The 140,600-nt window shown below is 42.0% G+C and overlaps 2 protein-coding genes across 2 annotated transcripts; one reads left to right on the top strand and one right to left on the bottom strand.

Annotated features, from left to right (window-relative positions):
• Positions 1–1,919: 1,919 nt before the first annotated feature.
• On the top strand, positions 1,920–21,499 carry GPR26 (G protein-coupled receptor 26). The gene is made up of 3 exons (XM_058028879.1): positions 1,920–3,060; positions 8,200–8,313; positions 14,303–21,499. The coding sequence occupies exons 1-3, from the start codon at positions 2,393–2,395 to the stop codon at positions 14,532–14,534; spliced, it is 1,014 nt and encodes a 337-aa protein (XP_057884862.1). The 5' UTR covers positions 1,920–2,392; the 3' UTR covers positions 14,535–21,499.
• A 13,506-nt stretch (positions 21,500–35,005) lies between these two features.
• Positions 35,006–101,131, bottom strand: CPXM2 (carboxypeptidase X, M14 family member 2). The gene is made up of 13 exons (XM_058028871.1): positions 100,804–101,131; positions 80,782–80,891; positions 73,799–73,938; positions 59,262–59,346; positions 58,819–58,969; positions 52,443–52,531; positions 49,676–49,799; positions 48,570–48,766; positions 47,576–47,755; positions 46,135–46,432; positions 41,931–42,070; positions 40,563–40,662; positions 35,006–35,373 (listed from the first exon to the last, which is right to left on the bottom strand). The coding sequence occupies exons 1-13, from the start codon at positions 101,114–101,116 to the stop codon at positions 35,123–35,125; spliced, it is 2,178 nt and encodes a 725-aa protein (XP_057884854.1). The 5' UTR covers positions 101,117–101,131; the 3' UTR covers positions 35,006–35,122.
• Positions 101,132–140,600: the final 39,469 nt, after the last annotated feature.

The following is a 140,600-nucleotide window of genomic DNA, read 5'->3' on the forward strand; positions in this document are numbered from 1 at the left end:
TTAAACCCAGGGCCTCGTGCATCGGAGGCAGGGGAAAATCTGAATTTCCCAGTCCTTGTGCAGCTGGGGGCTCTTGCAGGGTTCATCTGAGCCCAGGAGGAGGCTGAGTGAGGAAAGAAGGGCCAGGAATTCCCTTGATGCCTACTGGGTGAGTTTCCCCTTTACCCTGTCACAGAGTTCCTGCCTCTCATAAATGTATCACCAGAATTTCCCATTTTTTTTTCTTTCCCCAGTTCTTCCCAGCAAGTTTTCCCACATTCTTCTTCACAGTGGCTCCCAGCTCACACAGCACCTTCCTGTGGTCCTGCAGCTGCCTCTGCCTGCTGAGCTTGAAGGCTTTAAGCTGTCCTGAGTGTCCCTTGGTCAGGCTGTGGATGCCAGGGGACCCCTCTCAGCAGGGCTGCTGCTTCCTACCCAAGGAGGAAACTTGCTGAGGTTCTGGTGCTGTGAAGCAACAGCAAAACCTTCATCTTTTCCCTCATTTCCTCAATCCACCTCTTCTAAGAGGGTAACAACCCCTCGTTTTTAAAGAAGGGGTCAGCTTTAGGCTTTTCTCACAGGATCACTAAGGTTGGAAAATCCCTCCTAGATCGTGAAGCCCAGCCATCAACCCAGCACCTCCAGAACATTCACCACTAAGCCACGTCCTCAAATGCCACATCCACAGGTGTTTTGAGCACTCCCAGGGATGGTCACTCCACCACTTCACTGATGTGGAAAGGAGACAGACACTGCAGGTGTCTCCTCATCCCCTCAGCATCAGGGTCGTGTTCTGGACACAGGGAGCTCTCAGGGCTGAGGGACTGACCCCGAGCTGCTCCTTTCAAAGCCTGGCTTTTGGAAACAAAACAAACCCAAACTGCAGTGAAAGAGGCTTTTCCTCCCCCATGCCAAGCTCTGGCAGCGAGCAGGCTGCCAGCTCTGCCCCTGAGCTGCAGTGAGCAGCTGCTGCTCGTGGAGATGCTCAGCTGTGGAGGGAAAACTGCCCGAGCACCGAGCACCGAGCTCTCCCACACGTGCAGAGGCACTTGCTAAGCCCCAATAACTCTGCTGCAGGGTATCTTTTGCCTTCTTATTGTGCAGGGATTAAGGCCTGGCTGCCTCGATCAGAAAGCTGTCCTGATTGCTCACAAACTCTCAGCCTCCCCGGTTAAAACTGATTTAAAGAGACAGGAAAAGCAATGAGAAATCAGCTCCCACTCCATCCTTTGAAACAAACTTAATTTTGACACCTAATTATGTGCAAGTCAGACTCATTCCTATTTCCTTTGCCAAGCTGCTTTTTAGTTTGGATCTCACAGGGTGCTCAGGCTTTGATTAGGAGGAAAGAGAAACTCCTGGAGAGGAGAAAGGAATAAAGGTACCTGCAGCACGATGCTGCCTCTGCCCCTCACCTGCTCTGTGACCTTGGCCATGTGGCTCTGGCATCTGGGCTTTGATTTCCCTGCTTTCAAAGGAAGGGAAGCATCAGTTTCCTCCTCCACATGGTATTTGGAGACAACAAACTGCAAAGTGCTGAACTCGAGCAGTAAAACCATTCCTGTAGCCTAATGACAGCTCCAGAGAAGTAGCAGGATATATCCATTTCCCCCCCATCTCTTTAAGCAGAGCTAAGGAAGAGAAAAGAAAGCCCCTGCCCTGGCTGAGAGCAAGCAGCAGCACCGCAAGTGATGCACAGAAATGTGGGGAACACGCCGGAGTGCAGGAATTCGGTTACAAGGCTCGTTGGCAAATTAATGGCTAAATCAATTAAATGAGAGCATGGGATTTCTCTTGAGGAAAGTCTAGTCACGGTGGCAGGGAGAAGGGGAGGGGTTGTGGAGCAGGGATGACATAACCACGTTTGCGAATCACCAGCACCGTGCACGCTTTAATCCATTAATGGGGTTTTTATCTGTGATCATAAAAAGCAGGTTGCATTCAGCCTGGAAGGGAGCGAGGCTTGGAGGAGAGGGGAGGGGAGAGAAAGACACAGAGAGAGAGGCAGAAAGCAAGGCAGAAAGAGAGCACAATCCACTCGGTGCGTTGCTCGCAAGCTTGGGGCTGACAATGAGGGATCTCAGGAGAGCAGCTTCTCAGAATAACACGCTCTCCTCCGCATGGACCGACGGCAGGCAGTGGTTCAGCCCTGCTGATATTTTTTAAGCCCTCCTCGCGGTTTGATGGGCATTCCCAGTGCCTTTGTGCACGTCTCGGGAAGCGTTGACGTGGAAAGGAGCAGCGAGGAGGGGGAGGCTGGAGGAGAAAGCTGCAGCTCCTCCAAAACCAGGGAGGGCATGCACGGGAGGGAGCAGGCTGGCGAGGAGGGCGAGGCGGGGGCACCTCGCACCATGGTACCCCCGTGCCGGCGCGGCGCAGTTCCGGAGATGCCCCTGCTGTGACTGGACGCACCATGAGCATCTGGGAGCTGCTCCTGGCTTTCCTGGTGGTGCTGCTGATGCTCGTGGCCCTGCTGGCCAACGTGCTGGTGCTGATGTGCTTCCTGTACAGCGCCGACATCCGCAAGCAGGTGCCGGGATTGTTCATCCTCAACCTCACCTTCTGCAACCTGTTGATGGCCGTCTCCAGCATGCCCCTGACCCTGGCTGGGATCATTTACAAAAGTCAGCCGGCGGGAGATCAGGTCTGCCACGCTGTGGGCTTCCTGGAGACTTTCCTCACCACCAACTCCATGCTGAGCATGGCAGCTTTGAGCATTGACAGGTGGATTGCCGTGGTCTTCCCTCTAAGCTACCACTCCAAGATGAGGTACCGGGACGCCGCTCTCATTCTCAGCTACACGTGGTTGCACTCGGCGTCCTTCCCCATAGTGGCAGCTTCTCTCTCCTGGCTGGGGTTCCATCACCTCTACGCCTCCTGCACGCTCTGCAACAAGAGACCGGAGGATAGGACACAGTTTGTGATTTTCACTGGGGTCTTTCACGCCCTCAGCTTCCTCCTCTCCCTGGTAGTGCTGTGTTTCACCTATCTCAAAGTGCTGAAGGTGGCACGGTTCCACTGCAAGCGCATCGACGTGATCACGATGCAGACCCTGGTGCTGCTCGTGGACATCCATCCCAGGTAAGTTTCCCCTGAGGTCAGCAGCTGCTCCTGGCAGGAGAAGTAGGGAGGGGGCTCAGTGTTGTGGTAGATAGAGATTAACCTGTCTCACAGCAGGGGATGGGGAGGGGGAGGAAACAAACATCCTCTCAGCCCATTGCTGTTCTGCACGGTTCTCTTCACTTGTGTTGTTTAATTCTCTCATTGCTGAACTCATTTTTTGTTAGGCTTAAGGATTTGTTTTGGGAGGGAGAGCAAATGCACACGCAGCTTTGGCCAAGCATGCACTTCCCTTTGAGACAGTGATCAGATCACTGCCCTTTGTGTCTGAAGGTGGATTTAGTGGTCGATAGCTTTGCATATTTTGGGCACTGTCAGCCCCAGAAGCGTTGCTGGATCCCTGAGAGGGAGGAGGTTGCACATGTGCCTTGGAGTTTGGAAGGGAAGCTGAGCGCTGCCTGCTGCTCCTTTTCCCAGCAGTTTCCCCGTTGCTGTGCTCTCTGTAACTTTATCATTCCTGAAGGCAGAATCCTTAAGGGAATTACATCTGCAAAATACATGTGCTCGAATGCCTGTACTTAAACCTAAAGTGAGAGAGATTTCAGTGGGAGCGTTAATGTGACAAACAAGGGGTGTATAAAGCTTGTTTCAAATGGGAGATTTTAGGCAAGTCCCTTGTGCCTCGAGACAGGAGGAGAAAAGTCCCCAGGGACAGGCAGGATCGTGGGCTGGAAGGCAAGAACCAAACAGGGAGAGGAGTGTGTGCAGAAATCATACCAGGGATTATGCACAAGCCATAAATCTTGCATGAATAATCAATGTATGGGTCTGGAAGGGATGCAGGATTGGTGTGTGATACAGGGAGGAAATGTGCCTGGAAGAGAGGAGAGCAGAGAGGGCAGTCCCACGCCACACATCCCATCTGAGCATCCCTGCTCCCCTTTGCTCCACCAGCCTCTCCATCCGAGCAGCCAGAGCAGAGCTGCAGGGCTCAGAGCACATGTGGCTGTCCTCAAACACGGGTCATGCTTTGGGGATGCCTGAGGCTGAGACAAATAGGTCTGGAAGGATCAGGGCAGGGCAGCACATTTTAGAGGAACAGAAACATTTGCTCAGAATCCTCCTGTCAAGCTGTTTGAGCTGTCTCTTGACCAAGAATGCAGAGCAGAACTTTGGGCAAGTCTTGCTGCCGTTCTTGAGAAATACAGGGATAAATCTTCCCTTATTCACCGATCACACTGAGGAAATAAAACACCCTCCTGCCCTTCGTGCTGTCTGCTTGATGAGCTGTGCCTCGACTGCCTCAGCTCCTGCAGCATGAGGAGATGTGGTGCTTACTGCCAGCAGAGTGCCACAAACCCACCAGGGCTGTTCGAAACCCCACTCGTTTTGCCTCATGCTAAAAGTATGCCTGGACTGCACAGCAAAGTTTAGTAAAAGGGCAAAAACCTCCGTGTTGCTTCTCCTCCCCTGTGTTTTTTCCCGGTTGAGGTTGATTTGAGGGTGTTTGTGCATTTTGTGATCCTCTCACTGCGGGATGGGTTCAGTGGGGCTGTGGTGATGGTGCTTCCTCTCTTCAGGGCAGCCAGAGCTGTGCAGGCACTTTGCTGTGGGTAACCTGCACCACTGCCTGCATCTCTGGCACCAGATTATTCTGGCGTCTCTCTCTAAGAAAGGAGCTTTAGTTTATTTTCTGCCCTGCAGAAAATAGTGGGTGATTTGGCCCCTGGAGGGCTGCTCTAACCAGTGACAGCTCCTGTGCTGAAAGGGGCAGATCTGAGGTCACCAACCCTCCTGTGAGAGCTGCACAGGGGCTGCAGCTCTGCTGGCAGAGTCAGGGATGCTCAGAAACCTCTGATAACTAAAGGCATCCTTTGCATTGTGTAACAGGCAATTTTCAGGGTACCCCTAGTACCTGGCAGCACAGCTGTGGATGCTGGGAGAGCCCAAACGAGAAAATAAAGTTTGCAATCCCACTTTAGGCTACTCTGACTCCTCTGGTCCAGTTTCAGTGCTGGGAAATGTGTGCAGACAATTTTCTGCTTCCCATGACTCAGAATCCAGCCGCAGGGCGGTCTGGTGACAGGATTGTGACAGATGGCTTTATTACCTGTGACTTAGAAAGACACCCGTGATCTCCTGAAGATCATTCAGGACGAGCACAAAGGAAACCTCCGAATACCCTGCAAATACGTGTGAATGTTTAGGGCATGTGGCATTTCAAGTTAGCTGATTTTTTTAGTGGATCCTGCTTTTTCTTTGTTGTTAAGACAAAAATATCTTGGGTATTGTGGGAGATTTGGGCAAAACTTCACTTAAGTGCTTAACCCATGTATTTGTTAATTAAAATTATCTATACTATCTTTTTGGTGTATCCAGCTCTACACATCTTAAGGTCCAATATCCCATAAACTTTGTTTAAAATACCAAACCTTCAAAGGGATATAGCTCAGATTTCCCAGGATATTAAAATCTTTAAATGAAAGCTTAGCCAATAATCCTGTTCTATTACTGATGTCGCTGCTAGAACTCACACATGCCTTATCTTAGTGCATGAGAGTGTGTGCAAAACCAAAATATTCATCTGTGTGCATGGTCTACATGAAGGAGTGAGATAAAATACCTTCCTCTGTGATGTGGTATTTATTGGATACATCTGGAAGGGCTGAACAAAAGAAAAGGGTTCAAGTCTACCAGGACAGTCATGGGTGAGCTCCAGGAGTGAGAGACAGCTTTGCATGTGCCAGAAAGGAAAAGATGTGACTGGGGAAACAGAGACAACATTTACACCACCCTCTCCTCCCTAACAATACCTCAATTGAACCTGTCCTGGAGAGCCACTTTCCTGTATTGCCATGGGCTTGGGATATTCTGAATTTAAGAACATAGGTCTTAAACGAAGCTCATGAAACTCTGAGATAATTTTTCTGCACATAAAATATTCCAAGTTCCCCAGCTCTTGCAGAATTGAAAACACACAGGTTCCCTTGAAAAGGTGGATTTTTTTTTCCCTTCTCAGTTGTCATTGCTAGCTGCAAGTAATTCACATATAGAACATGTAACACCTTTAAATGTGTCATTTTCTTTAAGAGAAAGACAATTTGTTAGAAGAACAAACTTTTCCTCCAGTATTTATTTCATCACATCATGATAGCTGCTCTGGGCCTGACAATGCAAGACCAAATTCAGAATGGAACAAAATAAACACTTTTTCTTCAACAGAACCAAAGGAGCTCATTGCCACAGACATCACTGAAACACACTGAGATCCTCAGGACACAGCATGTGTTTGGGTGTTGATAAAACATTTACAGATGAAGTAAATAATGTAAGGGTATGGCCATGAGCCTCAGAGAGCATGGAGCCTGAGAGTGAGTCATCAATTAAAAATTTACAACAAAAAATGGAAAGACTAATGCCAAACAGTTGGGTTTAAAAAAAATTATATATATATATAAGTGCAGGACATGGGGCAGCCCATTCAGCTTGCCTGAGAAGCGACTGTGTCACTGTGAGATCCGTGCAAGGAGTCAGCAACTCTGCCACGGGCACAGAGAGGGGCTCAGGATGCCAGCCTGGCTTTGCTGTGCCCTTCCCAAAGGGATTTATTGAGGTACAGGCAGTCCTGGCACTGTGGGAGATGCCAGTGCTGCCCAATCCACCTGCCTGGAGCAGACAGGGGTTCATCCACTTCCCCCAGAAACCATGGGGAGCACAGGAGTCCCTCAGACAGAGAGAGGAGGAGGATCAGCTTTCACATTGATCGGTGTTTTCACAAGCCAGTGTGCTGATTTCAGGGTCTCAGCCCTGCTGGCATCCTTAGAGGATTCAGAGGATTCATTTAGGAGGCATCCCACTCTGGATATATGGGGATTTTTGAAGGAATTTTGAATGAGTTAGAGACAGGACCTCTGAATTACTTCTGGATTTTTCTTATCTTCTGCATAGGAAGGGTGAGTTTGGCTCACATTGTTACTGCATGGTTCAGAATGTCCCAAGACCCCTAAGTTGCAAGACCTGTAAAGGAGTTATTGACCAATTGACTGTTACCAAGGTTATTTATGTTTTTGACCCAATCCTTAAATATTTTGTCTTATGGACTCATGCTGCAGTGTAAGTTTTCTTAGCCAATCCTGTTATGACACACAAACCTAAAATACTGCATTCTAAACTCCTTGTTCACCTCTGTAACTACTTTTATTTTTATATCTTAAACTCTAAAACTCTAAACTTCCCTTTACTTAGCTTAACGTGTCTCTGCTTTAAACTACAAATCCACATTCACACTTCCAGCACCTCAGTTTGGAAGTCTTTTCCAAGGTCTCAGATCAAATCCTGAGTTTAATTCTAACTTTGGCTTACAGGCCCAAAGTTCTCAGAGTTCCCTGCATTTCAGATTCCAACAGGATATTTTCCAAGTCTCTGAGTATCACCTTGCCTGCAAATACAGCTCACAGTAGTTCAAGAAGGAGCTGCAAACTGAATTCAAGGATGAAATCCACCAATTTTTCTATAGATCAGTTGATATAATGGGGCTGTGTGCACTCAAACATATAACCATGTATTTGTCAGTGACTTTGTGGAGGGTAAGATGAACAGACGATGCATTGATAATTGGTTTTGTCCCATGTAAACACAGTGTTTTCCTTTGTAACTACTTTTATTTTTTATATATCTTAAACTCTAAAACTCCAAACCTTTCTCTTCTTAACTTAACATGCCTCTGCTTTAAACTATAAATCACATTCTCACTTCTAGCACCTAAGTCTGGAAGCCTTTTCCAAGGATTCAGATCAAATCCTGAGTTTAATTCGTATTCCAACAGGACATTTTCAAAGTCTCTGAGTATCCCCTTGCCTGCAAATACAGCTTGAAGTGGTTCATAATCTGAATTAAAGGATGAAGTCCACCAATTTTTCTGTAGATCAGTTGCTATGATGTGGCTGTGTGCACACAAATATACACCCATGTATTTGTCAGGAACTTTGTGCAGGGTAAGATGAACAGACAATGCATTAACATTTGGGTTTGTCCCATTTAAATGCAGTGAACAACTAAACCAGATTGTTGTCCATCATTCCATGGTGAAGCGGAATTGGGAATTGTCACCTGGTGCTATTTGTGGCTGATTTGGTTGTGTTTGTGTTGGGTGTCCCGCAGCGTGCGCGAGCGCTGTCTCGAGGAGCAGAGGAGGCGGCGGCAGCGGGCGACCAAGAAAATCAGTACCTTCATTGGTACCTTCATCCTGTGCTTTGCACCTTATGTGATCACAAGGTAAGTGTGGACTGCATCCTGGAAAAGGCTGCTGAGAGGCACTCCTGGCTCGGGGAAGCAGGGCACGCTGAGCCAGAGCAGGGCTCCAGTCTCCTGGGGAAATCTGATGCGCCGCTTCCACTCCTGTAGCGGAGGTTGCATTTACTGAGCTGCCAAATGATGGAAAATGTCCCAGTGCTTCTCCTCTCCGTCCTGATGCACTCTGAGGGTCAGACTCTGCTCACTCAGCCCACTCAATGTGCTGCTTGCATGGGAGGGATTTAGGAAATCAGTCCATAAGGTTTTTCAGATGATGCCTCAGGTTTGGCTTTTCTATGTTTCACATTCTGTGCTGCTTTAGTGTGTGGGTCTGGGTTCACATCAGGGCATGGTGAGCTCTGTGCACAGAGCAGGGACACAAAACAATTCCTGCTCCAGCTGGGCACCAAGGACAAATGATCCAAATCTCAGGCTGGGAAGACTGAGAAGAAGGATGAGACTGCATGGGCTAAAGCTGGAACTGAACAATTAGCTCCAATGTGCAAGTAGACCAGAACTTATAAAAGTGACAGACCCCGTGACCTGCTGTCCATTTTTTGTGACCATTTTGGTTCATGTTGAGTATGGCCCTGGCTGGGCTCTGGTGCTGCCCAAGGTGGCTTCATTGAGGAGATCCTTTTAATAAATCCCTACTTTATTAAGCTCTGTCCAGCCTCTGCTCTAGGTCAGCCTTCCCCAGGCATCACAGACATTTTTATGTTGTCACCTACTGCTCTGACTGACTTCCCAGTGCAGGGGTTGATCTCCTGGGAAAATCTCGCCTGAATACCTCAGACTGTAAAAATTTGGTCAACAAGATTCAGTTGAGGTGAAAAGGTCCACAAACTCAAACAACAGTTTTGTCTGATTGGGTAGGGTTTATTAGTCATAAATATCAAATATCAAAGCTGTGCTAGCTCATAACTGAAAAATCTTCTTGTGATTTATGGTAGATATCTATCCACCAGCTTATCTTTGGAAATGGCTCCTGTGGGAAACACTAAATTACTCCTGTGAAATAAAAAGTGTTAGAAAGTGAGTGCATCCAGAAAAAAAAAATGTTATCTAGCTGTTAAAGGAAATTTACAGCTTGCATTGCTTATTATAAGATTTTGGAAAAACTGAGATGCTGCTATGCACAACAGAGAAAGAAAAAAAATTAAGGTATCTCCTATTCCAATACTATTAAGCAGAAATTAGTGAAGCTGATCTCATTCAAATCGGATCCACCTTGAAAAAAATCGTTTAAAAATCTGGATTAAGAATCAGTATAATTGAACTTTTGGCCAACTTTGAGTTTTTCCAATTCAGTGTAATGCCCTGAATTACCAGAATTAGAAAATTTAAGTAATTTACTAGAATTACCTTCATTTTCCCTTCATGGCCACAAGACACCACTGCAAGCCATGCACTTAAATGGTATGAAAGGACTTGTAATTAAGGACATTTAGCCTTAATTCTCAAGCTGCAAGATATTAAAGTGTTTGTCTTTTTGCAAACGGCTAATTTTAATTTCATGTTACGTCTCTGAACTTCCTGAAAATCCTCCCAGTCACACAATAGCTGGCAGCTCATCCTGAGTGACACCAAGTGCTCTAACCAGAGCTGTCACGAGTATTTTTGTGCTCCTCCAAAGGCATCTCAGCACTCAGGCACCACCTCCCCACCTCCTCTTCACTCCGTGGCATCCCAATTTGTGTCCCAGTAGCCTCAAAATACAGAAGAGGGGGTAGAAAAATCCTGAGCCTGCTCCCTTTAGTCTGTGCAAGGATCACTGCAATGTTCTCCTGCTGAGGAGCAGCTTCTCCACAGAGGGAGATGGTGAGGAGAGGGAAAATGCAGCTCCTGGGTGCATGAGGATGTTTTGGGGTGGGGTGGGAGCTGGTCAGACATGTCAGGAGGGGTGAAGCCTCCCACATTCCTGTCCCTTTCAATTCTGACATGTGTAAAAGGATCCCTGCATATCATTATCACCACTAATAATGAAGTTTGGGGACTTTTTTCAGGCTAAGAATGATTTGTTGCTCAGGCAAACATCAGTCTCAGAGGCCCTGAGATTTCAGAGGAGCAAGCATTCTGCCATAGCTCAGAGCAGTCACAAGTTCTTTGTTGCAAGGCAATCTAGAACTTTCTAACCCCATGGACAGCTGCCACAGGGTTTATTTTGCTTTTCTGACCCATCACCTTTACTCACTTCTGCTGCACTGAGGATGCTTTTGTCCAATGGGCTTCTGTCTCACAGGCACACATCTGCTTCTGTTCTAACTTCTGAACTTTCAGATTATTCCATACAACCCCACCCCTGCATTATAAACCCTTCACCATCTCATCAGTGCAGTTTCTCACTCGCTTCAGGCTTATTCTCACTTACAACTATAGAAATAAGAGTTTATTAATTTTCTGCCTAATTCTGTGTATTGTATTTTAGCATCAATCCAAGGCTGCAGATCAAACCCTTCAGTGTCTGTGGGAGTTTCTGTTTTTCCATTCCCACAGCTGCACAGCAGGCTAAGGGAATTCCCTGTTGAGCTCCCTGAGAGCCCTTGCTGGACACCTGCAGGGCTGGATGTTCAGAACACTCATCCCTGCCTTCCACGGGCTGAGCACCCTGACACCAAGGGGATTGGCAGAACTGGAGTTTAATGTGTGAGCAAGTGTGTAATTGTGTGTAATTTCCGGACCACGTCCAGTGCTTTGCATTCTCAGGAGGGACATGATCAATCACAGTTCAATCCACGGACAGAAGTCAGGACAGGGAGTGCCTTGCTCAGCCTCTCCTAACCAGCAATATATTTCAATTAAACATGCTTTTAAGTACTCCCTGAAGTGGGGGCTGACAGCAGCAAATCACAAGGTTTCACTACAACATCTTCCTGTTTCCACACTGAAAATATTCCATGAACAAGTGAAGGAGTTGTGCTCATGACCCAGACAGAGAAATGCTTCAGTGGGCAAACCTGAGATTTTCAGATCACACTGAGGCAAAAATCAGATCAGACACTTCATTTATCAACCAAACACCCTTCTAATTAGTTCAGTGGATGATCTTAAGTGGTATATCAGGATCTGATTGCCTTTGACCCAGGGTTTCCACTTCACCAGCATCACAGGTGTAACCCCCCCATTATATATTTCCAAGCACAGATTGTTTCTTGTTTTGTAAAATAACTTGCTGGTACACATTTCTTCCTCTGCTGTATTTATCATTAGGCAATTAAAGATACTTGTTCCAAACCTCTTTTCTCCAAGGAACTTTTTCATAAGAAAAATGAAGATAAGTCATACAAGTTTCTAAAATTCATTTCCAACTCCAGGCATTTCATACTGAAATACAGAACTTTGCTCATGTAAGTTAATAAATGCTGTCAATGTGTGAGGAAATTGGCCTTAAATTAAAAATCCTGAAGTAATAGCAGGCAGAAGTTCATAATCCCACACCCTCAGGTTAGAGAGGAGGATGGTGGAACAGGCAGAAGTTGATTAAAATTCTGTTGTATCATCTCTGGGGGATAGGGGGTAAGCAAACCCCAGTTTTAAACTGTTGTTTGCCCGCTGCATATGCAGATCCTGCTTGGGCACACAAAAAGCTCAGAATTCTTCTGCAATTTGTGTTCTTCAGCATCCCAGCTGGGTGGGCACACGTTCAGTAAAATATTTTAGTGTTAGTGGTGAACTGCACATGTAAATAAAGGATTTCCAGTGTGCATTATGTGTGTAGAGATCAAGGTCACACTCTTCCACATGGCATTCTTGTTTGTTTACTGAAGGGGAAATAAAATAATTGGATAGCCGTGTGAAAGGACACACTCTACAGAGTTGTAAGTTTCTAAAATATCAACAAAATATCACAGGAGCTTACAGCTTTGAAATAAAAAGGGTTTGAAGACCAGACAGTGGAAGAGAGGCTTATGAAAGCAAGCCAGGGAATTATATAGTTGATACTGTAAAATTTAATTTACAGGTAACACTGAAATATTAATGTACCTTCACTGAAAATGTCTTCTTTTAGGTTGAAATGTTTCGTGAAAATGGAAGCTGTGCATATCATTTCCCTCACAAATGAGAACCAAAACCTTTCAAAGGCAATAAATTCTGTGATGTGCCTTGAAAGGCTGACATTTAATTGTTTGTACATGAAATGGAAATGCATAGCTCAGGGTTTGGCTACATTTCTATGTTTGCTGCTTGATAACAGCAAATGTAATTTACTATAAAAAATAATACATGAGAATTGAAAAATGTGTAAATGTCAAGGAAGCTTACAGAATGCAAGGAAAATATTTAAGATCTTGTTAATAAAAGTGTAGGCTTTTCATTTGATCAGTCAATGAAGGTAAAATTAGCAAGTCTAGGCTTGCAACCCTGAAGCGTCTGCTTGATGTGCTTTAAATGGAGATGGTTAATGTCTCATAGAACTGACTGACAAAGCCTCAGACATAAATTTGTCATATTTTGGTTATTCAAGGCATCCGCTGAATTTAATTAAACGTAATCAAATTCACATCTGTAAAGCACTCAGTAAAAATAAATCATCCAAATGAGATTCAACGTGGTGAAATTCAAAATGTGAAGTAGGCATTGAGTAAATGAAGTGGAGAACAACAAGGATGGCTCATGGTAGATTACAAAGCAAATATGACTCAATAGATGATTAATTTCAAAATTGTCAATTCTCATTTTAGAACATGTTAACGTGGATGCCATAAGTTGCATTTTATTAAAGAAGAGAGAATACACCAGATGAGACCACCTGGAAACTCGAGCAGACGAAATTATGTCTCAGTTCTGATCTTTGAGGGAAAGATAATGATCATGAATTACAGGGAGAGGTTGAAAGAACTTTGGTTTATTTGAGATGAGAGAGAAATGGGAGAGATGAGGGTTCTTTGGGACCTCAGAGCTGCTGAGCCAAGCAGCACCAGTGGAGTGGCACCAACAATTCCCAAGTATTTTCATTCCCTGGTCACCTGAAATGTCCCTCACATTGACTGGACTGTGACATCTGCCAGCATTATTTTACATAATACACTGTAGTGAAAGGTTATGGAATGGAAATGACTGAGGAAAATAAATCCTCATCTCTAAACTGCCTGAAGTACCAACAATATTGTCATTGCTGCTGCAGGAACCACCCTCCAGAATGCTGCTTGGAGGTGGTGCTTTGTCAGGAGAAAGCATTTCCCAGGCAGATTTAAGAGCACCTGCTGCTGCAGACAGGTCCAGCAAAGCCCTGCCCTGCCATGTGGGCTCTGTAGCAGCACACGTGGCTGTTTGACCTCTATGAAAATCAATAGTTTCTAACAGCTATAGAGGCTTATTGAACAGAGCTGCCCTTTGATGCTGCTCAAAGGCGTGGGGAGTTATCAATATTTCCCTGTCAAAAATGCTCTCAGTACACAGTGAGCTATCTGGGCTAGTGTAGATATGAGGAGTATATTAAGTTTTTCTGCCTCTCCTAACAATTTTAAATTTTGAAGTTTTTGTCTTGCTCTATTTGTTGCCAATGTGAATCCTTGCCCTTTGAACTGCACAGTTTTTTAATTCAAGGTATGACACGCCATCTCTCAGCAATGAATTTTCCATTTGTGCTTCTACAACTCAAACTGCTCAAAGGCATTGAACTCTCTCTAGGAGCTGGACTGGCCAAAAGAGCTGGGTAGCCCTGGTGAGGTGACTCAGGTGCTCTAGAGGGGATCTAGAACCACAAGTTCTGAGTGATGCTGGGTTTTTAGGTCGCTCCTAGTAGAGGAATTTGACTCCCTTGAGACCAAGCAATGGCACTTTGGCAAACAGGCCTCAAGTTTACATTTGCAGCCTTTAAAATTTATAAGAGGAGGACAACATACACATTTTCACTAGTAGGGCTTTTTTTTCTTTAGTTTTGTTGCAACTGCCCAGCAGTAATTTGTGGGTTTGGGGTGGGTTAATGCAATTTTTAACACTCACCCTTTCCCCCTCCCTCTTTCCCCAGACTCGTTGAATTATCCTCCGTGGTCCACATCAACTCCCACTGGGGGATCATCTCCAAGTGCTTGGCTTACAGCAAAGCTGTTTCAGACCCTTTTGTGTACTCTTTGCTGCGGCACCAGTACAAGAAGACGTGGAAGGACATGCTAAACAAGATCCTCAAGAGGAGCTCCATCAACTCCTCAGCGCTGGCGGGCGAGCCGCACGGCCGGAACCTCCCGCAGCTCAACGAGTGAGGAGCCCGGCACGGCCCCTGCCAAGGGATATTTGGGAAACCACAGCAACTGGCCCGCCCCTAGCAGCTCCCCTCAGCTGCCCAGGTTTTGGGAGGCAGCTGTGGGCAGGGTGAAGGCCAGAGCGTGTCCCTCCAGCGGCCCGTGGCTGCTCTGGGCCTCCTCCCCGCGACTGGAAGAGCGCTATTGATCCGTGGTCCTGCCGGCTCCACAAATACAAATCTCCCATTGATTTCCATCAGCGGCTGCATTTATAGATAAAAAAAAAAAAAAATCCAGTCCTCAGCAGAGGGATTCATGAAGGTAATGGGAGCAAAGTGCTGCTGGTGTAAGGTTGTTCTGAAAAGCTGCACAGGGGTGTTTGTGCTGTGTTTGTTGTTGGCTGCAGGTGAAGCTCATTCTGATGTAGCTGCCAAGGTGGCTTTACCAAAACCACCCCACTCTAGTGGCTTGTTTGTAGAAACAAAGGTTGTTTGAAGAAAATAGAGAAGATTGTTTGTAAAAAATATCTTAATGGGAATAGCTTTAAAAAAAATCTAAATATTCATCCCACGTTCAATGCAGTTCAGCCTTTTCTGACATATAATTTAGGAAGAATCCCATAGAATTGAAGGAAGAGAAAAACCACTTTTGGAATGTGCTGGATTCAGCCATGTCTTCTCTAAATTTTAAAAATTTATTTTACATAGAATCTCAGTAATATTCTCCCCATTAAATTTCAGGAGAATACAAATGGTAGACAGGGTGGAAAGGTCAGGATGCCTCCTGCCTCCCTTCCATATATCTGAGCTCTGAGTAGCTGGATTCTGCCCAAAGCTGCAGATCTGGGCCCTGTGCCCAGGAGGAAAATAACAAATCTCTTTTTCTGAGGAGTTATTAATCATGGGGCTTTTTCCTACTTAAAGGAAAGATGAGCCTAAGTCTGAGTTTCAAGTATAATTTCCAAAGCAAGTGGAGCACAAATAATAAGCCCCCCTCTCCACCATGAAAGTGGAGCCAATAATCTGAATCCACCCCTGAATGTGCAAATCTCTGGAGGTGTCAGTACAAATCTTTGTAGCTCTGGATTGCAGTTCTGCATAGGAACATTATTAACATTTACCATGCACTCAGATGCCTGCCCAGATTTTAAAATAGGCTTGGTTAATTAGGCTTCATGGATGCAATGGCAGCTTCAATAACAGCTGGCACAACTGGCTGTTCTGCCATCCATCCCTGCTCATATCCCAACTGTCAATGCCATTCTGAGGAAATAAGGCCTCAAGTTGTAAAAAATGTGGGATTACTTTTTAGTTGCCACCTTCTCTCATGCAAGAGAAGAGCTTGGTGTGTTGCAAAAAATGTCCCCTCTTGAGTTTTCTGGCCTCTGATTCAAAGCCCAGACAGGGGACTCAGTGAGAGCTTCACCCCAGAGTCAGTGAATGTCATACCTCAGTTATTACCTGAAGATTATCAGCTACCATGTAAATAAAAAAAAAAATCAGCTTAATCCTTAATTTCAGTTATAAAAATACCATAATTACAATAAAATCCACGCATAATTATAGCCACAGAATTTAGGAAGCTTTTAAAACACTGCATTCAAATGAGCCCTTAGCCAGATTAAATAGTCTACCTCATCTTAATCATTTTGCTTCTTAGGCTTAACATAATTTTCTCAGGTGCAATAGATAAAAACACCCAGTTCAATACTTATTTCTTAAGAAATTCAAGACATATTGATGATTAGATTGTATTGGAATACAGGATGTTAGCAAGTTGAATAGTATTGAGTTTAAAAAGATAAAAAAGCTCTATATTGAGCATGTTTGACTTAAATTGCACCAGGAAAGGCCACAGCTGCTGTAAACTTACACATGGAGCTGATGCCAAAGCCAATGGGAGATTTGTAGGTCAATAAGGGCAGCTCCAGAAACATTTAAACCTTCAAATTCAAAGAAAGTAAGCTAATTTCCCCGGAGGAAAAAAAAAAAGCATAATCCATTTAGGACGTCTAGTAAAAGATGGAGAATACAGCACTGGACTTGTCTCATTATGCTTGTGTATCACAGTCAGTCGCTGGCTGATTTATATCCCACCATGAGCAATAAATCTCTCCCCTTGTATGTGTTTAAAAATTTGTCTCTCTTTCCTGGTGCCTTTCTCCCCTAATTAATCTTATAACAGAGAATAGATATGATTTCCCCTTCCTTGCATCATCTCTCTGTCATGTTTTGACCATCTGAAGCAAGCAGGAGTTGTAAATGCTGGTGCTTGACAAACTGCCTCAGTACACGAAATAAAAACACCACCCCAGCATTTCCTGATGACATTTTATAGGATACTCAAAATATGATGCTGTGGCTTGTTCAGTGCTAGATTTTCAGCTGAATTCTCATAGGCAACTGGCAAAATTTGTCTAAAATGTGTGTCTCAGTGGTGAATGTAGATATGAGTAACTATCTGTCTGCTGAGTATTATATGTACTGCACAACACTCTGGCTGGAGTGGGTTAAAATCCCGCTGGTAAATGTAATAATGCACAGCATTTATTATCTCTGCTCACCAAGCAGAGCTGTTCTCTTGTCTAACACACGTGTGTGCAAGGAGAGGGAGGGGGGTGGGGGGAATTTCCATTCGTTACTTCAATATTTTTGAAAAAGTTTTGTCAAGTTTGGCTGCAGCCTGCGCCCAAAATCTGGAGCTGCATGTGCAAAATCTGGGCAGCTGCTTAGGCAATGTGCAGATTTCTGTTTGTTGTATCTGTGACCCATCTGCAATATCTACTGCTCACACGCATGTTCAATTAGCATTTCCTTCAGAGCTTGTGAATTTGGCAGGCAGCAGAGCACTGGCAGATGATTAAGAGGATGTAGTCCACCACCACCACGTTGTTTTGTGGATTCTGAGCTTTTCCCTTTGTTCATTTGAACGGTTTTTACACCATTTCAGGGCCCTCACCGTGAGCTGTCATCCCGGTTTCTGTTGTGTTCGTGAGCCAGTTTGAATGAGAAGATTAATTGCAATTGGCAAAAATTATGAGAGACTGATGAGGATTGTTGAGCAATTATTAAGTACCAGGCCCTCTCTTGACATAAATCAAAATAATGGTGGTTTCACCTGAGGATGGGGTCTATTAGGTGACTTTATCCAGGGTTTATAGATTTATTCTCTATGTTTAGAGCCCTTTTTAAATTGTATTTACAAGTGGAAGGGTGTGAGCAGGATTTAGGGAGTTCCTCTGATGTGCAAGTGCTCACTTCCAAAGTCAGGTAGCCACATAACCAATTAATTCCTACCCCTGTTCTTACACTTTGAGTGGATGACCCTAAAAACCTCTTTTCAGTAGCCCCAAATCAGACTTTTTAGAACTTTCCTTATTTCTGAAAAAAACCAGACCTACAAACCTAGAGATTAAAAATGCTTCAGACAAATCCTTGTGGAGCCTGATGGCTGCTGCAGCTGTAGCCACACAAATCACAGCAGCCCAGACCAGCTGAGGTCGGAAGGAACCTCAAAAAGCCCCCAAAAGCCTCCAGAATCCACATACCTGCCTCTGGCAGTGATTTACCCTCTCAGTTTTGCCAAAGCACCTAGAAAATTATCTTGGTCTGCTTCAGGTCAACAGTAAAATCTTCTGGCTAGGATATTTTTTTTTAAAAAATAGCTTTGAGAAGACATTTTAGACTAAACTTCAAAACTCAGAACATATTTAGGAGGCTCCAAAAGTGAAGTAGGAATGGATGTGAGTGGGAGGCTGGGAAGTACAAACTGGCTTTGCTGCAGTGGTTTGGGATTACTTGGCTGCACTGAGCTTTTCCCAGTGCCCTGTTTCCACCCTGAGAGCTCTCCAAGCCTCTCAGACATTCACTCATCCCAAAGAAAAAGGTGAAATCCTGTCAAAGGAGTATCCTTTTGGGTTTGGGAGGACTCTCATGGTATTCAGATGGTTATTATGGAAACTACTCACATAATTTGAACAACCAGAGAATATAATTCATAGAGTCTAGGAGGTTTAGGTCACTAAAATGTGAATTTTTCTGGATCTACATGCCCAAGGTTTCATAGCTCCCTCACCTCTCTTAATCCTAAATGAAGAAGGCTCTGAATATCTTGCCCTGTACGTTTTTATGTGCACAGTGAATATCTCTGGAATAACCCTTTGGAAATTGCTTTTCTCTGCTGTTAGATCTGTCTTCTACCCACACAGTGTTCTCCTGATTAAACAAAGCTTAAAAGCAAAGACAGGGAGTTCACACCTCTGTCAGCTCATTGTTACTGGACTCTAAAAGTCACTGAGCAGCACGGAAAGCTCAGCTGGATCCTGACCCCAGAGCCGCTGGGTGTTTGCTTTGCTGGATTGTGAGGGCTGAGCTTGTGTGTCTGCAGAATCAGGGATTATGTCTTTGTAACCTGCCCAGACCTGAATAAGTGAGAACAATGTCATTGTAGCCTTAAATCTATTTATTTTTAATTTGCTTCTTATGCTTTCAGCATTCAATATAGTGAAAATGTTCGATGGGTGAAGGTTTTCTTTTAGGAAAACCATCCTGCTCCAAAAGGCAGCTGTCCCTGTGGGGAGGGTATAAAAGTTTACACAGAGAAAAGAGCTGCTGCAGTCTTTGTAAAATGTCAGCTTCTTACCTGTACTCCTGGTGTGTTTGGTGTAAATATGTATTTAGGATTGTGGGTTTTAAAGAAAATACTGCTGGTTTATGAGCTGAAGAAGTTGCTGTAGTTTACCCTATATGTCTATATTTCTAAGGAGGAGGATTAGCCCCACAGGCTGTAAGTGCCCTTCAGAAATGTGTGTGCCAAGAAGCAGAAGCATCAGGGGTGTGACAGCAGGGGTGGCAATTGAGGAGTAAAATAACTTTTTTGTTGTTGTTGTTGAAGAAATGCTATTTCACATGGTTTCAATATACCCAAGGGCACAAGTCCATATGGCTGATTATTTACACACAAAGTCATGTCAGGGAAAGGGTTTCCATCTGGAATTATTACTGAGTCAGAGAAGGGTTTGGGGTTGGAAGGGAGCTTAAATCCCATCCATTCCAACCCTACCATGGCAGGGACACCTCCCACTGTCCCAGGGTGCTCCCAGCCCCAGTGTCCAGCCTGGCCTTGGGCACTGCCAGGGATCCAGGGGCAGCCACAGTTGGAAATCCATTCCAGTCCTCCCCACCTTCACAGGGAACAATTCCTGATTCCCAAAATCCCATCTAAATCTCTGGCAGTTTGAATCCGTTTCCCTTTGTCCTGTCACCCCCTGCTCTGGTCCAAAGTTCCTCTCCATCTTTCTCTTTTCTAGTCACTGTAGGTCTACAATCAGAGCTTTAAAACAAATGTTTTTTTTAAAGGTCATGCAAAGCAAAAAAAAAATCAAAAGTCCCCATTCCCTTGGGATTTGGATCCAATGCCAGAGCATCCCAGTGAGATTTCAGTGGGAGTGCAGCAGGTCCATGGTGCAGAATTGGCTGCAGCCTTCCTGCCCATCCCACTGTCCTGCTCCTTATTGCACTCTGAGCTCTTGAACAACAACTTCAAAAAGCCCTGTCAGATACCAAAGTGTTTTAATTTACCTCCTGACCACCAAACCCTTGTGCACAGACAGGTAAATTCTCCTCCTGTTTTGCTAATGGGATCAACGACCAACAGAGGGGGGAAAAATACAAAGGAAGGAATCTCATTAACTGAGTGACTTTTGTGAGGAAAATGTCAGTGAAATGCTCGGTGCCCTCAGGGTCACACAGCAAACATGTGATAAGGCTGGGGACAAGTTCTCTGTACTTTGTGCCCAGGCTCATTTAAAAAATAGTAAAATAAAGCTACCTGCATCGGCCAGACTAAAGAATGGGTCTTTTTATAGCAGAAACCATAGGGCTTCCCAGACAAGACATTTGAAAACTATTATCACATATTGCCTTGGAAAATAGAAATAGGTAACTAAGAGGTGCCTTGATTAACTTTATTTACACACAGGGCATTTTTCTAATCCTTAGAAGTTTTTTTCACAGCGTTTTTGATTTTGAAGATTATTTTAGGATTAAAATTTCCATGTATTTGGCAGTCACTAATCGTTCCCTTCTGAATTCTTGCAGGAATGTAACTTATTACCAGTCCTTCCAGATACAGTTGGATATAAACTTTAGTCCCTAGATTAGACTATTAGAAGATTATTTGGTTTTTTAAAAAGTTTTTAGGAGCTGGTTTTACAACTCCTTGCTGCAAGGACAGTAGGGCTGCTTGGGTGAGAAAGGACCATTCATATCATGAGAGGTATAAAAATTCAGTCTGTGTATTTAAAGTATTTATTTTGTTTTGCAAATATTGAAAATAGATGGTTTCCTATTTCTAAAAGCACCTAGAGCCAGTCTGAAGGAAGATAGTTATGAAATAACATTAATAGCTGCTGTAGATAGGGCATGTTTGATTATATTATTATAAATAAACCACTATAACTTATTGCATTTAACTCTTTTTTTGTATAACAATGGGGTGTAATTCAGGGGCTATTTATTTAGGGAGAAAACGGGAATATAAATGAAATCTTTCTAAGTTGCATGGATAAAGGGATGCACAGACCTTTTTGTAATGACAACACACTTAAGAGTGCCATGAGTTAACATGGATTTTAGGGTCCCAGGTAAGCTAAACTCTGAGAGTCTCCTAAGAGATATTCCAGAGAAACAAATCCATTAATGAAAAAGGCAAACACATAAAATCCTCTGTGTCTACAGTTTAAAGGAATACAACAAAATAATTATCATTCCTGAGTTCAGATTTTGAGTAATGGGGCCTGTGCTGTCTGTTCTGTTTACAATGGCTTGTGCTTTGTGGGTACATATCAAATGTTGTAATATATTTTTATTACATAGAGTTAATGGTTAATACAAAGTGACATATATACATAAATACATACTAAATCTGTATATTGTGATTTTGTTAACTTTACTGTTAATGAAATGTGATTATGACAAATGACTTGGCATGAGCTATTTTTTAATATAAAATTAATGTTTTAAAAAGCCTGTTTCACTTCATTGTTGCAAAAGTCAAGCCTGTGGTGTCATTGCAATGCTGGGACAGGTCAGTCCTGGTCAGTCTCTCCCATTTTTTTGGAAAACAGCTACAAAGTCCATTGCAATTGAATATTACTTCATTCCAATATGATCAACACTAGGTATAATTAGAGAATAATGTTTATATCTAATCTTGGATATATGTTTAGCCTTGGTAGACGTGATTCTGCTGAAGTTGAGTTCTTCCATGACATCTTGGGCAGGTTTCAGGGTTGGTGTGAATTCAAGGTTGAGTGGCTTCCTTCTCCTGCTCCCTGAACATCCTTCCTCATTCAGAATTCCCACAGAAAGGCCTGAAGACTTCCTCAGCACCACCTCAGTGGTTTGCACTCTGCACAGGGCAAAATTCTGGTCCTCAGAGAGCAATCTTTCATTTTCCATTTAAAGTCCAAATTCTTGGTCCCCAAATGTTTTTTTTCTGATTTACAGGGATTCATCATTAATACTTTAATAATTAATAATGAATTTTATTAACATAGAATCACAGAATGGTTTGGATTGGGGTGTACCTTAAAGGTTATCTCATTCCACACCACCTTCCACTCCCTGGAATCAGCAACATTTCCAGGCTTCTCCCTGTGATCTCCAGACAGAGATTTGAGTTGAAGATTAAATTCCACTCCAGTGCACAGATTCAGCCTCTTAAGGGCTCCTTTGCTTCCCACCCAGGTGTTAAATCTCCACTGTAGAAAAGCAGAAGAGATCCCAGAAGAGCTGAAAATTCACAGACATCAAATAATTTCTGATTTAACCAACACGATTACTTTGTGCTGCGTCTTTTATTGCCACTTCCCCCCATTATTTTAAATCACTATTTTCCCCACCTTTCCCTGTGCATGCCCCACCTCCCTGCCAGGCACAAATTAACAGGAATCTCCAGATTAACACCCTGGTCCCACAAAGGCTGGCAGGGCTGGGTGAGGTAAATCATTTATTCACATCCAGCCTGCAGCCACTTTTAATTTGTACTGAGAGCAAGGCACAAATCAGGCTCCAAATGCAAAGATTTCACTTCTCTGGAAGGAGAAGCTGGCTCTGCAAACCTCAGCACAACAATGGTGTTCTCACACAGGGAAAAGGCATTTCCCAGGATCACAGCTCCATCCTGGGCTTCAGGCTCCAGCAAACAGGCAGAGGAAAGCTGCTGACACCATGGGAGAGACTCTGGGATGCTGTTCCTTCTCTGAATCTGTGGGAGGTTTTATTTTGCTCTGGTCTCCATTACAACCTTTTTTTTCCCATCCCTTAGGAAGGACCTAAATATTGTCTTTCACAGCACAAAGGAATATTAATTCCTGGAAAGTTTCGCCTGGAGATGTAGCAGAGACAGAATAATTACCCTGGAAAATGCAAGGAAGTGCAGTTTCAAAGGACTTACCATCCACATCATTATATAACTTTTTTTTTTTCCTTTACCAGCATCGTGCTAGAAACAGGTTAAAAGCCTCATGGCAACTTCTGCTGGCTTGGCTCTGGGAGGAGAGCGGCTGCAATGCCAGCAAGACAGTGGGCACATTCCAGCACCTCCAACAATGCCAATATTTATTTGAATCTTTTGTACTTAATAGCACGTGCAGTGTGTAGAAGAGGAGCCCAGCCAGAGCTGCAGGAGTCCCAACACAAAATAAAGAGCTCAGGTGTGTCCCTGAGCCATTCTGGTCCCTGACACTGGAGCAAATCTCAGCACAGCACCAGGGACACAAGAGGCCTCTGAAGGGAAAATGTTGGGAGCCATTCAGTGGCCTCTGGGACATCTGGTGACAAGCAGCTGACCTAAACTGGTATTACATCTCTTTGTGGGGCTGCACAGACTGTTTTCCTGTGTTCAGCTGGAATATGCAGTGCAAACTTCACAGAAATATCAATTTTGAGCAGAGGGATGGAGCACCCTTGATATGGGAGAGCTGGGGGTGCTCACCTGGAGAGGAGAAGGCTCCCGGGAGAGCTCAGAGCCCTTCCAGGGCCTGAAGGGACTCCAGGAGAGCAGGAGAGGGACTGGGGACAAGGATGGAGGGACAAGACACAGGGAATGGCTCCCAGTGCCAGAGGGCAGGGATGGATGGGATATTGGATGGGAGATTGGATGGGAATTGTTCCCTGGGAAGGTGACACTGTCCTTGTCCTGTCACCAGCTGCCTGCAATGTCCCCCTGTATGCAATGTCCCCCTCCCTCCCTTTATAACCCTCTTTAAGATACAGAATGACCCAGAGACAAACAGCAAAGCTGGCAGGACTCTGAGGGTCAGAACTGATCCATGCTGAGCTTTTTTTCTGAACTTGGGCAGGGTTGCACTTTCCTCCATTAATATCTACACAGACCTACACTTTCTCAGGGTTGTGAATTCTTGTTTTATCACTACGAGAAAAACCCCTGAGGTTTAGAGTTTTTAAAAAAATCATCATTTGTTAGTTTGTACAAGGCTGCTTTTTCCTTCCGTTTTTTCTGATCCAAAGATTGCTTTCAGTGCTTTGTCATCTGTCCTCATTTAATCCATTTCAAAATTTATCCTTGCAGCATGAAACGTTGCTGTTGATCCCATTAAATGTCTTCTAATAATTGCAGGGTTTAAGAAAGCTAAGGACAAAAACTGACTGAAATTAAGCTTGAAATGAATAAGAACATGAAAAAAAATTGAGTAGGAGTATGGTAATTACATGCTTATGACTCTGACATTAGGCAAAAGAAAACAGAGCAGCAGATGGTATCTGAATCTAAAGAAAAATGTAAATGATGATGAACTCACACCATTCCCTAAATAATGGTGTGTTTAGCAGCAGGTAGATGTTCCATGTAAAGAAGTGCTGCCTGATAATTCAAGGACATAGATCCAACCCAGGAGGGACATACCAGCATCCTTTATTAGATGAGAAATCACTTTCTCAGTTTCTGTGCACTGCAGGGCCTGTACCTTGCTGTCCTGGCCATTGTGCTTGTCAATACACTCACATTAGTGCTGATATTTGTCACTGGTAATCACATAAAACATCATCTTCTCCTGGGTAGCTTTAACACAGAAATTGCAGCCTGGGTGGGTTTGTTATAGATATTTTTTCTCATAACTTGTCCCTTCTTTTCAATGCAAAAGAAAGAAGAGGAAAGGAATAGATATATCTATGCATTTTTTCATATTTATATACTTCTATATTTGTAGCACCTATAAATATGTATGGCCTTTACATACATATTCCTCCAAAGGAATACTACAAAGGCAATAAAATCTATTATCTGTTAAAAATTGATCAATTATTTTTATGGACGATATTAGTATTTTGTAATTATAATCTCCACTTCTTCCACATGAAGAGGACTGAAAGGATGTTTCTGCCTAGCAGCAAACAATGAATATACATGGGCAGTGAGATCATCTCAGAAGAACTTGGAGTTACTTTGGATTGTTTTCTCCTCTATTTTTTGGCCAGTGTTCACAGACTCCTTCCAGGGACTGAGGCATGTTCTTGTTATGGTGAAAATGGGCAGAGTAGATGGACTTGATTAGGTCACATAGATATTAGTGATGCCTCAGGTTTAGCTTTACTATGTTTCACATTCTGTGCTGCTTTAGTGTGTGGGTCTGGGCTCACATCAGGGATGCTGAGCTCTGTGCACAGAGCAGGGACACAAAACAATTCCTGCTCCAGCTGGGCACCAAGGACAAATGATCCAAATCTCAGCCCAGGAGCACAAACCCCGTGGGCTGGAGAGAGAAAAACAAGCAGGGTGGGACTGCCTGGGCTAAAGCTGGAATGGGACAATGAACTGCAAGGTGCAAATGGAGCAGAACTGATCCCAGGGACAGAGCCCGTGCCCGGCCGTGCATTTTGGGGCCATTTTGGTTCATCTTGGGTGCAGCCCTGGCTGGGCTCTGGTGCTGCCCAAGGTGGATCCATGGAGGAGATCCTTTTAATAAATCCCTGCTTTATTCTTTAGCTCTGTCCAGCCTCTCTTCTAGGGCAGCCTTCACAAGGCATCACTACCTGTGCCTTTCTAATTTTACTTTTTCTTCCTCCATAACCCAAATTCCATGAGTGCTACAAAACCTCCATCAGTTTTAGGAGGGAGGCAAATATCCAGTGTGGCCCCATGTAAGCTCCATTGCACCATCCCAGCCTGTTTTACAGTGTATTTCCTCTTTTCCCTGTCCACCCCAGTTCCCACCAGCTCTTCAGTCAGATGGGCTGGCAAGTTACAGCTCGTTATTCCCTATATTTTGCTCCTTTTAATGGATGCAGGTGCACACACTGCTACACTGCTTTCCCCAGGAGCCCAGAGCTCTTCATCATCCTATTAAAGTGATTCCATACTTGCCATCATTTTCACATTAAGATGATCAGCTTTGACTGCACACACAGAGATGTTAAAATTATTTGTCGTGAACAGCTGATCAGATTTAGGTCTGTTTGCTCACAAATTACCCCCTGCCTGTATGAAGGGTTAGAGAGCTGCTGAGTCACTGAAGCTATCCAAGATGTTTCAGGTGTTTTGGGCTAGAGGGGCACCACTGTTGCTTACAGAGAGCTGACGTGACAAATGGTGGCTGAAGCATTGTGGGGAGCACTTTGGCTGTGCCTGATCTTCAGGAGGTTATCAGAGCTCTAATCATCATCTATTCAGGTGTGCACAGAGCAGCAGTGCAACACAAACAGCCTCAGTGCTAACCAGGGGCTCTGTCAACAGAGCACTGAGGTATTAAGCAATTAAAAAATATATTATTGTCACTTCTGTGGCCTCAGGATCAGTGCGGGGCCTGTCCCCTGTGCTGGGGTTGCTGAGGGACCTCAAATCCTTTTCCAGTTCTGGGTCCTTCACTGCAAGGATGACATGGAGGGGCCGGAGGGTGTCCAGGGCAGGGAATGGAGCTGGGGAAGGGTCTGGAGGCTCTGAGGGAGCTGGGAAGGGGCTGGAGAATCCCTGAGGGAGCCGGGAAGGAGCTGGAGAATCCCTGAGGAGCTGGGAAGGGCCTGGAGAATCCCCGAGGGAGCTGGGAAGGGCCTGGAGAATCCCTGAGGAGCTGGGAAGGGCCTGGAGAATCCCTGAGGAGCTGGGAAGGAGCTGGAGAATCCCTGAGGAGCTGGGCAGGGCTCACTTGGAGCAAAGGAGGCTCAGGGGGCCCTTGTGGCTCTGCACAGCTCCTGCCAGGAGGGCACAGCTGGGGGGAACAGGGACAGGAGCAGAGGGAACGGCCTCAGGCTGGGCCAGGGCAGGCCCAGGGTCGATTTTGGACAAATTTCTTCATGGAAATGTTTGTCCAGCCCTGGCACAGCTGCCCAGGGTAGTGGTGGAGCCCCCATCCCTGGAGGGATTTAAAGCTCTGTAGATGTGGAGGACACAGCCTTGGCATGGTTGGACTCAGAGACCTCAGAGGGATTTTCCAGCCTGAACAATTCTATTACATGAAAGGCTCTATAAATTTAAGAATACGCCCCAAATTACATTTGTATTAGTGGTTTTTGTTTCCAGCAGCACCCACAATGTGCTGGGCCTTTTATGAACATCCAGGAGAGGATGGGTCATGAACTTTGATGTAGAAATTCCCCTACTTTCCCAGTGGGAATTAGATAAAGAGAGATTCTTGGCAAGCTCTGGGATGCTGATAAGGAAGTCTATCAAATGCAGTGCCAAAGGGGCTGGGCAGTTTTATCTTGATATTAGCAGCCTTTGTATGGTTTCAGCAGAAGAGAATCTGTTGTTTCCTCTCTAAAGTCTCTTTACAACCTGGCACAAACTGTGGCCAAATTATCAAATATTTCCAAGGAAACATTTTCAGATACACAAGTCACAGGAGATTCTGGGGTTTCATCAGCAGGGTGGGGCTTTTGTTTTGTTTGTTTTCTTTTCCCCTCTTTTCTTTTTTTGCATGGTGGGAGGGATGCTATAACCACTATTTTACATCCTGAGCTCTCAGGCTCGCTGAAATTGGAGGAGATGCAATCAGGGAAGCAGATAAACACCGGGGACTCCTACACCTTGCTCTGGCTGTTGCTATATTTAGGCTGCACTTGCACAATTTGGGGTTTCTAATGTGGAACAATTGGAGCTCTGCAGTGCTGATGCCCCCTGAGGGCTGCCTGCCCTCCCGTTTCTTGTGTGCCCACACAAACATACACCCCACTGCTGCTGGGGGTCACAGACATTCATTTCTACTTCATTTTTACCACCCTGATTTGCTCCTTCCTCCCCCTCCAGAGTTTATATTTTTCTTTCTAGTAACAGGCATTTATGTTGTTTAAAATTGGAAATGGATGATTTCAACATCTTCAACATTTCAATCAACAGCTGATTGTCAAATCACAAACTCATTGAAGGAATGCTGCTCTGACCATCCCATTTCCTACCCTGGGCTTTTATCAGCTTTGGTGTGAAAAAAAAAGCCTCAGCTTTCTGATTTCAGAGTAATTTTCTGATTGATGATAAACTCGTTATCAGCATTTGCTGAAATATAATTTGCCACCATCTGCTTCTGAACTCTCTGGCTTGGGCTGGCAATCTTGAAATGCCACCACTTATCCTTTGTTGTTCACCTCAGTGGCTGCTCAAGGAACACGGACTATTTGAAAATTCAGGAAAAATAAAATTAATTCAGGAAAAATATGGGACTAGAATATTTCAACTGGAATCTTCTTTTCCACCTTTCAGTTTTCTCTCTGTAATAGCAGTTCTGTTTCTCCCACCCCACTCTCACACTTTTTCTGGTCTCATTTCCCAAAAATCTACCAAGCTTCCTGCAGAAGACAGGGAAGAGTTCTAGGGAAGCTCTATTGATTTATATTTATATTAAATCAATCATGCAGCAGTCAAAGTCTTAATAATACATCTGAAGACTGTGATAATCTGAAAAGTACCCTCTGGAGACTCTTTCTGCTTTAAGAATGATACATTATTCCTGAAGCTGAGATGGAAATCAGCAATTAATTCCTATGGACATTTTCATTAGTGAGAAACAGATTTTAAAATGCTGGCTTTTCTCCAAACCAGGTATGTTCTGCACACAGTGCTGAGGGTGCATTGACTGAGGGTGGACAGGACCTTCAGTACCCAAATTTAGAGTCATCAAACTGGTCCTTGATGACCATTTTAGGGCAAAAGTCACACAAAATGTGCAAATAAAAGCAGATAAATACCTCTGAGGAACGACTCTCAAACTTCTAACACTCAAGGAATTTGTTTTAGTATTTTTAAAGGGCCATACAGCAGCCACCAGGAGCGAAGCCCTTTAGAATGAAACTGAATAAGGAGATTTAACAGCTTATGTCCCTCTGGTGGAGCTGTTGATTGATTGCCTTGGTCCTTCAGTGCAATCATTGGGGTTGGATGTTCCCAGAAATCATTATGTTCATCACAGTGGCTCCAGCTGCCCTTCATCAGCCAAATACAGAAAAATAAGGCAGATACAGGGTGGATCATAGAAACAGAATCAGTTTTTTCCTCCAGTTCCCATTCCTCTCCCAAGTATTCTGTAAATTCACCTGTTCTGCTTGTGAGGACAGCCCTGGAGCCAGGAGATGATCCCTGAGCTGAGCCAAACCCAAATTAATGATTCTGTTCACCTGAGAGTTCCAGGGCTCACAAAACTGTAATAAATAGCAATGTGATTTTACCACTTTATACACTGGAAAACCTGGAACCAGATCCAGACCTCTGTGGTAAGAAGCAGATCTCAGATTTAAACCCTCCCTGGTCTGGTTAAGTGAGATTATGCTGCCATTGCTCCTTATTAACCCAGATATTGAATTTCTGTCACATCTAAACCACAAAAAGTAATTCCATTTCTCATCTTTTTACTTGCTGACAGTAAGGCTGGATGAATATTTAATCTATAAATGACAGTTTACTCTGAATGCTCTTTTTTTGTTGTTTTTGGGACAGCAGAGTTAATAAGAATGACTGGGCTGCTGACATAAGTGATGTATTGAATTTTATAAAGCAGCTGCTGCAAATTAGGACAGAAAGTTAATGACTAGAATAATTAAAATATCAGGTGGTTGAGATTACTCAGTGTAATAATAGGTGAGAATTGTTACTGTTTTCTCTAAACACCAGCAGTATTTCAGAATACACAGTGCAATGTTCTTTTGCGGTGTTTTGGTGGAAAAAATCACTTTCAAAAGTGCTGCTGTGATGTGAAAATCCAAACGTTATTTGCTGACACTCCAATCATGCTCCAGGGACCTTCCCTGGGAGAGGAAAGTGCTTGAAAGGGGTCTGGTCTGAAGCTCAATTTAGTAAAGAGCACAAAACTGTGGGATATTGGTTAATCCAGCCTGTGGAAATCACCAAACACCAGCGAGGGGAAGGTGGATTTAACACCCCTGAGAGTGACACCCAGCAGGTGAACAGAGGCACTCAAACTCCTGAAAAGGCAGATAAAGTATTAAAAAACATGCACATGTAAAGCACCTTTGTGTTCACTGCCTGGAGTTTTTTTACAAGCTGTCAAAAATCCAATTATTGTCATTTTTTACTGATGAAAGCACTCATTTACCTATTAAGTTGAAAGGTTCCACCAAAAATTGTTGAGTCTGGAATTTGTGAAATGTATGATAGTATCCTTTATGTGCCTAATGAGAAAAACTCATTATGAGTTTTTCTCATCAAACTCATGAGATGATAATTAAACTCAAGCATGAGAGCAATGTTTAAAATTTTAATGGAAGCTGTAATCTCCATCAAAATCAAATTGAGTCTCTTGTCAAGAGGACAGAGAAGCCACAAAAGTGATCAACAAATTGTTCTGCAAATCTCAGTGTGGCCTTGGTGGATTTGTAAACCTCACCTAGCTATAAAGTGACCATGGATGCTGCAAAATGTTGATTTTACCAATGGAAGATGGCAGAGAATTGTTATTTACTGACAAGATTGCATTCACTGTTATGGCTTCACTGAATGCAAATTTTTCTGCTAAAAAATCTTACAACCTTACAGTGAAATACAAAAATGTCACCTGAAGTTTAATGACCTTCAAAAAGCAATTAAAGACAGTAAACACTTCAGATTAAGTGTATAGATGTGATTTAAACTTGGAATATTAAGGAGATATCAGAAGAAAACACTAAAACTTCTAGAAGTTAATCACCTGAAGCCAAGAGGATTCAAAACTGTTTATTAAGGACTGGAAAGAGCCAAAAAATCCTGTTTCTATGACAAAAGTACCCATGAAATCAAAGGTAAAAATCACTGATTCTTTCTCCAGATGTGCAGCTGCTGCAGTAGGAGAGGAAAAGGGCTTTGAAAAGTTGTGTCCTTGGGGAGGGTGAAGCAGCAGAATTTCCCTGGGCTCTGGCTGGAGGGCTGGAAGCTGTGTACAGAGCTGGCTGTCCTGCAGAAGGAGGTGATGCCATCACAATCCATACAAATTATGTCTGCTTTTACACTTCCCCTCAGGCTTAGGGCTGCTGCCCAAATTCACCCAGAGCCTGGTGACAAAATAAAAGGTAAAAAAAACCTCCAAACTTGGGCTTTTTCAGACCCACAGCAAAGGTGTGTCATGGCAGTTTTTAAAGGTTAATTAGTGGAAGGCATTGGTGTGGATCCACTTGTGTTCTGTTTCAAGTTTGTCTCTGTTTTGGTGTTTCTCAGAAAGGTCAAGCACCTGCCACAGTGTGACAAAAGAGACAAGGAAATCTGGCTGGGTCTCTGTCAGTCACTGCTGAAATCTACACTTTGGGGACATGTCCCAAATTCAGTGAAAATAATGAGCTGAAGTTAGAGGAAAAAACCCACAATGATACATGGATAAGAGAAGGGAAAGTGGATGGTGACAGAAGCTGAAAATATGTGACAGCTTAAAATATCCAATGAAAAAACGTATTTCCTAACTAGCACAGACAATGATTTCATTCATTTTCATTTTCATCAGTGTTTTACCCACACAAAGCTCAACCTCCTGGTAAAAGCCATACTCAGATATTCCTAAAACTCTTCTGCTGCCAGTAAATTAAATTTGGATCAGAGATTACCAAATGGCACCATGTTTATACCAACATGTGTAAGCAGATATTGTTTCTGTAGATTCCCAACCTGACTCACCCATCCCTGGAAGTGTCCAAGGCCAGGTTGGACAGGACTTGGAGCAACTGGGATTGTGGAAGGTGTCCCTGCCATGGCAGGGGTGGAATGAGATGGATTCTGAGATCCTCCCAACCCAACCAATCTGGGATTTGCAGAGAGACTGCAAATGAGACCTTCTGAGAGCTTCTTTGAGAGGTTACTGCACTTGTGGTTATCAGGCTGGATGAGAAAAACCCAGATGATAATGAAACCAATAAAAATGAGCAGCTGGATAACCTGACAGGGATAGTTAAGGAGAAGCCAGGCAGCTCCCACTGTGTTTTATGATTGTCAGGCTCTGCATGGGAGCAGATGAATGATGGTTGGCATTATCAAGCAGAATGGAGCATCTCCTGTTTTAACCTTTCATTTGTTTAACCTTTACTGTGTGGGTGAGGTTGTGCAGCTGAATTTCTTACTACTTGGAAAGGATTGTATTTTTCTCTTTTATATCAGGGATGATCAAGATTTAGCAAAGTTCTCACACAAGAGAACTGCTATAAGCTGTTCAAATGGATCTGTAATTACAATAGGGCTGAATCCACCCTCCAGTTTTATTTCTTGGCATCTCTGCAGGGCTGTCTGTTTTCCTCTAAGACTAAAAGGAAAAGAGATTTAAAGCACAGACTCTAGAAAAAAATTACCTGTTCTAAAGAGGTAGAAAAGGAGGCTAAATAGAAAACATTGGTATCCAGATTTACTGGCTTGTGGTTTGGATGTGTCTGAAGGTAAAATAATGGTGCTGTGTATTTCAAAGGAAAGGAACATTTTAACTCCCAAGTGCATAACTACAGCAGTAAATAGGGCACACATCAGTTTGCCATCATTATATCCAGGGCAGGTATAAACAGCATGAGACATTCACACATCTGATATTCCTGGTAAAACTCCTTGGAGCCTGAGTGTTTTCCAGTGCTGGACAATCAGAAAATAATTGCACAGACAAGTCCACTTGACAGCTATTAGGCCATTTATTTAGGAATGCCTGGACTAAAATGGAGTAAGGTCACCTGCATTAGTCCCAGTTCTGCTGTGCCCAAACTCGTGTAAGCACTAGTGACAGCCAGGAAAGAGCACCAAAGCCACTGTCCCCAGCACCTGAGGCCTTCAGCAATCAGAGTCCATCCAGTCTCAGCCAACAGATGTCCAAGGATTCCCCATCAAATCCATTTCTTGTTGTCAAATGAAAAATAATTTCTCACAGGAAGAACCTCAGTTCTGAGAACAAAGCACAGGAACCTCAAGGTTTGTAAAGTTAAACTCTCACACCATTATCTCAAGGTAGAAAGACCTCGCCAGGACTAAAGCAGTGGTTTCCACCTTCAATCCCATTTAAATTTGGCTATTTTGTTCCACTTCTGCCAGTGCATTCCAACCACCCACAAAGTTGCCTTTGGGGACTCCAGAGAGAATCCACCCAAAAAACTCAGTTCATAACCCAAAAAAACTTGTGTGCTCTTAATCTATTGTGATGGTCATAAAATCTACATATGCCAGTGAACACAACAAATTTAGCCGCAAACAAATTGTCTGCTGTCATTACTCCTTATTCCAAAATTATTTCACTTTGTTACCTGCACAAAGACATCATTAATCCCTTCCCACCTCTCAAGAAAAAAATATCCCTTCTTGACAAACTGCAATTATATTTGCTATGCAGAAATACATGGATGCTGTAAGGGTGCAAAGAGGGTGAAATTAGTAAAATATAATTCCACAGGATGGAATGATTGGATGAGTTGTTTACTTCTGTTACTTAATTGAATGATACTGACTTGGAGGCGTTCCATAATATCAGTCACAGGGAATTAAAAGTGCACTCTTCTGTTTCATTGGAGCCTTTGCTGTTAGTTAATGGTATCTGCAGAACCAGGAAGGGCTGAAATTGCCTAAGAAATTTAGGAATATGATTATTTACTACGCAAGGGCTCTAGATTATGTTTTTCATTCTGCAGTCTTTTGCCTTTTATGTGTTTCCTTCATTCCTTGACAATAAAAAAAATAATTAATGCAGATGGCACATGGCATTTTTACAGTAACTTTTCTGCTCTGCTTTATTTTTTCCTCAGTTTCAATGATATTTTGCTGAACGTCTTTTCCAAGAATCCTATCAAACTGGCAAAAACTGTAAATAGCAATCAAAATGTTTAAACCAGAATTGTATTTGGAAGAGTATGCTGCAGTCTGCTACCAAGCATGTTCAGAGATGTTTATTTAGCCACAGACTGGCTAAAATCATGCAGCTGACTCTGGTTCTTTAGGTATAATTTAGGTCATAACATTGAAGCTAATGGAGCAAAGTCGTATTTTCATCAGCTGGTACCTTCCTTCACAGGGAAAGTGTCAGAATCAACATCAGTTGATTCTTTCCTAGATGTGCTCTGCATCTTTCCTGAACCTCAGTCCTGTCCTGCTGTACAATTTTACTACTCAAAAGCCAACACTAAAGCACAACTCTTGCTCCCAAAGAGGCACGAGGCCAGAAAAGCAGCAGCAAGAGGAGCAGGCCTGCAGAGGAGCCCAGAACCCCTTGTATGTCACAGAAGGCAGTGGCAGGAGATGTGCAGGAGCACAAAAGGCACCTCAAGTCAGGCCAAAAATCAAGAAAAAAGATGGTAGAGAGGATGCACCCCTCAGTGACTAAGCCTCTCCTCTCATACATGACATAAGTGGCTGTATCCTCAGGAAAAGCTTTGTTCAGGTCCTTCTCCCACAACAGGGAAGAACTGCCACACCACAGTTGTCCTGATCCCAAAACCTTTTTGACAGGTTTAGTTCATGGAGTAAAATTGCAGCCTTGAAAAGCCAGAGGAGAAAACATCTGGAATTTAACTCTGGCAGCACAAAGCATCCTTAAATCTAAACAACCCAAGCAGGAAAGCAAAGGTGGGTTACTCGCTGCAGGCTTTTTTCCTGAAATGTAGCGCTTATCAAAGGGGGAACTTTCAGAGAAAGAGAGAAATTCTGACACAAGTTTCAATCACATTAAACAGAAGTTGTCGCCTCTCAGCTTTTCCTCCCATATGAGAATAAAACATAAAGAGTGTCAAAACTTTTTTGAGTTGCAAAAATATATCAATTTCATACTTTACATACTTTTTTCATTTTTTTCATTCAGAACACTTCTCGTTTGTAAGTATCTCTTTTTCGCTGTTGTTTCTATCCTTTCTCTTCAATTTTTACAGAAAACAGATTGACAAAGGATTAAACAACCCAACAAGCAAAACATTTCATTCCAGCTCAACTCAAATCACCTTCCTCCATTCTCCCTGTCCCTCCCCTCAACCGGGGGCTCCTTTTGGTTCGACTTCATTCTGATTTTTTTTTTCCCACCAAAAAATGAGAACCCCCCCCACCCCGAGCATCCATCCAGCTCCACAAACAGCAAGGCCTCACGGTGCAGAGAAAAAGGCATGAAGAGATGGGCTACGTAACTCTCACTACGACTACAGCCAGGCTGGGAGAAGCAGAGCTGGCGCCGCGCTCTACCGCCGCTGCCACCGCCGCGCCCGCTGCCGCAGCCGGCGCGCCGCCAGGCTCAGGGGCTGCTTCCCAAACTTCCTCATGATCTCCTTGATCCTCGCCAGGTTGGTCTTGGAGATGGTGAAGTCGCACTGGGTGGCGCCCATGTCGTAGCCCACCTCGCAGGTCTTGGTGGCGGCGGTGTAGCCCTCGGCCTTGACGCCCACCACGTACTCGCCCGGGTTGAGGAGACGCCAGTAATCCCCGTCAGCTCCTGGTGGGGGCAAAAAATGATGGTTTTCAGGGTTTTGATCCTTTCTCCTTGAGGATAGGGGTGTTTATAAAGTCACAGAATTGCTGAGGTTGGGAAACATGTCTAAGACCCTCAAGTCCAACCATCAACCATCACCATCATGTTGACCACTCAACCATGCCCTCACGTGCCATGACCACAGATTTTTTGAATGCTTCCAAAGATGGGGATTCCACCACATCCCTGGGTAGCCTGCTCCAGTTCTTTAAAACCCTTCCCATGAAGAAATTTATCCTAATATCACATCTAAACCTTTCCTGGAGCAACCCGATTCCATTAGATGAGGATCACAGCTGATTTGGAAGGGACCCACAAGGACCATCGGGTCCTTTCCCCTTTCTCCTTGAGGAGAGTGGTGTTTATAAAGTCACAGAATTGCTGAGGTTGGGAAATATCTCTAAGACCATCAAGTATAGCCATCAACCATCACCATCATGTTGACCACTCAACCATGTCCTCATGTGCCATGACCACAGAATTTTAGAACACTTGCAAAGATGGAGGCTCCACCACATCCCTAGGCAGCCTGCTCCAGTTCTTTAAAACCCTTCCCATGAAGAAATTTGCATCCAAACCTTTCCTGGAGTGTCACAGACATATTTTCTGAAAAATCCCTTTGCCAGGACTTTTCTCCTGAGAAGCTGAGAAGCCTCAGAGGAAGAGAAAAACAATAATTATCTGGTACTGTGGAACGCAACAGTTGCATCTTTGATTGGTCATATGTAGTTGTTTTTAATTAATGGCCAATCACAGTCCAGTTGTCTTGGACTCTCTGGTCAGTCACAAGATTTTGTTATCATTCCTTTCTATTCCTTGCCAGCCTTCTGATGAAATCCTTTCTTCTATTCTTTTAGTACAGTTTTAATATATGATTTTCTTTTAATATAATATATATCATAAAATAATAAATCAGCCTTCTGAAACATGGAGTCAAGATTCTCATCTCTTCTCTCGTCCTGGGACCCCTGTGAAGACCACCACACTGGGGCAACCTCAGTCCATTAAATGAGGACACAGAACATGAAGTCCAACTCCCAGCCCTCACCATCCCCAGGAGAAGTCCTTGGCCATGGGTAAGATGACACCACAGGTAGAGAACCCTCCATCCTCACACCAGGAGGGTGTCCAAGGGGCTGCTCCTGCTACAAATATCCCTCCTCATCCTGCCAACCCTAGAGAAAAACACATGTCAATCATATTTTCCAAATGGTGCAAAAAGGCTCCAAATCAGCTGTAGGTTTTTGGCAGTTGGAAAGGCCTGAGGCAAAATCTGGTGATTCCCAAGGGGTAGGAAAGACCTTTCCCAAACCAATCCTAACTGAGGGATCCAGAGGAGCCCCAGTGAAATATCCACATCACACATCCCTGATCAGACTGCCAGGACACTGATTTTGGTGCTGATTTGTTAGGAAGAATGTGTGAATACATAATATCAACTCACTTGGAGGAGTAAGGAAATATTCCCTTCTATTAAGCCATACATTGGGGTTTATTACACTAATTTTCCTACAAAGTAAATTCACCAGGACGTTTAACTACCTGGTTAAATGCACAAACCAAGCTCCTGCAATCAACTAACCTACTCAGAAAAATGTATTTAGCACCTCATTGAATCAGGAGATTTTGGTTTCTTCTTTTTCCCCACGAATGATCTCAGATATATCCATTTCATGTACCCATATGTGCATCAGGATTGTTTTAGGCTTCTTTTAAATATGATTTTAACCATCGAATATTCTTAGCTGTGAACTGAAAAAGGGGAAAAACTATTACCTAAAATTAGTTTTTCACTCTGTCCTGGAGGAACTCCCTGTGAAGGAAAGTACATATTCAAATATGCAATTCCATGTAAAAATAGAAATGGAACATCTCTGCATGAGGAGGGGTTGGGGTTTTTTAGCACTGATGAGACCTGACAGCCTTACTAACACCAGCCTGGGCTCACTGGCAGTGCAGAGCGCAGCAAAAACTGAAGATGATTTGAATAAAAATATTTTATTTTGGGGAAGGATCAGGCTGGTCAGCCTCTATTTAAAGAAACAGTGATTTAATTTAGGATTATATAAAATAAAAAAATGTGTTTTCAAACAGCAAGTGTTAACAAATGGCAATATTGACTATACCCTGATAGTGCAGCCTCTGGGTGTGCCAGAATTGTCTCTGATCAGGTCCATTCTTACATCCCATTATGATCAGGGGGGTTTTAAGTCAATATGACCACATTTAGGGTGATAATAAGGCCCACATTTTCTGTTCCTCATGACTCAGGGATTTTTAGGAAAGGCTCTAAGAGAGGCTCTTTATTCAGCTCTCCCTCACCACTGGGACTGTTGGAAGCTGAACAAAAGGCCAAACCACAAATCTGCCCAAATTCCTCCTATTTATCCCCAAGGGCTCATTTTCAGCAGTACCACGGGGCAGGCAGAGGGCTCTGCATCCCCTGTGGGATGTCACATCCCTGCTCCCAGCCTGGCTTTAGCCCCAGGACTGCAAAGCTGACCCACATTTTCCTGACACATTTAACAGTCAGTTCATCACAACCCCACACAGGGCCAGGAATAAACCTACACATTCACACCCCACTGGGAATTCACTGCAAAGCTGGGTATTAAACCTGCAGCAGGATGCACATTCCCTGTTTCCACTTAGACAGGAGTATTTCTGTCAGCTGTCAGTGCCCAGAATTTAATACCAGGCTAAAAGGTTGGGGTTTTCTGAAAATCAGATTAAAACCAGTAAAAAAAAAAATCAGAACAGATGGCAAAAAGAAACACAATTAAAAACACAGATAAATTTAGTAAATAATAGGTTTGCTGAAATAATAGGTTCCAGTGGGAGCAGGCTGGAGGCAGACTGCATCCATACCCACCTACTGGGGCTGGAAAGGGATTGCCATGTCTGCTTTGATAAAATAACAATGCATTACAGAACAAAGATAGCATTGCTATGAATTCAATATGCCAGACTACTCCATAAATTCCACAATTAAGAGAAATGTCCTTTGAGCCTGATAGGACAGACCTTAGTTACAATTAAGCAATTGTGAAAGTGAAAAAGCAGTTTTTACATTTAAATGTGCCAAATTGCACAGATTTAAATATATTATAAAAATCTTTCTAATGATTTTTTTACCAACAAAAGACTCTCCAGGAAACCTGGCCATAGTGCTGCATATTCAAAGCACTATACACAACTTAAACTCAACTTTTCTGTATGGACCAGGCATCCAGGTCCATGGATGCTGGATGAGGCTGGAGAATGGTAATACCAGAATTATGCTTAGCTTGGATCAATTAAATAAATATTTAATAGGTAAATATATTTAATATATTAAACATTACTAGATTCTACTTCAAAATCCTTGGGTTTTGGTACATAAAATGAAAATACGTATATGAAACCACTGCAAACTTACCAAAATATTCATAAAAATTTCTCTGGACACTGTGTGAAATTAAATTAATTACAACTTAGTTCAGAAACCACACAGAAGCATCTGTCTTTGAACTCTGGCTGTGACGAGTGTTTCACCAGGAAGAAACTGCACATTTCTCCATTAATATTTAATTTGTCATTTCCCAAATTACAGGAGGCAACCCCCAAAACTGTCTTGACACCATGGAGGGGGAAAAGGTGCATTTGTCCACCCAACTGAACTCTTTCTGCAGAGGTTTTCTCACAGAATCCAGCCCAAATCTGACTGTAACAATGTGGAATCACTCAGACTTAATCAATAGTTACATCTGCATTTAGGGAAAATGGAATAATTCCCCACAAAGCTCTTGCTCCTGGAATCAATGCCTTCAATTAGCCCATTAATGGTGTTAGCTGAATGTCAGCATCCCTCTCCTTCCATCAGGGATATTGTATCCAGGAGAAAGCCAAACCAATCTGCTTTTATTTCAGTCCACAGGAAGAAGCAAAGGAACTTTCTCAAACCTTTAAATGTTATTACAAGGCTTTTACAGGCAACTTCTGTCTGGCTCCACGGGGCAGCTGACCACGGTAATGCAGCAGTGAAACAGCAGAGCTCTGCTCACTTGAAACAAAACTTTTGTGAATAGAGATCCTGGCCATAATTCTTCCCCTGCTTGGCCTATTTTTACATCAAGGCAACTCAGAGGTTTAAATGGGCACATTTTTCATTTTAAAAGGTATAAATGAAGGGAGACTGCTGACAATTTGCCTTCTTTCTCTGGAGTTATACATGTCATTTTAGCTTCTTGGCTCCAGCACAAATCCTCTGGTTTCAGGGACTAATGAGACATGTATTGTTATCTGGATAATATGAAACAAGATAGAACTTTTATGTTCCCAATTCCACAGTGACTCCAGAGTGTGAGCTTAAATGTCTCATTAAAAAGAAAAATTAAAGGGACTGAAATAAGTATTTTTATTTTTACTAACAATTGCAGATGGCCTTGAGCCATAGAGGCTCAGCAATAAGTCAAGATGTAAATAGCTGCAAGATTCCCTGAGTGTTACAAGGTGGATTTTGAGATCTTGCACATTTATTGCACTTTATTTTTATTTTTTTTCATGACAATCCAGAGTATAGGGAGCTGGAGATTAATCACATATTGCATTAACTCAGAGCAGTACATTAATTTTGTTAACAGAGTAACACAACCCACACTTTATGGCAGACTTTCAGCACTGCCAAGGCTTCCAAGACAGGAAAAACCAGCTGATTACTTTAATTCCCACTGTCATTTCCCAGTGGTCCCATTTTGAAATATTTAAGGTAGAATCATTATTGCCTAATTAAGTATCTGTCATTCAATGCTTTCTTTCCCAATGCAGACACAGTAGCACTGAAATTAATCATAAACTAAGTTAGATATTCCAAGATTCATTATTGGCTCAGATCACCTCTTGTGGCAAACATGAAAGATTTGGAAGTCACAAAGCTCTGTGATATTCCAAGGCCTGAAATCAGTTTATCTGCCTCACTCTGTGCTTCAGTGGCAAAGCACATGGAAGTGGTAGCAAATGAAGAGCACAGAACCCCAGTAAAGAGATAAAAACCCATAAAATTAGCATTCAAAAACGTGTGGATATGGAACTTAGGAACATGGTTCGGTGGGTTTGTTTTTAACTATAAATCTGTTCTTTTGCACTGATATTTTGTATTTTGGGGTTTTTTTTACCTGTGCGAATGTCATGGTTAACACCTTCCACTGAAATAACAGCATTTGGGATTCCCTTCCCATGCACATCTTTCACAATGCCTTTGATGCCACGATGGACCTGGGAAGAGAATAAAAAAAACAAGTAAATATTGCACAGCAAAGAACAGTAGTATTCCTAGGAACTTACAATGAATCTTTAATTCCACAAGTGAATTACATTTCTTTATTCCTACTTTATGGCTCACAACTTCGTGGAACATCATTATTAACCCTGTAGCAGCCCTTCAGGCATTAACTTGAGAATCAGTTTGTGAATTTTGTTGGGATACCTGAGGCACCAAATTCAAGATAAAAAGAACAGATGAAGCAGCGGACACAATATTGGGGTCTTTTTCCAGCTGCCCTTTCTAGCAAGCTCAGCACCCACATCACATTTTCAGAAGCTTCATTACTTTATTCCCTGAAGTCAAACCAGCCTGGCTGAAGTTCTATGTCTATAAAAATACCAATTACCACATAATTAGTCATGCAAGAAAAATAGTAGGTGTTGGAACCCTAGTTGCTCAGAATTTTAGACATTCAGTACTATCAGGCACTGACCCCCCAAAAACCACTACACTTATCCTAAAACCATAAAAAAACTTCCAAATTGAAATAATAAAACTAAAATTATAAGTGTGTAGTTTAAATAAAAGTGTATAATATCACATAATAGAAAACTTAAAGTTTAAAAATATAATAATATATTAGTTTTAAAACAGAAAATAATCTTTCTTCTTTACCTTCTTATTCGCCTTCTTCTTCATAAATTTAAGTAGTATTATATAATCAAATAAAAAAGTCCACATTACAAAACACAAGGAATTAATTAAGTTAAAAATCAAAATAATTTAAGTACAATTTCTTAATTAGACCATTTATCCTTAAAAAACCTTGTAAAAACACAAGTCCATTTTTTAGTTGATTAATAAAGTACTGTAAAACTCACAACTTATAAAACTAATGTAAATAAGTATAAAAATATATAAACATCATAATATATAATATAATAAATATATAATATATAATATATAATATATAATATATAATATATAATATATAATATATAATATATAATATATTATATATTATATATTATATATTATATATTATATATCATATATCATATATTATATATTATATTATATATTATATATTATATTATATATAATATATTATATATTATAAATATAACATAGTATAAAGAATATAACATAATATAACATACCATATAATTATAATAATATATATTATTAATGTATTATTGATAAATATAGAAATAGAAAAACTAATACAAATAAAAACTAATAAACATCTAAATTCAAACCAAAAATTACAAGTGAATACCTGTTCCATAAAAACAATCAGGGACTCGCGGTTGTTTTCCCACTCCTCTGGCAGCTCGCTCTCGTGGGGATATTTGTCACAGCCAACATAGATGGAGAGCTCAAAGCAGTTTGTGTGCAGGTAGCTGAAGTCATTGATGCCTGCCAATATTGGGGAAAAAGGGAACAACTTCATGGCCTTTTTAATCTATTGATCAGATTGTTTTTACGCAAATTAATGTAACTTCTGTAAACGCAAGTTGGGCATTCATCTAGACGGCTTACCCTGCAGATTTGGAAGGGAAAAAAGATTTTAGAAATGCCAAATGTTCTGTAACAAAGTACCAGAGTGCTCGAGGCCAGGTTGGACAGGTGGCCTGGGTCGCAAGATGTGGCTGGGGGGTGTGTATTCCATTGCAACCTGTCAGAGGTGGGGCAGTTATCTCTGTTCATGGGGCAGTTTTCTTTATCTCTCCCACAGCCAATCCTCCTCCAGGAGATCTCTGCTGTTAATGGGCCATTGATTATTAATTACCTTCTGTCCATGGCCAGTGAGTGTCCCTGCATGGCTGATCCAATCCCAGCATCCCATGGGGAGATGCTCCGCCCAGGGGAGGAGCCAAGCATTCCTGCCTGGATCCAATCTGAGCTTTGGGACACCCCAGCAGCCTCTGCCCCCTGCATTCCCAGAGGAGCAGCTTTGTGCTGCCCTGCATGGCCAGAGGGAGCCCAGGCCCATCTGCAGCAGCCCTGGAGCTGCAGAGGAAAACTCCCCCCTTGTGCAGGATCCCTGCTGCAGCAGAGCCACAGCTGGCACTGCAGGAGGGCTGAGCCCCCCTGGGATGGGGCTGGGACACCACCCTGACACACACGGGGTCAGGGCATGTTCTGATTCTGTCAATGGTTTTTTGTATTAGTGCATTTTTTATTCTATTTTTATTTTATTCCTTAATAAAGTACTCTTTATTAAGGAAGAGTTAAGCGAGGGGGTTTGCATTTTCCGTTTCAGGGGAGGCTTCTTTAGAAGACACCTGTCTTTTCAAAGCAAGACAACAGGCCTTGGAGCAATCTGGGATAGTGAAATTTGCTCCAAGCAAGGGTGAAACTCGATGGGCTTTAAGGTCCCTTCCAACCCAAACCCTTCTGGGATTCTATTGATGGGGAAGATGGGAGCACAACCAGGAGAAAGGTCTCTATAAGAAAAAATTGTTCTTTTTGAAGAAAGCCCTAAGCATTCCTAATCCTGGACATTACCCACAAAGCAGCTCTCCCTTATGAGTGCCCTGGGTGGAAATGGAATCTGTCTGTGTTGGGTGGCAGGAAGGTGCAGCTGTTCACCCAATTCACAGAATTCCCATTTGATAGAACCCTGAATGCCAGGACACAGAGCTATGTGCTCACAGGGGCTGTTATGTAAAAGTGATTTATCAGAGCAGTTGGTGAAAGAGTTGCTCAGTCTGTTTTCCTCCCTGAGTAATCCAACAGATAGAAAAGCCAGAAAAATCAAGGCAGTAATAATTATTGTATGTTACATATGGTGTCTGTAGTTTGTAAGAAGTGAAAGGGTCTCTTTTCTCCCTATCATGGTGCTGCAGAAAACTGGGATTGCACTTTTGCTCTGCAATAGGGATTCCCATCAGAAATATCTCCTAATCAAGCCCCAGGAACCCCAGTGCCTCCAGTCTCTGAGGAGCTGCAGTTTAATTCTGCATTACAGAGCCCACTGTCACCTTTGCAAAGGGCTGGAGCACTAAGGAGAGCTGTCTTTACATACACAGCTCAAATATTTCCATTCTCCAGGTTTCTCTCCTCTTTCTCACCATTATTTTCCCTCCTTATTAGTTCTCCACTCTCACACAGATAACGAGATACAGAACATGAAATTTCTTGTTCCATCTGCACTTCTAATAAGAAAATATTTTAAAATATGTTTTTTAATGATCATTAATTGTTGTGTTTTAAATACAAAGATTAGCAGGAGTTGCATTCACCGAGTGCTTCTGAGCAAGAAGAGTTAAACCAAAATCCCTGTTCCTGTCCAATTAGCAGTAGTCAAGTATTTAATGAGCCCTCAGTGCCTTCTGGAAGCAGAGCAGGAGGATTATATAATACAGATGTTAAACTTTTCACTTTTGTTGATGGGGAAAACCTAAACATCAGCCAGTGGCATATGCTACTCTACATAAATGTGCTTCCCCTCCACTTGAGAAACAGCCACAATTATTTTCCCCTCACATACTGTATAACATTCTGATTAATCTGCTGTGAAATGTTTTGCCATACACACTAATTGCTCAGTTTTAATACGTGTATTTAAGAAAATGGCTTTGTGTTGCCAAGAGCAACTCTTTCCTAGTGCCTGAACATGCAAATTCAGCCTCAAAAACACAGGAAATAAAATTAAATCAACCCCTTTTTTGCCTTTGTGCAGTTTATCCAGTGCAGAAAGCTTATATGTAAAATTGCTGGAGAACTTGCATTCACTACAGTCAAAATAATGTGCAGGAAAAATCATGGCTGGGTTTTAAAGGCATGAGGAGGTGCTGGGTATCTGTGGTGCACATGCTTCTCTAGGGACTGAAATGAAATCTAATATTTCTAAATGAAATAAATATTTAAAAAATTATTTAATATTTATATAAATATTAGATATTTTCTAAATGAAATTTATCTAATGCCATCTAAATTTTCCCATGGCATGAGCAGTGAGAAGTTTCTGTGCAGGACCACTGCAAGGAAGCAGATGGAAGAGGAGAGAGGCAGTTTCAAGGTGTGGTACAGTGAGGAGATGTCACTCCCACAAAAGGATGGGTGGGAGAGCTTCTGCAAGCACTTTTTTAGAGGTCTTACCATAATGTAACAGAGAAGGACATAAATCATAATTAAAATATCATCAAGAAATAAAGCAAATCAGATGAAACAAATCCAAAATATAATTGGTCCTAAAAAATCAGGGTAATATTCAGCATCTATATTGTCCATCTTTACTTAATGGAACTCAGTGTGACAGCTGTTAGTGACAAGGCCAATGCCATCTTTTCTGGATTGATTCATAATGATGTTTCTTATTGCACTTAGGAAAATTAAATTCATAAATTGGATAATTAAGTGGTCAAGTTAGTTCTCAGAGAATGCTTTAGAATCTGTAGAAATGTATGGGATTGTACTTTCAGACCTAAGAGTTCAAGGTTTTCCCCAAACTCACCCAACAGTTTTTAACCTCCTGAAAAAATATTTGAAAAGGTAATTCTCAACTCTAGCCTTTAAAGGCTGGCCAACACTAACTATACATGGGCCAACATAAAAGCCATAAAAGCCACGTCCAAAATCCCAAAAATGTTCATGCAGTGGACCTGCAAGTTCCAAACATGAGCCAGGTTCAGCTAAACCTGGGTTTCAGAGACACTGGCCTGCATCTGTTTGCCATTAGTGCTGCTCCTGTTGTCAGCCCACTGGTGGCAGATGCCTGTGTCATTTCCTAATTTCAGGGAATATGCTGCTTGACTGATGCACTTAGAAAAACATGAGGATTTTGAGCAAAGGCAAATGTGCATAATGCTGTTAAAAATGGGTTTCTAATGGGCTTTCCTGGAAATCAAGGTTTTGGCCACACCACAGGCCATGGCTTCCCCTGTGTGCTCCTTAACAGGGTGACAGGCTTGGGTGTGTGGAGATTGATCCAGGCTATGATTTATCCTGGCAGCAGGAATGCCTGTGCAGCCCATGCAAAATTTAAGTGCAAGGACCTCCAGGTGTTTTAGAAATAGGAGAGTAGCAGGCAAACAGTAGCTTTTTATGGCATTTCATTGCAACTGCCAGTGCATGTGAGTGAGGGCTGATCTGAGGCTGAGTTCAGTCAGCAGGAGGCTGTAAATCAGGACTTCCTTATCTGGAATCTCTCCCTGAAGCCCCTGCTTCAGCTCTGACACTGGCTGTAGTGCTTTGCAGCAGTTTTCCTCTTGTCACCTTGTGTGGGGGTTTGGACTGGGTTGGTTTCTTCCTTACAAACAGTCCTGAGTGCACAGAGTTCTTAAAGCTAATGCTTTGAATGTGCATTTGTGGAAAACTTGGCTGCAAAAGTAGCAGTCACCAGGTATTAACGACAGCAATGACATCTGGAAATATTCCTCCTAGAACACACATTTTTGTGCGCTGCAACCCACACCAGGCAGCGCAGGCTTTACCCTAATTAGCAAGGGAACACTAATTGGAGCCTTGCCACTCACTTCCAGCCACGGTGTGCCACGAGGCTCCGTTGACAGTGCCATCCTCCTTCTGGAAGTCCTCGGTGTGGCAGGCCCTCCTCCTGGCGTCCGTCATCAGGCGGTGTGTGGAGGCGTAGGAGTAGGCCAGCCAGCGGAACACGTGGTCGTCAGGGGTGGGTGTGTAGTCCTGGGTTTTCCACATGGACCTCACCATGTCGTAGGGATAGGCCACCACCAGCTCTCCCCCCTGCAGGTTGCCCCCCAGCACAAAAGGGATTTTTTCCATCCAGGCGATGATCGCCCGCGTCTCCACCGCCACCTGGGAGAAAAAGCGACAGCAGATCTGGTTCAGCGTGGAAATCTGATTGTGCTGCTTCAAAGGAGAGCAGGATCAGGAGTTGCTGAGAGTGAGAGGCCAGCAGAAGGGATGTGGGCAAGGAGAAGGCCTTCTTTAAATTATGGTACTTGTCAGCCATTTTGGGAGGTCACAGATATCCCTTAAGAGCTAACAGAACCTTCACATCAGTAATTTATGGAACAGGAACATCTAGGCAGAGTGAGGCCCAGAGCAGGAACTGACAGAGGTGTCAGATGGTGACATTGGTCCCCCTCTTTGTTTACAAAAGAAAGGATTTTAAACATTGAAATAATGGCCATAAATTAAAACACAGGAAGTTTCAACTCAAACTTTTCCATGAGGGTGGCAGAGCACCCCAGCAGGTGCACAGGGAGGTCATGGAGTCTCCCTCTCTGGACACATCCCAAACCCACCTGGATGTGTTCCTGTGTCACCCACTCCAGGTGACCCTGCCTTGGATTGATCTACAGAGGCCCCTTTAAACTGTTACTATTTCATGATTGTGTGATTATAAAGTACTAAAAACTGCCACAGTGAAGCTGCTATTAATAGCTGACATTATAATTCAAAGGTCAGGCCAAAATAAATTAAATTTCTGGCACTACAATCCAATAAATGACGTTAACATAAGCCCACAGCAAGGTTTTGCATGTATCTGATCTGTTGCTGTGTTTTTCAAGATAAGAACATATTTCAAGTAAGAGCAAGTAAGAAAATCCCAGGACAAATCTGTGAGTGAGTTTTCAAAGAGCTCATCTATGCCACAAAACCTGGGAGAAGCCTGATCCACATGGCTGAGCTCATGCTGTGCTTCTCCTTGTCTACCTTGCTGCCTAAAAGTTGGGTTTGGAGTCCTCCAGGCTCTTGCAATAGCTGATGGAAAAGAAAATCCTCTAGGAAACAGTTTCTTCCTTGAGATCTCTCTCTAAATCCTGGGGGAAATGGTGCTTTTGTGGTGCATTTTTATTTCCACTGACATAAAGGGAATCATTGACTTAGATCAGGTGTGGAACTTCACTCCCAGGTTATTCATCTCTTGAGAATGTAAATCTCACTCTCTCAGGACGTCCCAGCTTTTGTGTCCCCTCTCCTGGCCTTACTCACAGTGGCATTTTCGGACAGGTACCAGTCAGGGATCGGGATGTGATGGTTTGGAACTTTTCTTTTACTTTTCTTCTGATCTTCTGACTCCCAGAGCAGAGAGTTTAGGTCAGGGAAGTTATTGTTGATGTCAATGCCGTCCTGAGTCCATCGTCCTAGAGACCAGCCCCCCAATTCTGAACCCTTGGATTTAAAAAAAAATAAAAATAAAGAAAAAATAATTAATGTTCATTCAGATTAAAGACACCTATGAGCCCCTGCAGAATGTTTGGAAATGTCCCAGAGATAATTCTATATAGAGAAATGGAAGATTAATTATTTAATTAACTGAATTAACTCATTGGCACTTTAAAAAAGTTTTTGTATGAAATCTTGAATGAGGTGAAGGAAAACCCATGAAAATTTACTTGAGGTTAGCCAAAATATATCTCTCAATGGAGACAGCAGACATTCCCTCCCATGACCATGATTTTGACTTTCCTATTCCAGTCTTCTGCAGACTGCTCTGGAAGATTTTCCAACGCATTTGACCAGCCCCTACAATTTTTCCTGGTGTCTGTCTTCATCCAGACTGAATTATTATGATGCCCAACACATCATGCTCTCCTTAAAGGCACACTATAAAATTTCAGCTGGAGAGGAATGCAAATTTTCACATGCTGAGCTTGGTTTCTAGTGAGAAACAGATTGCACAAATTTTCCATTTTCCATAATGGAGTTCCCATGGCTCTGTACATCTCAGGATGGTTTCCCCTGGCAGTGTTTGTGATCCTTCTTTCATGTACATTTTCCTGTTAGCCAACATCACATCAAACACTGTTTCTTTCAGCTTTTCCTCAAGATGGTTTGTGTTTACTTTGATGTGCCCATCTTTTCATTTTTAAATTTCGATCGCTCGCAAAACGTGATCTTTGAAGAAAATAAAGACAGGAGGAGCATTTTTGATCCATCTACTGGAAAGAAAAGAATTCCTTGATGTGCTCATCATCCCCATTACCGCTTTATAGGCCTTGTCATATCCATCAGGGTTCACTGAGGGCAGCAGGTGGATCCTGGTGTCCTGGATGAGGTGCACAATGCGTGGGTTCCCAGCCAGGTATTCCTGGCACATGAACTGCATGAGCAGAAGGATCAGCTCTCGGCCAAGCACTTCATTCCCATGAGCTCCTGCAATGTAGTGGAATTCTGGCTCTCCTGTGGAAAAAAAAAAATCCCACGGAGCAGAGTTGTAGTCGGAGCAGCAAATCAAATCTCTATCAAACAGCTTCAATGTCAATCAGCAACATTTCACTTAAGGGGTGTGGAGAAATGTCTCAGCTGCACAGATGAGAGGTGAAAATGTCAGTTTGGAGAAATAAATTGCTTTCTGTTGCTATTTTAGAACTGGCTTGTGTATTAGTGATATCTAAAGCCACTGAGTAAAAGCTCTAAAAACCCATATTTGATTAAACATATCTTTAATTATACTCACAACTTCAGCATGTTAGAGGTGGATTTTAACAGTGTTAAAGGTCTAAAAGTCACATGAAAAATACTGAAAAATAGTTTGCTAGAAGAGAATTTTCCTAATAACCAATCTAAGGATATTATTCATGGATACAGCAAAGCACAAAATTATTTTATTCCAACAGCTCTCCCAGGCACTGGCACAGTGAGAACAACCAAAGATCGAATGAGTTTCTTCTATGCTGAAGAATTATATCATGGTAGGAAACTGAACCCCAAACCTCATGAGTGAAAAATTATTTGGAGATTTGACCTGTCCCTGCAATGCATTAAGGTAAATTTCTATCCAAAGCTACATCAATGCCATAACTAAAATCCATCCTCCAGTATTAAAGTTCACTTTTATTTTACTACTGTAAAGAACGATCATTAAAGAATTTGATCCCACGTTCAAAATGTCCTCTATTTGTGCTCACCCTCCTCTTCCCAATTTAGAAATACAGCACTGAGGTTCAACCCACATACATTTGAAATCTTTGCTGCCATGAATATAATTCCATCAGTGATAATTAGTGCAGATATGGAGGAAGAGGAGGGGGAAAAAAGGCCAAATTCCAACACCCCTTCAACAGATTTAGTGAAGATTAAAATCCTAACCAACTTCGTGTTCTCCTGGGTTGTCAGAAATCTCCACTGCATACAGCTTCAGTCCTTGGTGGCTTTTTCCAATATTGTAAATTCTTGTGATATTTGGGCACATTTTATTCACAGTTTTCATCAGCTGCCAACAAAAAAAAAGAGGAAAAAAAGAACATATTAAGGCAATGCAGCATCACAACAGATCCACGATGAATTGGTTCATTCTAAATTGAATGTGGCACAAACTCTTAATTTGCTTCTCTGATTACTTCTTAGTTGTAAAAACTTTATGCTTAGTTCATGAATTTATAGCTATGCTATCTCATTTTTAAAACATTATGCCACAGAGAGTAATTAAAATAATGGAGAGTGTATAAAATAACCACACCCTGTGAGGTACTCTAGATAAAGGACTTGAGGTGACCCAGGGTGTCAGTGCACAGAAATGCATTTATTTTGCAGTTGCCACATTTCAACAGAAATATGAATTTTTCCACTCTGCCAGCAAGCAGAGATACTGCATTAAAAGCAGTTCTATTTTAGCTAAAGGCTAAAACCCTGCTGTATAAACAATGTTACTGACTCAGACCTGTGTTTACTAATTTCTCTCCTCACACCTTCTTCAAACTGAAGCAAACTGAGCTGGCTGATGGTTCCCTGCATCCGTGCAGCTCCATCCATGAGAAATGGGGAATGTGTGCCTGCTGTCTCAGAGCTCCTCTGAAACCCCTGACTCTGAAACTCCCACGTGCAGGAGCTTTCCTGACGTGCCTGGCACTCCAGTGCTCACAGGATACCAGGAACATCAATTTAGAGAAGTGGTTGAAAGTATGGAAATGCTCATTAATAGTGAGAAAAATGCCCAGAACCAAGTTCAAAGTCTGTTACATTCAGTGGAAATATTTGTGTTGGCCTCAGCAAACTCCCCATCATGTCTTTAATTGCAAACATGTGATTATTTTCTGAGTCAAAGAACTTTTCCTGCATTAGACCTTTGTAGAGACATTTGCTGTGACTCTTTTGGTAATGTAATGAAGTGGAGTTAATGGAAATACAACGCTGAAAATCAACATATTTCATATTTGATCTTCTCATTCTTATTTCCTACAAATGGCAAAATATTTCAACTATGATCTGGGTTTGTTGTCTCAAAGATAAGGTTGTACTCAAATACCCACATCAAACATGTAACAGCTTCCTGTACCACATGAATAAATACAAATACATATATAGAAATTAAAAAATAAGAAATATTTTGGGCTGTGAAACAATCCTGCACACAAAACACCGTGAGGGTTCCCATTGACTGGAAGAAGAACACTGAATGCTCTTTTACAAGGAGAAAACTGGAGCTCCAAATTTCATCTTCCTAAGCAGAGAGTTCTACTAAAATCACCTGACACTGAGAAAATCCCTCCCTCTCACAAATACTTGACTTATTGCAATGTAATGTGATGCTTCCAGAACATGGCCCAGGGAACAGCATCTCCTCCTCCCTCAGTGTTGATAATAAATCAAAAACCAGCATTTTTCTAGGATGCTTTGTGGTGAAGTAGCCATGAAAACTGACAATAATGCATTTTTTGGGGGTTGGGCATGTTTTTGATTGCCGTTGTTTGTTTGTTTGTTTTTAATAATAAGTTGATTCTGGCAGTTATTATTCCATTTTGCACTGAGGTTTTGAGAATAGTTTTGGGTATATAAGACTTGCTGCAATGCAACTCATAACATTCTGCCCATCAGCAATTAAAATCCAATGAGCTCTAAAAAAATTAACTATTTTGACACAGAAATTGGGAGAGCACACAGTTCACAATTCTCAACCACAGTCACAGATTTTCCATTTGTAAGAAGAGTGCAAAAACATTCTGGTTTAAAGCTGTGTTTTTTTTCCCCCAAGATATTTCTAACCTGACCAACCTGTCTTTCTGCAATGACAACATAAATGCATTTTATTTTATTGTTCTTGACAGTAATTATACCAATTGAGTTCCTACTCGTCTAATCTTTGTGCTAAGAAATATAGGCCATGAAATCTCTACCAAAATAAACGTGTGACTCAGTACACAATTGCTCAATAAAACCCAGTGGTGATTCATGCAGTATAAATACACTGAAAACCCAGCACACAGCAAGTGATTCACACACATCAAGTCCAAACATATTATCTTTATATTTGAAGGGAAAGTGGGCAGAAATATTTCTTCAGGACAGCCCACACTTGTGTCTGTGGTGATATGAAGCAAGATTAAAAACAATAACAAAGCCAAGAACTTGTTTGAAGTTAAAGGAACAAGATTAACAACGCTGGTAAGTTTAAAATTATACTAGCAGAGGTTTTTTTTCTGGTGTTTCTGGTGAATTTTTGCTGATTTTTACAACTGTGAATATGGAATGGGACTCTAGAGTTTATTCTGATTATTCAAACCCACAGAAATAGACGAGAAAACTGATGGCTAAATCAGTCAAATCTAGAAGGAGGAACCACTGTGTCATTCACCACTCAAATACATATGGAAGAAAAAGAGGGGCATATTATATGAAAATACTTCCTCTGTCACATAGTGTCACCTCTTTCAGGTTCATTTATGTGCAAATTAAGACTTTGGGACTTTATTGGACTGCTTCTTTTAATAGATTTAAGCAGAGAAAATATTTTAAAACCATATTGCAGACAGAGTTTAAAATGAAAATAATAGTTTAATTTTTGTGGAATTCAGATTCCACATGGCTGAAAAGCCTGCACCCATCCACCCTCCATCACACACCATCCTTCTTTGCCTACCTGCCTCATCTCCTTGTAGTTGTGATGCTTAAAGTCCAGATTATCAGTGGTTGTCATTTCATTTCTTCTGTGGTAATAATTGTTTGGGTCTGAGAAAGAAAAAAAGGAGTTTTCTCATGCTTAGGAATTTCAAATATAGAGATGCTTTGTCACAATGCATGTAAGAAACATAGAAATCTGAATTCCATTGTCCTGTGTGTATCTAAAACAGGTTTTCAAAAGCAAAACTCAGAGAAACAACTAATCTGAAATATTTCTAATCACTGCACAAATCAATTCATAGAGATCCAAACAAAAGCAAGGAGGCACCAGCTTTCCAGACAGCTCCTCTGCACAAAAATCTGAATTTCAACAGAAAAGCAGAAGGGCAGCCTTAGGCTGCAGAGGGGGGAAAAAGTCATTGGGAAATGATGAGTCAGATGCAAGATAAAAGAGTGGAAGAAAAATCAAATTAGAGGAAAAAGCCACAGTAAATGCTTTGTGTCCACTTGATTAATTTACTATTGCGAGGAATTTTTGTTTTCCTGATGAGTATTTTCCAAGTTCATGCACTGACTGCAAAACATGGAAAGGAATAATTTGGCACATTAAGCATTCCTAATTATCTTCCAAAGGAGTTCCTGTGGAAGTCAGAGGTGTTTGTTACTAAAAATTTACATATTCACTTGTTTATGGATATTTTTTATAGTTTGTTCATTTTGAAGTATCAAAGGAGGATGTGTGGTTAGAAAAGAATCTTCTGTTTCCTTGACATTCCAGGCCCTTCACCTGGGAAAAAAAAACCAAAAAGAAACAGGACAAGACTGTTATGGCTGAGCTTTGAAGTTCCTGATAAATGTGCTCCTAGCCTAATCTATTATGATTTATTTTCAGAGACAAACAAGTCTATTTGGAAAACATCAGACACATTCCTTAACTTGCCACATCTGGGATGTCTGGAATTCTGAGTAATCATTTGTCAAGCCAGTGGCTGTCAGGCTTCTATGAAAAATTGTTTCCCTTCACACAAAATCATCTTCATTGGTTTAAAATTATTGAGGGAGAAGAAAAATATGAAAAAGTTTAAATGTCATCCTTATTGCAACACAAAAAGACATTGTCTCTAGAGAAAAAAATGGTTTAAAACCATTATATTCCCATAATATCACCTGTCAGCTGTGACTTTTTTTGTGGGGGGAAAAAAAAAGAACAATTCTGAGAAGGAAAAATGTGTAGTTACCATCCCACAGCAACAAATCCTTACTGAAATTATGGAAAACTCACAACAGTGTGAAATACTTTATAACATTTTTAAGTTTCATATTTCCTGCATCAAAACCACTAAATATTCTCATAAAATTCTAAAGTTTTGGGGCTTTTTTGCTCCATTTAAGTTATTTATGAACTGAAACATGCAAGTCCCATGAAGCTTCACAGTAACATGACCCATCCTTGTCTCCACTTCCATTTCCTAATCTACAGCAGAGATGCTGAAAGGTCAGTTGAAGGCTGCTTTACAAATATGACAGAAAAATGTCCCCAAAAAAATCTTGTCTCATCAAAACCCATGTTAATTTGTAGAAATCACTCATTGATATACTGATGAAAAATGGAAATCATAAAGAAAACCACCACTTCTTCTAAAAGGAGACAATGTGTTCAATGCCCCACAGAATGTCTTCATCATTGAAAAAATACCTCCACGTTGTAAAAATATAAAAATAAATGTCATAAAACTGCCAGGATGTTGAAAGTTTTCTGTATCCCCATGAGCCAAAATATACAGCAACTGATTTTTTTCCCTGATACTTTAATCCCATGCCTTTCAAAGCCTGGCTCTTTTTCCATACATCAAACACTAATATCATGGGAATGACTCTGAATGCTGTAGAGTTGGTGGAAACTTAAAAAAACTGCAGTGAAAATGATGGTATCTCTGGCCCTTCCTCAACAACAGAGCTCAATTTGACAGTTCCCTGGGGAATTAGCACTCATACTTTGCCAGGCTCTGCTGCAGCCTGCTTGGATAGCTGGAGTTCTGCTGCAGCAGGAATACAGATTAGAACATTAAAAGCTAAAAGGTAGAAAGACAAACAAGGCTTGCACACAGCTGGATGGGTCCACTTTGGTAAAAATTGTTTTTTGAATAAAACTGAGAATAAAAGACTGAAAAACTCAAACCACAGAAGATTTATAAGAGAAATATACTGATTTATTCACAGAAATTCTGCAGAAAGTCTCTCTTTCTTCCATGGAGAAAAGATCCTGCAAAAATGTGGCACTCATGTTTATACAGAGGGATATATTAGCTTTTTTCTACCACTAATCTGTCTATGCATCAAAAGTAGAGGTAATGAAGTTTGCTGGGAGAGGCACCTTGTGCTCTTCATCTTTCTACTCTTGTAAAGATGGACGAGTGACTAAAGCTGTTAAATCACAGATTCACAGGAGCACAGATCGGTATGGGTTGGAAGGAACCTTAAATCCCATCCAGTGCCACCCCAGCCATGGGCAGGGACACCTCCCACTGTCCCAGGGTGCTCCAAGGCCAATGTCCAACCTGGCCTTGGGCACTGCCAGGGATCCAGGGGCAGCCACAGCTGCTCTGGGCACCTGTGCCAGGGCCTGCCTACCCTCACAGGGAACAATTCCTTCCCAAAATCCAACCTAACCCAGCCCTCTGGCTGTGGGAAGCCATTCCCATTGTCCTGTCACTCCAGGCCGTTGTCCAAAGTCTCTCTCTCCATCTTTTTTGTAGTTTCCCTCAGGGATTGGAAGGCCACAATTACATCACCCCAAGGCCTTCCCCTCTCCAGGATGAACAAACCCAATTCTCTCAGCTTTTCCTCACAGCAGAGCTGCTCCATCCCTCTGATCACCTCCGAGGTCTCCAACAGCTCCACGTCTTTCTGACGCCTCAGGTTTAGCTTTTCTATTTTTCCCATTCTGTGCTGCTTTAGTGTGTGGGTCTGAGTTCACATCAGGGCATGCTGAGCTCTGTGCACAGAGCAGGGAGACAAAACAATTCCTGTTCCAGCTGGGCACCAAGGACAAATGATCCAAATCTCAGCCCAGGAGCACAAACACCGTGGGCTGGAGAGAGAAAAACAAGCAGGGTGGGACTGCCTGGGCTAAAGCTGGAATGGGACAATGAACTGCAAGGTGCAAATGGAGCAGAACTGATCCCAGGGACAGACCCCGTGCCCGGCCGTGCATTTTGGGGCCATTTTGGTTCATCTTGGGTGCAGCCCTGGCTGGGCTCTTGTGCTGCCCACGGTGGATCCACTGAGGCATTTTAATAAGTCCCTGCTTTATTCTTTAGCTCTGTCCAGCCTCTGTTCTAGGGCAGCCTTCACAAGGCATCACTACCTGTGCTGGGGATCCCAAAACTCCAAGTGGGTTCATGCCCAACAACTTTGCAGCATGAGGGCTCTGAAAACTGCCCAGAAAAAGTACCAAAAGTACCAGAAAGGACCAATTGCTTGGCAGTTGATGAAAAAAAGGGGCATTTTCACTTATTACAGCTCTACAGCACCTCAGCCAGCGAGGCCCTGATGCTTCCAGTGGGTTTCAGCTTCTCAGAAGTGCTGTTCCAAATGAAGGCAATCCAAAGGTTTCAGACAAGTTTTTAATAAAAAGAATATTCTGGTTTAAATCCCTTAGGCTGCCTTAAAAACCCCAATGTGCTGTTTCACAAATGACTGCGGGTTTTTTTTTAATTTCCATGTAATTTAAGTGAATTTGACTTGTCTTCACTAAATTGAACATCTCACAGACAGCACATGTGTAATCTTGAAATAAATCCGCTGGCAGCCACATCAGGTGATTCTAAGTTTTTTTCCACATGATCTATTTCATGGCAGCCTCATGAGCATTGCTCATGAGCATTAACATCACACATGAAATCAGCAATGAAATAATATTTTTCAACTATAAACTGATTCTTTTCTCCTTTTATTCTCAAAAGTAGATGCTGGATTTAGAGCTGCTGTTGACACGGACATTTATAATGAAAGATACTTGTAAAAAGCCACATTTTTATCAAAAAATGATCAGAACTTTAGACTTGACCAGGTAGCCTGGCACTAAGAGAGAAGCAGTAAAAATAAGACTGAAGCCACTGCAAAACACAGTGCTCCATTACAGAGCTGTTAAAGTTCTTTTTTTATCTTGGCTTCAAAGTAATGGCATGATCATGGTAGCAGTGATAGTTTTCTATATAAGAACTATTAAAAATTAAATTCCATCACAAATTTATTCCGTTAAAATAATTGTCTCTTGCCTTGAATACTCTACAATATAAATAAATGCATGAAGAACTCAACTGATTTTCTCTCTCCAATCTCTGGGTGCTTTTGATCACATATAATTTTGTTTTGACCTTCCTTAGATTTGAGGAATAGAAGGCAAGGAAAGCACATCCATCCCTCTGAGGCAATTGCAAAAGATTGTGTGTGTCAGCTTCCCTCTATGTAAATACCAGCATTTTTGGAAAGTGGAGAGGGAATTAAATGTTTTTGGGTTTTGTCCTCTTTTGCCCTCTTTTTTGAGACATGGCAGCACTGATTGTTGTTACAGGTAAGATTTTCTGGCATCTTTCCTCCATGGAAATGTCTTTCTCTTGGTGAAACAGCAAATCCCTTCTGTTGCCCAAAGATAGTACTGACATAGTTGGACAACACAGCTTTTTTTTCCTTTCTTTTTTCTTAAAGCTACTGTAACAATCTACAAAAAGTTATTTGTCCACACTAGCCTAAGATACAACAAAAGTGCATGCTATGGATAAGCATTTCACTGATAAAAATTACAATTATCTTATATAATACTGCTTAGATAAGTATGTTCCAGTTGTCCAAATTGTTTTTTATTATGATTTATCCAATTTTCAGCACATCTAGCACATGCAGCAGCTTTTAAGGACAGACTATACCCACAGGAATGGGTTCTAGCTGTCTTTAACCATTTCCATCTCATTCAGACAGTGCTAACCTAGAATATCAATCTTATTCAGGTTTTTTCTTTTCCTTTTATCTTTTCTCTTTATTCCCTTATTACCCTCACTTCTGAGCCTGCTTGATGGAAAGCTAATACAGAACACAGACTGAATGCAAATGGTTTAATATATTCAGGGATTAATGAAAGCATAAACCCTAAAATCACAAATCTAGAAGACATGAAAAGAAATTTAGAGTTAGGAAAATGGGTTTCTTTCCTTCCATCATCCTTCAGTTGTTGGGCTATTTCCCTATGCCCTGAGCTTTGGACAAGCTAGAGGTGTGTCAACTAACAGAGCTCCACCTCCTGATTTTGGTGAATTTAGGAAAAGTGGTCATTTTGATGGAAAAAAAAAACCTGTCAGAAAAGAAGAGCCCTTGATTTCCAGTCCCACAGTCAATACAGAGTGTCAGAGCAGCACCGCCAAATTTACTGCTCCCACGGCCGAACCACCCAGACGTTTAACTTGGAATGAGCAAAATGACACCATTAAAAGGTGAGGAATCCACTTAGAGGGAGCTGCAAAAACATGTCCCATCCCAGAGGAAGAAAACGTGCTTGGAAAGGCCTCTGGAACCTGGGGAACAGCTTTGTCCCGGGCACCTCGCGTGCGACGCGCAAAATGAGCAAGGAGAAAGAAATGCCAGCTCTTTCTGAGCTAAAAAGATGGGTCAGCACTTATCAAAACCTATTAGTTCTTCAGTCCAATTACATTTTGAATGAACACACCCCATTCCCATTGTGTTTCTCAATGAATGATTCTGGTATTTTCTTTCAGGAATATACTGAATCAGCCACTGCGGGCAATTAACTCAATAAATGACTACCAGGGGGATGCTCTGATGCTGTTTCCGTGTGAATCCAAGATCTGTGAAAAGCTGGAAGAGCACTCAGCAGGACAGTGCTGAAAGTGGGGATGTGTTCCCAGCTTCACCCACTGACACAGACCCGTGAAGCTGAAGGGTAACAAATGCCAGCACTGCCAAGCAGAATCTGGCCCTGGATGGATGTAAAGCCAGTAAGAATCCAGGGTGAAAAACTGCTGCACTCAATAAAAATCACCTTTCCAAATACTGACATTTTTGCTTTTTTTCCTGTTTAGATGCAGTTTTAGGAAAGAGAAAGGGATCACAAGAATTTACATACAAATTGCCCTAGGAAACAGTCAGATCACCCATGCAATCTTGTTTTTTTAATAAAGGCACTTACAGATACTATGGCTTGCATATCAAAAGTTATCCTGATACTCTCTGTGGGCTTGGGCAGATATTTCTATTTCTTTCTGCATAACCCTACTCACTAAAGATAAATATTATACCAAAAGCAAACTGTCCAAAGGAAATGCACTTTTTGAGTCTTGTCACATGCAGCCATGCCAACATGAACTAGCAAAGGCTCTGACCTGGCAAGGGGCAGCCCAGGATCTCCAGCCTCATGCAGATGCTGCCCTCCTGGAACCAGGAGCGCGGGTTGATGCGGATGTAACGCGCCACCAGCGGCACCGGCAGCATGTTCAGCACTGGCATCTCCTTCTCGCTGTTCCCTTCAAAAACCTGGGGGAAAGAAAGGGCGACATCAGTGCTTCAGACTGACTCAGAGTGCTTTTGGTAAGAGAAATGTAAATGTAAAATGTAAAATCACCTTTCAGCTCCAGGCTGGTGGTGGCTCGGGCCAGATCTGCTCTTTGAGGATGGCAATTCCCCCATTCCCCCATGGCAATTCTGATTCTGAACCTTGGGATTTGCTCTTGAAATCAATGAGAGATGCTGCCACTGACTAATCTGTGGCCAGCCCCTGCTTTCTCACCTCTGCTCTTCCCCATAAAACATGTTTTGTTCTACTTACCACATCTCCAGACTCATTCCTCACAGCAGTCCATGCATGGCTGTCATTGCTCACCAACACTCGGTAAGAGGTCACCCAGTTACTCCTTGAAAAAGAGAATAAATAAGTTACTTTTCAGAACTTAGAATGGCTTCATTTTATTTAATATAATCAAGCTTATAAGGCTGCTAGCAGTGGAAATCCCATTTGGCAAAGTCATGCCAATCTGGATTCAACACACTGTTCAAAAAGCCTGGCACAAAGAGGCAAAATCCTGGTGAGATAATATTCTGGGATTCCAGGGGGTGAGAGACTTGCTGCTCTCCTCTCCTTTTATATGCAGAGTTTGGGATAAATGGCTTATCTAGAATAGATTTATGCAGTGTTCAAAGATCATCTTTTCAGCTGCAGAGCATTTATTAGTTCTGCTGTTATTATCAGAGAGGATGGGAAAAAAGTAATAAATCCTCAAGGATGAAACATCTGTGAATTTCAACCAGCAAAATTTCCATTTCTTTCAATAGAAGAATAACTGGTGCCTGCAGTTATTCTTGTATTTATTAGCAAGAGACAGGGACAGAGAGACAATTGATCACAGGACTACTGCACTCCTACAATATCCTGATCAATCCCCAATAGGCTGATTTTTCTAATGTCATCTGATTTACAGCAAAATCCCCTTTCATCTAAAAAAGTCAAATACTTCAGTTATGTCTCATCTGGATCCAGATAAAGAAGAGTATGAGCAAATGTAAAATGCTGCTCCCTATATTCTGGATTAAAGCTGTGGAGTTTCCCACTGCTCAGGCATTACCTGTGGACAGGTAACAATGTGTGTACAGGGCTGGAGAAGGCTGGAGAAGGCAATGTCCAACTCTCCTCCCACATCTGTTACTCAGAAAGGGCAGCAGTGATTTGTTTTTTCCCCTAACACCTGGTTTCAGTAGGCAGGGACTTGGAGGAGACTTGTGGCTTGGAGGAACATTTGTACCATGAAGTCAGTCCAGGATGATTAAATTCCATATTTATGTGCAACCAGCAGGGCTCTGAGCTGCTCTTCTTCAGCACAGCTAAGCTACAGTCCCATGGCTGGGAGTGAAACCAGGGCTAGGAAAGCTCTTGGTACTGCAGAGAAGAAAAGGGCACTTGGGCAGGTGTTGGAGAAGCAGCAGAGCATAAAAATTGAAGATCAGGAGTGCCTGGAAGGACAGAAACACCTAAGGACTTCCTCTTGTACTGCTCCTGTACAAATACAATTCTGATTTGTTTTGTTTTTATTTTAAAATCAGCTAATAATAGCAAACTACCTATGAACACACACTCCACATTGAACCCACTGTGCCTGTGTTTAGGGACAAACCAGCCTTTATGTGCTCACTAAAGAGTCAGGCTTCTAATGAAGACCAAAAAGGGACAAGGATGGAACAAGGGAAAAACCATCAGCTCCAGTTCACCAAACCTTGCACAAAACAGACAACTGAGGTTTTTTACACATCTGAAAACAAAGATGAGGTAAATATTTAGTAGGATTTGGAAAATCACGTCTGGACATTCTATACTAATGCCCCCAAAACTAAAGAAAATGAGATTTTGACAAAAACCCAACAAAATAACAACTGAACAAACCCAGCTCTGTTTTAGACACTAAACCAGTCCTTTGCAACTCTTTCACCAGCCTCCTTCAGTGAATAGACTTTGCCATTCATGTTAGATTAAATGGAAAAATCTTGACTATTGCCAAGCAGGCAACTTTTTGTTATGGCAATGAAAAGAAGGGTACATCTATCACTTGTAATGCACACAACTTTAGTATTTGGTAAACAACTGTAACAAGTTAGCAGCACTCTGAAAATCCTAATTGCCTGCCTTTCAGTGGAAGGGCTCCTGGGGTAGGAGATTTACTGCAGAGCTGAGAAGTGCCGTGCTGGCGTCTCTAAAATTTGGCTGTAAAATGATAAATGACACACAGCAAAATAAACAGTGACTTCAGCATGCTGGATAAGTTTCTCCTGACTCTTGCAAAGAACTTTCTTCCCTCAGCTTCTCTGTGTTCTCAAGTTGAAGAAAGGCTGGTTTACTTCTGTCAAATAAAGGAGCCGACAAGAGGGAAGGAGAGGGAGTTGTGACAAGGACATGGAGTGCCAGGACAGAGGTGATGAAAAAAAAGTAGGTTTGGATCAGATATTGGGAAAAAATTCTTGGTTGTGATGGTGCTGAGGCCCTGGCACAGGGTGCCCAGATCCCTGGCAGTGCCCAAGGCCAGGTTGGACAGGGCTTGGAGCAGCCTGGGACAGTGGAAGGTGTCCCTGCCCATGGCAGGGGTGGAATGGGATGAGCTTTAAGGTCCCTTCCAGCCCAAAGCATTCTATAAAATGGCCAACAGCAAACTCTAAAAAGAGGAAAATAGCTTTTTCTGAATTACTAGGAAAATACAAGCTTGAGAGCAAAACTCCTGGGTTTGAAGGAGGGTGCTGGTGGCACTGTAAATATTCAGTGCACATACAATTATATTGAGCTTTTTGCAGTTTTTTTTTTTAATTTTTATTTTTATTTTATTTCCTTGCTCATTTTGTTGGGAGTTTGCATGAGCTTTGCATAATTGTTTCTTTTACTATTCTTGGTCATCCCTCAAAATCAGGCTAAAGGACCAAGAGAGGCAACGGCACAACCCAAATTACATCATTGCTCCTGAAGTATTACAGAACTTTTTTCACTTCAACTGCACAGATCAGATAAGGAAGGCAAACACAACACATCCATATTCATTGCTCAACATTTGCAGAAGCAATTCAGAGTACTAAAGTCACATGAAACCATGACAAACGTGGACAGACTTTTGTAAGAAAATCATGGCACATACAGGGTGTTTTAAAAGAACAAGCTTGATTTACTGGCATGAGAAAATGCTGCTGTCACAGTAACATTTCTAAGCTGGGACTTTCATTTAACATATTTTGATTTTCTCACTCCCTACCACTACAAAAGTTCAAACGTCTCCCAAAGGAAAACACATACAAGTAGTCCTGCACATTTTCCATCTTGAGTGGCAACAAGCAGCGTGCTGTGGAGGGGCAGAATGCAATTAAAACCCTAATGGACTGCATCCAGTCTTGGACACTGGCAGGATACAGGGACCTCAGAGGGTCATGGAGGAGGTAAATCAGTGCAATGTAAGAAGGTACACACCATATACTGTTCATTGTGTTTGCCTGTGAGGAAAAAGCTGAATAAAAACATCCCAGGGATCAGATCCTTCTCTCACTGGCACTGCATGCAAAGCTGCCTCCAGGGGCTTAAATCCTTCCCACTTTTTCCCCAATGCCGCCATAAAAACAGTTTCTGACAATGTTAAGGAGGCTCCTGTAAATTCAGACTGCCCTGGGAAATGGCACCTTCTCCCTAAAAGCCACATCCCCACGCTGGGGCAGGGGAGCTGTGTGTGGGTTCTTGGGTCAGAGGATCTGGAAAAAAAACCCCTAACTGACTGAGTGCCATCAAACCCCAGACACTTCCACAGCTCCAGACAGACAAGAACTCACTAAATCCTCCCAAGAGCTGCAGCTTTCCCTCCCGTGTATGGCACAGGAGGGCTGCTGACCCCAGGGAGCAGCTGGATCTGGAACAGCATTTCCTGGGATCCAGGAGTCCCAGAAACACCTGGTTTATTCATGCAGGCACAGAAATTTAAAGGGTTTTTTTTGTGGCAATCCATCAGAGAAACAGGGCAGCTAAAGCCAAGCCTTGTGCTAGGAGAGGTATTGGGGAATTTTGTCTGTGTGATCACCTGGTGACACCAAGATCCATCTCCTCAGTTTGAGATCTGCAGACAGGGATTTCTGTCACATCCAATCTCCTTGGAGCCCATCAGCACTGGACAATAAAGCTGTCTAAGGAAGACTGAAATAAAGCTGTAATGTTTTCTAAGACTCAGGATGTCCCTGCTGTTGTTTCACAGAAGCTTTTGTGGTTTCACTCTATAAAATCTCCCAGGACCTACCACAGCACTCCTAAGAGAAAAATACAGATATTTGCTGGGTTTATAGAGCTGAGGAGACAGAATTCCAGGGAAGTCCCAGGCCAGCATTCTCAAAAGAGAGCATTAATTATGGAACTCTTTCTTGGCACAGAAGCCATTGTGTGACAATCCAGGAGGATTTGAGGTTACCCCCAGCACATCACCCTCTGCCACAAAGTGACACTTCTGCCTCACAAATTTACTCCATGCTGGAAAAAGATCCAAGGTACAGATTTGACAGGGAGCCTTTGGATTCAGGTGCATCCCTTTTAAATAATCCCTTTTAAAATTTATGGCAGCCTTATGTCTTCAGACGCAGCCAATCTGAAAAATCTGAGTATCCACTGACAATATTAATCAATTCTTTTCAGAGACAGTAAATGCAAAAATCAAAATATTATTCAAATTAACTTAATAGAGGGTGGATTTTTGAATTATTACTAATTATTTGATTTTTATCTGTAATGCACTGGCCTTAGACAAAGCTTATTTGAACACCTTCAATTTCAAATTCAGTCTTTTGTGATACATAGAAATGTCCTGCTTTTCCCTTTTTATCCAAAAAGAAGAGCTGAGGCATTAAATAACTTGCCCAGGGACAGAGACAGTAAACCTGAATCAAAGCAGAGAATTAAAAGCAGATCTCCTACAGCTTTGGCAGGTTCCTGTCCCAATAATCAGCTTTTCCTTATCTACCCACAGCATCAGCTACTGAGCAAAAAGATCATGGGCAGCACCAGAGCAACAAAACACCTTCCAGCTGAGCCTGCCCTGATACAATTTCCTGACTTTCCTCTCTGTGTGTTGGACAAAGGCTGAATCCCAGCTCAGGAGAATGGGAAGCAGAGGAGGGATGCCAGGTTTTTCCTGCCCAGGCTCCAGCAGGCAGGGGATCAGCTGGGAATTGGGATCGTTTGGGTTTTTTCCCTTTGAACAGCTCCTGCTGCATGTCATGTTTAAATGCCAAGCTTCTCAATCATGGAAAGCTGACCAGCAACAAGTGAAATAAATCTAAAATAAATATTGATCCTCATCTCTGAGGGTGCTTTTCCACATCAAGGAAAGCCCAGGGGATTTGAGGTGCTGGTGAGCAGAAGCTCAAGCCCAGAGTGGCAGAGATGGGCCACAAAGAAGACTGAAGGGATGGAGCATCTTCCTGTCTGGAAAGGAGAGAACCGGGGGTGTTGAGCCTGCAGAAGGCTCTGGATTGCACCTTAGAGCAACTTCCAGGGCCTGAAGGGGCTCCAGGAGAGCTGGAGAGGGACTGGGGACAGGGATGGAGGGACAGCACACAGGGAATGGCTCCCAGTGCCAGAGGGCAGGGATGGATGGGAGATTGGGAATTGGGAATTGTTCCTGTGAGAATGGATTGCCCAGAACAGCTGTGGCTGCTCCTGGATCCCTGGAAGTGTCCAAGACCAGGCTTGGGATCATGGAAGGTGTCCTATGGCAGGGGGATTGGAGCAGGATGACTTTTGACATCCATCCTAACCCAAAATATTCCATGATTCTCTGATATTCGTGGAATGAGACCAGCAAACACCATCAGAGCTCCCATGAACAACAGACCTGGCTCCAACTGAGCATTTTATTCTTCTGCTGTCAGGCCAACCTGATTTATCTGCAATAGAACCCCTAAAATTAATATAAAATAGACCCATTCAGGCAAATAAATGTGTACCCAGCAATAATAAATAAAGTGTAACACCAAAATACTTGATATAGCAAAATCTCTGTACCAAAAAATGCTGGACAAGCTTTATACTAAATGATACTCATGCAACAGAATCAGCATGCTGGCAATTAAATGGGTTTCTACTTGAAAAATTAATTTGTACTCTCATGCAATTAAATGTAAAACCATTAATATTAATATTCTATAATAATAATTATGCTGATAAAATTTTAAATCACCCACTGCCAAACAGATTCCAAATCAGCCAAGTCAGAAAATGCCCAGGCAAACCACAGGTAGCCCAGCAAGTTTTGCAAACTAATTAAAATAAATATGATTTAGGAGATGGAGATTGACTAGCCAGCAAGGGTATTTTTTTAATAATTGAAATCTTTGAATGTTTAATTTTTAAAATTGCTTCTAGCTGACTGAAATTAATGTACTGCTGTGAAATCAATCTCTTTGGAGGCCCAATGAAGAAAAGCTCAGACCCAGAATTTCACTTGCTTGAAATGAATTCAGCACAGATTTTTCAAAGCTTTACTCAATAAACAGAGTTGGAGTTGCCAATACCTTTCCAACCCAACATTTGCAACTTACAGCTGGGTTTTTACAAGAATTTTATTAATTCTATAAAATCTGGTGCCACTGTGGATGTTTCTTTTTTTGCTGTGGTACATTCAGCCAGTAATGCCTGAAGGTGCCAGGCTCAGAGACATCCTCTGCCCCAAACATTTTGGTCTTAAACCATTTTGGGCCACTCTGCAATGAGACCTGCATGAGTTTGAAATTCTTTCTGCATCAGATTCTCTGTATCTGCTGAACACAACCAAACTGTGATGCCTTTTCTTCTGAACCTCTTTTTGTGGCATTCTTAATTTTCCATTCTTTTTTGTGCATGCCTCACCTTTGTAAATCATTCACGTATTTTGAGGAGAGATATCCAGACTTTCCAGGCAATTCCTTACTTCATGAATGTTAAAATACAGGAGAATGAAAAGCCCTGAGAGTCACCAGCAGACAAACAGTGCCATTTGTGCCCACAGCTGAGAGAATATTTACAGCAATGCTGGAGGCTCTCAAGCCCACAGAGAGGTGGCCAAGTGCCACCCAGTGCATGTGGAAGGGACATTGGTTTGGGAAGGGCACAAGTGGAGGGACAAGGAGCTTGATGAACATGACCCCCACCCAACCATTCTCATTGTACCAAGTCATCATTCACGTGCCAAAGACACAAACCCAGGCTGTGATGAGTAAGGGTGAGCAATCAGCTGCAGCAGATGCCCAAATTCACTGGAAGTCTCCTTCCCCAAAAGGATTCGCCTCATTTGATTTCAAGTCCCTTCCACAGAGGTTGCAAAGCTTTCCTTCCTCTTCTGAGCATCCCCACTGTGCAGGGCAGGTTGTGTCCCCTCCTCAGCCCCCTCTGGGAGTGCAGAGTGACCACAGCCCCGGGGTGGCACTGTCCTGTTCCCTGCAGTGAGTGACAAAGACTGGGCACAGGATCCCCGTGACAAATCAGAGCCACAACAGAACAGCATCAGCTCTGACATTTCTGTCAGACAGGCTTGGGAAAGCATCAATCTGTGCCTGGGTGTGCTGTCAGCACCCCACCCACACAGGATCACCCCAGCTGGTCACAGAGGCAGCTCCCCAGAGGCGGGGAGGGCTCATCAGTGACAAAATCCTGGGCAGGGGGCAAGAACTGAGCTGGAAAATCAACAGGGCATGGGGAGTGAAATTAAACAAATAGATGGACAGCCCTGGAGGCGCAGCTGCCAAAGGCTGGCTCATGAAAACCCATGAGAGGGATTCACCAAGCCACGCCCAGAGAAAATCAAACTTATTAGGTAAATCCATCATAATCATTAGTGTAAGATGGAACTGCTGACGCTATTATCTCAAGGGAGCTTTTCCTGCCATGAGTTCAGGTTGTTTTATAACTCCCATCAATACACTTGATATGATTTATATGGATTTGGAACAATTCACCCCATGAGGCTGACTTTGGGAAAGCTGTAATCATCTCTGCAGTCCTGTCACCCAGTCAGGGCAAATAACAGTTTGCACTGATTTAATGCACCAGAATTACCCAAGTCTGCACACGGCAGCTGCTTGTTTTGTTACATGATCCAGATAAAACATGGAGACAAATCCCCTGGACTTGTTGAAGTTTCACCAGGGTGTGTTTTCACAGCCTCTGCGAGGGGACAGGAGGAGCTGCTCTGAAAGGCAGAGCCAGCTTTGTCTGTTGTGCTTGTGAGCTGGGCAGGGTTTGGGGTTTATCCTTCTCTGCTCTCGCAAGCAGAATTGCACTGCAGAATTCTGGCCCTTCATGTGTACAGTGCAAAATTCTGTTTTAGATTGTAGTAGCAGCTCAAAGGGGTTTATTCTCCTCTGCTCTCACAAGCAGCACTGCACTGCTGAATTCTGGCCCTTTATGTGTAAAATGCAAAATTCTCTTCTCTTAGCTTGTAGTAGCAGCTCAAAATACCTGTGAATATCCACGCCACTTTCCTGAATGCCACCCCAGTGCCACTGGAAGGATTATCACTGCTCTTCTGGTATTGTTGGAATGCTAAGATGCTCATGTGATCACCTCTTCAGGAAGCCAGTGTTACTACTGAGACCATGACCTTAGCACCAGGAACAGCTGAAAAGACCCTGGCAGTGTTGGACTTGATGATCTTAGAGGCATTTTCCAACCTTAATGACTCTGTGACTCTGATTATTACTGCCTTGCAAGCAAGGAAATGACCCCCTTGCCACAGACGCTGCCTAAACACCAAATCTGAGCTTCTGAGAATCTGCCAGTGAGTGCAGCAATGAGTTGGAATGTGGGGCAGCACATTCATTTTGTGACTGAAGAGCAGAATGCTGTAGCACCGAAATTAGAAGCAAGCAGGCAAATTGCACTGACCTAAATTTATCCTCAGCTGCATCTCTGGAAGGCACCCAGCTTGTTACAGACCTTCAGTTCCCTCAGGGCAGTTTGTCAAAAGGGACGCTGGGGCACCATGAAGAGTTGCACTGCACACAGGGAAGGCTGAGGTCGAGGGTGCACCACCAAAAAAACTGCAAAAATCATTCTCCTGTTCAATCACAAGGATCTTGTCTGCAGCAAAAGCATGATCAGAAACAAAATCCAATCTGCTGGGTATTTGTTGTTTGCTATTCCTACAGAGCAGCACAGGGAAAGCAAAGGAGTGCCACAGTAGGGAGTGTGCCATGGTGTCTACACCAGCTTCTGGCTAAAATGTTTCTTCAGCACTAATGAAAATAGGGGACCAGCTTGAAAAGGTGTCAGTTTAGAACCATGCAATACATCAAAGTCATTCCTTCCAGCCAGCAGCACCACTGATTTGGTGTCTCCTCAAACCTTTAAAGAGCTATTGCAATTTTGGGAGGCAAAGGAAATAACCTCTACCCAAATCAGACTTGAAAAATTAAGATGTTCCCCCCAAATTTTTTTTCCTAAAGACAAATACTTTGCATAAAAGTAAAAAATCTCCAATATTTTTATGAAGCTGAAAGGTCTTAAAGAGAGCATGCTTGAAAGTAAGTCTATTTTGATTTTTCTCTAAAAATTTCATAATTTTGCTGCAGAACTCCCAACTTTCTGCACAGATCATTTCATCCACGCTTTTCCTTATTGTTGTCATTTTGTCATTCCATGGCGTGGGGTGATAGTTCACAATTTACCATGACTGAAAGGTTGATTTTTAGAACACACATCTCACTCACTGCAGCATTACATCCTCTCCTGAAAACCACAACATCCTCTGCATTCACACAGCCTGAAGCTTTACATTACTGTCAGCACACACTGACTCTATTTTGACATGTGGGTTTTCTCTTGATACAAAAGATGATGCTGAATTATCAGAAGAGAGTTTGGTTTGTGGGAAACAAGTTTACTCTGTTTTTCAAATTCCTGCCAAACTGCTAAGAGTGATTAATAGTTTCTTTCCCTCTGTCAAGAGAGTGCATATTTTAAATCACAACATCATTGCTTTAAATCCCTGGCCCAATTCCACAGTGATGCTTCCAGTGTCCCACTCTACAGCCTTGAACAGTTCTTTAATGATATTTGGTTCCTAAAACTGGCAGATGTATTGGCAGCAATATGAAGAATTACATATATTATTATTTCATTTATTAATATATATATTTTTATTATTATTCATTATTATTACTTAAGAATTACTTATTATTAAGAATTACATATTATTATTACATATATTATTTCTCCCCCAAAGCAACAGATATCCTGCTCACTTTCAAGGCATTGGATTTTATCCCTATTAGCCAGCACTTGTGGCAATCCTGATTTTTGGATATTTTCAGTGTAAAAATCAAAAAAGAAGTCCTGGTTCTCGCAGCTGGGCTCAATTTTTTTCTGTGGAATTCATAATCTGAAGATATTCTGGATGATCTAAGAAGATTTGCCCATTTATGGTGGCAAAAGAACACTTTTCCATGATTTCAGGTTTCCCAGGAATGACTGAGGTGCCTGAACAGCAGCAGCCCTCAAGCTCATGTGCTTCCTTTGACTGGTAAAAGGAAGGACTCCTCAAATCCAGGATTTTTTGTTCAAAGCCTGTTTTTGCTTGTTTCAGGCTTAAAAAAGAGAGGAGAAAAATCTGATTCACAGAATCCACAGCCGAGCAAAAAATTCTACTCAGAAGTGCTTTTCCTCAAAAAGGAAATGATGAAACAATCCAAGTATTCACTATAAACCAGGCTGAGTTTCCTTCTCTCCCATCAGGTCATCTGTGTTTCCCAGAGCTGCTTCTGCAGCTCCTCTTCCTCCTCAAGGCCCTCCTGTCTCGAGCCTGGCATGGCCAAGGGGAGCCACAACCCCCCAGAGAACACAGGGAACAGCAGGAGAGGAAGGGCTGAGCAGCAGCAGCTCCTGCCAGTGCACAGGCAATGGGAACCCCAAGCATTTTGGTGTTTTTTCGCATTGTGTGCAGTGCAACCTTCAGTTCATCATTGCCCAGAAAGCCCAAAAAAGCCCCCAGTGAGCTAAGCTGCATGTGAGCAGCCTTAAGCTACCCTTAAACTTCTATTTTATGCCATATTTAATGACTTTGCCTTCAATATATATAAAAAACATATATATTATTATTATTAATTTCTTATATATTTATTTATATATATAATGACTTTGCCTTTTATATATTTTATATTATGTAGAATATTATATAGTCGATTATATATATAATTCGAAAGAAAGGAATTATAATATAGAAGTATATAGAATATATTTTAGAATATATTTGTATATATATTTTATATATTTAAATATATATATTTAGATATTTATAATATAATTCTTTCTATATATATATATAGAAATATAGAAAGAAATTATAATATATATTATATATACAATATATATAATATGTATTATATATATAATGTATAATATATAATATATAATATATAATATATAATATATAATATATAATATATAATATATAATATATAATATATAATATATAATATATAATATATAATATATTATATATTATATATATTATATTATATATAATATATTATACATTATACATTATACATTGTATATTATACATTATACATTATACATTGTATATTATATATTATATATTGTATATTGTATATTATATATTATATATTATATATTATACATTATATATTATATATTATATATTATATATTATATATTATATATTATATATTATATATTATATATTATATATTATATATTATATATTATATATTATATATTATATAAAATAGTTTCTTTCTGGGGGACAGAAATTTATATATATATAAATATATATTATCGTGTCTGATCAGAGTGGTCACCAGACTCCAGGTGCCAGAGCTGTCCCAAAGGAGGAAAAGGATGAGTCCAGCACCAGAAAAAGAGCTCTGGCTGCAGCATCACACACAGGAGAGCACAGGCCCCACTGCTGGGAGCTCAAGTGTTGCAGCTTTGCAGTGAAGGGCAAAGATGTTTGAGGGAGGATCCTGCAGGGTGTTCTTGCCTGCCCTCCCCTGGCATTTTAAATGTCCCCATCAGGTCAGCAGCAGGAAACTGCAGGGACCAGGACAGGCACACATCTGATCTAGGCACATCTTCCAGTGAAGTACAGTTTTTTCATTTTTTAAACTCTTTTTCAATAAAGAGATTGGTTTAGTGGTTCTTTATCCCAGTGTCATGGAATCACAGAATGCTTTAGGTTGGAAGGGACCTTAAAGATCATCCTGTTCCACCCCTGCCATGGGCAGGGACACCTTCCACTGTCCCACTCCAAGCCCCAGTGTCCACCCTGGCCTTGGATCTCCAGGGGTGCAGCCCCAGCTCTCTGGGCACCCTGTTCCAGGGCCTGCCACCCTCACAGGAAAGAATTTCTTGTTAATATCTGATATAAGCCTGCCCTCCTTCAGTGCCTTGATTTTTTATTTTTAAAATATAAAGCTGGGAAAGTCTCCAAGGCTTTGGACTAAATAAAAATCTTCCCTCGGCTCCCCTGCTTGGCAGGTTTTCACTTCTAATACAACACAGATAAGAGAGGTGTTTTTTTGGCTCTCATACCTACAATAAGATTATTCCCCAGCATATGTTTCCATCAGTCATGAAAGCACTCTTTTCTTGTCACACAGCCTCACAGAGCTGGGAAGGTGCCTCAGGTGACAGAAGGGCATCTTTTGGTACAAACTTTCCCATCACAAACAATCCCTTTTGGTACCATCCCTGTCAGCACCTGAGGGTCAGGGAAGGAAGCTGATGAGTCTCCTTTGATTTCTGAGCAAAACAGGCACAAAGGAACCTGCCCATCCCAAAATAAGTCCCACTCCTCTCTTTCTGTCCCTTTCTTGGACTGTTTCTCCCCACTGCCCTGCTCCTTCCATGGGGCACAGCTCAGTCCTCCAGGAGGTGTTTTCAGGAGACATTAACCTGCCCATCTTTGCTCCTGGCAGGCAGAAATGTGCCTGTTTCTCCTCAAATCTCAGCAGTAACCCAGGAGGAGCCTGGTCCTGCTCTCTCAGCACCAATCCTGCTCTTCCTGCAGACCCTCAGGGCTCTGCACGCCAATTTTTTATGGGAAAGACTCAAACACAAAATTTGACCCATGGCAGGGGAACTGAAACTCAACAATCTTGAAGGTCCATTCCAACCTTCTGTAATCTGGTGTTTCTGTGGTTTAAAAAACCCCCAAAACCCCAAGATGACTGTGAATACCAGCCATAAATAGAGTGTCAAGATCTGCTGTAAACTCCTAACAGAGCTGAACTAAAAAGAGAAGCATGACAGGGTGAAGCAGTGCAGCTCTGGCGTTGAGAGGAACAGCAATGTCAAGAGGATGAGTAAAGAAAAGAGTAAGGCTTTGCTTCATAATTACCTACCTAGCACAGAACAATGTGGAATAAATATAGAAACCTTATTGCCAAATAAGCACCTACTCCCACAAGCACATTAAAAGAAATTAAACAAAAAAAAATCCCCACAAAAAATTCAGCTGTTGAAAGGAAAATATGATTTTTCTAAGATACGAGTGACATTTTTTCTGGTTTGCCTTCAATTATGTGTCACATTCATTTTCTAAGGAGAGTTCTGACTGAATGGATCTCTCAGAGTGACTGTGCATCTCTTGCACACTTGTGCCAAAGGTCCAGCAGCACAAGTGCCATTATCTGCTCACACAAAGCTGTGAGGCTCAGTGACAAATTAAAAGGCCAAACAAACACGTGAAGAGCAGGAAAAAACCCCAAATCCTCACCTCCAGTTCCTGTATCCCTCTCATACATTCCACAACAGTCACAGAGGAGTAAATGCAGACAAGTCTGGGCAAAACACTTATTTCTCTGTGCCATGAGAATTCTCTAGCACAAGCAGTGGCCAGAAAGCTCAAAAATAGTATATTTTTAATATACACTATATATATATATGCATAATTATATGCATATATGTAATTAAGTAATATTTTTTAAAATTAATTCTAAATATATATAAATTTATAAATAATATGTTCACATATATAATACCTATGTAAATATATATAGTACTATAAAGTTTGTTTTATCTGCTCACAAAAATCGCGTTGTTTAGGAATTACAGCAAATACTTGGTGATCACATAGGGATTAAGACATCTCATAGAAGCATGGTTATTTAAAACTAAATTAAAAAGGTCCCTAAAACTACAACCTAAGCTAATCCAGTTAAATATTGGGAAAGAATGAGGAAGTTTAACACAAGCAAATATGACAAGGTGAGTGTAAAGGCCCAGATGTAGATCATTACTAGAGAAGTTTGCTACCCTTAAACATCTATTTTATGCCATATGTAATGACTTTGCCTTATATATAGATGCAAATATATCAATATAAATATGTATTTTTATATATAATGACTTTGCCTTTTTATATATAGAAATAAGTATTTTATATATATTATATTATATTATATTATATTATATTATATTATATTATATTATATTATATTAGTAATTATATTATATATAAATATTAATTAAATATAAATATAAATATAAATATAAATATAAATATAAATAAATATAAATATAAATATAAATATAAATATAAATATAAATATAAATATAAATATAAATATAAATATAAATATAAATATAAATATAAATATATATAAATATAAATATATATAAATATAAATATAAATATAAATATATATATATAAATATATATAATGACTGCTGCCCCATTCAATGACTTGATGTCTCACAGCATTTCCAATCTGGTTTTTTGGGTTTTTCCTAAAGAACCAAAGCACATCAGGACATGAATTCCTTGTTCTGAGAGGTCAGAGTGCCTTGGAGAAAAGTCAGGGTGTACTTACGACCAGAGGGAGTTTCTTCCCTGGGTGATGACTCCAGTGAATTTTGTCAGCCTTCGAGCATCGACTTCAATCCACTGGTAGGGGTCATTTCTTCCTGCACACCAAGCACCATCATAAAAATCATTTTCGTTAACACCTGCCTGAAAAGAAGGCAAAGCTGACCATAAATCAGAGCTAAGAAACTGTAGGTTTTTCATGGGAGAAAGAAAGGAACACATCATTCATCCCCCTCACTTTAAGACCCTTGAGGCCCTCACCAAAATATTTCCTTACTCAAGGCAGGGCAGGAAATTCTGGGAAGTCCCTTTGAAAACTCAGAATGTTTACACATAAATTTCAGTCAGAAAAGATAAACAGAGCTTCAGTCTGTTCTTGTGGCCTGATAGAGCCACAGATCCAGAGCCACAGCCTTTATCCAGAACAAATTATTCACATGGTCTGCAGAGTTTGGAAAGTCCTAAAAAGCCAGCTCCAGCCCATATAACAATGGTGATTAGAAAATCAGTGATTAGAAAATCTTGTTTTCCCAAAGCAGAGTGCAGGGCATGAGGGAACAGCAGCACCACCTCCCACCAGAACCAGAATTATTAATTTTCATAGCCAGGGTGGCAAAGGTTAAAAATTCAGGAATGTCTGGCTTCTCCCCAACTGGAGCACCAACCTGTTTCCCAGTTTCTGCTGGAAACCCACCACAAACAGCTTTCCCAGCATTTCAAACAAATAGTTGAAGGTATTTTGGGTAAGCTGTTTTCCAAATAAATCTGAACTAGAATTTAATGAAACATAGCATCTGAAGCTTTCAGAGATTTATTTTCCTTCTAAAGCCCAGGAAATGTTTGGCACCAAGCTGGATGCTGGCATAAAGAGCAGAGAAGCTTTGCCATGTGGTCCTCTGAGGCTACTTGTATTTTTGTGGTATTTCATCTGTGGTTTATGTGGATTTATCATTGCCATCCATGCAATTCCAGGAATGGAGATCATTAAATAGTTCCCAAATTAAAATGAAGAGGTTTACAGACTTTTCTACCCAAAAGGGTGGCTCTAACTCAGAGAGGATGCAGTGGTTAATCCCTTTTCCCAGTGTGGTATCTGGAGGACATGCTCCAAAACACAAGACACGGATTCAATTCCTAAAACATCTCATTTTCTCATTTTCAGGACTGAAATAAGGCAACTTAAAAATCACTTGTTTTCCTACATCTACCAAAATTAAATCAAGCCCCCTATTTCTGTGCATTAGCTCTGATATTTTAAGGAGAAGATTGCATAAAAGTCAAATAAGAAAACACAGAGAAAAAAGCCTGTTAACAATGGGAGATAAATTCTTCAGGGAGAGCAGAACAACGGGAAAACATGAGAACACAAACATGGTCACTGACCTGAGTTATAACCCTTGGCAAGAAAAGGTTTCAATGCATTTTAAAGTAAGATGGAATTTGAAGTAGCCTGAGGCTTTAGAACCTTGCCAGGGAGTGTTAAGATCTGCAGAGCACCTTGAACCAGCATCCTGCTAATCCCTTCACACTGGAAATTCCAGCAGCTCCTGCAGAACAAGCGCCCCTCTCTCCCAATCCCTGCTCCTTTTTAAGCTGAGGATATTTCCCTTGGTGTGATGCTCATCAGGGAACAAACCTCTCCTCCATATTGCAATGAGAAGTGGAAAGTAGAGGAAAAAAATATGGGAAAAGTGCTTATTAAAATGAAAAACCCTCCCACCTAAATTACATTTATGAGTATCCATGGTTTCAACTGGGTTTAAATAAATTTCAGCTGAAATTGCTTATGAAATATGAGGAGTTTTAGTTATCCACAGCTTAAAATACTCTGGCCTTAAATAGGGGCAAAGATCCCATTAAAATAAAGTAAAAAGAAGAAGAAGAAGAGGAAAAAGAGGAGGAAGAAGATGAAACCCCATGCTGCTACTTCTTCCTGCTCTCTTATTTTCTGATAGCAGCTTCTCTGAAGCTAAAAAAAAAAAAAAGGTTTTTACTGGGTAAAAAGAAGGAGGTGTCTGTGTCTAATCACCACAAAATACTATGTGAAAAACAGGAGTTTAATCAATGAGAAGTTATTTTTAGAAATGTATCTGAAGGGAAAAAATTGAAGAAATTTATGCTACAATTTGTCAAGCTTCAAGTCTATATTTTTTTCTGAAGGTGCTTTCTCTCCCTATGGCCACTTCAAAAACTGTTTCTATAAAATAAAAACTTATAGATTCAATCAAGTATTTAGTAATTAGAATTCCTATTAAATTTCTTTGGGAAAATGCTCATTCCTGAAAGATCTTGTACAGTTTTCACCAAGTACTCTATCAAATAATACAGATCAAGATCTTTCCTCCACAAAGTGTTTACTTGAATTTGAAAAATCCATATTGAATTACTGGAAAAAGCAGATTCAAGTTATGCCATGGGGACTTAAATTATCTTCATAAGCAGGAGACTGAAAGACTGAAACAGCTGATGAAAACTGGAAGCCAGGGCTAAGTCTTTTTCCTTTCACAGAATATTCAAGAATAACTCCAAGTCTAACCCAGTTTGTGCTTCACTTGCAGCCAAATGCAAAAAATATTTCTCAATATACAGTGTCTTATTAAAAAAAACCAAACCCTTTTGGACAGAGGAAAAGAGATTTTTTTTTGTCCCTCACAAATCAGTTATTCCCAAGTGTGAAAGCTGAAAAATGTAATTCAGCTAAACCAAATGAGCTGCTTATTAGGTATCCAGAAAATAATATGAAGGTTATAAATTCCTTTACAAATAATATGACTTTGCATTTTAATTCATGTTTGTCTTCCAAATTAGATGTGTGCAAGAATAAAAACTTGCTCACAATATCAATGTTGTCCTCATTATTCTATAATGAGGAGAAAGATGACACTACCAAAATGTACTCAAATAAAGAAAGAAACTCCAGTCTTCTGCCTCAAATCAGCTGGAGTAGCAGTAAAAATACACCAAATATCAAACCACCTCTGCTTAAACTCTTTTCCATTCCCAGCAGGATGATCAAAAAAATTATTTTACCACAGGAAGTTTGGGAGGGGAAAAAAAAAACGAGCATTACTCATCACAGGTATTTATAGCAACAACTGCCAGTAGGGAAGAACTGAAACACACGGGCTGCAAGTAAACCTTCGACAATTTTGCCTTTTCCTTGTGATTTGATGATGCAGCTTTTCAAAGGGAGCAAAGACCTGGAATGACAATCATGGAACCATGGAATGGGTTGGGTTGGGAGGGAGATTAAATCCTATTGAGTTTCAACCCCTGCCATGGCAGGGACACCTTCCACTGTCCCAGGCTGCTCCAAGCCCTGTCCAGCCTGGCCTTGGGCACTGCCAGGGATCCGGGGGCAGCCACAGTTGGAAATCCATTCCAGTCCTCCCCACCTTCACAGGGAACAATTCCCAATTCCCAATATCCCATCCATGCCTGCCCTCTGGCACTGGGAGCCATTCCCTGTGTCCTGTCCCTCCATCCCTTGTCCCCAGTCCCTCTCCAGCTCTCTTGGAGCCCCTCTGGGCACAGGGAGGTCTCCTTTAGACAAAAATGCCTGAGTTTGCAGACATGATGTTGCTTTACTTGGGTTATCTTCAGTGTTTGGGTTTCTCCAACCAGGAAAAAGAGGAAGGGAAAGAAACATAGTTTGACAAATTATTTATCCACTCTTAATTATCATGTAAGTGACAAATACTAATGAATTTCATCCCTGAAGGCAGAGAGCCTCAATTAATATTATTTTATGCCATGATTTCCCTTGATGATGTTAAATTACTCCTGGTTTATCACTAGTGCGGTTAGATCTCCAAAAATTGGCTCTCTGCTAACATGGCTCGTGCCCTTGAGAAATCCCACCTTAATCCCCACACTCAGGCAGGACTGGGAGGAAAATCAGGGCCCACACAATTCAAGGGCACAAGAGAAGCAGATCCTGCAAAGTCTTACCCAATTTTAAGCCTGTCCTTCTCTGGAATAAAGCACACACCAACTGGTTCATTTCATGTGCTTCAGATAATCTAAACAGGAAAAGTGAAATAACCAAAACAAACCCTGACAAGCTTTGGAAAAACTCAATTATTCTGCAAATTGTCTGAGAACCGAGGCAGTGCCAGTTACCTGGGGAGAGCCCTGAGCTTCTCAGCTGACTTTGCATCAGATGGTGAGGTTGGGCAGAGAGAGGATTTTGTATTATTCTGGGGGGGAGCACCGCAGTTCCAAGAACATTGTCACAACTCCGTGGTGAAATGCAGATCACTGGACAGGGGCAGCAGCCCATAAAGCTGCTTGTCACCATCCCCACAGCATAACATGTTCACAGAATTCCAGTGGCACAGCGGTGGCTCTGAGCTGGCCAAGTGTTTTCCTTCAAGTACAGCTCTGAACAGCAGGAAAACACAGCAGCTTTTTGCCTTTCCCAGCTCACTGCAACCTCCTGTGCTGAGCAGCAAAGAGAAAGCACCAGGGAGCTCATCACCCGCCTGGCACATCAGCCACCTGCAGCACCTGTCCCTGGATAAAGCAAATTCCCTCTAAATATGAGTGAAATTCAGAAATCTTCATGCACTGAAACCCCAGTGACAGGGACATGCAGATTCCAGGTTTAGAAAAGTTTTAGTGCTATTCATTTTTATCTAAGCCCAAAGAAAATGGTTTTTAAAGAAAAATAAAGGCAAGCCCAATTTTTTTAACAGTAACTTTATGTGCTGAGGGGGTTCAGGGAATTACTCCATCTATAGTTTCAGTAGGGGTAAAAAAAATGGTCTAATCCAAGATTTGGGAAATTTCAGGAAGAGCTGAGTGGCATTTTTCTTCTGCTTTGCTTCCCAGTAAAACACTGTGCCCTTGACTTCTCTGGAGATGATATTTAGAGGAAACATCAGTCATTGGTAACACTCTATTTATTAAATATATATACATTATATATTTATTTATCACCTCTCTGTTTATTTTAACACACTACTGGTGATGACAGGACTGGATGGACTCCTGCTCTAAACCAGTGTGGTCATGTGTTTAAATAAATTGAACTTCAACAGCAGCATGAGAAACAAGTAGCCAGAACCAACAGAGAACTCAGAGGTGTGCATCACAGTCCTTGGTTTTATGCCATTATATAAACAAGACTGAAATAAAATAACTAAGAACACCCCCTGAATATCACCTGCATTCCATTTTTTGATCATGAGGGGTTTTTTTCCTAGCAGAAAATATCAAAGTCAATGAATATGAAGGCTGCAGGTGAGAGCTCACCTTGCACACAACCCCATGGACCTGGGTTAGAAAGGAAGGGCCTGCATGGACCTGGATTGGGCCCATTCCCACTCTGGCCTGGCTGCCTGCCATCCCCCTTTTCCAGCTGCCTTTTCCAAACTGGTTTCCTCAGCTTTCTGACCAACTTTAATACATTAAAACAAACACTGAAAAAAAATTAGGAGGCCTATGCAGGCATTTTCCTCAGAGAGATGTTTGTGCAGAGGCAGAGTGGTTTAAAAATTGGTTGAAAAATCAAAACTTGATTGGTTGAAATCAGTCCCTCTACCAGAGTGAACCACATGGAATGTGGCACTGCTGATGAGAGCTCATCCCTCCTAGTCCCAGCCTAAGCATCAAATCCCTTCAGCTGGGGAGAAACACAAATGGAGGGGTCTGAAATGAAAGCTAAATTAAACAAACTCCAGAGATCTTTCACGGTTGGCTCAGTGCTGATATCCTGTTTATGACTTTAAGTGTTCTGCTTTATCATGCAAAGTAACATTTTTAGTCTGGACAGACTGTAATTCAGAGAACAGCCCTAATAATAAAGTGGGAAATAGAAACATGAGAAATGGGACAATGGCATTTGGTCCTGCAAAGCACCTAAACACATTTTTAATCTGAAACAAAAGATGCTAAACAGGGTTCTGTGTTAGAGAGTCCGGAAGTGAAGCATTTTTTCGATGGTATAATCACTGCTTCTGAAAACAACTTACTTAGGCAAAGGGTTTCACTTGAAACCACACTTTCAATTGACCATTGTCATTAACTACAGACAGACAACAAAGGAAAAAGCAACTTGCTGTGAGAGCTTCCTTGCAGGCTGGTAAAGGCAACAGGGTGTTGGGATCTTTAGCTGGTCTCAGTGACCCTAAGAAAAGTTAGAAAGTCTCTTTTCCCAGCCCAGTGCTTGAAGAAGGAGTCAGGGCTCTCCATTTCTCGGTCTCAAGGTTGTTTATTGTTCCTTATCTATAAAAACTTTTTTCCTGCCCTGCCAAGGTCCTCTTAGCAAGACAGTCCAGGCACTCTGCCTGCCCCCAGGGCATTGTTATGTCTTTACACTAAAAACTACGTGTGCAATATTTACAATAACTTCCCAATACCTATTACCTGTGTTAGACAGTGAGCTTCTACTCTAAACCAATCTAAAAGTGCCAACACCACAGCAGAAGATGGAGGCCAAGAAGAAGAAGGAGAAAGGCTGGATGTACCCAGATTCCTCCATTTTGCCCCCTGAACCCCCATACCAACCAGAAACCCCAAAATCTACTTTTTCACCCCGTGAGAAACTCACTATTATTCTACTTAAAGTGTTGTGGCTTGCAGATCTTCATATAAGGTTGGTTACTTGCTCCATGGGTCATAATCAAACCCACAGGGGCACCCTGGGCTCTGTGCCAGGGTCTCTGAGCCCCCTGGCAGGGGTTTGGGCAATCCAGGACAGCCAGAGGGATGTTCTAGGTTCCCACAGCAGGGAAAGGAGCTGCCTCCACCTTTGCCTGCTCAGAGTCAGGATCTGCACACCAAGCCTGGAGATCTCCCCAACTATCCCACGAACCCAAAGGTTATCCACCAAACCCCCTCCCTTGCGCAGCCCCAGCGCTTCCCCTCCATTTGAATTACATGAGCTGACAAAGCAGTCAGAACCAATAAGTGTCCACTGGTTCTCTTTATTCAGCAGCACAACCTGGAGCCATTCTGGCACTCGGGAGGAGGAATTGCTGTTACCTGGATGTTGAGCCTCCCTCGGTGGGCCCCGAGGCCGTAGCGCTTGGCCGTGGAGGCATGGAGCTGGAAGTCAGTAATTTTCAATGTCTCCAGACCGAGTGGAGGGCAATCTACAAAACAAAACATTGATTAAGTTTTAATTGAACAGGAAAACGACAAAAAACAAACCAACGAAACAACACCAAACAAACAAGCATTCACAGTTCCTGGATTTCGGCAGTGCCAAGCTGGCTGGGCCCTCGCTGGGCCGGAGGAGCAGAGCAGTGCTGAGGGCAATGAGGAATGGCAGCTCTCAGAAAATCAGTGAGGCAATGCAGATTTACACCCTTTGCAGGGGCTCAGAGAGTTATTGCTGCTTGCTCTGTGCTTCAGTTTCTCACAGATATGCACAGTATTTCCTGTCAAGTGCTTTTCACCAGCAAAACGCCCTTTTTATTTTTACTTTTTGTATTTTCTTTTTCATCTCTTGCTTGGATTTTTTTTCTCCCTCCCTGTACTCATTCCAAGCTACTGTATGAAATTATGTTTCTAATTAAAATCTCTTCTGGAAGCTTCACTCATAGTTCCTCCCATTGCACAACAGCATCTGTTCCAGAGGTCTGGGAGCCCAGAGAGAGCTGAGCTCTGCAGAGGTGGTGATTAAACACAAACAGAACAATTTTGACCCAAGGACAATCTCTCTAAGCCCCAAATTCTGCACATCCTTGAGGACAGAAAAGGAAATGCAAGCACTTCAGCAAAGCAGTTCTTGGAGCTCTTTGGAGGTTGGGAAAAATCTGCTCTGTGATTATCAGACAAATATTTGGCTTTTTAATCACTCACCAAAATGTCATGAGGTTATCAAAGTATGAAAGAATCATTTATGGTGGGAAAGCCCTCAAAAATAATCAGGTTCAACCATTCCCTCATCACTGAAATGTTCACCACTACTGCCCCCAAATGCCACATGCACATCTCTGTTAAATCCCTGCAGGGATGGGGACTCTGCCCTGGACAGGGAATGTACCTGGTTGTATTTAACTTTCAGGTTGTCTTTAACTTTCAGGTGCAATTTTGCATTATTAGGCACAAACTGGCAATGTGTGAGATTTCCCAGATTCCTCCTTAGTTCCCAACAAATTAAAAACCCTCAGGAAAAATGTGACAATCAATTGACACAAAATGTGGCTGTCAATTCATGCTGCTGTTTCTTTGGTCATCCTTAGGAAGTTCCCACACAAATCCAGGGCCAAATGTCTCCTTCAGAAGTAGTAAAGACATAAAGTAAAAATGAATATATTTTCTGAAGTACCAACAGTGATCTTAGTGTTACATAAGAGCTGAAATGTAGACAGCTCCTCATTTCAAAGAGCCTTCAATTCAATTATCCAAAACAGAGATGAAACAGGATGTGTAATGAAAGGCAGAGGAAGGAATAGCTGGGAGGATTTTGGGATGATTGTCTGATTGTTTTAATTTCATTTCCTTATAGAGTGTTGCATCTTTCATCATACTCCAAGTGGAAGTGTCAGGCTCTGACAGATCTCCTCTGGGAGTAAATTACATTGTTGGGAACTGCCTGCCTCTTTTAACAAGTTTGGTCCTCAAGACAGGTTTGGAAATCAACCTCATGGTGCATGGTGCATTCAATACTTGAATGAAAATAAATGAAAATACTTTCTTCCACTGTTGGCTCCTCTTTGTCCAGTGGACATCCCAAACTGGGAGCAGAGCAGCAGGATTTGCATTCAAAGACCTGTAGATATTTATTTATTTTCAATGTTGGGATTCATGCAGTTTTCCACAAGAGAAAATGTTTGATTTTTATTTAAAATAAAATTATGTTTTCTCTTAATAGTCATATTGTTTGAATATTAGCACTTTAGGAATATAAATGTTTTCCATATGCATACAAATTCCAACATCAATAAAGGGATGAAAAGAGAAGCATGTAGACTAAAACAACAACATGTAATGTACAGAGATGGTGGGGACAAATTTTTCAATATAGCTTCTTCTGATTACCTCAAATTTACTCATTTTAATACAACAAAATCCACCTGAAGTTGCCATATCACTACTGAAAAAAAATAATTCTGAGTCATACTGAGAATTTAATTTTGGATAAATTATTTTGTTGGGGTGTGTGTCCCCTGCTTCTTGGAGCTACTGGAGATAATCAGGACAGCCTAGTTTTGAAAAACATACAGGAAAAAAAAACTGATTTATGGCATTCATAAAAATTTACTTTTTAAAGGATTGCTTTAATACATTTTATTTAACTTGAAGAAATATTTCACAAACCAATGAAAATTGCCACCCAATCAGCAGGGTTGTCTTAATGATTTTGTACTCTCTGTGCCAGTTTGAAAAAACCTTGGGGAAGCCACAGAAATTGGACAGCAGGAATGACCAGAGATTGTGTGAATCTATTGCATAATGGATTCAGCTGGAAATGACCCAATTATTTGGTTATTTCTTTAACCAGCTGAAAATTTAATCATTATAAAACACGTGGAATTCAACTGTGGCTTTGAGATATTGAAATACACGTGTTGTGTACATAAGAACTTAATAAATAAATGCAGCTACAGCATTTCTGGTTTAGAGGGACAAAAAGCAAACATTAAGGTTGAAGATGCAGTGAAGGGGCTGCTGTGGACATTTCTCCCCTCCTGGTCCATATCCAAACATGATTTTGTGTGTGATTTGCAGCCATGGATAGGTATTCACTTTAGAAATGAGCATTAATAAGGTGTCTGGATCAAATGAATTAATTCCACTAAACAGAGACAGGGCTTGGATTCAGAGTTAATAACATTTGTCTGTGGGAGGGTGTTCTTGTGAGGTTTCCTGCAGTAATGCTGAATGGCCACATCTCAGTGTCCTTTATTGCCAATTATTCTTCCCCCAGGAGTCCCAGCAGGGCACCAAGGCAGTTCTGGTACCTGGGGGAAATCCCTGACCATTAAAATCAGCAGGAGAAACAGCCAGGAACCACCTCAGTCTCCATTTCATCTCTTGAAATCTGAATTTGCCTCTTATTCCAGGTTTGCCTCCAGCAGGAACACACCTGGGTGTGCAGCTGAGCTCCCTGCCCAAGCCAGCAGGGGCTCCCTTTGCAGTCTCACTGTGGGGGGATATTTGAAAGCAGTTTCATCCTCATGATGGCTTTGTCCTGTGGCTGCAGCATCTTCCACTGGAGCCCTGGTCAAACCCCACCTTCTGCAGAGCCAGCCTGGTTTCCTTCACTCCTGCAGGGCAATTGCAGCTGCTGTGCTGCAATTTCAGCTGCTCTGCATCACACAGCTGTAGGAGCAGGCCAGGAAAACACTTGTGCTCATCTCTGTTACTTAAATTACTCATTTATTTTATTTCCTTCTGGTCTAAATAAAGAATGCCAGATAAGTCCAGACTGCCTTCGTGGCTCTTGTATCCAATAAAGATGCATTTAGGAAATCATTCTGTCCTCCTCTTTCAGAGGCAAAGCAGACAAACAATTCTTTTACTTAAAGAGAATTTCCCATCAATTTTGGAATATGTTCCAAAATGGAACATATTCCAGCTTTTCAAATAAATAAATATATATATATATGTATATTCCTGCTGTTCAAATGGAAGGGCAGAGAGAAGCACCATGTTTCCTCTTCAGTTCCTGCAAGTCTGTGCTGGTCTAACTCCTCATGAGCACAGATACTGGGATCTGGAAATGGAGAAATATCAGCTCTGTGCAGCCTGACAATCTCCTGTCCCAGGGGAGATACAGGGTTTAAATCTTGTTTAAACAGAGCACTTCAACATGCCATTAAGAGGCAAAATTGTGAATTTACCTACAGATACAGGTAAATTAAGCACACAAATAAATGTCTGTTTTGTGGGAATTAGGACTTTAATGTTCGTTGTACCATTCATACTATTCTTAGGTCTTGATGGTCTCACACAAAAATTTCTTAATGAGGCCAATATCATAAATTTTGCCCTAGCAGCTAAATTTAGAGGTTTTCCTATGAAAAGTGTGGTTGATAATTCATCTTCCAACAGCAGAAACTTTTAATGGGAGCTCTGGCAGTCGAATTTCCGTGGCTAAAGTTCTGCTTAGGTCACAGGTAGGCAAAGGACTTTAATACTGCAATGCACCTGCAAGGTGAAATAACAGCAAAAGAACATTTCTGACAACCTTCACCTTGCTGAAAATATCTTTTGATTATGTTTCTGTGATTGACAGCTTTTGTAAGGGCTGAGTTCAACAGAATAAAGTTTTCAATTTTCGAAAGAATTTTATATATATATATATATATATATATTACATAAATAATTTATATTTACTTATGAGGGAACGGAGGGGTGCAAATCTGGTCTCAATGTTGCTGTTTTGATGATGTGATCATGGAAGTGTGAAATTCCCACAGATGTTCATGACTCACACTCCACAGTTGCTTTTCCCTGGAAAAATGTCCATGGGTTTCAGTCTGGGTGCTTTTCTGACTCTGCTCGTATCTCAAGTGTTGCTAAGAACAATAACAAGTTTCTTTTCTGACCTGAATTCAGGCCACAGCCACCCTACACCCCAGATCATTTCAAGCAGCATCTTGAGGCAGCTTAAAGTTCCTCAAAGACCTTTTGCTTTTATTTACTTTTTCTGAAAAACCCATTCCCAGAGCACTGTGAGAGCAAAGCAAGCAAAGTGCACTTACAACAAATCCCCTGCTCAGAAGGTGAAACACTGAATTACAGTCCCAGGCCAAAGATCAAATAAAGAATTAAGGAGATGCCAACATTTCCTGTCCTAAGACCACATTAATTATTGGCTAATGTTGCACTAAAGCTGTATATTTTTCCAGGACAAGCACCAAATGCTGCATTGAGGTCTTCAATATCAGGAGGAAATATTTACCACAGCAGTGCAACCTACTCTTGTGATTGCTCCTGAAGATTCAAAAAGAAATAAAGAATAAATGAAGCATTCTCTGGGTTCTTTAGGTCAGGTCTGACATGAAACCAAATGAGATTCTGAAAGTGCACTTTTTTTTCATTTTCTCTCATTAACTTTTCACATTCTTTGCTCTCTCACAAGCCCAGGTTGTGGCTGGCTGCAGATGCAATGAAACATTTAGCAGGAAAAGCTTCTATTATTGCTGGCACAGCTGGAGGCAGCAGTTCCAGAGTGCCTGGGGGTTTTGTGGCCAAGCCTTCAGACTCAAGAGGTTCATCTAAACTCCAGACATCACATTCACTCCCTGAGCTGCCTTCTGCTGCCACCAGCCTGGCACAGGATGGGATTTGTTATGTGGCACAAGGTGCCCTCCAATTTGTACCCAGATCTGCAAAGATCTGCCCTCTCTCTCCAAAGTATTTCATTTAATCACGCTCAAAAAAACATATTATTTTTAATGGCCAAAGGAACCCAGCCTGAAAAATATCATATCAGCTCTTAACTTCTATTATGAGCTTTGACGAGGCTGAATTCTGTGCTATTAATTTTAAAATGCCTCCTCTGATGTTTTTTTTTCCTAAAGCACAGGGTGAAGAGTTTCTGTAATTCCAGCTAAAGCCACAAAACTGAGTACAGCCATCAAAAATGAGAACCATTCTTTTTTTCCCAGAGCCAAACAAACAGACAGCCAAAAAAATGGAGAACAAACCCGAGACAGACCACTTGCACAATGGCTGGGTACAGGACAAAAATTACCATTAAAAACACATCTTCATGCCAGAAATAGCTCAAAATACCAGGTCACTGAGGTGTAATGCAAGAGCAGAGATTCTACACTCAGAGCATTAATTGCAGCCATCAAAAATAAACATTAAAACTTGGAATACCATTAACAAGTATAAAACCAAGACAGAAATAACTCTGATCTTAAGATACAACCCGGGCTCAATAAATGAGACATCTTAGAAGTCAAGTATGCTCAAGTTTAACCATATAAGCAATCCAATTTGAGTGCATTTTACCAAAAAAAGGATAAATATTTAAGAAGTATGAGCATAAAACTGGCTTGTGGTGCAATTTTTCCCCTCTCCCTCCAGGAATTTTATACAGCAGTAAATATATCCAATATATCCATAGTTGGTATAGAAAATTCACTGGGCAGAGCGACAGCACAGTCATGAAATTCCTTGAACATAAATAAACTGGAAAGTATCCACAACTCCTGGTCCTAGAAATATACATTTACTGAACATTCTGGCTGGTTTTTGAGGATTTTGCAACACAGCCATTCTCAAAGTATGGATTTGAGGTGGTCCAAAGGAATTATACAAGTGAGAAGACACAGGAAAGGGGCTGTAAATGCTCCACCCTGAGAATCAGAACTGCTCACCTGGGGCTGAGACACACAAGAACAGCTTCAGAAATCCTTTGGGAACACCTAATTCCACTGGAATAAATGGCACTACTCTGATATCACCCAGCTTTCACCTTCCCACCCTCCCCACACACATGGAGCAGGAAAAACCTGAGAAACTCTAAAGTTCTCATTAGCAGTGAGGAGCCATTAAATTTCATCCCCACTGCTACAGTCACCTCCACTCCCAAGTGCTAAATTTACACTTGAGAAGGACTGAAATCAGCAGCTTCCCAGACAGCTCCACTTAATATTATTCAAATTTTAATCCGGTTCAACTCCAGCACAGACAAAACTACATTATTTTAGTTCTCAACAAGGCAGAAAATGAGCTGAAAATCACACTGAAACAGACACGTGAACTTCCTTTGATGATGTAGTTTAAACATGAGTGAATCATGGATGTGGATAGAATCACTTGGCTCCTCAGTTTTGGGTTTTATGGGGTGTTTTTTACCCTTTTAGCTGCCTGACTTGGCTCCTGATGCAAACCAGGAACCTCCAGAGCCACGTTGATGAAGCAGCACGAGCTGTGCTTTAGGCAGCTGAGACTCATTAGTCAGCTGAGAGTTGAGATGTCACCTTCCATATTTTTATTATTAAAGTTAAAAATACTCAAAGACTCAAAGTGCCAACAGAGAGCAGACTAGCAGCAGTCTGTATCTGCAGTGAGAGCTGGGTGAGGATCATCCCTCTGATCCTTCTGAGGGTCATCAGCCCTCCTCTGCTGCTGCTGGAATGTTGGGGGACACAACACAGATGATGCACTTTGGACCGGGTTAACATTAGAGATTTTATAAACAGGATGCTTTGGCAAAAGCAAACAGAACTTTGAAAATTAGACCTGGATTGCAAGAAGATTAAATCACATGGGTCTACTGAATAAAGGAAATCCCATTGAACTCTGCAAGCAAGAGATGTTGTTAATGCATAAGTTTGTGTGTGTGATTTCAACCGAATCATTGCAGTACTTACACTCTGTTTCAGGGAGACTGGTACATTACTGGTCTCCCTGAAATAGTATATAAGTGCTTGTATCCCATAACAAAATGGGATTCTGATCACCAAGTCAGTCTCCCTGTCTCTCTCCATCACTGACATGCTGCCTTGGGAAAAACTCATCCTTTGGATGGACAGGGAAAAACTCATCCTTTGGATGGATGAGGCAAAACTCATCCTGTGGATGGAATCCTTCCATCCTTTGGATTCAAAATCTTCCCAACAACGTGCTGCTGCTCAGTGCTGACATGAAAGTTTGAACACAGGGCTGCAAACACAGCTCCATGCACAAGCAACACCCCCAAGGATGGGCTGGGATTGCCAAGCCAAAGCTCACCCTTGACATTGCCACCCCTTCTCTTCTCTCCATCACCAACATGCTGCCTTGGGAAAAACTCAGCCTTTGGATGGATGGAATCCATCCATCCTTTGGATTTGAAATCTTCCCGACAACGTGCTGCTGCTCAGTGCTGACACGAAAGTTTGAACACACAAGCAACAGCGCCAAGGATGGGCTGGGGTTGCCAAGCCAAGGCTCACCCTTGGCACTGCCACCCCTTCTGCCCCAGCAGCACCAGGAGCATCACTGGGAGGCTCTGCCCCAGCCCCAGGCTCCCTCAGAGCTGCCACCCTGCCCTCCCTCCCTGCCCAGCCTCTGCCAGGCTGCACATCTGGGATAAATATAAGGAGCCTGTGACAGGAAATACCTCAAACCAATCCAGCTTGCTTTTAAAACCTTTTATAAAGTGTAAGGTCTGAGTTTTATGAAGACCTGGTGTGGCTGCTCTAGCAAGTTTACACATTTAGGCACTTTTTTTTTTTTCCTTCTAGCATCACATCTGTTGTTATTAATTCATAGGAAATAATAAGAGAAATTAATAAACCCAAACACTTCTCATAAGGCATAGAAGTTTTCTTAGTGCCTGGAGCTGTTGCTCAGGCAGTGATTCCAGAGGAAAGTTGTGTGGTTACAATAAACCTGAACTCAAGCTTTGTACTCCTTCCCAACCCTTAAAAAGGAATCAGTTTGTAAGTTCTAGGGCAGAGTAAAAAGCAAAAATAAGTTTGGTTGGATTGTGTGCTTCTCACTTAATTATTCTTTTTTATTTAACTGATTATTCATTTGATGGACTGTATGTTCCTTGAATCCACAGAATTCTCTGAATTCTTGAGTATTCTTTGATACACAGCACTAAGACAGCACTAAAATGTCAGAAAGAACTTATACATTTAAATCCCAAACAGTGGAAAACTGCTTCAGTGGAGGGATAAAAACTTGGCCGGGTGCACATAGAAAATAACCAGAGGTTCTTTGGATATATCCAGAAGTGCAGAAAAGCAGAAGATTTAGGAACTCATATAACAGAGCTTTCTTGTTTCCTTTAAAGCCCACCATGTCCAAGCTGTTGCACCCTTGAGAAACACCCTGAGAGCAGAGGATTAAAGAGTTCAAAGCATCAAGAAGCAACATTTCAAAAGATATCTAAATCTCTGAGATCTGAGAAAATCAAATCCAGCCCTGGATTGAAGAGTGACTACCCTCTTTTATTAAAAAAAAACCAAAAAAAACCAAAACAAAAAAAGACCCCAACAACCAAAACCACCATACCCCAAACCAAACCCCAGAAATAAATAAAGAAGAAAAGAGGAGTGGAATTGTAGGGGTGCATGAGAGAGGATTTCCTTGGGAAGAGGAGATCTGAAATTGGCGTTTGGGCTCGCTCAGGGGACACAAACCCCAGGGCAGCACAGGAATCCCACTGGGGAACGTGGAAAACCCAAGGACAGGGAATCAGTTCCTCCCCAATGTAATTTTAAAGGAATGATTCCTAAGGAGCTCAGAAAACCCTCTGTGCAGCCAGGCTCTCCCTTTCCCACATTTCAGCAGGTGATTCCCTGAGTTTTTGCTCATCTTCCCAAGGATTTCAGCTCTCAGGTGAATTTTTAGCTTTCATGTGTCCATTGTGAAGATGACATTTGGACACACCAGAGTTTCTCTGTTCAACTTCCCCCTCTCTACCTGCCTTCAAACCAATCATGGAAAAGTCAGCTAACAGAAATAACTCAATAAATAAGTTTTAAAATGCCTCAAGCCCAAGCAAGCACCAGGAATCTGTGGATTTAAAAGCCTGGTTATTACCTTTTAAATTCTGAACACTCAGCATTTTCTCAAGGCTCCGAGTTTCCTGTCTGCAGGAAGAGAAATGCTAAAATTGAGTCAGACATTGCTTTTGGGGACCTCTGGGAGGATTGCAGGGAAGGTTTGAAGCTTGGGAAGTTGGTGTGAAGCTCCAGCTCCAAGCTATGGAGCAAAGGAGATAAAGCAGTTCAAGCAAGGTTCAGACAAATATCTCCAAGGGTGGGCACCTCTCCAGCACAAATGTTCAGAGCTCCTTTCTCCCTATTCCAGCTTCCTATGGTTCCCAAATTCATTCTGTCCAAACATCTTTTCTGCTTTGTTTAACAATTCAGCTGTGGTCCAGCAAAGGCTCAGAATCACAGGCTCCACATTTAGCACATTGGAGGCCTCACTGGTTCAAAGCAAAGTGTGTCAGGAGCTCCAAATGAATTGGAATATGAGTTATAAGTGAGTATAAAACGGGCTGCATTCACCTCTGCTTGCTCCAGGCCGAAAGCCCAAAAGTCCAAAAATAAAATTTAAAAAAAGGCCCAAAAATGCAAGCTGGAGGCAATGCATTTCCCAGTCTGTGGACACAAGGAGGAATGCTCAGGAGCGCATTCAGATAAAATCTAATTTTTATCAGTTGCCCAGTGAGGTTTGACATCCTTCCCCTGAAGAAAAGTGCCCACATTGTCACCCAGAGATTCATCTGCACTGCAAAACATCAAGGTGTTAATGTGAAAAGTTCAGGTCATGATTTGGGACTTGTTAATTCCAGTGCTGCCTTGGAGAGTTCAGCCTCCTTCCCATCCACAGGAGCCAAAAGTATTTGTTAAGTACAGGTATTCTGCACTTGAAAAGCTGTGGAATAGGGAAAGCTTCAAGGCAAGCTTCCCTGAGCACACAACTCCTCATTTTCCCACTTCCTAATTGGAAAGGAAAAAAATCTGATTCAGGTTTAATGAGCAGAAATACGGAAAGAGTTGCAGAGGAAAAGTTCTGTCCTATTTTCTGTCCCCTTTTTCAGAGAGTTCTGTGGCATTCTATCTGCACTAACTCCGCACTAGCACTTTTTAAAAATATTTTTTAAGGTTTCCCATTTTATTCCTCTTGTCAGACAGCAGGGGGGTCTCCATGTCTGATTGCCATTTGACATGCATTCAAGCACCAAAAAAAAGCCAAGTACATATTTGGAGTATGGAACAAACCAGATGTGTCTGCAGGATTTTGGATTCCATGTGGTACCAGCCTCAGACCCCTCATTCCTGCCAGCTTGGGATTTATCCATTTTCTTCTCTGGGGCTCGTGCCTTTCATCCATCTCTTGGCTTCTGCAGCACCTGGACTCTGTCAGCATCTCCAAAGGTCTTTGGAAGAACACTCAGAGATCACTCACATTTCTAACTCTGTGCATGATTCCCCAATCCTTTGTTCCACCACCAGATGGAATCAAGGATTTTGGGGTCCCTTTTTGTCACTTCCATGTATCTGATGAAAGGCAGAGGAACTGGTCTAGGTCTGAGCCACTCATCTGGGGAGCCTGCAGGAGTTCTGGGCTGCAGTCCTCTGCTGGGATCCAGAATTATCCAGAGGAGTCTGAGGAACAAAATATCCCCCAGGAGGGCTGCCAGACACTTTTCTCTTTGTTTTAGCTCGGGTGCTGGGCCTGGCTACTCCTCTCCTCATCACTCTGTTCCCCAGCAGCATAAGAGCTGTGGCCTTGCCTGGGGAAGCCTCCTGCTCCAGGGACATCACTGAAGGCTGGGACACATCCCCATCTTCTTGGGTCAGCCCCATCCTCTAACAAATCCAAATCCACTCCACTTTCACCATGGGAAATCCCAGCCTCCCCAGCAGCCATCCATACAGCCCAGATTTACTTTTGGCAGAGCTCTCACTGGAATTTTTAATTGGAATTTAAAGATAGTGCAGTCTGCACACTCTGGGATAAAGCTGGGTCTGTCCCCTGGGATAGGGTACTGCCCATCCAGCCTGCGATGGCAAACACAATTCTAACTCGTTCTGAAATGCCTTCTGTAACTCAGAATCACAGAATCATTCAGGTTGGAAAAGATCTCCAAGATCATCCAGTCCAACCTTTAACAGTATTTTTCAGTACCTGAGCAATTAAGGGGGAAAAAGAGAAAAATCACATTGTCAAGTTCTGCTTTTAGGCAATCACATAGGAAAGGCTGTTTTGCTGAAATTGCAGTTTCTGTTATCAGTCAGTGAAGCATTTTTGGGAAGGTTGAGATCTGGTCCCTTGTTTTCAGACATCCTCTGTCTAGTACATGAGGAAAATTCATTACACTATTGAAAATAATCTTGGGGAAGGAACAAAGGGGTGTGTTTGAGCCAATCTGGCCTAAGGGGTGGTTGTACCAGTGCTGCAGGGTGTGCTGACAGTCAGGTCTGAGACCAGCTCTTCCAAAATACTCTGAACTGTTCCCTTCCTTTGACAGATGTTTCAGGTGCACCCTGAAAGTCGTGAGGAGCCATAAACCTGTCACCATAAACTGCTGCATCCCTGAAGGGGAGAACATAAAAATACCCTGCTTTCTGGGAAAGAGGGACAAAGATGGGTTCCAGTTTGCAAGGTGCAAGCAACACCTTGTCCTAGCATGCCAGGATGGTTGGTGGGCTTGGCATTTCCCCTCAGTTCTGGATGTGGAGAAGGAGGGGGATGCTCAGCCTGGCTCTGTGCTCCCCCTCTCAAACACAACCCCTTTAAAATGGGAAGCTGCTTTGCTTTCTAAAGTTCAAATGAGAAAACAGCTAAAAAGCAAATCTGGGGAGAGTGGGGACTGTCCTGGAAGACAAGCAGGGACATTTGGGGTTCACCCTCAGGATCTCTTCTAGGTCCCAGTCAGAAGGATTGATCCCATAGAGCCAAATGAGGGGAAGCAACAAGAAAACCACTAAATTTGTGATACATGGGAGAGTAAGGAAGAAATCATCTACAGGAAGCACTCAAGCCCCATAAGCTAAGCAAGAAAATCAGATTTAGGAAGGTCTACCAGGTCATCCAGGTCTACCAGGTCATCCAGCTCTACCAGGTCATCCACTTTCTGGATGAGCTGCTGAGGTCCAAAAGAAAGAATCAACCTGAACAGAGGACTCTGGTGCTTTATCCAACTGAGTTCCACTGTAGAACTTTCAAAATTCCCATATTTTTAAAGTTTTAAACTATAGACATACACATAATTCTTTGCCATCAACTTCATGGAAGATCTCAGTTGGATTTAAATGGTCTTTGGGAATCATGTTGATTGTAGGAGAAGAGTTTTGCCAGGTACATACCTTAAATAATTCACCAGCAGCCCCAGGATGATGTACAGTCACACCAGAAGTCTGTCTGGCAATTCATTAATAAAAAAAGCAAACCACAAAATAAATCTGTAAGTAATTAATCCCCCTATAAAAAAACCTCAATTAATCACTTCCACTATCCACTTTGAAAGTCATATTTTCTATGTCAGTATCTACAGAGCAGATGCACTGTGTAGCAGAGTGAAAAGACATGTAACTGTGATCTTTGTTTAACTTATGTACACAACTTTTACTGTGTGCCTTGCTGGGCAGGTTGGATGCAGCAGCACTTTTGCAAGTACAGCATCCTGCTAATTCTTCTGTGAAAGCATGAGCAAAAGTCTTTTATTTACTCCTATTTACAGATCTGTAAGTTACAGGTAATTAATCACAAAGAAACAGAAGATTAATCTCATATCTGGGTACTTTCACTCCTAAATCAGCTCAGCTCCAGCCGTGAGTCACAGCTACTGGAAGTCACTGTGGCCCTCTGGAGCTCCCCAGCTTTTTTTCACTTTTCTGCAATGTCAAATCCCAGCAAGGCAGCCCCACAGAGCCCAGACCGGGCAGGTTTGGGGGGATTCATGTGTCAGAACAGAAAATTATTCACTCTTCCTAAGCCAAGAGTAAAATGAGTTTCTCACCTCCTTACAAAGTGGTGTTATCCCATGTAATTCTTTGAAATGGATTGTTATAAAATATACTTCACTGTGTATTGGGGCTGATTCCCATTTATAAGATAGCTGCTTTAAATACCCCTCCAGAATCAGAAAAATCAGAAAATCACTTTAAGGCCTTTTCTTGTTTGCAAAAATGATGTAAATCACTGAGCAAACAAGGAATGAACCTCTTGGCTTTCCTTGTCTCCATTTAAGCCATAATGAGATGGATGTTCCACAACACCAGGATGTTCCCCACCAGGAGGGAAGCATTTTTTGTCCAAAAGAGGAGTTCAGATATCTATCAGCAGACTCACCAGAACATCCTTTGTAATTTAATTAGAGCAGGGCTGGAGGGATTAGCAGCTGAGCCCAAGTGCTCTGAAGATGCCTTAAGTGACCCACACACTCTCCCTCTGATGCCTTCACAGGCACTCTGACTCCCTGAGTCACCAGCTGGCATCTCTTCATTATTCTTGTTTTTCTCACCTATTTTTTCGTTGCCATTTTTAGCCACGGGTAGGAAAGAGGAACAGTTTTCCCTTTACACCTGTCAAGTTGATTTAGCACTGCCTGGCACGTGCAGGAGGAATAAAAAGCCTTGCTCCAATCTGATAGTGCTCCATCCCTTGCAGCACACAGCAGACATCCAGAATAGCCTGTTCTTGCTCACACTGGGATGCTGAAACCACAGGGGAATGGAATCATAAATGGTCCTTTTGCTGTGCCACAAGGAAATTACAAATGTGTATAGATCAGGAATAATGAATTAACACTGCGGTGTGTTTTACTAATGGTTTGATGCCAGTGTTTCTCATGGCTTGATTGGATATGCAAACACCCCACCAAACACCTTTTGAAGCTGAAATAGCCACAAGAAGGCTCCTCTGGAGCAAGGCTTGACCCTGAACGATGCAGGAATTTGCGGATCAGGAATCCTCATCAGGAAAATAATCAGACAGCAGCAGTGGTGGAGACCTGTCTTTGGGCTCGACAGTTTCCTCTAAACATCCTCATTTAATTCCCCAGGCACTGAATTTAAGAGTGCATCTTAAAAGGCAAGAAATTTTGACTGCATCAGAGCTTTACTTGTTTCCTGGAGCTCCCAGCATTAAAGGCACAGATTTGTATTTCCATAGAGCAAATAATCCCACAAGGCATCACCTCACCAGAGGTCCAACAAGAAGACCAAATCTAGAGCATCCTTTGCAAAGCAACAAGGTCACAAGCAACCACTGTGTGAATATGACATTTAAATCTCAACTCTGACCACCAGTCTTTTGGTAGTTTGCTTTTTACACAGTGAATTGGGCAAGACTTTAAAATCCCAGGTCAGATATAGAAAATTCAGGAAATTACTTCTTCTGCACCACAGCTTCTACTTCCACCACTTCATTTTTCTGACAGATTTGAAGCTCACGTAGCTGACAGAAAGCTTCATTCCAAACCCAAAAGAAATAAGTGAACTTTGGTTGTGAGCCATGGGATTGACCTGTCTGGCCAGCTCACTGAACAGATAATAACATTAAACCCCAAGACTGAATTCAGCTAATGAGTGTCTCATAATTGCTGGCATTTCAGGAACAGCTCTAGGCTCAGGTTGAGATATTAAAATCTATTCAGTGAAACCATCTCCCTTTTAAAGATGTGTTTTTAAAGAGACATTTTTCTCACCTTAAACATGAGGTTGAATTCAGAGAAGGCTGCTGGAAGAATTATCTTTGAAAGTGGTTTTCTCTGGCATAATCAAATGTGTTTATTCCCATTTTTTTTTCTTTCTCGTGTTACATTATTCATTGAAGCCATGGGCAAGAAAAGATGCTAATCAAAATGATTTGGCCAATTTTGAGGGTATTGCTCATTATTCATTCTTAGTCATCCCTTGTCCTCTTTTGTTGTGACATTCTTTAAAGGATGGGCTCTTAAATGGAATAGTGCACATTACATTATTCTGCATATTTTAGAAGTGCTGAGGAGAAAATAGAGGCTGGTAGATGAAAGAAAACTCATTAAAAGCCACATTGCCTGTCACATATGGCAATTAGGATGCAATACAGGTCATATTAAAATTCATGGGATACCCACCTAGGGCCAGGAAGTCCATTCTTAGGAGTTCCCATTATGAGAAGCGTAAACAAAAGCTTTAAAATTAAAGTCTGTGTTCTAGGTCACAGGAGAGCTCCACTTTGGGCTGCTCAGAGAAGGAAAGTTTAAGAGAGGGGACACCAAAGGACTGGAAAAGATCAGCACTGGGGGTTCCCCAGCCCATGAGGAATTCTGTGCTGCTGTGTCTTAGTGACCAGGTCTCAAGTGCTTCCAGCTGTCAGTTCAATGCCTTCTGTATCATTCTGTCATTTCTTCTTTCTAGTGAGCAAAACCACCACACAGATGCCAGTAACACCCCAAACCTGTCATGTTTTTAACTTCACACACTGCTCAGAACTTCGCCCCCATTTCACACCAAAATATCTCCAGTTTTTCCTGAATAACATCCCTGTGATTCAGCTTTCCCTCCTCATTCACTCACTGATCTCTCTCCATGTTTTCATTATCTTGATAAACATCTCACTTAAAGTACTATTGGTCTATTTTTATAAATTCACATTCTCTCTGCTGGATTATTTCCATGTTTGCCTGCACTGTCCATTTTATCCTCTCCTTGCTTCCCTTACTGACTCCTCCTCCTCCTCACAGGAAAGACCTGGCCCATCCTGCGCACTACAGAATTAAAAAGAAATAAACCAAACCCTTAAGAATTGCATTATTGAACAGGTGGCAAGATGGCAGAAAAATAAACAAATATGGGGCAAGTAAACACTGATGCATCCGAGGAGTTTCATCAAGCCTGGGGAAAGCACCAAATGAGATGAGGCAAAGGAAATCCTGATTTCAGCTAAACACAGACAAATGTTGGCTTGTGCAGAGATCAAACACTGGGAGATCTGTGAAATACAGAACAAATGTGCTCTAAGCCCCACTCTGAGCACTGCCATACAAATAAACACCACTCCTCTAGTTTCTAAATACATTCAGAATTGAAGTATGGCTCTACAAGAACTACAAGTTTAAATTTTGCAGATCAAATAAAAATAATTACAAACTTTGCTGCGGCAGACTTGGGCTACATTGACGAGGTTATTGGGCACCTCAGCCCTATAAAATCTCTTGATGATGAATTTTTGCCTGTAGTCAGACCCCCAGACTCTGAAGGGATCTGCCCCACAGATGGTAGCTGAGGCACCATCTATATCAGACTATTAAAAGCCTCATAAAAGCAAAACATTGATGTTAACAAGACTCTTTCCACTGATTTGATTGGGCTTTGGACAGAGGCCTATACAAACAAGGACAGAATTAGAAAATGGAAATCTGTTTATATGCACAAAACCTGTCAATCCAAATGTTTGCCTTCCAAAGATGACCTAGCACCACTTAATTTATGAGGCATTTAAAGGGCAAAGAGGCAGATTGATACTTTCAACTTTTACCTGAGTTGACTATTTGCAAATATTGATTTTAATATTTTAAACCAAAAATTGCAAACCCATTGGCGTCAACTGGATTTCTTTCTACATTAATATTTCACAGACTGAAAACATTGATATTCTGGCCACCTTCAGTAATTAGCTGAAATAAATGGAGTGTGTGTCATCTGTTTAGTGCCATGTCCTTGAGACTGCTCCATTTGATTTCCATGTTGATTCAAAGCTGGGGTTGATCAGGACCAGCTGCTCAGCCAAAGGGCACATCACACATTCCCATTGCTCCTCCTTCCCCATCTCAGCTCCCAGCCAGGCCATTGTTTGTTGCAACTAATTAATCCCACATGTCCTGGCTGCCAGTGAGCCTCACAAACCCCAAATTTCGGTATTTACTGCATGTCCAATAAATTAATTCCACCTCTGGAGAGATGCATAAACACAGTTGTGTACATGTAAGCAGAAGACACATTCTTACCCAGCCAGATTTATGGTTATTATTATTGATACTTGTTTGACAGCTGCTATTATTATTTCTAGCTGGCCTCTTAACATGCAGATGTGAGTTAATATAGGTATGGATTAGTATTTCAACATCTCTGTGAGGGCCAGATTGTCAGATCTTCATTCCAAACTGATCCCTGGTGACATGGGGACATGGCACTGAGCATCACAGTTACTGCCCTGGCAGGACCTTGCCCTTGCCTGCCACTGGGTGAGGAGAAAAGAGAAAATTTAAATATTACAGCCAGGACTTTTAACACTGCAGCTGAAACTGCCTGACACTTCCTGCTGGAACCTCCTGTTTTCACTCCCATCTGTAGCAAGTGGTGACCCTTCTCCTCACTGGTGTTCACCTCAGGGATTATGATGCCTCTTGCAGTTAAAATTGTTCAGCTGCTCCCAGGGAAATCTACTGAATTTTCCCAGATAAATAAGTCCAGTTTGCTGAGTTGACATCAATCACCCAAGTCCTGGATCAAGGAGCAGGAGTTTGGTGGAGGGGATCGGGTGCTTGTTGTACCTCTGGCTGATTTTTAAAAGCTCAGAGGCTTTGAAACCTCTTATTGCACATGGCTGGTGAAAGCTTGGAAGCTCAGCTGTGTCCAAAGAGCCCAAACTTGCTGCAGAAGGAGAAATTGAGCCATTCCCAGCTGCTTTTGGTGGTGCACCACGAGCCTCTCCCCCTGTGCTCAGTGCAGCAGGTGGGGAATGAGGAAGATGCCAGTCTGTAAAGAAAAATAAACTTTGCCCTCATGGATTGGATTCTCTTCCCATCAGTGTCATGTTTGGAGCAAGTGTGAATCCCCAAGTGCTGGGAAAATTGGGAAAAAGCCAACAGGGAAGGTGAAAGCAGAGATGAACCACAGAACATCCCACCACAAGATGGAAATCTCGATTGTCTCCACCACAATGAGGAATCAAAAACCTAATTACAGAGTTTTAATATCCAAGTGTTTCCCATGGTCATGAATTTATGGAACGGTTTGGGTTGGAAAGGATCTAAAAACATCATCCAGTCCATTCCACTGTCCCAGGTGCTCCCAGCCCCAGTGTCCAGCCTGGCCTTGGGCTCTGCCAGGGATCCAGGGGCAGCCACAGCTGCTCTGGGCACCTGTGCCAGGGCCTGCCCACCCTCACAGGGAACAATTCCTGCCCAATATCCCATCCAACCCTGCCCTCTGGCACTGGGAAGTGTTCCCCCTTGTCCTGTCAATGCAGCTGTTCAGTCTGTGGAGGTGGAAAGCTCGTAAGTTAAGAACCTTTTTCCTTAACTTAAAAACCCAAACAAATGACACATTGCAACAAGAACATTCTCAGATCTCCCGTAGACTGCAGTGACCCTACTGAGATAATGAACTTGAGGTGGTCCAGGCAGTGTCATTTCCTTGGGAAGCTGCTGGCCCCTGAGGGGACAGGGACACAGATGTTTTGTGTCTCTTCTCCCCAGACAAGGTACATCTGCCACCACCCTTGACTTCTGCCTGGAGTTACCCTGACACGCCACGCTGCCTGTCCCACAAATGGTTTTAGAAATGTCAGATGTTAGAAATTACACTTTCTTATCACTATTTATTAGTATAAAGGCCCAGATGTTTGCTGCATGAATGCTAATTAATTTTTATTACTGCTAACATTAAATTTCAAATATTTTGTTTGTTACCTGCTGGATGTCACTGGACAAAGTTAAACACCCTACAACCCCGATGCCCTGTTTTGCTGTACTGATGATTCTGAACCACAGATTTTGTGCCATATGCCCCAGTCATTAACATGAAATTTCCTCCTGAAGGAAAGTTCAGCTGTAGAGGAATGAGATTTGGCCCCAAATTTTACAACTCTAAACTTCATGGACCAAACTCACTCCTAAGTATCCCAAACCAGTAAAATACCTATCAGACAGTCAGGGAACACAGAAAGGGATTACTCTTTTGGGGTGCAATCAGGTGTTAATGGGAACAAGTGGGTGGTAGAAGCTGATCGAGTTTCTGCAAACTTTCAAAAATGGAATTAAGGGTGGCCTTTTTATTTTAAGGCATTTTTGTTGCTGTTTAATTTCTTTTCTTAACTGGTCCATAATTAAATGGAGCTTGTTAGGGCTTAGTCTTTTCCAGGAAGATCTCTGTTTACATATCTTCCTCTGGAGGGCTTAAAAGTGAAATCTCAGAGAAATTCACAGGTTTAGAAGTGAAATTAATTCAGAAGCCTTTCTTAGATTGAAGTGACAAGGGATAAGGTGAGATGTCACTATACATAATCACCTTTTACTATGAGATCTGTCTCTGTTCTTTTGCTTACAGAACAGCAGCTTTCACAGCAAGCCAGTTGCCAAGTGTAATTAAGAATAATTAAGAAGGAAAAGTCCACAGACTAGCCAGAGTACAGCAGAATTACTACATTCCGACTCTTTAACTCTTTCCCTTTCAAGTAGAGATTGTTTCAAAGTATGTAAAAGTTCTGTTCTGTGGGATATTAAAATTTAATGTGTTGTCATCATCATCACCACAACCACATTTATTGTTATTATTACCAAGACTGCCATTAAATGGAAATTCATTAATGCTAAAAGTCACAGCCGGCGTGAGATTCAGCAGGCTCCAAACTCTGGAGGAGAAGGTGGAAAGTTACCTGGTGGCGGTTCAAGAATGGGTTTTCCTTTTTTGTTGTTTTTCTTCTGTTTTAACTCCTTCCTGCTCGGTTTGAACCCTGGCTGCTCCTCTCTCTCAGCAGCACGGATAGGTCCTTCCTCTCCGGGTTGCTCCGTGAAAGGAAAGAACTCTTCCCCGGGATACGGAAAGGAGTAATAATGATCCCTGTTGGTGATTTCCTGCAGGTAATAATCCTGATCGTCCATGGGGACGGCCCGGGACACATCCCCCAGCAGTGCCAGCCCCAGGGTGCAGAGAGCGAGGCAGAGTCCGGAGCGGCCACGGGCGATCATCGCTGCCGTGCGCGGGAGTCCCGGAACTTTGCTGGGAGAGCGGGCAGAGAGAGTTCGGGCAGCGGGAACGGCGCTCCGGGAGCGGCGGGGATGGAGCCGGACCGGGACGGGGATGCGGGGAGGAGGCAGAGCCGGACACACGGGCAGTCGGACACACGGACAGCTGGGCACACGGACACACGGACAGTCGGACAGTCGGGCACACGGACACGGCACACTCGGACGGTCGGACAGTTGGGCACACGGATACACGGACAGTCGGGCCCACGGACGGTCAGACACTCGGACACTCGGACACACGCACACTCGGACAGTCGTACAATCGGGCACTCGGACAGTCGGGTACTCGGACACACAGACACTCGGACACACGGACACACGGGCACTCGGACACACAGACACTCGGGCACTCGGGCACTCGGACACACGGACACTCGGGCACTCGGGCACTCGGACACTCGGACACACGGACACTCGCCCCGCAGGTGGGATGCTGCCCAGCCCCGCCGCTCTCGGTGCCGCTGTGTCCCAGCGCCAGTTCCCGCTCCGTGCCCGGACTCCTCGCTCCTCCTGCGCGCCGCTCATCCAAGAGAGCGCTGATTCCAAGGCAGGGCGGCTTGGCAGGCAGCCCTCTCCTCCCAGCCCGCGGCCCAAGCGCTTCCCTCCCCCGGGACACGGGGCTGGGCACGCAGAGCCCCAGCCTGGCAGGGGGCATCCGCTGGCACTGCCACCCTGGGCACGCCGGGGACACGGGGCTTGCGGGACTGGGGCAAATCATCCTCATTCCACAAAGTTATTCCCTCTCCCCCTCCTTCAACTTTTAACTTTCCCCCTCCTTTTAACTTTTACAGAGTAGGATCCGTCTCCAGTAAGCATCAATCTCAGCCCCCCTTCTTTTTATTAGTCTACATCCATATGACAACAACATTTCTATATAACTTAGTTTATAGATCTAAAACTATATTTCAATTTATATAAAAATACATATAACTTTATATATATATAATTATATATATAATTTTAATATAAATGTAATATATTAAAAATATGTATAATTATATAAAAATTATATACATAATTATATATATACTTTATATATCTATATAATTGTATATATATCTATATAATTGTATATAGAATTTTTATATACATAATTTATATATATAGTTTGTATACTTTACGTATATATGGCTATATTCATTCATAGTAACTTATAGTAACAATAGTTTATTGTTCAAATAATATACTTTAAATCATATAGCTTTAGATACACTTATAGGCTGCATTTTTCCACTTCCTAATTGGAAAGGAAAAAAACCTGAAGAGGATCAATGAGCAGAAATATGGAAAGAGTCACAGGAAAAGTTCTGTGCTGTTTTCTGTTCACTTTTCCAAAGAAAGTAATAAACTTATTATTTAATTTTAAAATAAGCTTATTATTTTATAGCAACTTACAGCAAATTATCTATAACTAATACAACTATATCTATAACTAATATCTATATTAACTAACTATCTATATCTTATACAAATCAACACATATCACATGCCAAGTTATAAGAGGCTTCTTCTGGAGTACTTGGCAGCTCCCTGGATTCAGCCCAGCTGAAAACCAGGAAAACCATGGCTCATCTGTGGCCCTTTTTCTCACTGATTTTGGGAGAATCCTGATATTTGCTCCCCCCTGAAACATCTTCCCAGCAGACCAGGATGTTTTGTGCTACACACACGCGAGCCAGTGTCGTTAATGAAATCAATTTGTCTGAGAGCAAAATCTTATCTTTCATCTTTTTCATACCTCTAAAATAACCTTCAGTGCTGAAGGAAATGTGCAACAGTTGGCTCACATGAAATATGAATTCTTACTCCTTTGTTGAAAATAGCAGCTTATATTTTCATCATGTATATTGTATTTCTTGCCACGGTCCAGTCAGCTGGGAGAAAGCATTACATCTGTTACCCCAGTCTTTATTCTGGCTTTGTGCTCGCATTTTTGGTGGGTTTCTCATCATTTTAATACCATAATAAGCATCATTTCATGTCTTGGTACCTGTATCTTTTGATATATTTGGTTTCCAGGCTGTGGGTGTTCCTGTCCCATAAATGCAATGATCATCCTTGCTTTCTTAGTTGCTATCCCAAAAGGAATGTAGTGATGATGTTGTGTCTGTTGTCCTGCCTTTTATAAAAATGCAGCTGTACTTTTGTACTGAACTTTTACACTGAACTTTTACTTTTTTTTTCCTTTAAATCTGACAACTACGCATCTTTCTATTTCAAATATAGGAATTTTTGATTTTTAAAACTGGAATAAAATGTACTTTTCTTTCTCAATGCTTTGTTGAATTTTATACATGTACATAAATAGACTTAATTTGATGAAAAGCTGCTTCCCGTTAAACTTTCAGGCCCTTTTATCTGTAATAGATGGCTTTGTCACCTCTGCCTCTGGGAGCAGTGTGGGAGCAGCCTGAATATCCTGGAAATCCCCTCTTAGTGATTTCACAAATATTCTGACTTCATTTTCCCTTTCCAGAGTCCTCTCCCTCCTTGGTCCTAATTTCTGAGGGCGGAGCACAAGCTCCAGAAAATGTGTTCAATTTTGCTGCCATTTGCAGCACAGCCAGTCTTCTGAAAACATTATGAATATTCACATACCTAAAGAAGTAGTAGAAAAATAAACTTTTCCATGACGTCAATAAGGAATTGGCTGTTTGGTAACTAAAGCTTTAGCTGCAGATCATTATTTAACTTGCTGTAGTGTTTAAAGATGGACAGAGAGACAAGCATTTACATTTTCAAGGATAACAAGAAGCATTTTCATAAAATACAAAGTTGAGTGTACTTTAATTAAAGGCCTGAGGAATGTGATTTGGGGAAATCTTGCATTCCACTGGGAAGAGCTTTGCAGGACATCAGGCAGCACTAAACCCATTGCTGCTCCTCATGGAATCACAACAAATAATTCCCTCTTTTCTCTCTAATTACCCTCCAGAAATATTGATTCATCAATACCTATTCCTGGGTATCAACCTGTGCAAATAACCAGCTCCCCTGTATTTCTGCTTTAGGGTTTTAATACTTTCTGTGGGTGTGGGGTTGGATTCACTGCTTCCCCTTCCACGCCCACCTCTCTTTTTGGGATGTGCATGAATTCAGCCAGCTGAGACCACACAAAGTCTGTCTCTAGGCACAATTTTGATCCACTTAACCATAAAATGTTTTTTATCTGTCAGCATCCTAGAAACAACTTACAGGAAAGGAGGTTTTTCTTCTTCTAAGAGTGGCCCAGAAGTATTGAGATCACTGAGGGCTCAAATGTTTTGGGCCTGAGGGCTTTTTTCTTTTCTTTTGCCTGGGAAACATCACAATAGCTTATAAAAACCTGCGTTGATGTGGAAGGAGATAAAGCAAACTGAGATTTTTGTAGAAAACAACTCTGACTGTAACCCTGAAATGATGCCAGTGAGAGTGTAGAAGTCATTCCACCCTTTGCTTGAAATGTTTGTCCTGCTGTAGGGACACACAACATGCTGTAGTCTGTGAATGAGTTTGGTTTCCCCCTCTATTTCCAAGAAGGATTTAATGGGAAGATGATGGTTTGCTCCCTAAGTTGGGCTAATTTCAACAACACCTCTGGAAAAAGAGGCACTCCCAGCTCTTCCTTGGCCCTGCCAGGGGAGGTTTAGAGTGGATATTAGGGAAGATTTCTTCATGGAAAACGTGATCAAACTTTGGAGCTGCCCACAGCAGTGGTGGAGTCCCCGTCCCTGGAATGATTTAAAAGCTTTGTGGATGTGGCATTTGGGGACATGTGTAGGCTTAACAGTTAATGGATGGACTTTATGATCTTAGAGATCTTTTTCCAACTTAAATGACTCTGGAAAGTGCAGATTCAGGAGTGCTTTTCCCTGAGGAGAAAGTAAAGTTGTACCTGTAAGCACAGTCCTTGCTGAGGATCTTGATTTGTATTTATACCCCACAATCAGTGACCACACATTTAGGTTTAACTCAAACAGCTCAGTGACTCCTGCAACTTCTCATTTGGAAAATCAGTTTTTAGTTGGAGCAAAGCCTTGTGGTTGGAAAAAAAATAAAAAAGACAAAAAAACCAGGCATCTCTGTTTTCCTTGCCATTCCAGGGTAACTTTCTGAGGTAGCACATAAGGTTTCTATATGCTTTGGCAACAAAATTACTCTAAAAATAACTTTCCTCCTGAACACCAGTGAAGTTTCTGTTCTTTTGTACTTCAGCTCTGTAGTAAATCATGAAGCACAGAATGGAGCATGAGAAGAGAATTACACTTTCTAAAGTAATTTTCTTTGCTGCATAAAGCATTTACCCCTGCTGTCAACAAGGTCAAACCATCTCAAAGGAAATGGAAACCTAAAAATGACACTGGGAAATACAAAGGAAACTGCATTGAACATTTATGTGGCTTTTTGATGCCTGTTTCTTACACATTTATCAGAGACAGGTACTGATGTCCTGCTCACCTGCTCACCCTGAATATCCTGGCATTTAAAGCCCTGCTTGCACTTGTTGATAAGGCAGATCCTTAAAAGAGTGGTTCTTACCACAGATTAAAATGACTGGAAACACAAACAAGCTCTTACATAGAGACATTCTACTCAGTTTTAAGATACATTTAACTTTAAAGGCAATATAATTATTTTACCAGGTGAGGGATGCCAAATATACCCAGCCTCTCAACATTTGTCTCTGAACATATCAAATAATGGTACAAAATATCCTTCTGATGAGGCTGCTCTTCCCTTTGGGCAAACAGATTTTTAAATAAACTGTTGCCATTAATGAAGGCAATTATTTCCTTCAGCAGCTGTTTATTTGAACTGGTTTGAAATGCAGTGTGCATCCTGGCTGGGGAATTTATCCCAGTACATTCTCCCTAACTTTTTCTCCTAAGAACAACATGACCTTCAGATAATCATTCAGCATATTGCCTTTGTGCTGGTGTCTGGAGAAGGATCTCAGATTGCCATGGAAACAAAAGTTCCTTGTTCTCTTATACTTCCCCGTGCTGTGATATCATTTTCACTATATGAACACTTTTCCAAGCCAAAAATGGAATTGTGGGATTTTCCTGTTTTGAGCACCTCAAAGTGATGGATCAGTTCATGGTACAAATGCTGTGAATGCCAAGCAGAGGCTGCACCCACCATCATCATTATTTGGGGATATTTACATCAGATCCATCTGCATCAGCCCCATTCTGCTGGAGAAATGAAAATTCTCTACCTACACTTTCCCAGAGTTTTCTTTACTTTTTCTTCTGTGCTGAACACATGAGAAAAAACAGAATTTTAAGAAAGTCAAAGTTAACCAGTGACATAAACAAAGCCAGAAAAGGAATTTCTGGCATTTTTTGCAAATAATGTAATAGTTTTTTGGGGTTTTTTTATTATTATGGTAACTACATTTCTTCATGCCCCAGAATGTCTGTAGATTTTGTGTTAACAACCCATTGCCCTGGCGTTTGGCAGCCACTGCTGGACCAAAGCCAGCAGAATTATCACTAGGAAAGGGACTGGAGAGGGAGCCTTGGGATTAAAAATTCTCAAATGCTAACACTACAAAAAGGAGAACTAACATTTTTTTCTAATACTATTAGTATTTGTTGATTCATCAGCATTGGAAAGATTGTAGTTCTGCCCTGGTCAATGGTTTAGAGTTGTCTGCATTTTCCAAAAATGGGCAAGTGGAATGTGTAAATTTTGTTTTAACTGTAAAACCGAGACAGCACTGAGACAACAGAGATGAGTGGATGACAGTGGTTATGTGGAACAGTTGGAGAAAATGGGATGAAATTCCCCTGCTGTGCTCCCAGCCTGTCTGGAACGTCCCTTTTTGGTTCACTTGGATGAAAACAGCCACTTCCAGCAAGTCCCCATGGACATCATCTACCTGCCAACAGCTGAATCCCAAAAAGTAACGACTCTCACATTTCAGTCTGGTATTTCCTGGACTGAAATTGCTGCACATGTGCCATGTGGAGTGTGAGCAGCATGTTTAACACATCCCAGGCAGCAGCAGGGAAATGCAGTGTGCAGTTTGTCTGAAAGGTCATTTTTTCCTGGGATTCCTTCAATATCCACAGCCTAAGTGTAGCCTGAGAAGTCGTGGATGAAGGTCCAGTGGGAACTGAAGATGGCACATAAATGTAGAAATATTTGTTATGCTCAATGTGATGGATCTGGCAAACACATCACTGGAAAGTAATCCATAAAATTCTGTATTTAAAGATGGTGCTTTAAAGAGAGAAGAGCCAGGAATTGTTCTTTCAGGTACAAGCAGTATTCATGGCTGGGATTACTTTGGGTGAAGAAATATTTAATGTAATGCAACATTTTCACATTATAACAATGGATAACCATGTCTCTGAATAGCTTAATTCCAACCCCAGACTGATTAATTTAGTGATGTTTAAAGCCAATATTTGATGATATAATTTTATGTTCATAATCACATATTTTTGACAATATACTGAAGGTACCTTCCACAGTTCATTCACTTATGAAAATAGTGAAAATGCAAGAATTAATGTGAAAGGAAAGCAATGAAATGAGTTTTCACTTGTCACACAGAGATTCATGTCAGACTTACATTACCAGATATGCCAATATAATTTCACAGCTGTGTAATAAACTTGTTTGAACTGAACTTGTAGCCAATAAAAAAGGGCTTGTGCCAGCATGCTGGACAAGGCTATTTGAGAGGTGAAATGATAGGATATAAAGGCACAGTGAAGTTTTGATGCTATGCAGATTCTTGCTAATAGGTGGCATAACATAAATTATAAAGTTTCACTGTTTGAAAAGCACTAATCTATTTTTCCACACAGGACTTTACACTAATTTTGCCAAAAAAAGCAGGATATAAAAACTAGCTTGCATTTTAAAATTTATCCAAAGTAATTTTGTTTCCAAAAGTCATAGAACAGCTTAGGTTGAAAGAGGTTTTTGTGATATCAGCATCTCCTTTTTAAAACCTTCTTTGTATGTTTAAAGTATAAGATCTCTAAGACAGAGTATATTTCTCAGAGTGTGGTTGTATATCCCATTCATTAATGGGAACAAGAGTGCTAGGGATACCATTGGGTCCAACAGTTTTACCCTAAAGAGTGTCATTATCATTTAGGTTACTGAATTTGGTTTTGGAAGTACTGAAATTTAGCCAAATGCACCCCATAGTGCAGTTCAGATATGGTTTTGTTTGCTTCCTACTGGTTATGGCAAACTCAGTCCAAGCAAAACACCTCGGCCTCACTTGAGGCCAGATAAGCTTGTCAGCAGAGTGAGAACTAATTTCCAGAACCATCCATCAGTACTTAAATGGTTTTATCTCAGAAATAATGATAATATTTTTGGAAGGAAGCCACTTGTGACTGAAAGGAAGAAGATCTGCTGGTTCCTTTGATCGGCACCTAGACAAGGGAGTTTCTTATTCCTTATTTATTGCCAAAACTGGATCGATAACAAAACTGGCAGGAAGCAATTTCAGCATTTTCCTGACATTTTAGGGATGCTGTTATGTGCTTTTATTGCTTATGATCTTCTCTTTCTCTCCTCCCCATGGTCCCTACAGGTTTGCCCTGGGAAGGATCTCCTCTTATTGATATTTTCTGATATTCAGCATAGTGTGTCAGGGGAGAGGCTGAGCCCAAAGGCTGAGCAAGGGCCAAGGGTCTCCTCCACATGGTGAGGGGTGATGGAGTCAATGAGGCTCCCAGTGCCACTTTCCCAGATTTCCACACAAATCTTGCTAACCACTGCCCCACGCTCAGCATTGTGTCCTGCTTTATGGCTCCTCTTTGTTTCTGAGGGACCACAGGCTCAGGGCTCCACATGATGGGAGATTTCAGATCTGCAGTGCTTTGGGAATGAGATCAGCAGAACTCCTGCAAGGCTGGCAGCCTGGGGAATGGGACATCTGTGGGAAATGCAAGCACTGAGAGCTCCCAAGGCCTCGAGCATACCAGCTCAGAGATAGAGATGTTTGACCTAAGGCCTTGGAGAAGGCTCGGAGCTTTAGAATAGAATAGTGAAACAGACACAAAACAAGAATAAAGATTTGTAGTTTAAGCAGAAATATGCTTTAAGCAATTAGATATAGGCCTCATATAAGTGAATAAATATGTTAAGCAAGATAGAAGACTTTAGGGTTTAACAATAGAACTTGTTGAAGAATTGATAAAAAGTAAATGAAGCAATAAGTTTCTGTAGAGTTATGCGATTGGATAGAAAAAGACACACTGTGGCAAATATGTAAAACATAGTAATTAGCAATTGGGTATGAAGATGCTAGCAAGATTTGTGGAAGTAGCTGATTGGATAAGAAATTTATAAAAGACATTGTAACTAGAATCATAATGGCTTCTGATGCAAGGCTTCTCATGTGATGGCTTTGGATGTAACAACCTTACAGTCTCACCCTTCCATGAGACTGATTTTGCAATAAACCATCTTTTAAACACCTCTTCAGTCAACCCTGTCCTTCTGTATCCCAAACAGACATCTGCAGAGCTGAGCCTGAGGTTGGCCTGGTGTTTGTTCAGGCCAACACCATCCCATAATTATCTTCCCCATCTCCTTTCACAGGTGGCTTGGAGCTGTAACAAATAGGATGTGTTTTCTAAATATAACCAAGCATTTTCAAATACATTCATCATCTGTGTTTTATTCACTTCAGACAAAATCCTAGCAGAAACTCACAAGATCTAGAACCTCACAAGAAGAATTTTCAGGGAGTGTTACCAAAGGCGTCTGCTGGCAAATGAGAAAAAATGAAAACGTGGCTCCTCTTTCTCCAGAGAATTCCATCATGGGCTCACAAATTTTGGTTATTTAATGCTCAGTGACAGCTTTAGGTTTTAAGGGTACTTTTCATGTATTTTAGATGAGATTACAGTCACATGAGGTCAAAATGTTTTATACATTTTAGAAGTCGCTTGTGAACTGTCCCTTGAAAACTGGTCTTAACAAAAATGCCACACCCTTCCTATACATCTGGATCAAATCCAAACTGTAACAGAAGCATAATATTTTCATTTTTCTCCCTCAAGGACCATGGAAGATAATTGATTTAGTAATTTCTTTGGAAATGCCTGTCCCATTGTGTTGCCCTGTCACCAAGCTGTCTGTCTGCTCATTTTCCCAGAAGTCTGTCCATCTGCAGTGCCCTCATCTCTAGTGATGCTGCAATTCCTGATGGATTTCATTTGAATTGAATGGAAAAAATCAAGATGGCAAATAAATTCCCTTCACATGTTAAGAAAATTGGCTGAATAGTAAAAACACAGCCAAGTTAATAACCCCAGGGATGGAAAACTGTGTTGGTGAATTTAACAATTTTCTGTTTTCTTTAGCTAGCTGATTTCTCAACATACAGAGAGCTGCAGACCAAGCCAAGCACAGGAATTCTCTTGCAAAAATGACAATTTGAGGGTGTGGAAGGGAGCCAAAGGTACTCAATTAGGACAGGGGAACTGGAGATGTGAAGAAAAACTGAACTCAGAATGATGAGTGGCCCTAGGCATTGAGTCCCTAGAGAAGAATCAGAGAATCTGTGGAATGGTTTCGGTTGGAAGGGACCTCAAAAATCATCCCATTCCACCCCTGCCATGGGCAGGGACACCTTCCACTGTCCCAGGCTGCTCCAAGCCCTGTCCAGCCTGGCCTTGGGCACTGCCAGGGATCCAGAGGGGCAGCCATAGCTGCTCTGGGCACCCTGTGCCAGGGCCTTACATCCTCACAGGGAACAATTCCTTCCTAACATCTCATCTAAATCTTCCCTCTGTCAGTTTGAAACTGTTTCCCCTTGTCCTTTCCTTGTAAAAAGTCACTTTTTGTCATTTTTATAAGCCTCCTTTAAGTACTGCACCAACATCTCTGGTGTGTGATTTGCACAGCCCTCCAAGGCTGACAGGCTGGGCAGGAGGGCAGAATGCCAAAAACTCTTCCTGAGTGAATGCCAAAATCTCTTCCTTCTCTTCCAGACATGTAGGCAGCACATCACCACTTGGAATGGAGCCTTAGAGGCACGTTTGGTTTAAATCACATATATTCACCCCAAGTGCCAAGGGAGAAGGAAACTTCCCTCCCAATAACACAGCAGGGAGGAAAGGATGTTATGTTTTCTTCTGCTAGAAGAAAGTTTTCTTCTGCTCTACCAGAAGTATCCACACCTTGGTAGTGGAAAATAAGCTCCAAAAGTCCAGCTGGAGGATCACTTACAGCTATTTTCTATGTGATTTGCTTCTGACTGTGATCCATCACACATACCAGACTAATGGATTACACTGCAGCAACCTTAGCTTCATCTTCCTTTATCTTGGAAAATCTGGGTAATGGTATTAAGTGTATTTTTCCATAAAATATTTACAGGAGGAGACCAACCTTGTAATTGCAATGGAAAATATTTATTTCTTGTTATTTCGCCCAATCATGTGCAAATTCCTCCTGCCTATTTGTCTAAGACTGCCACAAAAGAAAAAAAATACTTAAAAGGCAATGTTTAAAATACCCTGGAAAGCACCAGAAGCTTAAAACAAACCAGTAGGGTAGCAAAAGGCAAAGCAAGACACAGTAAATTCCAGACAGACAGCCAATTCCACAGATAAACATTAAACTGGGGGGGGGGGGGGGGAAATATCCTTGCAATTTCTAAGATTTCAACTTCCTGTATTTCAATTTTTTTTAGCATTTCTGCCCTTCCAGCTGCAGGAATGGCCCGGCCTTCACTCACCTGCCTCAGCCACAGCAGACTGATGCCTTAAGCAGCTGGAACAGAGGCTAGATGGAGTTAAGGGGAATAAAGTGAATATTTATTAAAGAGCCTTCATAGGCCACAGTCATGGCTCTGCCTGGATGGCTCCAAGATGGAAGCCAAAGAGGGCTTGGTCACGAGAGCTCACATTTTTACAAGTTTTGGTCCATTTGTATATTGTAATTGTCCAATTCCAGCTTTAGCCCAGGCAGTCCCACCCTGCTTGTTTTTCTCTCTCCAGCCCATGGTGTTTGTGCACTTGGGCCTGAGATTTGGGTCATTTGTCCTTGGTGCCCAGCTGGAGCAGGAATTGTTTTGTCTCCCTGCTCTGTGCACAGAGATCCACCCCCTTATATGAAACACATATAAAGCAGCACAGAATGTGAAAAAAATAAAAAGTGAAAACTCGAGGGATCAGGAGACAGCACCAGGAGCCAGGCCAAACCCAACCCCAACCTCATGCCTCCCGCACCCTGCCTGGAACGTGCAATCTGCTGGCTGCAAACACTGCTCCCAGCCCTAAAACATCACTCCAGCTCTAAAACACTGCTCCCAGCTCTAAAACACCGCTCCCAGCTCTGATTCCCAGGGATTTTCCTTTCAGGGAGCTCTAATGAGGCGCTGTTTACAGAGTGGTGCTCCTCACGGCGACAGCAGCGGCAGCGGCCCTGCCCCGCGGTGCCGGGGCCTGCAGCCAGCTCCGGCCTCCAGCAGCCCCAAAAAGCTTTCTTCAGGCCACCCCAGTTAGTGATTCCCTTTGGAATTCTGGATTGGATTGGATTTCTGGAAGGGAATGGATTTCTGTCTCCATTCCCTTCCAGACAACCCAGTTATTTTGTAGCTTGGGCCTCCATGCCTGTGACATCGTTTCGTATGGCTCTTGGTTCTATTGGCGTTCTCAGTGCCAGCTTTTCCAAAAGCTGCTTTTCTACAAAAATAGGAGGTTTTCTACAAGCCCAGGAGGTTTCATTATTAGCCCAAACATCCATCTATTGAGAAAACACTGCCTTTATAGACAGATGTTTCTTCTTGCTCTGTCAGTCTCGTTCAGTTCCTGTTCAGAAAATAAATATCTGTGCTACAAAGAAGGGTTTAAAATGGCACAGTTGTGATCATGGTCTCTTCAGAGTGGACAGTGTTGTGCTTCTGTAAAATATTAGAAACTGTTCATTCTGGAGAACCAAAATGCGAGTTCATCTTTCAACAGATAAGCAGCAATACTGCACACCTTAAACATCAGATTTAGGACTCAAGAGAGAGAAAAAATTTCCTTTTTCCATAAGTTACTCCCTTTCCCCCAGGCACAGGACAGTTCCTTGCATATTTTCCTTTCTTTGCACTACAGCAACATAAGTTCCAACCACAAGCGCAGAAAGCTGAGGAATAGCAGAGCTCTGAGTGTTGCTCTGAACTCTACCCATGTTGCTTAAACTTTCAGTATTTATTCTCCATTTATTCACTTTCTCCATTTATTCTCTATTTTTATGCAGCTGAGGAGACCTGTCAGCATTATTCACTTGTTCTTTCGTGTGCACTTGTATATCGAACACAGATAATTGTGGTTTTGTTGGGGTTTTTAGAATTTATATTTAGAGTAACCATTAATAAGTTGATTATAAATGGTGCTCCACCATCGTAATGAGAAGACAGATAGGAAAATTCTTGGTATCTTTCCAATAGTGTCACCTGCACTCACTCTGTTTTGTAATTTCTTGAAGAACCTGGAAACTCTCTATAAGTTTACAGGCACGTTTACAAAAGGGATTGTAAGAGCCTCCCTCCTGCTAAGGCAGCTTTTGAGGTCTCATCTCTGCAAATTTCCTGGTTAAACTGGTGATAGAGCATAATCATGGCTTTCCTTGCAACAAAAGGATAAAAAAAAAAAGAACACCTAAAATGCCAGTTATATTTCTAGTTGATTCAAATAAAAAGGTACTTTCCAAATAAAATGAGACAAAAAAAAATGTTTATACTTTTCACTGAAATTATGACATTTCCCTAATGGAGAAATTTGGAATGCAAAAATTTGAGTTTTACTCTAAATACCAATTTCTGCATATAGCAAATGTGATAGGTGGCTATGTTTTTAAAGCAAGGTAGAAGATTAGTTACTTTTCAAAAAAGCTCCACAGTTCCTGAATTTAGGGCTGGCACCCAAGAGGATTTGTGGATTTCTTGCAACTGGCTGTGTCAGTGCTGGTTTTTTGGTGGCGCTGGCCATGATCTCCTGTGTCCTTTGGGATGTCAGAGGGATTGCCCAGGAAGCACCAGGAAAAGATGCAGCAGGAGCTGTGCTGGTGGATGTGGAGCAGCCTCAACTCCTCTGCTAATGCTGCTAATGAGGGTTTAAAACTGAGGTGGGGGGTTTGGGTTTGTCCAGAAAAACATGCAGCTGGTAATGATGTGTAACTTCTCCTTTCTCCACACTTTTCATTAATTCAGGCTAATTCTGAAGAATAGGCTCATGATCTGGATGGTAAAAATTGTTATAATTGGATATTTAACTCCCTTTCCAGAAGCTCTGGGAAGCTGAATGCTCTTGGACAAAAGCAGCAGAAACTTTTTAAAATGTCTGTCGACATTCTCAAAAGGCTGATGTTATCATGCAGCTTTTTTAAATAAAAGGTTAATACATGTGTGTGCCTACAATTAATTAACTCTCCTCTCTGTGTGGCTCTGGGTAGTTTTATGATTACCACTTCTATTTGCATGATAGTGGTCAGAACAGATTAGCTCGAATTGCTCCTGTTTCATCTCTAAATAAATGCAGGTCATAATAGCAAATAAACAGCAGCAGCAGCCAAACTGACCTTTAAGTATAACATGCAAATGAGCTCAGTACAAATAATGACCCTAAATGAGGAGGAGGGTGTGAGTGTCCCTTTCTCTATCGGTAGATGCTGTCTCAGGGAGTTTCTTGCTTCTGGCTTGTATTGATATTAATTCTACAAGCCATCCCTCCTGCCCAGACCTGTTTGAGTCCCCAGATCTCCCCAGCACATATCCTGTGACAAGCCCAGGGAGGATGGGTTGATTTAAGCTGTAAATGGAATTTTCAGGAGCCCAGACAAATGTTCGTGTATCCCCCAGACAGGCAGTGAGGGAGCCCAGGGAGCATCTTCCTGGGACAGAAGCTGTAGAAGGATGATTGCCTGTTTGCTTTGAGGGCCTCTGGGTTTCCATCATTTCCTTCATTTTGTGATCTACTTTTTTATTTTATTAACTCTTCTTTCTTCTCTTTGTATGTTATTGTGGGTTCACCATGTGGGCAAGAGTGATTGGGAGATTCTTAGGGGCATTTGCCTCACTGATCCTGATTTTCCCTAAAATCCACAGGCATCATTGGGCAGACAGCAAGAATAGCTGTGTTCAAATATGGAGCCAAAATCTGTCTCAAAATCAGAGCAAAAACTATAATATACACTACATAATAACCCATTGCAGTAAAATTTAAAATTAATAATATTTTATGGTGATCGAGCTGCTTATGATGTGTCTGCCCACATAAATTCTATATTGGCTGTTAACAAATCAGTTCAAGCTATGGACTGTCCCTCACCCAGAGCATCAATAATCTGTATTTCATAAAATTCAGAATATGTGAGAGGAAATCTGTAGCAGTAATTTTAAATCTCTGTAGCCTCCATATTCTCTGTCAAAATCCAAGGAGCCAGGCCATTTGCAACAAAAGTTTATTAAAGAAAACACCCTCACGGTATGGATATAAAAACCTAATTAATTTTAAAAACGGGCTAATTAGGGAATCAAACTGGGATTTGGTAACCACATCCAGAGCACTAATAAAATTAATTACATGGCTGCAATCAACATGCTGTGATGATTTGGGCCAAGAGATTATGACTCTGGAATCTCCTTTGAACATCAGGAAAAGGTGAGAGGGGTCTGGTGATCAGGTTCAGATCACCTGGGCATCAATTAGTACAGGAGGCCCTCCAAAGCAGAGTCCACTTTTAGAATTTTTTTAGAGGTTTAGAAATCTCTTTAAAAATTTAGAGATTTTTGGAGATCTCTAAAGAGATTTCTGCAGTGCTACTGGTGACAGTGGCAGAGCCAAGGTCAGTCTCTGTCTCAGGGAAGCCTATTTACTTTCAGCTTCTTGACGATGTCTTGAAGATGTCTCCATTTCTATTTACAAGAGGTTGCACAGAATTGTTCATTACAATTAATTTAAACAGCAGCTGCCAGGATCATCCCTGCTCATTTCTCCAGCCCTCAAGGTGGCTCATGCTGAGCCCCATCCCTGCTGCCACAGCTGAGTGCTCTGGGCCTGCTGGTTTGAGCTGATCCTGCCAGGCTGGAGCACGTGCAGCTGTAAATTGCTGCAAATCTGGTGCAGACAAAATCAGCATTTCATTTTGACTGGAATAAATGACCCAGTCCTGGCTTCCACAAAGTGAATTTACTCTCCAAGAACTGTCTTTAATGGTGGGCCTGGAGCCAGCTTGCCCTGTCCTCTCCTTCCTTTTCTTTCTTGAAGTGCCCCAGAATGCCTATGCTAGTGAAGGGACACTCCCTGTGCCCACCCAGAAGGATCTTTGTTTCTTCACCAGGGATTGCTCTGCAGGATTCAGAAGCCCCAGGAAAGCCCAAGGGGATCCAGGTCCATCAGGGTGAGGGGAGCAGCAACCAGAACAGAAAAAACCCTCACAGGTAATTTTCACAGAACAGATGATGCCTCGGGTTTGGGTTTTCTATTTTTGACATTCTCTGCTGCTTTAGTGTGTGGGTCTGGGCTCACATCAGGGATGCTGAGCTCTGTGCACAGAGCAGGGACACAAAACAATTCCTGCTCCAGCTGGGCACCAAGGACAAATGACCCAAATCTCAGCCCAGGAGCACAAACACCGTGGGCTGGAGAGAGAAAAACAAGCAGGGTGGGACTGCAGGGGCTAAAGCTGGAATGGGACAATGAACTGCAAGGTGAAAATGGAGCAGAACTGATCCCAGGGACAGAGCCCGTGCCCGGCCGTGCATTTTGGGGCCATTTTGGTTCATCTTGGGTGCAGCCCTGGCTCTAGTGCTGCCCAGGGTGGATCCGTGGAGGAGATCCTTTTAATAAATCCCTCCTTTATTCTTTAGCTTTGTCCAGCCTCTGTTCTAGGTCAGCCTGCACAAGGCATCACAGAGACCTGGAGTTTCAACCAACACATCGCTTCCACTTTGCAGTAGCAGAGCTTTTGTTAAAGGTCTGTTCACACACTTTTAATAAGAGCTGTGAAAATCAATCAGAAAGCTTCAGCCTTTGCACTGGTTCTAGCTTTGGTGGCGTTTTCAGGCACTGTAATTGCAATTTTTAGAACTTCATGTCCTTCTCCTGCTCTGAATGGTGATGCTGTGCCACACAGTCCGAAAGAGAACCAACACACCACAGAATTGACCTTCTCTCTGAGTGTCAAATCCACGCCTTGTGGCTGCCTGGTTCTCACCAAACACAACATCTCAACTTGAGCCATTTTTCTCGATATTGGTTTGAAGAACAACGAGTTCCAGGTGAAATCTGAGACTTCAAAAAGTTTGAGGAAGAGAAATAGGGGAGAAGGCATTTTTGAATCCCACCGCAGCTGAAATGCCAGTGTTTGCAATGCCAACCCACACACCTCTTGGCAGCTTTTAGAAATGTTTCAGAACACAGCTACGAGAAGGCTGCCAGCATAAGAAATTCTGCCTTCCAAAAGCTTAAAAGCTTGTTTTTCTGCACTATGCAACTGGACTCTTGGCTGTGGGTTAGAAGTCCCCTGGGTGGAAGTAGGTCTCCAACAGCAGAGGGCTCTTTTGGCTCAGCAAATGATGGAATTGTCAGCCCTAGTAGCTGAGACCAGTTGATAAAACAAATTAAAAGCAGAACAGAAATGAGCTGTGAATTTAAACTTTATTGGAACAGCTCAACTGCTGACAGATGTGATAGAGAAGTGAGAGTGTCTTTAAAAGTGCATTTTGCTATAGAAATAACCTAATAAAACACTCCTTCTAGCCAGTATTATGCAGTAGATCAAAAAGGATTATCTTAACAATCCATTCCAAATTTACAGCTTCTTATTGCCCTGTGAGAAATGTTAAAAGTTGAGGATTGTTAAAAGATTGAGGGTGGTCAATATGATTTTAATTCTTGCATTTTTTATGTTGGCATTCTAGAAATCTGTTTTGATGCAAATGCTGTCCACAGAATTTTCACATTTTATCAAGTGATTTTTTTTTCCCTCAGTTCTGAATTTGTTGCTGTTATTTATTGTAGAAAACATTGCTGTATCCATCTATTCTATGGGGAAAATTGTGATTCATGTCTGTATAATCTGAGTCTGCCAATTAGAGGTTACTTAGCTCAGCATCATGAGTGAATACAGTGAAATTATTTCAGCCCACACGTGGGGTCTCTTTGTGGGACATAGGGAATATTTGAATGTAAACTGAATACAGGCAGCTCTTTGAATTTCATAAATAAATACCATATGTCAAACCTTTTCATATGCCCCTGTGTAAATTGTTGGTTTGTTTGCACTCTGTAACCAGATGTTGTTCTATAAAATATCTCCCATGCTGGGGGCTGTTACTACAGGCTGCAGACAGCAAAAGAAACAGAATTCTTGCCTTTTTTCCCTTCAGGTACAGCACTTTATAACATTTTATCTCTTACTAAGAATGAATCCTGTCTTGAAAGCAGCAGGTGATATTTATGCAATGCCCAGTGCTGGCATTTCCATCAGCCTTAAAAACAATTCTTTCTCCTCTTCCTTGGAGGTGATGCCACCCTTTAGCCCCCAGGCACTGAAGTGCTGAACCTCATGCAGAAAACCCTGTTCCTTTTCATGGAAAAAAAACCAGGGCACAGGGTCCAGCTGCACATCCCTGAAAATGAACAGGTTATGGAGTCACAGAGTGGTTTGCACTGGAAAGAACCTGAATGATTGTCTTGTTTTCACCCTCCTTCCACCAGACCAGGCTGTTCAGAGCCCCAGCCAACCCAAATGTTTCCAGGGACGAGGGAAGCTGCTCCAGAACCTCACCACCTTCACTGTAATTAAACTTCATCCTTATCTAATTTTAATCATTTTATCTCATCTCAATTAACCCTCCTTTTGTTTCCAGGGCCTCCTTCATGAGCAATAAAAGGCTGGGCAGGGAAAAAAAAAAAAGAAAAAAGGGCATTTGTGAGTATTTATCTCTCATAACAACTGTGGGCATTTCAGTGCCAGCAACTTCTCAGAGCTAACTGCTCCTTTTGGAGATAAAAAGAAGGTGCAGCTCTTCACACACAAAGGGATCTGAGGCAGGATCTTCTTCAAATTGTGAATTCTGCAAAGCTTGAATCCCGCTGAGAAAACCTTACAGATTAAAGGAGAAGGTAGGGGGGAGCTCACAGATTTTGCTGAGTGCTCAGAGGGGTGAGAAGGACCCATTGTCCCTCTGGAAGCTAAAGGCAGATCCAGCCCTGTTTATGAGTCTGGTGACAAAGGAAAGACTCCTTCAGATGATGAATACAACACCTCATAACAATCTTCTGCTTTGATCTGCTCAGCAGCAGAAAACCTGTGTGCATTGTCACTGCTCAGAAGCTGTGGGCATCCTTGGCATTTGGAGAGGTCTGCAGCAATTAGAAGGAAGTGAGAAGAGCTCTTCTGCCATATGAGCTTGGAGTTCACTGCAGTGGCCCTTGCACAATGAACAACTGCTGGGAAGCTCCATCAGAAATCAGCATCACAGTGAAAAATTAGCCTGCTAAAGAGCAAGTGCAGTTGGGTTTGACTGAGCAATGTACTGAGAATGTCTCTGAGCATATGGCTGCCCTAAGATCCCCATTTAAAAACAATCTGAGCTGATCGATGGAGGAAATTAAAGGGCACATCTAAGCATTTTCTACAGCTGTCACAACTGAAAAATATCTAATTTTCCCCTATACAAGAACATAGAACTAAAAATTCTGTGAGGCCCCCAGCCCTGCCAGCATGTTTCCCTCATGATCAGCAGTAGGGGCAGAAGGCCTGGGTGATGTTTATCCCACAAATGCTGCTTTTAACCATCTCCTGCCTTCACTCATGGCTGTTGTCATCTGATAGCAGAGTCTGTCTCTGGAAATAAAACCATCATGCATTTCACATCAGCAGTGTGCTGCTATTTTTTATTCCTACTGTAGATTTCCCTAAGCCCATCACAGCAATTTCTGGTTTCAGGTTTGGATGCAGAAGCTGATCAAATCAAAGTTGCTGGTTTATTAAGGGGAAGTGCTCATCTCCTGAAATCTGAACAGGTTTGGTGCTCTGTACCAGGGAATATCCCACCCAATTTTTTGTCACTGTTGAGTCAGGAACAGATGAATGAGTGACACTCCACATCCCTTTAGGTGGCTAATAATAATTTTATTGGGAACCCATTCCTCTTTATACACTGTTCTGACACAGGTGGACCTGATTATTCCTTTAATCCACACACCTCACATGATTGGCTAATTAAGGAAACACCCTTTGCTAAAACATCTTATGAGAAAACAACTGTTCAAAACACCAGCTGCAAGATTGTTTTAATTCTTTCTCTCAGAACAATTCCTGGGAAAGTTTATCTGACTTTTTCTCTCTCTGACCAGGCTGTCAGTATCCACTATTTTTGCTGCTGGTGTCTCCATATTTATGCAGATCCCTGGAACCAGGTATTCCCAGAGACTTCCACCCCACAGACTCCACAGGGGCCAAGATGCTCAGGCTCCACGGCCATTGCAGGTCACCAACATCATAGCAGAGCTGGAAAAAGCTTTGTAATGTGCCATGGAAAGTTCTTACAGCAAAGGGGACGGTGACCAGGTGAAGAAATGATCTTTTAGATCACCTCCACATGAATTTTCAGGGATCATCTGTAGGTATCTGTGTCCTGCCTCTCATGTTCTCAGCAGAAAAGCAGAAAACAGAGAAATCATGGAGAGGTAGAGGTTCTTTGTCAGGTTCTGGGTCAGTTTGTCCAAAATGTGATGAAATATCTTAAAATGGATTTGCAATTAAGGGAAATGGTTTTGTTTAGCTTCAGACACTGGGGTGAAAACCAAGTCTTGAAATAAAATCTCCCAGTTGTTTTCCTAATATTTTTTCCCATGGCTGAACTGATAATATTTAAGAAAATAACAAAGGACCTCTGGCAAAAACCAGCTGGTAATATGCATATATGAAAAACCTTCTACTAAAAGCTCAAGGATGAGCTCTTGGTTTGATTCATGACCTGTGGTCCAAGAGGAATCATGGAATACATTCCCCTTGCTCTGGGATTCCTCTGGGAAGCAAAGACACCACATGAGCCCAAGTTTAAGGATCTACCCCAAAGGTGAGATAACTCTCATTTCTGAGCTGAGCTCAATTCCAAATTGCAATATTCATTTCATTCAGTCTGGAGATAAAGACCTGCCTTGTGCTCCCTAAAACTGATATTTATCATTAGTGCAATAGCAAGGCAAGAGTTTCTATGTTTGAAACTCCCAACAATGCCAACAGTTTGATTTGTCCTTTTGCAATGTTTTCTTATCTGTGAGTCAGTACTGAGTCAGTATTTGCTTCTCTGATAATGAGCAGTGAAATCTATTCATCTTTAAAAATACAAGGAGGCTGAGTTAGTATTTTAGGGAAAATTACTGAACTGTTCCAGAACTAAATAATGCACCTTCTTTGCATTTCTGGTGCTGTAAAAGGATCTTTGCCTTCTACACATCCTCACTTACAGTGTTTTAATAAGAAACAACTTTACTGACAGAGCAGTGGCACAAAACCCCCACAGAAACCTTTATTGAGCAGCAGCCATAGCAGTGATATATTTTAATAAGTTTAACATGAAAATTCAGTGAATCTCAGCCCACATGGCTGAGGCAGCTGGATATTATCAAATGTGAGGTGTCAGGAGATAAAGATGATTGGCAAGAACTGTGACAATCACTGGTGAAACCTGTAAACTCTTCAGCCAAGATCTTCAGTGGTAGTTTGATGCCCTAACTTTAATGAGAATTGGCAGTATAATGTGATGTTCCATAGCAAAATGTAAGTTTTGCAAAGAAAAGGAAATGAAGCAGAACTTTTAAGAAGCAATACATAATTTAAAGCCTAGAAGAGATGCCTTCTAATGAGAAACTTCACATTTGTTCTGCCTAACAAAGTGAAGATTGAGAGCCTCTTGTTTGCACTGAAAACATCTTTGCAAGTTGCAGAGATAATCAAGTTATCTCTGATCTAATTTGCATTTTGAAAGGGGAGAAGTGATCTTACTGGGCTCTTCAGCTGTCAAGTTCATGGAAAAACATGCAGAGCTCTCCTCCAGAGCCTGACGGCAGTTAATGACTGTGAGAAATGCACATATCAAACCTCCCCAGAGCTGAGGAAGCACGAGCATTTCAGAACACTTGCACTGATGTCTTCCATTGCTTTTCTATTGCCATCCCAAGGCACTTTCTCCACTCAGTGCCTCTCTTTTATGCATCCCATCTCCTTCCCTGCCTTTCCCACCTGGCTGTGTTGCTCTGTCCAAAGGCACAGTAATTCTGAGGATGCACCAGGATGATTTTACTGAGCATGTCTGGGAATTTCATGGACTGCTGTGTAAAACAGCACAGTGCTTCATATCCCACCAAATGTTGGTTTGTTTGTTTGTTTGTTTGTTTGTTTGTATGTTTTCAAAAGTCCATAGAAGCCTTTCTTCTAGATCTAGAAAATGTATTGCACTGCTTCTCAATCCAGCTTGTCCAAACATTGTCCCTGCTACTACATATTGATGAGAGCTGGCATCCTGATCTCCTGATTGCAATCTGGCATCCTGATCTCCTGATTGCAATCAGGGAAAAGATGAATCTGAAGTGAATTACAGTATGAATGTAAACAGCATTTTTTCCATCAAGGTGCCTCTTTTCTGGCTTGTGCAAATGATAAACCTGCTTGTGTGCTGTAATTGATTGTAAGTAGAGCTGACTCGAACCATTCATGCTGTCTGAGTGATTAAAATTCTCCAGATGGATCTTCAAAATGCAAAGGTCATATAATTAGTCTCCCCTTAAGTGAGAAATTCTTTCTTCAGGGTCTATCTGCAAAATAGAGTGGAGTGCATAACACGGGTGTCTCTGCAGAGTTCAGTTCAGTATCCTCATGCTGCAGCACTTCCCAGGTGAGGAGAAAGGCCCCAGTTTAAAACACATTTTATACTTAACAGTGAGTGTCATATGAGCAGCAAGAACGTTTATTATGAAGTTGTTAAATAACAAGCTTAACTTTTTATTCTGTGTTTTTAAGCTCAATTTTGTCTCCTCCTGTAGTCTGCATGATTAAAATAAGAATCTGCCAGATTTTTATTTTGCATATTGTAAGTAGTAGAAATAAATAGCTGCTAAATTATTGAGATAATCTCGATTGTATTATTAATTGATTAATGAAATTATTTTGGAAATATATAAAAGTAATTGTCCTTTCTGCTCTGTTTTGCCAAAAGCTAATTTAGATTAAATCATCAGATGCTGCATCTCAGTCTAAATCTAAACCATGAGTTTTATCTTGCATTTTCTGCCACATTTTGCCTCTGATATATCCATAGATGGTTGAAGTTTTTCTCATACATAAGACAGGTACATACACCCTGAAGCAGAACTTGAGTGCAGCTTTTCTAATAAAGTGCTTTATTTCCCTTTAGTTTAGCCAGTGTTTTCTGAGTTGCAGAAATATTTAACTGACAAAATTGTCCATTTTAAAATAGAAAAAAGTCTGTGCCAGTCAATGAATAGTAAAATCCAAAGGAGTGTTCCTGCAAGCTGGAGGTTTTCTCTCAACCTAATTTCTTGTTTCATTGACCTGTGGGGCAGTTTAAACACAGCTAAAGGAAAAGTATGAGCCTGCCAAAGGGGATGCCAGGAGACAATCCATGATGGAAATACAGAATTCTGTGTCCTCAGGAAGAGTTCCTGCCCCAGCAGGCCAATCCAGGGAAATGGGAACATTTACAGCAAATCTTGGATCCTCTCTCATCATTCTCTTTAGCTGTCCCTTCTTCAGGAGTGCCAGGACAGGAACAGGATGCTCCTCCCTCAGTAATGAGCAAGAAGGTGCTTTTAGAAGATCCTGGAAGCTCCTCCAGGTGCCCCAGGGATCAGCAGCTCCTCTCCCCCAGGTGCAGAACTGCAGAGATTCCCACACTCCAGCTGTTCCATGGCTGATTTCCCAATTCCACATTCCCAGTGCCACAAATCACATCCCCTGTGCCAGAGCTGCTCCTTCAGGCTCAGGAGTGATCTATGACTTGGAAAGAAGGATTTGGTTTTTTCCCCATGCACAATTTTGCCCACACACCTCTCTGCTCAGCCCTGGGAAGCAGCTAAATATTGTTTTCAGCCAGTTGTCTGCACTAAATAAAGCCTGTGAAACATGCTGATAAATTTCAATCAATACTGAGCCTGGAGTGTGCACTCCTCAGTGGGAGCACATTTTTCATGTGGCAGGCACATTGCTGCAGCTCCAGAGGCCGGATCCATCTGGGGCATCATTTTTTAAAGGCAAACATTCTGGGTCATTATAAACTGCACTAATCCCCCTTGTTGAAATTTGCATTTCTAAACCATGATGCATTTGTCCTGTCACATGTTGTGGCATTCAACCAGGAGGTTAATTCATTGATTGACTTGCCCCCTCTCCTCAGCACGCTTTGCTACTAATCTTCCATACAAATGGGGTTAGGGAATATAATTTAGATTTACCAGCAGAAACAAAGCATCCAACAGCCCTGCTAGGATGAAAAGCTTAGGGAGTTCAGGGGATAAGAAGAAAACAGCGAGGCTGAAGCAAAAATCAAATTAACACCAAAACCCTCATGCTGAAAATGGTGGCAATTAGAAGGAGGAAACTCGGGAAAGGCAATTCTCTGGGCACAAAGGCAGAGGGGATGGAGAAAACAGCAGTGTCCCTTGTGGAGTCTAATTTATTATTTGCCAGGGTCAGGATTAAATGTGTGAGATGGAATTTCTTGTTGGGGCTGAGATATTTATTAGTTCTTATCTATGTTACAGTCTCACAAACCCTGAGTTCTACAGCACTTCAACAAAGTAAAAATGGAGCCCTATTTCTTTCTCTACAAGGCATTTTAAGGATAAACTGTCCAATTAAGAAATGATACCTAAATTATTTTTACTTTTAACCCAAGAACCAACCACTCATGCCCACAATGGGGACGTTTTTATCCAATTACAAAAAAACACCCAAACCCATGGAGAAGAAGGTGGAGAAGGAGAAGGACCAGCCACTGCCCTAAAACCTCCATCTTGCTTTGTGTATATTACTGTATTCTAAACCCTTAAACTCTTAAGTTTTCCACCCTGTGATATCACACACTTCTATTCAAACTCCACACCCACAATTCCAGTTCCATCATTCCGTTTTGGAAGCTTCTCCACGGCCTCAGGTTAAATGCAGTGTTCTCCTGGGGGTCAGTGCTGCCAGCACAGAAAGTCTGAAATTCTCAGCACCCAGTCTGAAACTCCAACAGTCCCTGATCCCCCAGAAGGTTGTGGTTGCTTGAAGACCCCCAAAGGATGCTGGCATTACCCCAAAGTGGCTGTCACTGCTGAGCCACCTCATGGCAGCTGCACTGCCATGGCTGTGATGGGCAGAAATCTGGTACAGTTGATTTAAAGCATCCAAAATACAAAAACTAAAAGAAATATATTAAATAATCCCATTTGTTGTTCTGGTCACCTTCCAGCAAAACCCTCCAGCTAAAAGATCTTACCTCCCGGGAAAAAAAACAAACAAACAAACAAACAAAAAAATAGGAACATTGGGTTTGTTTCTAGCTCAGATTCTCAGCCCACCTCTCATCCTGCCCTGGCACAGAGCAGTGCTGCCCCTGCAGACAGAACCAGCACCTCTGCACAGCAATCCCTCGTCCTGCTGTTACAGTTTCAGAGCAATTTCTGCCCTGCAGGTGAAGCCTGTCAGTCTGTCTGTCAGCCAAGCCCCATGGAAATAAATGCTGATTATTAAAAGTATCATGAGCTCACCAGTTTGGGGAGCCAGCAGGCTCCAGGGCCTCTCTGGAATCAGGGTGAAAGAAAATAACAATTTTTGTCTAAGTGGCACAGGTTTTGAAACGTGCAGGGAACAGTTCTTTATATCCATTGTCAACCTTGTGCTGTTCTGGTCATCACTATCAGCCAGCTGTGCCATGGGATGCCAGGAAATTCCAGGGAATGCCATGGAATGCCATGGAATGCCACACAATGCCAGGAAATGCCAGGGAATGCCAGGGAATGCCATGCAATGCCAAGAAATGCCTCTCCCATGCTGAGGGATTGAGGTGCTGATCTGAGATCTGATGATTTCACCACGTGCACTCAGAGGAATTCCCAGACTTTTGGCTTGTTCATTTTTGTCCCCCTGAGTGTCACAAAAGTGCAGAATAAAAGCAAGCAGGTTTTCCCACAACTTGTCCCAGCACAGGAGCTTTGTGGAGGTGGCACTGATGGAGGAGAGGGCTCTGCTGTGTGCTGACATTGTTGGGTTGAAAGATGCTTTGATGTGGTTTGGGAGAAATGCTGGGATCTTGCTGAAACTTCTGGTGGGAAGGTGGGAATTATATAGAATTATATAATCTATATTATTATATAGAGTTATATAATCTATATTATTATATAGAATTACATAATCACAGAGGGGTTTGGGTTGGAAGGGACCTTAAAGCTCATTTAATTTCAACACCTGCCATGGGCAGGGACACTTCCCACTGTCCCAGGCTGCTCCAAGCCCTGCCCAGCCTGGCCTTGGGCACTGCCAGGGATCCAGGGGCAGCCACAGCTGCTCTGTTCCAGGTCCTGCCCACCCTCTCAGGGAACAATTCCTTCCCAATGTCCCATCTAACCCTGCCCTCTGGCAGTGGGAAGCCATTCCCTGTGTACTGCCACTCCTGCCCCTGTCCAAAATCCCTCTCCAGCTCTTTTGCAGCCCCTTTTGGTGCTGGAAGGGGCTCTGAGGTCTCAGGATCTCCATCTGAATTTAGGAATAAAGGTTAGGCAAATTATTTTACCCTGACTGCTTCTGTTTTCTTCTCTCTCCCATCCTCTGGTTAAAATGCTTTAATTACAGAAGTCAGGAGGTTTTCCCACAAATGAGGGGAAAATGGATCAATCTCAGGTTCAGAAATGAGGGGAGGAATGGCAGCTGCCTTTGCAGAGAGCTGTGTTTGAACTGCAATCTCCTGCTTTCCCTGGCAGTGAAAATCCCCCTCAGTAGATGGTGGCAAAGATCTCTGCTGAAAAAGGCTCAGTGAGATGCTGACTTCAATCTCTCTGCAGAACATTCAGACTTTTATGCAAAAAAGAAAAAAACCCCAACCAAAATGAGCATGCTTTGAAACTGCTGAATGCAAATCCTCACCAACTTAGGCTTTTACCCAGGGGAGAAACTTTTCCTTTCAGTCTGGTCATTGTTCTTTAGCCTGAATGATTTGTCATCTGAATTACTTTTTTCTTCAGAAACATCAAAATCAAGTTATTTTTGCCTGTCTGTACCTTATATTATAATATAAATTCTTTACTGGAATGATAAGCTGGCAGAATTCTGTCTTGGGACAAAGCCCATGAAGCCCACAAGCAGAGTTACCTTTACAGACTTTGAGCCAATTGCAAAAAAGAGAGGAAAAACTAAAAAATGTAATGGCAACACCCATTTTTAATAAAAAAAATTTACTAAGAGATTATTCAATTATATTCCACATTCAGAGTGGATCAAAAGCATATTTAAAAATTACAGAATTTGGATAAAATTGTCAAAGGCTAATGTTCACTGGCTTTATAGATCACTTTTAGAAAAATCTGTAGAAAATTACTATGGAACAAAATTTTTCTCTGAGTTTAAGATGACTGTAATTCAGGAAGTTACCATGGATGGACTCTCAAAGTCGCCTTCCCTGAAAAATGTTTATTCCATATTTGGCTGCTTTTCACTCTTTGTCTGATTTCAGTCTCACAAAACCAAGAACACAAAGCTGAGGGATGTTGTCTGGGACTTGGACAAGAAAAATAGATGTGAGAGTGTTTTTTTGATCTGCTCCAGTTAGAAAGAAATGGATTGTTCTCTATTTTTTTAATTAATGCGTCTGAACAATTTCGACTTTTTGGGACAACACCAAGCCAGAAGTATTCAAAATGTTCCCAGGATCCAGCAGGGTAATTCAAGTTGGGGTGTCCTATTTACTGTTCTCTTGGAGGAGCTGGAATTTTCTGGCTGCTTTGACTTTTCCTTATCCTCCCCACTGAGCAGCAAAGGATGAGTCTGAAACTAGTCTGGCAGATCCCAGCCAGGATGGGAACACAAATATGTGGAGTGGGGAGCATTTAAAGGCAGAGATATCACAATTCACCAGGAAAATGTCACCAGTACAATAATGGCAGAGGGTTTTCAATGGAATGGGGGGCTCAGAGCAGCTGTGGCTGCCCCTGGATCCCTGGAGTGTCCAAGGCCAGGCTGGACATTGGGGTTGGAGCAGCCTGGGACAGTGGAAGGTGTCCCTGCCATGGTAGGAGTGGCACTGGATGGGATTTAAGGTCCCTTCCAACCCAAACTATTCCATAATTCCCATGTTTTGTCTTCAATCAGCTGCTGACTCTGATGAACAAGTCCCTTGTCATGGGTCTTGGAGCAGCCTGGCCATGGGTCATGGAGCTTGGAGCACCCTGGGACAGTGGAAGGTGTCCCTGCCATGGCTGGGGTGGCACTGAATGAGCTTAAAGGTCCCTTCCAACCCAAACCATTCCATAATTCCCATGTTTTGCCTTCAATCAGCTGCTGACTCTGATGAACAAGTCCCTCCTCATGTATCTTCAAGGAGCACCACGATGCTTCTCCATGTGTGGGAATATCCCTGAATTCAGCCACTCTTGGTGTGGATACAAAAACACAGAGAATCAATAACACCCCCAGAACACACTCAAGAGGATAAACAGTAATTAAACTTTCTTTTCTTGAAGATCCCTGTTCATGTTTTAGAAGGTAAATCCATGGTGGCTTCATTACACAATATGTCCAAGGAAGGCAGAGATTTTTTATGTTGGAAAATGTATTTTGCTTACCCTGGTATTCTCAGGGTAAGGATTACCCTGGATCTGTTTGTTGTACTTTCTGCTCGACAGGCTGGTCTCTGGTGGCTTCCTGAGGAGTATGTTTTGTGAAATAAAAAGCTTTTTCTTTAAACAAACTGTGGCATGGCTTTTCATCCAGCTGACAAAACAAAACACAGAACATTTTCAGCAGTGTGTGGGAGTGGGTTTGGGGGGCTTCTGTTTACATGCAAGAATTACTTGAAGCAATGAATCAAATTGCTGACAACTTGTGTTGTCAGGACCCTACCATTTCTTTTTCTTTGTGTAATAATATTTACTCTCAAAGGACCTCCAACTAGAGCCTCAAAATGTCAGTATAACAGATAAATTTCACTTACAAGAAACAACAGACACTTCCTTTTTTCCTTTACCATGAGGCTGTTGTTTCTGCTTCAGATTACTTTCCTTAGTTCTCCCACTACGTTCATTTTTCTCCAGCAACTTCCATAAGGTTATTCCTCATATCTATCAGCATGAAAAAATGCACGTTCTGAGACAGAAATATTATTAAAAAGCTTTTGCAAATCTCAAACCCGGCTCGTTTATTTTATTTAAATAAGAACAGATTTTTCTGAATTTGCTACCATTGCTTGGTAATAACCCATGGTACATGAATAAAATATGGTTTGTTGCTTGCAGTCAGTCTAGGCTTTCCAGAGGTTATCCCAGGAACAAAAAGCACATGCAGATATGTTTTTTAATGAAGTAAAGAAAAACAAAGAAGTTCAGCCCAGCTGAGAGGTTTCAGTGGCATTCCTCAATCTGTACAGGTGGGAATCCTGGTCCTGGTTGGTTCCCCTAAAAAAAGGAACCAAAGCCTTTCCCAGGTTGACCCCTGCAGTCTCTGAGGTGCCCAGCAGAAGATGTTGCTCTCTGTGGAGAACAAGCCCATGGTGTGACCCAGCATCCTGTACTGTTACACTGCTGCAGTCAGTGACATATGTGCCACTGAGTTCACCTGGGTTTTCATCAAAAGGAACTAAATTAGTCCAATTTTCTAATTGGAAAAAAAAAGATAATTAACCTTAAACACTAATAAAAAAGCTCATTATAAGGTGCCATGTTGAGCCCAGGCAATCCAAGCAAAGTCATTATGATGCAACCAAGGAAACATTTTCAGTCTTAAAAATGGTAGAACCTATGTTGTTGTTATTGCTGTTATTGTTATCCCTGAAGGAAAGAGGGAACAAAAAGTAGAAAAGTTCCTACTGTGTTTTTTAATGTTCTTATGAGTCCTGAGTCACAGGTTTTTTCTTCTCAGGTCAGAGCTTTAATAAGAGGATAATTTCCAAGTTGGCTGCATGTCAGGAGTATAATCTTTATCCTGCTTTTTACAGCAATTAACACTTGGAAGGCTGTGATTATTTTATGTGCTATTCCACAGTAACTACTGCAGGAATTCCCAAAGAAAATATCCTCAAAACCCCACTGTTCTGTTTAACCAACTCATATTCTATTTAACTAACTTGGAGTGAAACCATGGACTCAAAACTCATCAGGCTGTGGTTGTGGTTCTGGTCCTGGACAGTTGGAAACTTCAAGTACTTTATTTACAGTTATTTGTGATTTTGTGGTGATTTAGATAAACAATTTCTCAGTTATGAAGTCTTGGTCTGTAGCACGGTCAGGCCTTGAAAGTGCTTTTCATTAAAATAGAGATTTCAGCTCAGACTTTAATTTTCTTTTCTTTCTTAAATAAAAATTATATCAAAAATTCACATATTGCTCGGGTAACACCTTGGAAATCAGTGAAACTGGTCCTATATTCAACAGCAACACAAACTGCTGTTTCTGTGCTGGTTTCCATCTGTAAAATGTCAGCTCTGCAAAGAGAGTAGATCCACAGATCATTTTGTAGAGGGTTTTGACAGTTCAACCATGAAGCAGAGTAAGCAGACAGGAGATTTCAGGAAGATGTGTTAAAATGCTGATTTCTTCCTTTTTTTTTTTTTTTTTTTTTTTTTTTTTTTTTTTTTAATATGTATACTACTCTTCCTTTAATTTTCAAAACTTCAAAATTTCTAATGATCTGACTTTATGCCTTTTATTCTTCATGTAAGCCAAAGTTTACAGAAGTATTTGGCATTTTGTATAGAAAATATATGGAAATGCATATTCTGAGATTGTATCTACAGTACAAACTCTAAAATAAGTATGATATAACTGATTATGGGAATTGGTGTTAAAGGGGAGAAGTGGTAACAAAAGGTTGGGATAAATAAGGAAGAGTTGGAGGAAATGAGAAGAGAAGGGCAGGAACACAATGAGCTCTATAATATTCTTAGGATATGGGAACATCCCCAAGGCTGGATCTTCAGCTGGCACAAATCTGTGGCTGTACATTGGTATCAGCTCCTCAGTGCCAAGGGAGATAACTCAGGATTCACACGATTCCACTTTCAGAGATGATCAAAAGCATATTTAAAAAATTACAAAATTTGGATAAAATTGTCAATGGCTGATGTTCACTGGCTTTGTATATCACTCTTTTAAAAAATCTGTGGAAAATTACTATGTAACAAAATTTTCCTCTGAGTTTAAGACTGTAGTTGGTAAATAGGTTGAGAAATCAGGATTTCCCTCTCAGAATCTCGGCATATCCTTCACCAGCTCCACCACCCTCCAGGAGGTTGCCTTGAGGGACTGGGAAGGAGCAGGGGTAAAAATTAAAGTTTGGGGTTTCATGGATTGTGTAATTAATGGATTAATACATTAACTTGATTTGTGTCCCTGTCCCATTTTCTCCATGGATGGTGTCCAACTGAACACAATGGCACCTGGAATTGTGACAGTGCCTCTCTGTACATTTCATTCACCCATACAATAACTGCTTTACAAAATTCATGCCTGTTTTCTTCCAAACTGTGTCAGCCTCTTTCTGCTTCCTTGAGCTTAGCAAAAGTAAAGAGTAACATTTCTTGGAATAATGAACCAAAATAATATCAGATTTTGTAGAGACAGTTCCAGTCCTGCCATCCAGAAAATGATAGCTTTATGTAACTGGGCAAGGGCTGGCTTTTGAGTAGAAACCATAATAAATGCATTAAATAAAACCATGTGGTGTTAATTGATTCAAGGCCTGCTCCATTTTCCTGTGCTGGCACTTCCTCCTCCTTTAGCTCAGCACAGATTTGGTATTTCCTGAGAGTCTCAGGTGCTAGAACAGAAAGGGCATTTTTTATTTAAATGGTGTTTGTCATGGTAAAAGCACAGAAATGTGTTGGTTTAGGGTCAAAGCCTGAGCAGAATCTTGTGAAAACAGAGGAATGCAAATGCTTGGCTTTGAGGAACTCTACCTGAGGAAATGAATCACCTGCAGGAGTAATGGGGTAAATAATGAGGCAGTAATGAATAAACAAATAAATAATGAGGCAGTAATGAATAAACAAATTTTAAAAATAATGAATAAACAAAACCATGGGGTTTCTTCACTGCCTTGGCTTCCAGTGTTTGCCTTGACCTGGCAGAGGGCTGGAGATCAGCCAGGCACCAGGAGATCACCCAGCACTCCCATGGCAGGTTTTATTACAGCTCACCTGGGAAGGAATATTTTCTTTAGGGCTCCTTCAGCTGAACTTATTTAATGTGCAAGAGTCTCAACTTTCTTTTAAAAGGAGGTTCATTTCTAGCCTATGTGGCTGGGAAGGCAAGCGTGAAAATGAAGTAGGAAACAGGGAAATGCCAATTTCAGAAAAAGCACTAATGTGTTATTTTAATTAATCTCATATGTCGTGGGTTTGGACTTTGCCTCTTTCAATACATGGCATTAGCAGCAGCTCACATGTTTTATACAATATTTTTTTCATTTACTTAATCTGTAATGATCTGAAAATATAGAACTTCTTATGTGACCAAATGGTTTTTAGAGATCTTTTGCCTTGTAGAACACCATGGTCCAAGAACCTTGTGTAGGAGTGCTGAGTAAAACTGCCATTTATCAGTACCTGTACAGAATGAATGTTCTGTGGATGCTTTGGCTGAATCCCATCCTCTGCAGAACGATACAGAGGATGTCAGACTTTGTAGGCTATATGTCAGCCCATGTCAGACTAGAGATGGTGATGGACAAGATAAGGAAAGAGGAGAACCCTGGCAGGCAGGAACTGATTCTTTGTCCTCAGCTGTGGTAAACCCACAGATGGCCTGGAGGTGTTGCCCTCTCTGATGGGCCACAGCTGACCCAGCTGCACTGATGTGGCACCAGCTGAATCCCCTTGGAAGGTGTCAAAGGCTCCTGAGGTGTCTGACCCGCAGCATTCCATCATCCAGGGGAATCTCCCTGCCCCAGGGGAGGTACCTGGGCATTCCCATTAAACCTGAGTGATAGAAATGGTCCTGGGGCTTTCTGCCCCCTGCATCTTTGGGATTTCTCCCACCACCCCATGGACCCAGACTGCAAATGTGGCTTTGACCAACACTCATCAAAATTTCAATACGTCTCATCACAAGGCTTACAGGTGGTGAGATCTTTCTGTTACCATCCCTCTCTTCTTCTACATTTTCTCAGGTGATGTTTTTATGCTTTTATATTGCCATAAACCTATGGATAACAACAACCCAACCAGCTCCATACCTGTTTTCCTGCACAACCCAATTTTTCTACAATTAACTCTCTTTATGTGTATATTTACAATATCTACAATATATCTACAATACTCTCCATGTGTATATTTACACACACTGATGGTTCAGTGTCATCTCACCCTAATCTACCCCAAGGACTCTATTAACAGCAGCCTGGGATATTCTTGTCCTCTGGGGTGGGGTAACCACCCTGCAGTTGATAATTCCCCTCTACCAGTCTGTGTTAGCCAACAAGCAGCACTGCAGGGCCATGAGAAACAGAGGATTCTGAATAATTTCAAGGATATTTGGGAAGGATGGAAAATAATGCATAGGAATAAATGCAGTGTTTGAGGCACCCTAGAGTATTTTAACAGCCCAAATCTCTATTTTCTTAAAAGCTTGTAATTTTCTTTAACGTTTGTAATTTTGGAAAATTACGTTTTTTAATGGAATCACAGAATGGTTTGGGCTGTGAGGGACAGCAAAGCTCATGTTTTTCCAACTCCCTGCCATGGGTAGGCAAACCACCCACTAGATCAGGTGCTCAGGACCCCATCCAGCCTGGTCTGGGACAGTTCCAGGGATGGAGCATTGTATAACTGGATTTTCTGTATGGATAGACTGAAAAAACCTCACTGCCAGCAGTAATTTTTGTCTATTGCTCTTGTAAAGAAAAAAAAATGTTATTTTCACTAGGGAGGTGGATGATGAGTACAAAGAGATCAGACCTTCTTTTACATTATTATGGCCAATTAAAATCTTCTCTTTATTATATAAGAGCTTCATCCTGGCAATTATAAAGAGCCCCAGAACAGCTAGCATTTCTTTCACTAATTTTGTTAAATAAGAAGTTAGAAAAGACCATTTGGGTCATCAACTCCCATCCCGTGAAATGCAAGGTTGCCTTATAAATGGATGCTCAGTTTAGGAGGGTCCTTAAAACCCCATCTGTGGTGACCTATGCCTCACATTCTCCACCACTTATCCCAGAAACACATTCAGGAGCTCAGCTCAAAGGTGAAATACCCCAGGGAGAAAAGAGGAGTGATGTGGGAAATTCCCAGTTACTTTTATTTCCTGCAAGAGCAGCAGTATTGCTGTTGGATGAACTCCCAAATGTGTATATAAATGTTCATAAATTTTGAGTAAATGCTTGATTTTTTTTTCTTTTTTAATCTACTTTTCAGTTTTCCTCTGGACCATCAATTTATGATACTCCAGTCTTTACTTATTTATGCATCTGGAAAGGCCTTGTTGATGAAACACCAAGATCCCAAGGCTGTATAAAACTTTGATGAGACGTTTTCTTCCAGGGATGAGAAGATTGAACATTTCACCCCAGAGTGCCTCTTTTACTAGAACTAGGCCACTCCAGCCCTCTGACTCACACAGCCAAGACAGCAGCCCACGCATGGAGCTTGGATGTGCTGGTCAGAGCAAACTCCTGGTGTGAGGAATGCTCCTCCAGCTGGGTCCCAGCAGGTGTGTTGGATGCACTCCTGTTTGCCTGGGACCTGCTGAGCTGTGACCTGCCCTGGGTGGAGCAAACACTGGAGAAAACAGCTGGGACTGGCTAAAGCAGGATTAGTGGACAAGAAAATAAGTGTTTTTTTCATCAAAAGAAGCACCCAGAGGAGGCCCAGGGTGTGATGGTGTTCACAGGGGTCTCATGTTGAGGGAAGAGACAAGGACCTGACTCCATGTTTCAGAAGGCTGATTTATTATTTTATGATGTATATTACATTAAAACTATGCTAAAAGAATAGATGAAAGGATTTCATCAGAAGGCTAGCTAAGCTAAGAATAGTAAGGAAAGAATGATAACAAAGCTTCTGTCTGGACAGAGAGTCCGAGCCAGCTGACTATGATTGGCCATTAATTACAAACAAACCACATGAGACCAATCCCAGATGCACCTGTTGCATTCCACAGCAGCAGATAATCAATGTTTACATTTTGTTCCTGAGGCCTCCCAGCTTCTCAGGAGGAAAAATCTTAAAGAAAAGATTTTTCATAAAAAGATGTCTGCGACACCAGGGCTTTGGAGCACTTGTGTTTTCTCTCCACGGGTGACTTTGGCTCTGTCCCACCCTCTCCAGCTGTCCCACATTCCCTGCAGTGCACACCTGGCTGTCTGCAGGAGGGATGGATGTCCCTGCTGATGAGAATGTGGTGGCACCAACTCCTGTCCAACACGCAGGCTCCTGCTCTGCTGTGCAAGGGTGAGTCTCATTTCATTTCATTTCATTTCATTTCATTTCATTTCATTTCATTTCATTTCATTTCATTTTCATGCTGGAGCAAGGGAAGGCAATTCTTTTCCCAAATACATTCAATAAAACACAAAAACAAAATTGTAGATGCTGGGAATCGCTGCTGCTGCCCCTTACAGTCATATTCAAATTGACTTTAAACACGTAAAATGATTTCTAAACTGCAATGAACAGCACTGCATGCACATTTTGGGCATATGCATTTCCTATTGTGACTCACCTAGAGATGCTTTTCTTGAATAATATTCTCAGGGCTTTGCATGTCAATGTGTGCATTTCCCTTATCCTTAACATGTAGTAACTTTGAGGGATTGTAGTTCAGGGGGAAAAAATTTATACTTCAATATTCTTCCTGATGGGTTTTAAAATGCATGTGTCACCTTAGCAGGGTCCCTGATTGTGGTGGGGGATTGGAACCTAGTGGTTTCTGAGGTCCCTTCCACTTTTTGTGATTCCATGAAAAAACTTTGGCATTCTGCAAGTGTTTGCATCTCCCTGGCCTGCAAACCTGAGCCCTTTGTGTTGTATCTGCTCACTAAACCTGGGCTGGTGTGGAAATGCTTCAAGGACAGCCAGGAACCAGCCCAGCTTATTCTGGGAAATGGGTTCAATGGCAAAGCAGAAAATCTGCAGCATGTGTGTGGAGATTGGTTGCTCCAGGGAAAATCAGGATAAATATGTTAGGAAACCCAGGCCTGGATGGAGCTAAATAACAATGTGCATTTTTAACAATGTGCATGTTTCAAAGTATATAAAATATTCTTATAAGAAAAAAAAAAATCAGTATTTTAGTGGTTCTTGGACTTAACGACAACCAGTTTTTGGCTACCCTCACAAAGCTTTGTGAACAGCTCCATGTACCAAAACAATCTCAGGATGTTGTTCAAGCTCCTCATTCTAATCAGTTACATTCCACACATCCCCTTTTGCCTTGTCCTTTTAAAGCAACCAGAAAGCAAACACTGGGCCGGTTCCTTGCAGCAGGGGAATTTCTCCCCATGCCTGAATGCAAACCTGACCAAATTCTCTCCACTGTCCTTCAGTCTCACCTGGAGCCATGTGTGAGTAGCTTGGATTACCTTGGTTATGACTGTGTTCACAGGGGTTTTTGGATTGAGGGAAGAGATGAGGATCTGACTCCATGTTTCAGAAGGCTGATTTATTATTTTATGATATATATTACATTAAAACTATACTAAAAGAATAGAAGAAAGGATTTCATCAGAAGGCTGGCTAAGAATAGAATAGGAAAAGAACAAATGATAACAAAGGCAGCTGTCTTGGACTCTGTCCGAGCCAGCTGGCTGTGATTGGCCATTAATTAGAAACAACCACATGAGACCAATTCCAGATGCACCTGTTGCATCCCACAGCAGCAGATAATCAATGTTTACATTTTGTTCCTGAGGCCTCTCAGCTTCTCAGGAGGAAAAATCCTAAGGAAAGGATTTTTGATAAAAGATGTCTGTGACACTTGGTTACATTCTTAATTTTTTTTTCCAGTTTATCTCATGAGACAAGGAACTTTTGGTGCTATTTTAGTCCCAGTTTAGGTGTAAAGCCAAGCCAGCATGGCTGGTTTGCCTCCTGAGGTTTGAGGGAAAGGCAAGGTGAGCCCAGGGCTCTTGTTAAAGGTTTCCCTGAGGTTTGAGGAGGATATGAGGATAAGGTCCTTAAGGCCTTCTGAATCCCAAGGAAGCAGAGGATAACTGCAAGATCATAATTTCCTTCAGGTTTGGTGACTACAGCCATGAGCTGGGTCTGTTGTCTGTGGGAAAATCCTTGATGGAGCATTTCTGGAAGTAAAGAAAATACAGCAGACATGAAAATGAAGAATGTGTGGATCTTAAAAGAAGGAGTCCTTGGAGCAGTAACAGATTTTTGAAACAAACATCTCTTGTTAGCTGGTTCTCTCTGCAGCTGAAGGACCAAATCTGGCACGTGCCTCAGTTTCCCTACAATGAATCAGCTCACCCTCACCAGGGCTGCACCTGGAGCCTTTCACCCCTCTCTGCCCTGAGTTCTTCAGCTCTCCAGTACATCAGTTCCTCAATATAAGTGTTAAAATTCCCAATTTGCTGCCTCTGAGCAAACCCAGGCTCCTGCAGTGCTGGCCACCTACAGCTCCTGCCTCCTGAGGTTTTATCGTGCTCACAACCATTCACTGCTGCTCCTCAGAGTGCTTTGAACCTCCTGCCTTCAGAAGCCCAGGGCTTTGATTTCTTGCTGAATTGTTCTGTTTCAAAGCTCCTGCTGCGCTGCCTTTGCCCCCCAGCCTGTAATTCCAGAGCAAGAGGTACCTACTGGGGTGTTCATTAGGAAATATTCACTTCTGTACAGAAGAAAGGGAAACTATTGAGAGCAGCCCAATGAAAATGTATAAATTCAAATGCAGCAGCACAAAAGCTCGGGCATGGTTGGAATGACAGGGCTGCTCTGCAGCACCACCTGCTGAAGTGAAATCTTTTTAAATCCAGTTTCAGGAAGGAACACATTAACCATTGGGATAGGCCAGGCTTCCTGTTCATTTGGCTTTGGACTGGGAACAAATGTTCCAGGATTCACCCAGGGCTGTATGACACAGCACTGCCAAGGACTGACTCACATTTGCCAGCTTGGTAGGTGTTATTTCATTTATTTTTTCAGTCCAAGAAACTTTTTTTCATGGATTCATAGTACTATTGAAGCAAGAAATGCTCCAGCAGTGCTTGGTTTGGTAATATCACTGTGAGGCACCAGAGCACTTAGGAAATGCTGTTAATGATTCCATGAACGCTGAGCTGGCTGCTGAGTGTGCCACTGTCCCAGGAGGCACTTTCAGTGGGGACCAATTGTTCATGGCTCCTTTCCTGACATATCCTGGTACAGGATAACTGAAAATCCCACTGAAATGATAAACTCAGAGGAGATGGGCTTATGTTTTCCACTCACAGCAAGAAACTGGGATTTTTATTTGGCACCTCCAACATTGCACTGAGGTTTGAGAAGGGGTTTCCATTCAGCAGTGTGGATCAGAGTGAGTTTAAGTTCCCCCAGTTCTGGTTGGCTCAAGCAGGAGAGAGAAGTGGGATTGTGTCACAGATATCTTTTATGAAAAATCCTTTCTTTAAGATTTTTCTTCTTGAGAAGCTGAGAGGCTTCAAGAACAAAATATAAATGATTATCTGCTGCTGTGGAATGCAACAGGTGCATCTGGGATTGGTCTCATGTGGTTGTTTCTAATTAATGGCCAATCACAGTCAGCTGGCTCAGACAGAAAGTCTGAGCCACAAGCCTTTGCTATCATTCTTTTTTTTTCTATTCTTAGCTAACCTTCTGATGAAATCCTTTCTTCTATTCTTTTAGTATAGTTTTAATGTAATATATATCATAAAATAATAAATCAGCCTCATCTCTTCTCTCATCCTAAGAGCCCTGTGAACACTGTCACAGGATTGTGATGCCACTGGCTCTGTGTGAGGAGCATCAATGCCATGAGGGGGGATTTGACGATCTTAAAGGTTTTTTCCAACACAAACAATTCCATTATTCTATACTGTGTGTAAATTGCACTGCTGAGTGTATTTCAGCCCTTCTAACTCTCCCAGTTATGTTTTGCATAAGTTATGAGTTATATTGTGTTATGTTATGTGTGTGATCATGTTCCATAGCATGAGAACCAATTTCTCTCCCCCAGTTGCTGCAATTCTGGTGAAATCTCTGAGGTTTTTGCCCACCAGACACTCACTAGCAGCCATGTCCCCCCTTTTCCCACCTTCCAGGTGTCCTGTGATGCAGGACAAGGAGCTGCCTCTGGTGTAGCACCGGATTTCCAGCTGCAGGTGGATTTCCAGCTATGCCCTGCCCTCTCGTGGTGTGCTGCTGGCCCAGTCATGCTTACTTCTTGCTGCTTTTACATCACTGGAAAATTAAAAAACTGCCTGGTGACCCCTCAGAGCTGCAGGTGAGGGCTGGGGTGGCAAAGTGCTGCACCCCACCTGCCTCTGTCAGCAGCAGCACACCCCAGCACCTGAAACCAGTGAGTTTTCCCCCAGACAGAGCCCAAAATAAAAGGCATGTTGTATTTTTGCCACCTGTTACACATCCTGCTCTTTTATGGCTCCTCTCACTAAAGGCTGCACTCAGGGACAGATGATACCTGAGACACCTCTAATGCAAATCCTTTCCTCTTTTTTAGCCAGAAATGCAGCTTTTAGCCTCTCCTTCAGACTCTTAATCCAGCCAAGAACCTCTTGCTCTTTTTTCAGACCTTCCCCTCAATAATTGTTCTGTTCCCTTTCAGTGTTTGCTCCTTCCCAAGCTTAAATGGAGCCTTTGAGTCTGGTGCAAGCCAGGCAGAGGAAGTGAGGAACCCACATTTCTATGGATCCCACCCTGATGCTGAATTTAAACCTCTCAGTGCAATGAACAACAAAAGCAAAGCCTGCAGTATGCTCAGCTGATCCTTTCCAGTCAAGCCAAAACACTTTCCCAGGTGATATCATTATTTTCCTTTCCTAAGCCTTTTCAGATGGTAAAAAAAAAAAAAAAAAATCAGCTTTTCATCTTACAGCCACACATCCCTTTCTGCTTATCTCTCTGTCTTATTTCTTCTGGGTGTTTTTTTGGCTGCCTTGCTTGGCTTTACTTTTTTCCGTGCAATTTTGTGTCATCAGTTTGTTCTCAGCATTCCAGGATCTCACTAGACACAGCTGCAGGATTTCTTTCTTGTTTTTTCCCATTTCCCCATTCCTTTCTGTAGCTGTTTTA

The sequence above is a fragment of the Melospiza georgiana genome, chromosome 8 (assembly GCF_028018845.1).
Source record: "Melospiza georgiana isolate bMelGeo1 chromosome 8, bMelGeo1.pri, whole genome shotgun sequence".
Lineage (NCBI taxonomy): Eukaryota > Metazoa > Chordata > Aves > Passeriformes > Passerellidae > Melospiza > Melospiza georgiana.

Excerpts from the sequence above, each read along its gene's own strand:
- GPR26 (XM_058028879.1), top strand. The coding sequence starts at position 2,393 with ATGAGCATCTGGGAGCTGCTCCTGGCTTTCCTGGTGGTGCTGCTGATG. Across the intron at positions 3,061-8,199 it reads CTCGTGGACATCCATCCCAG|CGTGCGCGAGCGCTGTCTCG; the intron begins GTAAGTTTCCCC and ends GGTGTCCCGCAG. Across the intron at positions 8,314-14,302 it reads GCACCTTATGTGATCACAAG|ACTCGTTGAATTATCCTCCG; the intron begins GTAAGTGTGGAC and ends CTCTTTCCCCAG.
- CPXM2 (XM_058028871.1), bottom strand. The coding sequence starts at position 101,116 with ATGATCGCCCGTGGCCGCTCCGGACTCTGCCTCGCTCTCTGCACCCTG. Across the intron at positions 42,071-46,134 it reads GTGGCACACCGTGGCTGGAA|GCATCAATGACTTCAGCTAC; the intron begins GTGAGTGGCAAG and ends CAATATTGGCAG. Across the intron at positions 35,374-40,562 it reads TAACCATGACATTCGCACAG|GAGCTGACGGGGATTACTGG; the intron begins GTAAAAAAAACC and ends TGCCCCCACCAG.